The 114,447-nt window shown below is 38.3% G+C and overlaps 7 protein-coding genes across 13 annotated transcripts in view; 3 read left to right on the top strand and 4 right to left on the bottom strand.

Moving 5' to 3' along the window:
- Window positions 1–399: 399 nt before the first annotated feature.
- LOC115412193 (solute carrier family 35 member F5) lies at window positions 400–32,224 on the bottom strand. Of its 5 annotated transcripts, XM_030124544.1 has the most exons (17): window positions 32,048–32,130; window positions 31,519–31,563; window positions 31,293–31,401; window positions 30,576–30,717; window positions 26,633–26,782; window positions 26,061–26,123; window positions 25,872–25,953; window positions 23,154–23,347; window positions 20,830–20,911; window positions 18,278–18,365; window positions 14,913–14,977; window positions 14,722–14,826; window positions 13,701–13,860; window positions 13,099–13,189; window positions 11,997–12,151; window positions 6,425–6,521; window positions 400–2,493 (listed from the first exon to the last, which is right to left on the bottom strand). In XM_030124544.1, exons 4-16 carry the CDS (start codon window positions 30,708–30,710, stop codon window positions 6,440–6,442), a joined length of 1,452 nt encoding a protein of 483 aa, XP_029980404.1. In that variant the 5' UTR covers window positions 30,711–30,717; window positions 31,293–31,401; window positions 31,519–31,563; window positions 32,048–32,130; the 3' UTR covers window positions 400–2,493; window positions 6,425–6,439. The 5 variants fall into 5 exon arrangements, with proteins under 5 accessions (XP_029980404.1, XP_029980403.1, XP_029980400.1 ...); XM_030124543.1 differs by lacking the exon at window positions 31,519–31,563 and having other exon boundaries at window positions 32,048–32,185; XM_030124540.1 differs by lacking the exons at window positions 31,293–31,401; window positions 31,519–31,563 and having other exon boundaries at window positions 32,048–32,224.
- A 258-nt stretch (window positions 32,225–32,482) lies between these two features.
- Window positions 32,483–52,082, top strand: sympk (symplekin). Of its 2 annotated transcripts, none has more exons than XM_030124583.1 (27): window positions 32,483–32,631; window positions 32,936–33,070; window positions 33,223–33,288; window positions 33,752–33,805; window positions 33,972–34,045; window positions 34,132–34,258; window positions 34,882–35,131; window positions 35,269–35,439; window positions 36,373–36,612; window positions 36,692–36,843; window positions 38,037–38,187; window positions 38,270–38,492; window positions 38,588–38,738; window positions 39,409–39,644; window positions 41,956–42,037; window positions 42,117–42,230; window positions 42,368–42,515; window positions 43,560–43,720; window positions 44,293–44,401; window positions 44,491–44,591; window positions 44,820–44,910; window positions 45,633–45,734; window positions 46,347–46,534; window positions 48,911–49,087; window positions 49,182–49,277; window positions 50,471–50,638; window positions 51,727–52,082. In XM_030124583.1, the coding sequence occupies exons 2-27, from the start codon at window positions 33,002–33,004 to the stop codon at window positions 51,889–51,891; spliced, it is 3,666 nt and encodes a 1,221-aa protein (XP_029980443.1). In that variant the 5' UTR covers window positions 32,483–32,631; window positions 32,936–33,001; the 3' UTR covers window positions 51,892–52,082. The 2 variants fall into 2 exon arrangements, with proteins under 2 accessions (XP_029980443.1, XP_029980442.1); XM_030124582.1 differs by having other exon boundaries at window positions 51,724–52,082.
- A 1,145-nt stretch (window positions 52,083–53,227) lies between these two features.
- Window positions 53,228–56,189, top strand: LOC115412211 (uncharacterized). Of its 2 annotated transcripts, XM_030124585.1 has the most exons (8): window positions 53,232–53,793; window positions 54,119–54,208; window positions 55,019–55,098; window positions 55,184–55,299; window positions 55,385–55,482; window positions 55,632–55,700; window positions 55,778–55,836; window positions 56,039–56,189. In XM_030124585.1, the coding sequence occupies exons 1-8, from the start codon at window positions 53,602–53,604 to the stop codon at window positions 56,157–56,159; spliced, it is 825 nt and encodes a 274-aa protein (XP_029980445.1). In that variant the 5' UTR covers window positions 53,232–53,601; the 3' UTR covers window positions 56,160–56,189. The 2 variants fall into 2 exon arrangements, with proteins under 2 accessions (XP_029980447.1, XP_029980445.1); XM_030124587.1 differs by lacking the exon at window positions 54,119–54,208 and having other exon boundaries at window positions 53,228–53,793.
- On the bottom strand, window positions 56,152–59,661 carry asnsd1 (asparagine synthetase domain containing 1). The gene is made up of 3 exons (XM_030124584.1): window positions 58,245–59,661; window positions 56,948–57,129; window positions 56,152–56,589 (listed from the first exon to the last, which is right to left on the bottom strand). The coding sequence occupies exons 1-3, from the start codon at window positions 59,628–59,630 to the stop codon at window positions 56,343–56,345; spliced, it is 1,815 nt and encodes a 604-aa protein (XP_029980444.1). The 5' UTR covers window positions 59,631–59,661; the 3' UTR covers window positions 56,152–56,342.
- asdurf (ASNSD1 upstream open reading frame) lies at window positions 59,562–61,824 on the bottom strand. Its single transcript, XM_030124588.1, has 4 exons — window positions 61,648–61,824; window positions 61,371–61,424; window positions 60,358–60,433; window positions 59,562–59,695 (listed from the first exon to the last, which is right to left on the bottom strand). The coding sequence occupies exons 1-4, from the start codon at window positions 61,720–61,722 to the stop codon at window positions 59,655–59,657; spliced, it is 246 nt and encodes an 81-aa protein (XP_029980448.1). The 5' UTR covers window positions 61,723–61,824; the 3' UTR covers window positions 59,562–59,654.
- Window positions 61,825–69,796: 7,972 nt separating this feature from the next.
- slc40a1 (solute carrier family 40 member 1) lies at window positions 69,797–79,757 on the top strand. The gene is made up of 8 exons (XM_030125151.1): window positions 69,797–70,151; window positions 70,266–70,333; window positions 71,214–71,373; window positions 71,748–71,863; window positions 74,102–74,228; window positions 74,583–74,828; window positions 75,233–75,871; window positions 76,381–79,757. Exons 1-8 carry the CDS (start codon window positions 70,118–70,120, stop codon window positions 76,695–76,697), a joined length of 1,707 nt encoding a protein of 568 aa, XP_029981011.1. The 5' UTR covers window positions 69,797–70,117; the 3' UTR covers window positions 76,698–79,757.
- Window positions 79,758–88,664: 8,907 nt separating this feature from the next.
- Window positions 88,665–114,447, bottom strand: part of wdr75 (WD repeat domain 75) — a 28,739-nt gene continuing 2,956 nt past the window's right edge. Inside the window, 18 exon segments of the mRNA XM_030125582.1 lie at window positions 88,665–89,746; window positions 91,020–91,111; window positions 92,451–92,591; window positions 93,976–94,035; window positions 95,494–95,663; window positions 96,101–96,196; window positions 96,286–96,380; window positions 100,014–100,194; window positions 101,479–101,636; window positions 101,780–101,955; window positions 102,095–102,210; window positions 103,038–103,097; window positions 105,441–105,599; window positions 105,721–105,809; window positions 107,282–107,398; window positions 107,619–107,689; window positions 108,605–108,726; window positions 110,103–110,199. Of these exon segments, the coding sequence (XP_029981442.1) occupies window positions 89,533–89,746; window positions 91,020–91,111; window positions 92,451–92,591; window positions 93,976–94,035; window positions 95,494–95,663; window positions 96,101–96,196; window positions 96,286–96,380; window positions 100,014–100,194; window positions 101,479–101,636; window positions 101,780–101,955; window positions 102,095–102,210; window positions 103,038–103,097; window positions 105,441–105,599; window positions 105,721–105,809; window positions 107,282–107,398; window positions 107,619–107,689; window positions 108,605–108,726; window positions 110,103–110,199 (2,214 nt within the window). The 3' untranslated portion in view covers window positions 88,665–89,532.

The following is a 114,447-nucleotide window of genomic DNA, read 5'->3' as shown; positions in this document are numbered from 1 at the left end:
TCTAATCCTAACTGTCCATATCCTTGAGTTTCAGTAGAATTTAAAAAGGTGAGCTATAGGAAGAAAAAAATACGCCTTTTTCCAGGTGTTATATATGGGGAAAGAAGCAACTAAACCCAGCTTTTCCAGTACCAGGTTGTAAACATGTATATTTCTGCTGTAACATGAGTCTCTATGGAGACGGACTTGGCTTTGGAGCGGGCCTCAATTGGCAATTCAAGGAACTCGTCTAATCCAGCTCCAGCTTTTTAGCTTTGAGAGTGTAGACACATGGCATCCTCAAGCCAATATAGTCAGGAGAGAACTGCAAATAACCCAAAGTCAAAGGTAATAAGTACATGTTCATATATGTTTCTAAAGACATATCTAATAGAATTTAACAAAGTACACAACTGAATACACGTTGAAAAGGATGTTTTAATAGTGCAGTGTAAATATGAAAACAGAATAATAAAAGGAAATTCAAGAGCTTAAATGAATAAGAGAAAATTACTATCACAGCCTTCCATGAAATCTCACAACTTATTTAAAGACACTTAAAAGAAAAAGGAACAATTAAAACCTGAGAAAGAAACAATATATTCCGTGATTCCACAAGCACCACTGATAAGCTGTGAAGGATTTTTTTTTTTTTCGTAAAAAAAAAAACTCTTTTCCAAAAGTAAATATTACTACATGTAAACTGAAAAAGATTTTATACCTGTGAGACAGACGGTAGTACTGACTGGCAAAAATCACAGCTAGTAAGTGCAATAACCAACATGAACTAGACAAGTTTGTCACTTAAAGTGCTCAACCTGTTCACTTCTCCTCACAGGCAGGTTATTTATTACCTTCACCACTTTGTCCAGTCAATGGCGAGTGCAATCACAACACTCCATAAAGATGTCAGCACATTGGACATTTAAAAGGACCAGTAGGATAACATCCACATTTTACCTTCAACTGTAGTGTTTTTACATCCTCGATTACAACAGATGCTGAGGCTACTAAAAGAAATGCAAATAAAATCATATTTTTTTGGGAAACAGGATCATGTAGAAGCATCCAATTAATCTTTTACAAGGACGAGAATTTTCCTGTGAGCTGAAGAGAGACTATGATAGAATGATCATGATAATTATCACAATATGGTTTTATATTACAATATTGATTATTTATCGCAATATAAATTTTTCTTTTGCCTTTTGGGTTTGTTTTTTTGCTTTCTGATTGGAACTATCCGGTTTTTGTAACTTTCACCAAAAACCTGCCTTTAAAATAAAAAGAAACAATGATTTCACATGCATTGTGATACGATACTGCCCAATATGAACAATCTCATCACAGTAATATTTTTGCTGTATCAACCAGCCCTAAATGTATGCGAACACAATTTACAGTGATACATAAAAGTAAAATGACAAACATCAGAATCTTTAGTGGTAATCTGAATTTCACAACAAAAACATCAATAGTCCGTTAATGCTTTACTGTGTACAGTATATACACTGAAAGTATTGCAGCAAGGCTTTTTGTAGCTTAGAGATGAAGGAGGCTTGGCAAAATTATTTTCAAATGCAGAGAAATGCTGATCACAATTCATCTTCATGATCCAGTACTGTCAGATGAACGGTACAAAGTGAACTGCCGGTCTCTAAAATGTGTAGTGTAGATGCATTCATCTTCATATCAATTGGACACCGATGCCAGATGGAATGACCAAGGGATATTTGTTCCTCCAGAGCTGAGTCTGAACAGTTTGGTCATTACCCACACTGCCCAGGCTGGGTACTATGACCTACTCATTACAAACAATGCTGTATAGACAACAGCAGCTTATCATATTAGCCATGTCATCTTGCTCAAGTGTAAAGCAAGAGTCGAGATGATGAAGCTGTGATGAATCCATGTGACAGCGAACATTACTGTGATGACACTCCAGATGGTACCAATTCCTACAGATGTACATGCTGAAATTAGTGACAGCACTGTTTTCAGACAATATACAAGTCAAGGACTGTCGACTCCAGAAACCGTTCAAAAACAGATTGTCATTCATGAAAATGTGTCGACATTTGACAGAAAAGCAGCAAGGCATCAAAAAAGCCACCGGACAAAAGTACAGATAAATGTCTAGTACTTCACTAATGGGAAGTCACCTTCTTGAAAAACAAGGAGGGAGACTTTCAGTTGATTCCAACACAGCTTTTAGACCTTTAGCGGTGCCACGTTCATGTACTGTTTGGTTTAGTCAAACCAACTCTGTAATAATCATTGATAATGCAATGACATCCAGCACCTTGAGTCCTGTCAGGATGCTTTTTAAACAAACTTATCACCAAGAAAAAGTGTCTCATAACTGAAATGTGACAAGAAAAAAATAGGCTTGTAAGGAATGTGTGTGTCCTTGGAACACTGTAGAAAATAAATAGTTGTAATTGGAGGCACTAGGGTTGTTCAATGTCTCTGAAAGCTTCCAGATTGTCAGTTCATGAGATCCACAGTCGACACCTTGAAGAGACAAAAACAAGATGAGGAAAAAAGGGCTGTTAGACGCTAAATATCAAACTCCACAATTCGACATCCAAATAACCACACACAGCTCAGATCCACATGTCGGCCCATTACAGTTCTTTACATAATAACCTGATACCAATTATTGGACCTGATGAGATAATATTGTATTGACCAAAGTGTTTATTTTACATTTACCAGTATAAAAAAATTGGTGAAATTAAGAGAAAAATTACATTTCATCAGTACTTCACTTTCCACTGTTTGAACTGTCATTTTGTTACATTTTCTTCTGCTATAGTAGTAATATAACCACCTATGAAGCCATGACATCATTTCCTGTTTGTGGGTTCATTCCTGTTCATTCTTTATTCAGTCTACTGCAGGACTGTGTCCCATAAAACACAGCCAGTCATTCTACCGCTTTACATGTGATGATGAAGAGCAGAAGGACTGCGTAACATCGATATGTAAAGTTACAAGTCTTAAACAAATGAGGAAAAAGTCTGGCACTGACTTTGTGTTTTGATGTCAGCTCTGTATCTGATCTGTCCAGTTCAGGTGACAGTAAAGAAAGTAATCCTTTACATCAACTCACAGCTGAGCATGAAATGAAGTGATGTACTGTTGTAAACAGGCCAGGAGCTGAAACAGTATTTAAAACAGAACCTACTCGAGGTAAACACAGACTATGGAAACTTATCAATGTATTTGAGTTAAATAAATTAATTTAGGCCCCGCTGAACCCTAACTGGTGCCATATTCACGACACAAGTGATAGTAAAGGAGCATACAAGCTCTGACACTATTGGCTGTTTGGTCCTGTAAGTAAGTCTCACAGTACCATAAAATCAGACTTAACAGCCACTGTGGTGTCATCCCCAGTGATCTACAGCTCTCAACTGTAAAACATAACTTTTAAAGTCCTATTAATGCTGGCTCATGAAATGTAAGATTTTTACAGGCGAGAATATAGATTTTAAGAGGTCTAATCCATCACTGATTTATCAAGATAGATGAATCAGTATTTGGCTTGGTTATTAAATTTTGTCCTGTGCCACAACATGATGCAGCAATTGTTCTGAATCAGTCTGATCTGCATGGTTTTGTGCCACATTTTAGTATGGTTTTAGCTCACTTGGGACTTGAGTAAAGACCTCACAGTATCTGATGGTAATTGCTTTCAGAAAATGGAAAAACAAAAAGGCAGAGCTATTGCAAGTCAAGTTGAAGTGTGGCCTTAATATTCAACACTGACTATTTAAGGCCTAACATTCAGATTAGATTTTACATTTTATAAGAATAAATGTGTAACTCATCTCTAGAGGCTTTTCCCCAGTATTAAATGATGTTTAAAACAGCGTATGACTTTCATCAAAATTTTTGTTTTCAAATTTGTAAAACCTGAGGGATAGTGTAATTATCACTAATCCATTAGTCTTTCCGTGCTTACACACCTGAATCACTTTCCTCACCGTGAACAGCTTTGAAGAAAATACAGTCCTCTTGTTTACATAACAAACCAAAACGTCACTCGGGCCTCTTCGGAAATTATTTCGTAAGTGCACTGTGGGAAGGGGAATTTGATGCAACAGTAATTTTGCTGTCTTTTAGTGAGTGCTAAACCCAAATGTGGCCTTTAGTGCCATCCACCAACTATACTCGTTTAAAACAACCCTGGTGGGCTGTATAACTTTATGGTGTAGCGTTCTGGCTCGTTCTCTTGCCAAATCTGTGAAAAACCGCTTTCGCCATTCCTACAATGCACGTTGCAACAAAATTTCCAAATAGGCCTGAGTGACATTTTGGTTTGTTATGTAAACGAGAGGACTGTGTTTATGATGGAGTCATCTTCGAAGTGTTCACTGTGAGGGAAGTCATTCAGGTCTGTAAACACAGAAAGACCAATGGATTAGTGATAATTAAGCTATCCCTCAGGTTTTACGAATTTGAAAAAAAAAATTGTGATGAAAGTCATACGCTGCTTTAAACAATATATTATTAAAGGAAAAACAGTCAAAAGATAAGTGATATAATACCCATTAGTTGCTGGTGACTGACTGATGTTCATATGCATACACTGTCTGCTCCTCTTAGACTTCCATGCCCAGCAGACAGGTCTTAAATCGGTCTTAAACTGCACAGTTTCCATTTGGCACCAGCTCCTCTATAAGAAACCACATGCTGAGTTTAAAATCTCTGTCTACTCCCGCTGGCAATTACTTTGGGAGGCAGATGAAGGAAAGCCTGAGTGCACCTCAGAACAGTGAAGAAACAGGCGACTGCTCAGGGTGAGCTGCAGACATTAGTGGAGTGGGTGGCCAATCTGTGGTCTTAAATATTTACGTGATGATCATCCTGCCCTGCTCATCAACACGTCCAAATACTGAGGGGCGTCTGACAAATGCTTGACATCTGCTCACACACACACACACACACACACACACACACCCACACACCCACACACCCACACTTTCAGCATCTGTTCTATTGGCAAAACACGTGTGCCCTGTCACGAGGCTGCGTTAATGTTTGTCTACTTGTGGTCAGTGGGCGATGTCGGGAGAACGCTATGTTAATATGAAAGCAGAACAGCAAATGGCTGCCTATTCACCAATCCAAAACATTACAAGGAATAAATCCAATGTCCTCTCTACTATCATCAAACACCAGGACAATATGACCTAAAATCAGTATCACACTTAATTGCACTACTAACTGCACCACTGATTTATCAACAATATCTCATTAAACAGGTCACACATGGACCACGTGGACCATCCATCTTGTGACTCATGGATGTGCTCTATATATTTACTGTATACTAGAACCTAGTTCATAACAGCACATTCTGATGTCGATAGGATTTCTCAGACTGTGTAGGCAGATCACATTTTCCCTGACATCTTAGCTAGTACGACCCAGGTTAAACTTTTAAGGCAAAGTTTGCAACATCTCTGTTTAAAGTCTTTCTCCTCTTCCCATAGGGAATGAGAGAGGTGGTTGAGCGAGCAAAAGACTGAATGTGGAGAGTGAGTGACATGATGAGAAAAAAAGCTCTGAAATAGAAAACAAAACATTATTTCCTAATTACGGCACAATGTTGACATTCTAAAACCTAAATAAAGACACCCACAGTTTTGCAAAGGACTATATAAATGTTTTAGAATCAAAATACAGCAAAGCTCAAGTGTCCTCATTCCTGCTGTGTGTCTGTCTACCACAGTCTGAAATGTCTGTGTGTGTCTCATCGCTTTGCTTTGGTCTCAGACAGAACTGTGCAGTAATTGAGAAATGCAGAAAGAGGAGATAGCGGTACAACTAGAGTCATGCCATTTTTGTATTGTTCCACCTCACACCTGCTGTCGGACGCTGCGTTTGGAAATATAAAATTAATACTGAAAGGCCAGAAATGTCCTGTACACAGAAGAACACAAGGAAAAGGGAGTCTGCAGGTAAATATACCAGCACACATTCACAGAGGGTCAGAAAGGATGATATATTTGATACTTTTTTAAGGAAAATGTTACACACCTTGCCTTTAAACATACCTTACTAATACACAAATAAATCAGTTACATATGAAGTAAGTACAGTGTGTCTATGGTTAGCGACCCCCATGATCAACCCCTGATTTCAGGACACCAGGTAGAAATCAGGTAGAAAATCAGGCTTGGCTCTGACAGATTCCAGTTGAACTTCTCACTAAAAATATGTCAGCCAATTATTTTCCAGGAGTCTAAGTTTGGATGAGGCAGTTTTAACTTGTCCTCACCAATTCCAGCTGTTGTAGTTGAACAAACTCTTGCTACAGAATCAACCAGAGTAGAAGAAGAAGCAGTAAAAGATTTAAACAACCTGGATGATTAATGTACTGTCACATTCACACACAGACACATTCACAACAGCAGACTGAGTGAATATTTACTTTGTGTTTGTTGGATCACGAACAGAAGCTTCCTTCATGTGGGGAGATGGTGTGTAGAGGGATAAGGCTCTCACACTGCTCACTGTCTTCTGGCAGTCTGAGGGTGGAGGGAACAGGGTGTCAATCATCATCACACTCATCATCCTGACAACCATCATTACTATAATCATCGCTCAGCAAACGGGAACAAGCATTCACAGAAGAATGGGGTGCAGAACTGCCGCAGAGTGGATAATCAGTCAAGCATATACATCTGATTAAAGAATAAACTTAGTGAGCCTGTGAGCTGCACATGAGTGCTGCCGTCCTTGTAGGAATGTCACAGAAGAAAAGGCTGTGTGTTGTCGGAGTTAAGGTCAATTCATTTTGGGTAGGTCGCACACAACAAATAGTGTAATAAAGGCAATAATTTGCTTTCTATTTCAATCTCTCAAATTTAACTTATAATTGTACTTGCAAAGAATCCCACATTTTTCACAGAGCTGAGTAGTAATGATTTGAGCCTGGTCCCAGATGTGTTTGTGCAGAAATACATCACTTCCATTTGGCTTATGAAAGAAGCTCTTCCACCCATTAAGCATGCACGTCTGTTTACCCTTTTAGCAGTTGCATCACAAATGCCAAAGTAACCACATTTGACCTGCTGAGGCAGCCCACTGGAAAATGACTACACACAAGCAGTTGCTCAGTGTGACTAACAACATTTTTACTAACAGAGAGAAACATGGACACAACTGTTCTGCTGCATTGCATGTATTTCAGCCTTTCAACCCTCTGCTTAGTAGAGGCTTTGTATTGTTTAGTTCTGCTTGTCTTTCAATTAATCTACAATTAAGATCATTTAATATTTCTAAAATGACAGAAATAAGCAGTAAAAATTCTGTAAAATATTGAGTAAATTTCCAGCAAACTTTTGGAAATCTTGTAAAAAAGAGAGAAAAAAAGAAGGGTTAATTAGGAATTTTTCCATTAGTTGGTTTAGGCTCCATTACATGTGGCTATAATAAAATAGAAGAAGTAGAGCATTCTGTTCTGTTTATGATCTAAAGTTACAGTAATGTTTTTTCTTCATAGATGAGCCCACATTACGTGTTGAGCTACCAGACATGTTTTCACACTTTATGGGAATATCTGGAAAGACACTGGGAAAACCAGTGCCATAAACATCTTTTTATTATTAGTTTTTTATTATTATTATTAGGCCCAGCCAAGTAACGCCGGTGCAGGGCCTATTGTTATTGGGCGCATGGGGACGAAAATGGCAGTGGCGCGGTCGCCTTTTGCCACTGTCGCCACTCTCACTCATATTCACATTCACGGCAGTGAGACCTTTCCTAACATGTATATGTCATGTATACAAACTGCATATTTACATCTGCTTAGAATGAATGGGAGTCAATGGGCCACGCCCAGTCGGGGTCAGTCACGTGTGTAAGTGCACGGCACGAGGCATTGGACCTCATGGGGACGTGGGGGACCTTGAGAGCTTTCCTACCCTTTGAGCTTAAATTTGACACCCTGAACATTTACTAAACCTCACCAAATTTTGCCCAAAATTCAGAAGTGTGCAAAATTGAATTTACATATCAGTTTCGTAGATGATGGTAAAGAAATGTTGTGACGGCGCCCCCTTGAAAAGTGGAAATACATTATGGCACTGGGACCCCATCCCACATAAAGTTTGTCGTACAGCCACGAAAATCGGTACACAGATTCATCGTCAGGAGAGAAACAAAAAATGTTATTATGGCCACGCCCCTAAAAAAACCCAGAAGTCAGCCATGCTGGACTGAAATTTCCAAAATGCTGAGTCAGCGATTTTGCTGATGTCGTCCTTGGATATTTGGCCAAATGAGCATAAAATCGGTGTACATTATCTAGAGAAGTGGGGCATCAAAAGTTAGCCAAATTTTTGGGGTCAGTGTCACCGTTTTTGTGCAACAAGGTCGCAAACTTTGCAAAGTTTTTTCAAAAATGTACCATTTCAAAAATTGCTTCAGCTGGGACATGCGAACATCGATTTGGCTCAAATTTGACTCAGACGTCTATCTGCCAGGCCTACATCCATTCATTGGAAAAATTTGTAATCTGGCACTATAGCGCCCCCTATAAATTTACCTTTACTAAAATTGCTGCAGTTCAGACATATGAGCACTGATCTGGCTCAAATTTGAGTCAGACTTATATCTCCCAGGCCTACACCCATTTATTTAAAAAAAAATTAAATTTTGCACTATAGCGCCCCCTACAAATTAATCTTCACAAAAACTGCATTAGTTCAGACATATGATCACCAATTTGGCTCAAATTTGACTCAGTGGTACATCTCGCAGGCCTACAACCATTCAGTGGAAGAAATTGAATTTTGGCTCCATAGCACCCCCTACAGGTTTACTTTTACAAAAATTTGTTCAGTTTGGACATACAAACACTGATTTTTCCTCAAATTTCAGTCAATTGTCAGTCTCTCAGGCCTATACCCATTCATCAGAAGAAATTGAAATTTGCCGCTATAGCGCCCCCTACAAATTTACCTGTACAAAAATTGGTTCAGTTCATACATACAAACACCGATTTTCCTCAAATTTTAATCTGTTGTCAATCTCCCAGGCCTACACCCATTCATCAGAAGACCCCTGCCCCCCCCAATCACTACCAAAATTGAATCATTTGTTCCTTGTGCCAGTATCATCATTTTGTGACATTTTCATCCAAATCTGTCCATAACTTTTTGAGTTATCTTGCCCACGGACAGACAGACAGACAAACCAACACTGGCAAAAACATAACCTCCTTGGCAGAGGTAAATACACTATAAAAGAGGCAAAAGAAACACAACATTGTGTGCTCCTATTTTCCCTACAGACATCAGTCAGCACCAAACCAACATTGGCACAGTATGACCGGATGCCATCCTCTCGTAGCCGACGTCGCACTGTCCTGGAGCTGATAGATCTTTGGTGACGTCCTATTGTCTCTGCAGCACTACAAGTCGCTGGCAGAAAACGGTCACACAGGTGCATGAGTTGTAGGTGCCGATCCTGTGCATGGGTAGTACAGTAACACATGGTTGGCCGGGTCATGGTCTGTCTGCCGTTGCACCTGTCTGTGCATAGCGCGTCTGTAGGCATGAGATGGTGGATCTGTGAACACCAAAATGCCTTGCTACCCTTGCTTCGGACATTCCGGATCTCAGCATACCAATGGCTTGCTCCCTCATGTTTGCTGCTAAGCGTGGCATGGTGACCGTCTGTGACAGCTTGCATTTTTCCTCCGGGTTTTTATAGCCTTGGCCAGTTGAGCATCAAAAGAACTCATTAAAAGCTTTCAAACAATGTCAGATCGAACCACTCCTGAAAAATCAGGGATTGGCACCATTCACCATGTGATTTTAGTGCCTGAGCTGAAAAATGTGGTTCCATTGTTTCAATACTCACCGGTGATTGCCAACAAATTATGTTTTGTGTACAAAGTAGTTGCATGCAATTTTACTCTATAATGTACTTTGTTGCGTTTCTAATGCCCCTTAGTGTATTTGTACTGGGGCTATAATGACACAGCTATTTTGTTTATTTGTTTGAATGGTGATGTTGCACAGTTTATATTTAAACTCCTTTTCTCTAATTAAAATATCTACCACTCCAGATGATCCTAAAAACAAAACTTTATGCCAAAAACCCCAAACACAATCACCAAAAATGCAAGGACAGATGCATTTTTATACTAGGTACTGTTTCCTCACATTTTTATTTGTGTAAAAAAAAATGCTCGAATAAAAATGTTCAGAAGTTATGATTATTTACTGTAAGTTAACCAAAGGATTAACCAATAAATCTTGGTATCATGGTTTTGTTAGTTACAGCTTCGATTTGTACATTTCTGTGTGTCCATTAAAATACAGTAGCAATTTATTTTTTCAGTTTGCAAGTAAATGTGTTTCACCATTATTTCTAATTATTAGGAAATCTGATGTATCTCTCAGACATTTTAAAACCTGTTTAGAAATCACATAGTTTCATTTAAAAATCTATAAAAGGTTTATGTTCTGCATATTGAACAGTCTTTTGTGTGTGTGTCTTTGTATAGTTGTGTGCAGTCAAATGTTAGTAGTTAACTGTATATGAGAGGACACTGTAGCCAGGCCTCACCACTTTATCCATTTTTTAAGGGTTTAGACTTTTTGGGTTAGAATTGTGTTATGTGCCAGGCAGTGATGAACTGGAGGTGTGTTTGTGGGTGTTTTTCCCTCCTGGTCCTTTCTCTCCCCTAATCTGTCTGCTCTCCAGGTGCCGTCAGACTGATTGGCCTGCACCTGTGGAAAGTGGTGGTGGCCAATCACATCCCAGGGCCCTCCTATAAAAGGACCATGCCTCCAGTGATCGCTCTGTCTCCATCTGCCTGTTGGCGCTGCTGGTCGTGGTGTTCAGCTTGTAACACACTGAGTTAACGTCATTTATTTGTGGAGTGAGGTTGTGGGCCTAGGTAAGTTGGGGTACCCTGTACATTCTTTCCTTCATATAGATCACTATTGTCTAGACACATTAGGTTATAGGGTTGGTGCCACTTCTGTATTTATCATTTGGTTAAGTTCTTTTTTTTTTTTTTTTAGATAGGAATCAGCTTTTTTTTTTAGTTCTGTTTTAAGGGTAGGACCAGATTAGGCAGAGTTTTATTGTACTTATCTGATTTTGTTTGGCACCCCCCCCCCCCTTATCCCTTTCTCCTCCACATTAGTGATCGTTTGTTAGTTTTTTTTGTTGTTTTTTTTTGTTCAATAAAGCTTTGCCACTTGTTTCACACCTACACTGACTCCATCTTCATTTTGATTGTCGGGTTAACGTCTCCTTTTCACACGCCGACAAAGGAGACATAACAGTTAGGCATTCAATTGTCGTAGTCAAAGTCAAGGTTGGGAACTAATGCATTGTGTAAAGAATGACAACGATTGTGTGTGTACAAAACATTACGTAGAGCTTCAGAAATGTCCACAGCTCGGTTAAAACCAAACTTGCAACCTTGGTATCAGTTTGGTTTAAGAGTGCCAGCAGTTTCAAAGGGGGTTGACTTGCATGGTGTTATCTTTTTAGGAACATGTTCGCTTTCACTTTTTTCAATACTAACAGTTTCACTGTTTGATTTTCTGACAGTTCTACCTGATAAGTGCAGTGATTTGTCAACGCAACAGAATTTCAAACTTCAGTTATCATGCTGTCCTAGAATCAACAAGACGGGCTTTTTTTTTTTTATGTGTATTTGCCATTGTATTAACATGAAACAATGTAACTCTCCGCAAAAATATGATGGATTAGTAGTCCTTAATGTCAGGTAAGTGAGGGGTTTAATAGTATCTAGAAATGTACTCCAACAGCTGCATAAAATGGTAAAACTATTTTTAAAACCAAACTCTGTGACTTGAAATTGATGACTAATACTGTATGGGGCATATGTAAAGTGTCTTATCCAGTGGATAAACGACATGTGTAATTGCCATCAAAACCTAAGTCAGTTTTTGTGCTGAACAGCCCTGATATGAACCACAGTTTTGTCCCCTGTAAAAGTCAATAGTGTATACCTCTGGATGCGGTGTTTCCTGCAAATGAAGGCATAAACTCTCCTCAGTCCCACCAACACAGGGTCCCAGTTGTTGTAGTGACATAAGAGTGTAGCGATGAAGAAGGAGAGGAAGACAGGAACTGCCCCAGCAAAAAATAACCATGAGAAGCGTACCTATCCAAACATACACAGAAGAAAGCCACAAGAAAGTCAGACAACATGAAGTCAAAATGATTTGTACAGGTTTCTAAAGACTTTGACTTGGAAATTCATCTAATTTTCTGCATGTATTGAAAAAAATAATTGTATAATTGCTACAATAATGTAATACTTAATATACTCCATGACTGCTCCCAATATTACCCCAACAATAATGTAATGCAACAGTTTAAGAATGCATCATGAACTGTATTGAAACAATAAGTTAAAATATGTGGACATAGCCACGTTAACATCAATTACTGCTTTGTGGAAACCTTGAATTTGGCCTTGTAGAAGCCAATAATGTAATAACCGATAACGTAATAATAGCCGATAATGTAAAACACTTGCCATTTTTAAAATGTAATAAGCCAATAACGTAATAAAAGTCCTGAACCGATAACGTAATAACTTTTAGCCAATGACTTCTGGTGAATTTTGTGGAATGGAATGGATAAATTGAATAGATCAAATATGGGACTAACCCTAAAAAACTGTCTTCAATTTATAAAATATATTTACAGCAAGGTTTTGGGTTTGATTCCCTGTAATCTGAGTGTTGAGTTTGCCCGTTCTCTCTACATCAAACAGGATTTCTCTGGTTTCCCTACCACTAAAACAGCATCCTCCAATCAGTGCCCTTCATCGCGGTACTGATGAAGATATGGAGTTGGTCCCCAAGCAACTTTGAAAGCAGCTCAATGCTCCTAATGACCAATTGCTAATTTTAACCTTTTTTTCTAGAGAGAAGCTGATGTTTTTGGAACATGAATCACCTTGATGTCAAGTTGTGTGCTGCCGCTTGGTTTAAAGAGATTTATAGAGAATAGTATGACAAGATTAAGGTTATACAAAACAGTATAAACTTGAACCTTTTAAAAACTCCGGCTCATATTAAGTAGCTGCGATGTCAAACTTACTTTCTGCATGCAAATATCTGCCATGATAGAAAGCGGGATGGTAAGGCTCAGTGCCAGAGTCCCGATTAAAGATGATGTGAGGAAACAGCCCCTGTCAACAGAAACCAGCATTACTCACACACCACTGTGTATCATCCAAACTGGTGACAATTTATGATTATATGTCACTGACTGCCAAATACTTTATATATACATACAGTAAATCAGGTAATTGCTTAAAGTTTTAAATGTCTAAAAATAGCAGTGGATAAAACCTAATTGTGGTGTCTTGAACACTTGCTTTTCAAAACTGATAGTCACTTCCCCAAAATATTTAATGAAAGGCCAAGAAAATGCATGAAAAACAATAAAAGGTCCACTCCAGAGTAGCTGGATGCAGCAAATCTTTAGCATTTCTTGTTGGCAAGTAATAAATTAGAAAAATAATGGTAAGTTAAATCTGCTCAATCGAGTAATCCATTAATTAACTGTTGCAGCTCTACTATACACTAAAGGTTTTTTGAAAATCTTTATTAAAAAATTAACAGAAAATAATTATATAATATCAAAATGCCCATGTGCAAAATCATTTGGATCTGAATTAATCATGGGTTGGTGCTCACCAGAGCCAAAGGAACTCAGACAGAACAGTTCCAATGAGGCCATTGATGAGGATGTACGTCCACACCAACTGACTGGGAAGCTCGAAGGCCTCAAAGCCTGTGTAGTGAAGCAAGAGGAAACCAGGCCACAGCAGCAGCAGGTTGAACAAACCCACAAACCCTGAAAGACACACAGCACATCCCACTCACTTTGTTTAATGGTTCTATCTTTGGAAGATATAAATAAAAGTTTAGCCAAGAAAAAAGCGGAATCTACTCACAGCTGTCAGACACAGTGACAGTATGAATAATACCACCGTACAAGTGCTGAGCTGATCAGTAATTTTGTCAGTCTGGTGCAGTATAAGAGTTTAAACCAGTTTGATGGATTCAACACAAGCTGATGTGACATCATGTCAAACGAAAAAGCAACCTGACTTTGACAGCATCAGAAAGCGCTCCATCCAATTTGTTTTGCATCGGTAATAAGCAATATGACAACATGATTAATAAGACATTATGTTTATTATAAACAGACTAACAAAGCTGCTGGTTTCTGTTGAGCTATGAGCAGTTAACTGCAGAGTTACAGATGACAACATAAAGCTCATATTTCAGCAGAGACAGGGGAGGATGAAAATAGTGCATGTTTTGCCTGTTTACAGGAAAATGTAAAATGTGTTCTCTGGGTAGCGATAAGAGGAGACGTGACAAACGTAGGAGATGAAGCAAAATTACATGGATGGGATAACATGTAAACAGAAATAAGTAGTGGCAACACTGATTACAGTGCTGCTATAGTCTTGCATAGCCAGACCAGATCTCCACATTTAATCAGAGCTGCTTTGCTCCTACTTAAACCAACACTGGCACCAACAGTGGACTGGAGTTGCTACACTCTCATTCCAGTCAGTCTCAAGGGCATAATTCAGTGTACCGGTTCAGTCCAGTGTTTGGCTTTATGTGAAACCTTGTTTGAACATTTTAATACTAGCTCAACCCTAAATTATACACAAAACGCCCGCTTACTGTTCATGCTTACCAAAAAACATGGGGATGTCAAGTTTATCCTCCCGATCCACTCGCCTCTTGATCATAACGATGTAGACAGCATACAGAATGGCCCCAGCGAGGGACCACAAAGAACCTTCAGGAAAATGGAAAAGTCAGCAAACAATTACACAAACAGGACTACAAAATGAGTGACATAGACAAGGTCTCCCTATTTTTTACCTATAACACCTTTCTCATCAGGGTTGTCCATGCTGGAAAGACTGACAAGGGCCACACCTCCCATACTACAGAAAGAAAGACAACTATTTGAACGGTTTATTCTCAAAATAGGAACAACAATGAAACAAGAAAAGACAAAATGTTACAAAATTATTACAAGTTTAAGCAATCTGCTGTAATTTTTCATCTGACACATAAAAATCAACAACATATGAATCTGATGTGTCATTTGTGTTATACATGAAGAAAGAAGATGTGGGAAATAACACTGATGTGTACTTAATTAAAGTACAGATACCTGAAAACTCAACTTGAGTCTTTATTTTTGCAACAACTTTTTCTCAAACATTTTTTGACAAATTGGTGTTCCTTGGCCCATGTTTGCTCCAAATTATGCCTACAATCACATGTTCATGTCACCAGTTTCAAGTCACATTATTTCATTCTCATTTATTATCTTTTACAACATTTTGTCGTGTTGCATCTTTTCCGTTGCTTGTGATTTTTGTGTCATTTTTGTCTTGTTGCTTTTTTCCTTAACCACATCATTTTGTGAAAAATGTATATTTGGAAAACAAATGGCAAAAATGTTTTTACACTTGGGAGACAAATTTTGGCATATTCATAAAAAGTGAAAGCAAAAAAGTTCCTACGGAAAAGAGTAGCAAATAATTGTGTGTCTGAACCTTTCAGTCACTTGAATGAATCTGTGATCAGAAATACTATAACAAATGGAAATAGTGATGAAACACCACCATGTATGAAGAACTGAAGAGTCAAATCTTAGACAAACTGTTGAGGAGTTTGAAACAATCCAATACGATTCAGATCAGCAGCTCTGTTCTATCTCTCAGCTCAGATCAAATTTGTTCTTTTTCTGTTTGTGAAACAGAAAATTAGTTTGGATGACCTTGATAGAGTTATTACCTCCGCCAGGAGGTATTGTGATCGCTTTGCTTTGTGTGCATGCATGCATGCGTGTTTGCTTGTTTGTTAGCAAGATAACTCAAAAAGTTATGGATGGATTTTCATGAAATTTTCAAGAAATGTTGATACTGGCACAAGGAAGAAATGATTAAATTTTGGTGGTGAATGGTGGGGGGGGGGGGTGTCACTGATCTGCCTTGGCGGAGGTCTGCGCTCTCCGAGTGCTTTTCTTGTTGGAAATGTGTTTTTTGTGCATTAATTCTGAGACTTAAATATCCATTATTACAAGCTTCAGTATTACATAGAAAAAAGTGATTAATTTCAGCACAATGTAATTGTTTTTTATTATTATTATTATCATCATCATCATTTTACTGTCCCAACAACTAATCATATTATTACAGACAGACAAAAAAAAAGCTTCTAAAACTTGAGCTGGTGGATGCTTCATGTTGTTCACAGTGAATATTTTATTGTGACTCTGATGGGTAAGATGAATGTCCATGATGGCTTTTGAAATGTGACCATTAATCGTTCAGATATTGCTCTGAGCCTTTTGTCCGGGAGCTTATTAAATATGAAAAACACATGGACACCACTGAACTGTAAGTAAAAGTTTAAATCTGGTAGATACAAGGAGTTTCCCATTATTTTGCAGACAATATGATTCAATTTCACCATTAATTTAGTTGAAGTATTTGACTGATATTCACTGTCCTCAAAGTCACAGTAGACTGAGAAAAAGATGTTGGACAAAAACCTTGGAACAGAGCATGTATGGTGTTACTGCAAAATTTATAGACACTGTCAAAAAAGGTATCATGACAAATTTTATTACTACTCACACAAGAAACAAATAAGTGTAAAGATTTAAATTTTCTCAAATTGTAATAAATGACAAAGGTAACATTTAAACAACAGTTAAACTTTTCTGTCCATCAGCAACAGTTTCAGTTGTTTTGAACCACTGACACACAATGGTGGAGTGAGTGACGTTCAACCTTCTGCATCCACCATGTGGTTATCTCAAGCTGATTGTAGATTATTTATTCTTGTTTGGTTAATTGTTTCATTTGTTTTCATCCCTCGTCTTTCCCTTTCCCAATTCAAGTGTTTCCTGGCACTTGCAGGAACATTGTAAATATGAAAATCTACTCCATGTCTCGCCTGGTGAAAGAAAAGTTAATAATTAAAAATCTAAATAAACGCTGCTGTGGCATCTTTCCTGATAGTGATGTGGATCTCATTTTGTGATCGTTTTAAACAAAGGCTCTGGATTCAACTCAAGGATCATTAGAAAGGGTTGTTGCTGAAATTTTGCAGTGAACACAAAACTAACAAGTGAAAAAGTAAGCAGAGCTTACAAATACCTCCGCCTGGTCACACATCACTTTGCCCCTCTTGTTCACTGATACTCTACCTACCCAGGAATTCAGTTTGTGTTAACTTTTTTTAACACAAACTGTTAACTTTTTTCTTTAATCTTTAATCTTTTTAAAAGCTTTTCAAAAAAAAAAAAAAAAAAGAACAAAATCAGTTGGAAAAATTGTTTTACTTGAAATGTTCTAAAATGTATTTTAAAATAATCCCAAAATTTAAATGTAAAAGGTGTGTCAAATTTGAAAAAAATTGCGTGACTAGTGTCCAAGAATCTAGTTGGACAAAAATCTCGAACTGCCGTAAGGATGGACGAAATTCCTGTTATATATCTAGCATATCTATATACCCTGTGGGGTGGGTAGGAGTATAATAAAGCCATTTTAAAGGCTTTTGTGTATAGGTTAATAGTCCTGCAGATTACATGTGGTGTGTCTTTTGAGTACAAATTATTGCACATCTGACAATTTCACAATCAATAGGGCTTTTCACTGTCTATTTTTTCTGTAAGTTACCTACATCATGCATGAAAAATAGGCCACTATTGTATTTTATGAATAGATGCTGCTCCATGATACTTGACACATGCCTCACACACACCTCCTCTGTTAACATGGGCACTGAAATGAAAATCGACAGACAATTCTAGAGGTAACCAGTGTGTTCTGTGTGTAAGATAGAATACTCAGAGGAGAGATTGCAGTGATGAAAATAATAAAATATGTCGCCACCATAAGAGAAAGATATGTCACCGAATACAACGGGATGGATGGCAGCAGCTACACAGACAGTAAATTCACTGCCGGATCAAGTCTTCATGGGATTTGTAGATAATAAAAAGATATAAGCAGACTTATCCATTGAGCCCTCGGCTGCTGCTGCATCACATGGAAATGATGGATTACATCCGCTACTGACTCTTCTAAAGCCAATGAACTGAATTTTAGGAATAAATAAAAAAGCACAGAGTTGTATAAGGGAGAGTGAGACATCAACTGATGCAAATATATACCGATGTTTCCCAGAATGCACTCCCTTTTCTTAACTGCCAGGAAGCTTACCTCAGAGCCACAGCAAGCAGTTTAGACAGGGTGAAGCGGTCGCTGCTGTTACTGGGAAAAATGGCTGCTAAGATGAGAGTGAAGAGGCCTGAACAAAGACAGGAGACACAATAGAGTCCAATTAAAACACTGACAACTCTGTCACAGCAAACAACTGAAGCAATGACTAGATTCTTTCAACTGTAACTATACACAGTGTGATGTGCCTAAAGGCTAACTCACATTAATTTACACTCTATTTAGAGTATTGAAATGTTATTAAGAGGATAAATCAAGCACTAAAATGTTATAATATTTCATGTTGTACTTAGTAGGGCAAAGAAATAAAACTATAGGTTTTATGATATACTTTGATATTGTAATAATTATATGTATCACAATACTGTAAACCCATTTGAGTTTATTTTGTTCACATTCTAAGTTGAAACACATTGTCAACAATATTTCGGTTTTTCTGTCTTGTTTTTACTGTTGTATATTTGTATGTTTGATTATCACTATGGCCGTTCTTGAATGTTCTACTTCGAGATTAGTGAAATGGTCCACTGTTTGGTTAGTGTTCATTATGTTCATTTAGTTGAATATGGATTCACTTTGCACTTGTTTTCTTTATTTTGATTTAATGTTTAATTGTTGTTGTTAATAATAATAATAATAATAACGTTCTAATAATGCTGTAATTGCTGTATTACAGTTGCATAATCTCAGACCTTTTATACCATGTCCTATTAAATCCATTTATGTCTCATCACATTTTTTCTGTCATTTTCATTTTGTATCTTTTGTGTCATGTTTTTTTTGTCATGTATTTTATGCTACTACACTAAGTTAGGTGTGTTATAAATAAAAGCACAAATAACCATCTAGTTTCTTCAAACTTTCACACAAAACCAGCAACTAAGTGAGGCTTACACTGTCAGGGGCCCACAGCAAGGGTATATCCCAAAAATCCCCCCAATCCTCTGCTATGAATAAATGTACCCGCAATAATTGTTACACAATTGATATGAACTCAATCTGAGCTACACTGACGTGATAGTTGCAGAATAATGGTCAGAGAACCAATTCTTCCCCACAAAACTCCACCTAGAGAATGAGAATGACACCATATGAATTCTGGATGGTAGCAAGAAAATGGACATTTGTAAGACAATCAAAATGAACCAAATTTTATTTCAATCGGCCTATTATTGCTTGATTATCACCCCCATTTGGAGGACTTATAATACTCATAGAGAAGCTGAAATCGATAGGGTTCTTCCACGAGGAGTCCCTTATGTTGGTTATCAAGGGATAAGAAATCCAACCAAATCTCTCCTAGTTTTCGCGTTCACACAAAGGATATCCAGCTGCAGATCTGATGGCGGCGTTTGGGATACAACCATTATTTCCCCGAAACTCAATTTTGGGGATACAATTAGAAGCAAAACATTTACAATCATAGTCATCCTACTATATAATGCACGTTTCGGCCCCGCCCCCTGTCCAGTGTCCGTCCCATCAATGTCCAATCGACGTTGCAAACACGGGACACGGGAGGGTGTTTGGGTGCAATGCAGCTGTTGTACCATAGGAGGGCGCTATCGTACAAGGAACCACGGGTACAATGCTGCTAGTAAATTTAAAAAATTGAAATAAAAAGATAATAATTTAAACAGAACTAACCAATGCAATAAAATGATATTTATCCCAGTGTAAAACTATATTATGACATTTGTCATTATTGTTTTGTTTCCCAGACCCTGTTAGAAAAGAAACACCTGAATTCAACGTGTCCCAGTCCTTTTCTCCATATAGTGTATGTTTACCTTTTCAGCCATACCATCCAGTTCTGATGTTAACACAATAAATTCATGCAAAAAGACTCCTGAAGCTGACATGTAACCCAGGTTCTTTTCCTTTTCTGTTCGGCATTAGGTCAGACATTTCATTTTACTTAAGATGACCATGTCTGTTGCCTCTTGGATTGTCTTTTCTTCTTATTTAACAAAGACAAAAAGGACAATAGTAAAAAAAAAATAGGACCAATGGTCCTGTATCTCACCCAAATGTTCTATCAACAATCCATAACAAGTTGAATTTGTGAGGTTGTCAGGTTCTGCCGCTATGTAAAAGTCCTGAGGTCTGGATGCAGATCAATCTCCAAATAGAAGTGGGTGGTACTTTCACTGGAGGAAAACTCAACTAATTAAATACAAGTCCATATATGACTTCCTATCAGTGCTCTGTAGTAACTATATTGATATCTCTAACCATTTCCATGTTATAAACCATCAAAATATGGCCTATTATAATACAATATAATGTTTCAAAAAAATTGTCAAAAATTCAAAAATCTAAATTTCTCCTAACTGTGAAGACCCTTTGTAGACATTGTCCCAATGAAGCTACATATGAAAGTTGAAATTAATCCAACCAGTAGTTTCGCCAGAGATGTTTAAAGAAATTGATAACAAAGATGCTGACAATGACAAAGACGACGCTGGACACAGCGCCTTCATATTAGCTCATGGCCTATCGGCTGGTGAGATAAAAAGAGAAAAAATAATCACCTGAGGTGGACGACAGTATGTTGACAATGGCAACTTGTGTATCTGACAGGGCTTCTTGATATGACAGGTTGGCCAGGAACCACTGGAAGACAAACAGAAGGAAACATGACACCAAAGACATGGAGTACACAAAACAACTCAGACCATTTAGCACAAAGCATTTACCAGTGGAATGAACCTCACACAGGAATTTGAATGTCAAAGTCAAATTTAACCAATGGCGAACAGACAGAGTACTGTAACATGCATGTATGCATCATCATTCTCCATTAACTGCCAAACACTTAAGTTTAATTGCTAAACTCTTTACGGTCAAAGTGATCAGTTCCACAAACAACCATAGCATTAATATCATACTTTAACAACAACTTGTACACTCAGCCTCTCATTATTAAAATCATTTTATCACTTAAAAAGGCTGCATGGTTAATGATGTTAAATTTTCACACTTACTTATTATTTGCTCACATTATTCACTTATACTAAAGATAATTTGTTCAGAATGAGCAAAACACATTTGTTACCTGACATGCAAATAACAGAAACAAATGACGAGGATGTAAAAAAAAAAAAAAAAAGCAAAAAAAGCAGTGGTTTGTTGCTACATTTGGATAAGAACTATTGTTAGAATTGGTCTATGATGTATTCAGTAAAACAACCCACAAACTCAGTAACTGTGTAATGTGTGAATCTATGAAGTGATTTATGTTACTAAACCCACATAATTGTTCTGTCTATTAACTCTGTAGTAGTCTGCAGTCATTCATGTGATTTTACTGCCCTTACACTTTGGTTTTTCACAGCGAAGAGGGAAGCGCAAAATAAATATTAGGTTTATGTTTGTCAAGTAGAGACAAAGAGAAATTTCAATGTAGTGCTTTTCCTAACTCACCTACTAGGTGTAAAAAAAAAAAAAGCTTTTTTCCAAATAGCACTTATCATAATTCATTTTAAGCCACTTCAGCCTTTTCCTAAATCCATTGTTTTGTAGATGCAGTTTGTATCAAGACTGATTTAGCAACTAAACACAAATATTTAGAAAGTTGGACACACACGGCAGCCCGACCTCACCAGAAAAATAACAGTTCTAGTGGATTCTCTGAGTCTCCATGCACATGTAGTTGTATGAAAAGTGCATGTAAAACTTTTTTAGAAAGTCCAATACCGGCCAGGTGATGCCATTAAACAGAGACAAAAAGGAGGTTATTAATGCTATTTTGTGTCTGCAGATTTCATACATTGCTTTGTAATCTGTTGTTAAGGTATGAGGGGATGATGCCAACCTTCAAAAACTTCAATTTCACAAAACCTCCTTAATAAGATTTCAACCTTTGGAGGCTTTTCTTTAACTCTTTAAGTGCCAGACAGTTAAGGGGCTAATAAGCCTTAAAAGTGCCACAGAATTTGGCCGTTTTTCAGTATTTCGCGTCGTTTTTATAATATTTGAAGAATCCTGCAGGAAACCGCTCGGTAACATCCGACCGATTGCTGATTAGATTCAAAACGCACCGGACGCAGCCGATTCATTATTGATCATAATTTGCATAATTTATAATAATAATAATAATAATAATAATAATAATCTTTATTTATATAGCACTTTTCATACATTAAAATCTGTAGCACAAAGTGCTTTACATATCAGTTTAAAGATCAGTACCGCCCCCCACCCACACCCACCCACTCACCCGCACACACACACACACACACACACACACACACATACATGCAAACCCACAAGCTCACACATACTTAAGAAGACTGACTGAGCACGGGTAGACCAGAACAAAAATGTACAAGTAAAAGTAAAACATCAGTTTAGGAGGCGCTGTCTCAGGGAGCCATCCGCACCAGGATGCAGCCGCCGACCCCAGCGACCAGGCACCAGCAACACAGCCCCGCATCCCAACTAGTGGGAGAGGGCCAACTGGGACCCCCACCCACCAGAAAGGAGCGGACTCCAGTGAGAGAAGGCGCCACAGCCCCCAGAGTCCACAGCCGCCCCCCGGCATGGAGGGCTCCCTCTGATGAAACACCGGAGAATAAGAAACATTAAAAAGATATAAAAATATTATTCGGTCGCGTGACCTCAAATTCCCGTCTGCTTGGTCTCAAAAGGGGGACACAGAAAGAACGTCATCGAAATGTGAGAAAGAAATGGGGGTGGATGGTTTGTTTGTACACAAATGTGGTGTGTTCTCCAAAGCCGATCTGATCGGCCCGTGGCACTTTACAGGTCGTTTTCGTAAAGCCGATTTAATCGGCCCATGGCACTGAAAGTGTTAATGAACCTGTGATATCATTAAAGCTGTCACTGTACTCACCACAAAGCAGAAGAAGAAGCTTATTTTGGCCACGTCGGTGATGGTCAGTTTGCCGACTGTGCGCAGCATGGCCTCATGGTCTTTGGCAGCTGGGTAGGACATGCGGGACAGTTTGGCCTCCAGGGCCTGAGTAGAGGGCAGCTGACGCACCTCCATGATGTTACTGAAACGCACCCGCTGCTTTTTGGAAGCTGCTGGGAGGCAGACATGAAGAGAAGACTGAAGTGATGAAAGCAGAGGAAAAACAAGCTTTATATGCATATTGTATCCACTGGCAGCACAAACACTAGAACTCTAATGAGTTGTGGTTTCAAAAAGTTTTTTGTATGATGCTTTCGACTCTCCAGGTAAACTGTCAGGTCAACTCTAGCTCTACTAAAGTGGATCATTAAAAGAATCAAGACATTTTCAGTCAGAATAGAAACAGAGGTGTCAATTCCAGAAGAGAAGAATGTAATCCTTTTCTTTCTTGTGATACTGTTATGAGTCTGGAGGTCAGCCAGAGGTTCACAATGCTAAACTCATTTATCAACAATGGGTCTGCGTAGGATTATAATTTTCCAAGATCTCAACTGCCCTCTGTTGGTCAAATGTTCTTTTTCAGTAGAGAGACATAACGGATGGATTTGTTTATCAGTTGAATTCTAAGCGCTAAGATCCGCAAAAAGCAGGAGAGTTGACATAAAACATCACTGGTGGAGGCTGTGAGAGAGCATGGATGTAGATCACTCAAAAATTAACTGGAACAACGATATGGTCATATTGGGAGAATGCTAATGAAGTTATTGCAAATTTTTTGGGACATGAAATCCCAGTGACGTACAGCATATTAGGAACATGGCAGATGTTGTGATGGAGGACCTGTAATTGATAAAGGTTTTATTTGCAACAAATAAAAAACTGGCCCGAAATAAAGAGCAATGTTTGGAGACTCACTTTCTGTGCAACAAAGGCATTAAGAACAAAGACAGTAAACTTCAAATAAACAAAGACTGGAATGTTATAATGACCAAATTAACACCTGATAAAAAAAATATAAATATGTTTGTATGAATTACTCACAGCTAATTGTTGTGATTTTTCATGTTTTTCATTGTGCTGTGTATGTATCTAGTAGGGATGCTGATAAGCTGATGCGTCAATAGTTTAGTGAGAGATCAGTAACGTTTGACTTTTATACATCTGACAGAGTAATTAGATGTTTCTCAATATCAAGTTATCACCGCACTCCACAAGTCCGAAGTCGTTGAGTATGGCCTTGGTAACAACAGCCCCAGAGAACAGACTTCCTAAGAACGCAAGTGTCTCTGTTATTGGAATGGTTGGTGCTTGTGAACTTCCCTCCCTGCCTCTGCTGTATTTCACCATTGGCTCCCTAATGTATTCCCACAATCCACCACGATGTGTCACTCAATTTGATTTCAGTACATTTGTACAACTATTTACATGCCATTACCTCCGCCAAGGAGGTTACATTTTTGCTGGCGTTGGTTTGTCTGTCTGTCCGTCTGTCCGTGTGCAAGATAACTCAAAAAGTTATGGACGGATTTGGATGAAAATTTCAGGAAATGTTGATACTGACATAAGGAACAAATGATTAAATTTTGGTGGTGATCGGGGGGGGGGGGGGGGGGGGGGGGCACTGATCTGCCTTAGTGGAGGTCTACGCTCTCCGAGTGCTTTTCTAGTTTATACTTTTTTTAAACATTCTGTATATTCTTTAACACTTGAAAAACAAATTTCGTTGAATCCCATATCATGATAATACAGACGCGTGTTCCAGCTTTGTATCACATTATCTGGTGATGGTCATCTACTTAATAAAACATTTCTGAATTAAGTTGTCACAGAGGCCACCATTGCCTTAGAGAGTAGCACAAAATGTACCTGGGGATATTTGCAACCAAGTCCACACGCGTTACCATCCAGTACGTCCTTGGTTTAAGCTAGGAGGCAAGAACAACTTCCGGGTATTCCATCTGATCTTGGTTTGTGTGAACTTTTAAATGAAACAGTACTTGGGCCCCGACTAATGACGTTTCACGAGACCGTGAGAACAGAAGAACAGACAAGAACACACATTGAGAAACGCCTATTGTTATTTCCCTCACCGGTCCCCATTTTGGCTTTCTGGAACCAGAGGTGACTATATTTGGACAAAAGAGGAAATCTATGGAGGCCCAAGAGTTCAGAGGTGAGCTGAAGCCAAGTGTTTGCTTACTGACACACCTATTCATTTATTGGAGGATTCAAACAAAATCAGTGAAACCTGAGTGACCCCAGGCAAAAAATTATTGATGGGATTTTTAGAGAGAAGTTCAGTGTAAGTCAATGAGAGTCAGGGCTTTTTGGAGCCACCACCAGTGGCCATCAGTGGTATTACAGCTTTAACATACTTCTACATTGACTTCATTTTGAAGTAGAGATCCTTGCCCCTTGAAGGAGACCCTGAAATTTCAACCTTTAAACAGCTTTGAAGCTCATCATGTAAAACCCTCTGTTGTTGAAAAACACTAATACCTGTCCACCTCAGCTACAAAAAAGGCTGAAATGTTGCTACTCAATTTAAATAACATAGATTCTGAAATAAATAAAATAAATGCCTAAAATAAAATTAATAAATAAATTTTGATAATTATGACAATATTTAGTTTTTACCCAAATCTTTGTTATTAGAAAGTTAATTATGATTTATTTAAAAATCAAGCACACACTTACTAGAGTCACAGTCTCCAATTAAACTGGGGGAATGTTCGGCAGGAACATCCTGGAACTTCACTGGAACATAGAGTGGTTCACTCTGCAGAGGAATGAAAAAGGCTCAGCTCAGCTATATAAACAAATACATTACCTAGACTGGGGCTAGTGTGATGGTGCAGTAATTATTTTTGTAGTAAAAGTATATACCAAACAGTTGTTCACAGTCGAGTCAGTGTTGCACGGTGCAAAGTAGGCCTCAGCATCAGCAAACTGCACAAAGATTCAGTTCAAATTTACAGTTTCAGCTTGTTTTGCTGGACATTTTTAATCATTTTCGACAGATACAGATGAACTTTGATGATGAACTACAGATACAGATGACTCAGACACAGATCGGAAGACGACATTTACTTTACTTGAGGATTTGTGTAATGCTGAAAAGGCTCTGTATGCAGAAAATTAACTATTCACCTGGGGCTTTTTTTCTATTCTCAAACACTGTTTGATTTGATAATCAGCTAGGCAAAACCAGGATATGTTTACTCTTCCAAAAGATAAGCTTAGTCTATTCAGAAACAGAAGAATGTAAAACAGGTCACAATTTATGAGTTTGGGAAAAGTTTAAAAAGGTATTTTCTAACAAAGTCAACACACCTGACAGAAAGCAAAGTTTCAAAATTAAACATACGACTATGGTTATGAAGTTCATGAAAAAGAAGGAGATTGTTCTTCAAAAGCATAGTGCCCCCATGTGGTGACGGTGTGGAGTGACTACTTACAAATGCAGAGTGTCTGCGTTTGAGAGTGCCAGTGCACTGCTGCCTCCAGGGCCGCCACAGCAGGAAGCCCAGCAGATATAGCACAAACATGGAGGTCTTGGTGAAAGTGCTGAAGAAGGGTTTGTTGTACTCCTGTCGTTTAAAAATGTACTGTAGGATGAATCAAGAGATGCAAGATGTCAGTATGAGTGCTGTGTATTCAAAATGCACTCTATGTTCAAGCACACAACCAGTTCAGTGGGTCTGTGCTCTGTTTTCTTTGAAAAACACCCATTGTGCTTACTTTTTTGTGCATTTTCATGTTAAGGTAAATACACAGTTAATATCAGAAGTTTACATACACCTTGGCTAAATACACTTAATCCTGAGTAGTATATTTAATTAACCCACTTACTTCACTTCACTTCCCTTCACTTTCATGAAATTTGAGAATAATATTAGAGAGAATTATCAGCTTTTATGTAAAAAAAAGTGATTTACATCTGATTAATGAGAACTGGAGGGTAATGGAGTATGTGTGTATTTTGCAACTTCATCTGAAGACATCAGGAACAAAGGTAACAGCTTAGGCACAAATACATTTATAGATAACAGAGAAGGACAACGATCTTAGGCACACATCCAAAACAGTATCAACTTATAGAAAAAACGTTTTAAAGCAGCCATCATAAAGCCCTGACCTTAATCCACGAGGGGCCTGTTTCACTACAGTAGAATTCAGAAATCCAGGATGAGGGAAAAGGCGCAGCTTGACCTGGTCCAGTCTGGCTTAATGTGTTTTGTGTAGCCTCCACCAGGCCATGAAGATATTAATTGGTGAGGCCTGGTGGAAGTAACTCTGATAATTAAGCATTAATGGGGCTTTCACAGAGGAACATGCAGGGCTGATGACACTTTTCCTGAGGCTTGCCCAAGGAGACATTTTATTCACTTTTTACCAACTGAGCAACAGTTGCTACTGGATGGATGAGGACTTAAAGCAAAAGATATACAAGGGAAAATCTTTTTAAAAAATTAACAAAACAAATTAACAATGCTGCACTCCGTATCACTTTTTAGTCATTTCAATAACATGGTTCACTTAATAATGTGCACATGTTCTACCAGAACAACTTCTTTCCCAATACTATTTTACAGATGCATTATCACTATGCCCTGTGTGAGCTGCCCAAGAACTAGCTAAACAACCCAGAGAACCTTTACTCTTGGGTCAGATCAAGATAAAGTGAACATGTGCTAATGCTAATGGTTTTAAGCCAGTCAAAGACACTGAACCAGTAAACGTATGCATGTGAAGTAAAGTATGTGTTCACTGAAGCTGAGACACCAGCACCATCCTCCTCAACCAGAACCAATCTACTGAAGTTAACAAGGGCAGACTTCAAGAATGTGCTGCAGATGTTCAGATGTTTACGAGGTTAAAATCATGAGACTGAACATGAACAATTAAAAAACTGTGTGAGCCAATCACATGCTGTAAGATAAACATTTGAAATGATGAGTAAAGATGTAAGAAATATTTGAAACATGAAGCATAATTGGAAGCTTGATGCTTTGCTACTGTATATTGCTTATTATTTTATCAAAATTATGACCAAAGTATACTTGTTACTGTTACATTTACTTTATATATATATATATATATATATATATATATATATATATATATATATATATATATATATATATATATATATTATTTTATTTTATTTATTTTTTATTTTTTTTAATTATTTATTTATTTATTTATTTATTTTTGTAAAGCGATCAAGGATTTGGGAATTTTTATTCAGTATTTAAGTGCTCCATGAAATGTAGGCTATTAGGCCTGCAGCTATGTGACCAAGGGGACTTGCAACTATGTTAGTGTTTTCGCTCTAATTCACAAGGCAATCAATATTTTGCTACAAATACGGCAGTCTTGTAGATAAACATGTTATCTAAAATACCAATGTCCATTTAGAACAATAGTTGAACAGGAACAGCATGTTATCCACTTTTGCATAAACCCTACAAAGTAGATGTACTTTTTCAGCGGCTATGTGACTGAGCATGTTTTTTGTAATTTTCACATAATAAAGCTAACTCAGGCAAAGTATTATACATAACATTTTAAAGTATTTAATACCTACAAAGAAATATAAAATAAACCAATTTGTGTCATTTAGTTAAAAAGTTACAGGTTATTGAACAGCAACTTTGTGCCTACGTGACCGCTTGATCTGACCTACTTATTCCAGAACAATAGTGGAAGGTGTCTGACCTATCTACAGCGCTGCAAGATAAAGTGTGAAGACGAGTCCTGTAGCTCTATGGGAGACACATTACACATTTCATTTCCATTAATTAATTAGGGTATCTTTAAGTGTCTGGGAAAGCGCTATATAAGCACCAGCATTATTAATGCACATTACATATCACTTAGTCAAAAAAGTGAAAATCCTCTCAACAGAGTGAAAACACCTTTTTTTTTTATTTTGCTGTTCCATAAACATTTTCTAATGCAAATTTTCAAAATGTGCACATGTGCACACTTGTGCAGCTGTAATAAAAACACCTTTGTGACTTTATTACCCAATTCTAATCATATCAATAACCGCAATAACATACAGCATGTAGTAGTATGTAGCATGTAGTAAATCATTAACAATGAACATATCATAAATAATCATACTAACAATAACAGTTACAATGTTAGAAATAATATGGATCTGAGGTTGGCTGATTTTAACACAAAGCAAACTTTATTTAGAAGAGTATGGACCTAATGGAATTAAACTATAATGAGTGTGACTGCTGATTGAAAACATGAGAAACCAGGATTAGCCAAGCCTTGGCTGGAGAAGGCTAGATGCACCAAATAAATCTCCATGGTAACTCATTTGCCACTGCTTTTTGTGAACTCAACTCACAGCAAAATTCAGCCAAGACAACAGGAAAATCACATTTTAATGTAATATTGAAGTTTTGTGATTTGAAATGACAAAGAACCATGAACCTGACTTAGTGTCACAACTTCTGACAGGACCTTAGGCGTTGTGTGGTTGTGTGAAGTTTGTCAAAGGCTATGCTCGGTGTTTGATTTAAGTTATACAATTTAAAGTTAAGTTACCAAATACAAGCTGTATGTCAAAATTCAGTTAATTGACATTCTGAAAAACAAAAATATCAAAGTAAAGAAGTTGGTTCAACTGAACTGACACTTTATTACATATTGAAATGAAAAGTTAAGACAAGTTTGAATGAATTTAGCCAAGGTGCACATGTCCAGTAGATTTCTTTTTTAATTTATTTAGTTATCAACTTAAATAGTGATATTTTTAATTAGAGTATGTGATAGTCAGCATGCTGGTATGTATTGCTGTCTTCTGGTGTTGGCTCCTTTCTTCCAACTCATGCTAGTAACCAAGCCGTCTCTTGGAATTAGGCCAAGTCCAAACTTATGTCATGCAAAGCTCTTAAACATGCAGAGCCATAATCGTGTTCCAACAATGGTATTCTGATCCCAGATCACATCAACCCATCTTGTTCCTGGGCCTCTCTCAGTTCATCACAGTGTGACTAAAAGCATCCAGCTAAAGCTGCATCAGTTCTTTAATTAATCCATTAGTCATCCGCCAGTTTCATGATCAATTAAAGTTTAAGTACTTTAAAATTATATAAATAAATAAATACATACATACATACATACATGCATTAAAAAAATCAGGCTTTTGAAACTTTACATTTTCTAGTTGACATTTATCGGGACTAACCAGGACATTTCAGGATGTCACCATGAGCTTTGAGAAAAACTGAACAATACTTTACACACTAAACCAACTAATCAATTAATCAAGAAAACAATTAACTAATTAAAATGACTGTGAAAATACTAGTTGTCTGCACCTCTATGTCCAATGAGTGGACAAAAAAAATAGAATCACTGTGATCAAGTTCTTACTGATGTCAGCTCTGAAGAGGCCACCCAGATGACGTCCACCAACAGGAGGATCACGACCCCCAGGGCCATGCGCCTCCGCTGAGCTGCTGAGCTTCCTTGAGAGCTCATCCGGTTCATAATGAATACCCACTCCATCAGGACCCTGAGAAGAAATATTAATGTACACACACATTAAGAATGCATAAGACTTGAAAACTGTCTAACTGCTGGACCCAGAATTTAAAGTTTTGTTTAAAGTATTTACAGAATTTTTAATGAATATAACATTTATTCTGCTTCTTCCTTCCATATGTCCTCTTTTCACACATTAAACATCACATGACACATTTGACAGACAATGTGGGTCAGAAAATTAATCAAATGTTATAACTCTTACGAAGAAAGTTAAAAGTTTCATTAATAATATTTTGTACAGGGTAATTAGTAATCTGTAACATATTACATGTTAAAATTAACCTCCCATACACTGGGGATAAATGAATAAATTAAAGTGAGTTGTTTGTCTGAAAAACGTAGAAATTATGTGCCATGTGCATGCATGTTTATCATACTCCACATTGAAACAATATGGAAAAGTCTGCACATATTTTGCAAACATCTGCAAACACTCTTAATCAAGAGCTTGTCTAAGGTGAATTTTTTTAAGACAATGAAATATTAAGAGGAACATTACAAACTTGACGATGGTCATTTTCAGATAAGAACTGCAATTCGCACCTGTTCACCAACGAACTGTACACCTGATGTTTAAAGGCAGTGTCTGGACTTTAAAGATGTCAGCTCACTTCCAGTCTGCACACAGTGACTCGGTCATTTCAACAAAAATCTTTAACAAAAAGGAAACAATGACATTAGGGACAGTTTCTTCCGCAAACACTAAGAATCAGTGTCTCGGAAATCAGCAGTAGCAGTGGAGATGTTACCACTCGATTACTATCAATACCTTTACAGTCTTCAGGTAACCGTAGACAATGATTACTCGACTTACCTGCAGGTTAAAAAGACAGACTATGGGCTAAAGCCATCTTAATGTGAGCTACGGTTGGTTGTATGAAATGAAAAGTATACTGCAAGTACATGACAGTAAAATAAACTTGAAGTTAGTTTAAAAAGTGGACTTCAAGCGAGGATGGCTATGTGTTAATGTCGTCAAAGTTCTGTGTTGGTCATAAGAGTTGCCCTCTTCAACCCCTGAGAGCTAGCAAGACAGCTCCTAAGCTAGCAATATTGGTAGCTAATCAACTGTTATGAGGTCAACAAGTAACAAAGGCTAAGGTGGGGCTCAACATAGAATCAGTGCTAATCATGCACAAATATTAGTTAAGTTTAGCTAAAGCGTCTCGTGAACGGTACGAAGTTTAATCGCCATGCTACGTTTAGTTGTTTATCAATATCAGATAAGTTACGTTGCTGAGCTAGACGCTAACAGGCTTGGTTGCTGAAATGTTCAAATGCATAATTAGAGTTTTTACCTGGATGTAAGAAGGTGGCACTGAGTTCGTGCCATTATTGACTTGTCTTTTTCATGTTATAATCGAGGTATCGACAAAAGTGTCTACTTATTGCGATAAAATGATTGACAGCCCACGGTTGTAAACATTAGCACACCCGCCCGCTCCGTAATCAGGTGACATCACTTATGTCGAATTGACGGGCTTCTGGGAAATGGAGTCTCAAAACTACAACGCAGAACTCCATGGGTATTGACGACAATGTGACACCATGTAGAATGAAAAATTATTCTAGGTTTTCTGAAAAACAAATTTTTCTCTAACATACGTTTTAAAGTGAATAAATCATTGACTGTAAATAATTAATATAGAATAAACATTGTACTATTGTTTTTTGGGTGTCCAGCAGGTGGCTGTAATGTTCTGTGAATTGAACACAATGCAGCCGAAGAAGAAAAGCGGTAGCGCTCTTTGAATCAAACATGGCAGCTTACTAGCGCTATGTCGAATGAGTAAATTAACGCTGCAAATTAATTTCTGATAGCTGGACACAACAGCACCAGTTAATTGCGTGTATTGCAACTAAATAAATTGTTTGTTTAGAAGTAAGTAACAGTTAGAAATCTGTAAAAACACTGTTTAGGCAACTCAGCGTTAGCTTGGTGGTTAGCATGTGGCTAGAACGCGAGCCGAGACAAAGTATTATTGATTGTGGTAAACCCTTGTTATTAAAAGCATGATATTAAGCAATTTTAGTGTGAAATGTGGTGGATGTATGTAAAGCTAACAGTTACGTTTATGCAAAGAACATCTAGCTCGTTAAAACCAGTTCGTTAACAATGTATAAGCTAATGTTGTCATGAGTGTCCCTGGCATCCCCGTTACTTACTGCGAATATATGTGTCACAGGTGCCAGTGCTTCGTTGGATTTTGGAGACAATGTTTTTTGAGCGTTAAAGGAAGCGAAACAGCAGAATGGATTTCGAGGAGGAGGAGGAGGAAACTCAACCTCCTCAAGTTATTGACATGACCACCAGTGAAAAGGTAAGCTGTCTACACCTGAATGCAGTCCTAAATGGAGAGGATAGATTAGTCGTTTGGTAATAATCAGACTGGTACTGTCAGTGTAACTAGTAGAATCAGTGGCAGTGAAAAATAAATGCCTATATGAGGATGTTTTTTCTCTTCACTTCGAGGTGGTGGATCTTCTGAATCAAGCAGCACTGATACCAACCGATGAAAAGCTAGCAGTGCTCAAACAGGTGTGGTATTCTCATCTTTTTCAGTCATAAGCAGTAGTCCAGCAGTTATTTGGTGAATACTTTGAACATAGTGTGTGTTATCCCAGTACTTTTGTGTCAGTGTGTATTATTTTGACCAAAAATAATTTTGAGTTAAATTAAGCATATCTGTGAAGTGCTGACAGGAGAAACATATTAGTGAACATATTACAACAGCTTGTTAAATGAACTTTTGTTGACCAGGAAATGTTCAAGAGGCAACCAATATTCTAATTTACGCATTTTTACTTTGGTTAAAAAGCGCAAATATGATTAATCAAATTCATTTGATATGTTACCCTACAACAGTTGTAAGTCTTGCTTTGTACAGTGCATAGTCTGAATGAAGAAATCTATTTTTGAATCAGGTTTATTCTTGATTTCACAAAAAAGAAAATAAGTTGAATAAAGTTATTGATGGCGGTATTCATTTCTAATTTATCAGGTCCAGGAGCTTATCATCAACAAGGATCCTTCACTTTTGGATAATTTCTTAGATGTAAGTATGCACATTAAATGTATCTCACTTAAACTTAAGGACACCAGCTGTTTAAGTTTTATTTCATCCAAAAAATTGCATTCTGTAAGTGATCTATATTTAAATATCAGATCAGCATACACGTTCTAATAAATCCTCTTCATCCACTGGTTGCTTCATCCTGTAGGAGATGATCGCCTTTCAAACAGACAAGTCCATTGAAGTGCGAAAGTTTGTCATTGGCTTCATAGAAGAAGCATGGTGAGATTACAGTCACTACTTTGTGGTATGTAGTAATTGTTGAATTTTTATCTTTTTGTATAATTTTAAAATGTTATCTTTTTCAGTAAAAGAGACAACGAGTTGCTCCTCAGACTGATTGCCAACCTGAACATGCTACTGAGGGATGAAAGTGTGAATGTTGTAAAGAAGGCCATCCTCACACTCACACAGCTGTACAAAGTAACTTTGCAGGTACTAAATATACACTGACTTGGTGTTGCTAAATATTGTGCATTTAATCATTCCCAATTTTAGTCTTTTACATTCAGAATTAAACATTTAATCAGGAGAAGAAATGCCACCTATCTTATTAGGGCTGAGCCTTACCTTAAACCTCTCTGTCCTCTCTCTCCACATGAGATTTCAACTAGATGTATTTGGTTTGCGTATGCATCATGTCATGTACAAGAAAACCTTTTGGAGCTTTATTCTGTTGAAAAGGAAATATGCCAATTTGTTTTTTGCACTGTACTTTAGCCAACTCTGAGTCGTTAACAGGCCTTTGCAATGTGAAAAGCTATCAAAAGGCTGACTTTTCATTCTCTGAACTGTTATAGGAGCACAGAGACCTTTGATGGTTTCCAAGCACTGAATCATTAGAGTATCAGTAGCACCACAATAAAATCGCATAGGAAGTGATATTTATCTTCTCTGAGCAACATTCAGTAAGAAGGAAATAAGACCCTCAGCTGCACCCAATGTCCATGAGGGTGTAAGATCCTGATGATTACTGCTTTAGTTTATTTTGCCTGTTACCAGCACAGTGTATGATGGCTTTTTGCCCCTTGTACACTTCTCTGTTTCTGTCATTCCAGTGGTTGGTGCGATCCAAGGCGGTATCAGACATGCAGGAGGCATGCTGGGACATGGTCACGCAGATGAAAGGGGATGTCTTGGCACTGCTGGACTCTGAAAACGATGGTGTGCGCACTCATGCCATCAAGTTCACAGAATCATTAATCATTACTCTGTCTCCACGAACATCTGACTCTGATGTGCCGAAGCGTCAGGAAGGTGACATCAGCCTGGACAAGGTGCCCAAAGATCACTTGTACATCCGCTATGGTAAGAAAATTAGAATCCTATTGTTGGGAAGTTGTGTGTTTCCAGTTCATTCCAGTACAACTCATCTCATGAAACTTCATGAGTTCATGTGCTGTTTGGATCCAGAAGTGTCACTCATACTTGCTTACTATCTATAGATACTTTGTGTGAGGAAGGTAAGACTGCACTGGAGAAGCTGCTCAAGTTCATGGTCCACCCGGCCATTTCCAGCATCAACCTCACTACAGCGTTGGGCTCACTGGCTACCATCGCCCGTCAGAGGCCAATGTTCATGTCAGAGGTGGTGCAGGCATATGAAACTCTGCATGGTAAGCGGCTCCTTTCCCTAGTCAGTATATTATGTGTGACTACTAGATTGGACAAATAAGTCTTAGCCTGATTTATAGTAGCCTTAAAAGTTTAGGTGGCATTAGAGACTGTGACTGTGTCGTTATTACTGACCCTGTTGCCCCCCCCCCCATTCAGTAATGAAATGAAAATATTTTTGCTCTTTTCATAATAACATGAAAGACATTTTTCAATGGTGGTTTTGCAAAATATCACAGTAAATCTAAGATTTCTGCACAGTTGGCTCACTCTGTAATTACCCTGAAATCTGAATTTCTCACAGATTCCTGTAAGTTGCTGTGAACAACTTTTAAATGCATTTTTAATGATGCTGTAGTAAAGTTACCAAAAACTCAATTTGGAACCGTAAGCACTAAACCAAACTGCGTAACTTGTAGAGTACACTCATCTAGTGTGTGGCACTGTGTGATATGGGCTTTTACAGCTTCTCTTCTAACAAAAAAATAGCTACTTCTATAAGTCACACTTGCTTGTCTTAATATAATAATAAGTGAAAGTTCAAGGTGATTGGCTTTGAGAACAGTGATTGACGGGATTGCAAGAAATAATACACCTGAAAGTCACTGACCCTCAAGGTAGAAAACACTCAAATGTGGAACTTTGATGTGAAGATGTTAGCATCAAATGAAAAGTTAGAAAAATGTAAATCTCCTGGAAAAAAATTACCGTCATTACCAAATATTGTTAGCTGGAGCATCACCAAACTCAGACTCCTGTTTTCCTTTATATACTTCCTACTTATAATTTATATCAGTAGAGATATGAAATAGGTGTTAAATTACATTCATAATGATCTTAAAAAGGGCTTAGAACATCTTGAAGCCTGCAGTAATCCTATGGAAAAAAGCTGTTGTTCAAATCTTTCATAAATGTTTTTGTTTTGTTTTTTTTAGCAAATCTGCCACCCACTCTGGCCAAATCTCAAGTTAGCAGCGTCCGAAAGAATCTAAAGTTGCACCTGGTAGCTGTGCTGAAGCACCCCTGCAGCCTAGAGTTTCAGGGTCAAATCAGCACTCTGCTGCTGGACCTGGGAATGCCTCAGAGTGAAATAACCCGCTCCACGCCTGCACCACGTGAGCAACGCAAGCGGCCACGTCACGAACCATACACAGAGGGCAAGAAGATCAAGATAGGTGAGTAGTAATCACCATTGCACTAATACTGCAATGCAGATGGATGGTTCAGCAAACATCCGGTGCCTGTGTTTTTTAGAGCCGGCACTGATTGAGGATGATGAGGACAAGGAGGAGCCAGCCCCTATAACGGCCCCCAAGCCTCCTGCTGCCCCTGTTGCACAGTCAGCTATTGACCTCACAGCTGAGTTCCTACACCCACTGCTCACATCTGAAAATGTTGCCAACCTGGTGAGATATGATGCACTGCTGTGGCATTTTTTTAGGGGTCCATGCACCAATAGTATTGGAAACCTTTTTGGCTGTGATTTTTCTTACCATTCTGCTTCTTATCATTATTCTGGCATTAAAATGGTTGCAGCAGTTACACTCTACATAGTTGAACAGGGTGTCTTCAAATACTTAATATGGACATGTTTCTGATATGGAGAGATGAAGTCCCACCCCTTCCTCTGTACCCTGCGGTACCTTATTTTAGAAAAAGCATGAATGAGTGCAAGCTCAAGAAGATCTGTGATTGGTTGGATTGTAGAAAGTAGTGCATCTGAAAGTCACTGACCCACAAGCTAGAAAACACTCATCTGGAAGTTTGGTATAAAGATGAGTCAAATGAAACGTTAGAAAAATTTAAATCTTCTGTAAAAAGTCAAAAACAAATTTCTGCTATCACCAAATATTGTTAGCTGGAGCATCACCAAACTCAGACTCCTGCAAAAATTACACTGAAGATGTTAATAATCAAGGATGTCAAAATCATTTTATTTCAGGTTCCATGTACACCCCAATTCAATCTCAAGTGGGTCAGACCAGTAAAATATTGTCAAAATAACCTATAAATAATGACAACTTCAAATGTTCTCTTTGTTTTAGTCTAAAACGTAAAATTACTTGAAAATATTTACATTTACAAACAATCCTTTCTCAAGAAATTTGAATAACCTGAACAAATACACACCACATGAAAAGTCTTCAGAAAAATAAGTGGAAATTTAACAATATTCTGTCTGTTACTAAATGTTTTGTGAATTTGTAGATCTACTTTGATCTGTAAGTTGTAATGCACATGTGTAAATGATAAACTGAGGCATGATATTGTTAAAATTGCACTTATTTGTCTTTAGAAATTTCAGGTTGTTCATGGTTGTTCATATTTCTAAATTTGTTTTTAAAGGATAGTTTGCAGACGTAAACATTTTCATAATTTAATTTTTTTTTTCACTTTAAAACAGAAAAGGTTGGAGTTGACACTATTTAGGTAGGTTATTATGTTATAATTTTAATAGTCTGGCCCCCTGATATAGACCATATGTTCTGGGTCTGTGATGCATGATGGTCCTCGGACCACGTTACAACAGCTCACAACTTTGCTTTCTGTTTGACGCTATGGTACCATTCAGTTCAGCCTAAATCTGTTTGTTGTTTAGGTACTCATCAGCATGGTGTACTTACCTGATGTCATGCCAGCATCCTTCCAGGCCACATACACACCTGTCGAGTCCGCAGGTACTGATGCACAGATTAAACATTTAGCCCGACTAATGGCCACACAGATGACTGCTGCTGGGATAGGACCTGGTGAGTAACACCTATAAGTTATGGGTGTATTCCACAAAAAAGCCATACTGTTTGGAGTCTAATTAAAAATGTAACCTCTCAGGACTTGAGCAATGCAAAGCCAGAGAAGATGAGGCAGGCAAAGAGGATGGTACTGGGGAAGATAGTGGAGGTAAGGACCTGCTCATCAAGAGGAAACTTCCAGCTGTGATGGTGGGCCAGGCCATCTCTGTAGTGGGGGGTTATGCAGAAAAGCCCACCACAGATGCTCCTGCAGCTGCAGTCAAAAGGCTTCCTGAACCCATCCTTCCTTCAGCACAGACCAAGTGAGCTTAGTCACTTAAAACACACACAACTCTGAAGTATTAGACGCTATAAGACGGATTAAACACCTTGTTTGGTTTTCTTTCATTTTTTACAGAATAGCAGGTGCAAGTGGGAGGAAAAAGGTGTTTCGACTGGCAGATGTCATCCAGCCTTTGTCAGACACCCAGACTGAAAACTTAACTTCAAAAGCAGTCAATCGCATCCTGCATTCAGAAAAGGCAATTGCTCAGAGTGGCATGTCCCATGTAAGTAAGCTAAGTGGAATTTATCTGACTGACAGAAGCAAGGAAATTGTGAAACATGAAATATTATCATTACAATAGGGCGATTTTGAGGAAAAAATAGAGGTTTTACTGTTGATGTTCAATTCAATAATTACCTTGAGTTTGATGCTTAGTGAGTCAGATTTCTGCTAAGTATTTATCACTTACTTTAATGTTGTGCAATGCATGTTAATGCATTTTCAGTGACTGTGTTTACACAGATCCTGATATAGCGCTGATAATCAGACTTACTTTCCAGTTAAATTAAAAACACGTTATGTAACCTTTTCAATCTGAACAGAAGGAATTTTCTTATCAGAATGAGAGGGCTGGTGATAATCCAAACAGTAATAAAGTACAATGCTGTGAACAAGTACTTCTGTGAAACTGGTAAAAACTTTCTGGCTATTCATACTCAAAAACCCTCCAATATGGCTGAATTAAAACAATTCTGTAAAGAAGAGTTTAATAAAATTGCACATGTCAAGAATGATTTCAGTGAGATTTAAGAAATTGTCATGCAAGTACAGAAGTTTCCAAATGTGGAGTCATGGTGGCACTATCAGAGACTCCTCCTAGTGAGATGTCTTGTCGTGTGTTACCCCCCACCAACTGATCACTTGTGTAACCTGGCTCTAAATGGTCACCGCAGGTCAGAGTCAAGCTCCTGTCCAGGCTGGTGACGCAGTTTGAGGGGATGATGAAAGGAGATGTGCTGGAGTTTATTCTGGATGACATCAGGACGAGGAGCGACCTGGCATTTTCTCTTCTTTACCAAGAGTACAACACTTACCTCAGTCAGCTGCCTGCAGGGCTGCTGGACAGCTACGACCACTGCCTTTACACACTGCTGTCGGGGCTGCAGGAGAAACCGGAGCAGAGAGACGGGTGAGGATACTGTTTTACCAGGGTTTACAAGGAGACACAGGCTTCTGGGGGCACTTTCCCTACTGCACATTTAACACCTTGACTTGTTATTTCATTAGGATCTGGTAGTTACAAGAAAAGTTAACCCTTTTGGGGACAGAGTTTATTTATTTTTAGATATTCAATTTTGATGTCAAGATTTCAAACAGCTGTCTGTTTCATTCAGTTTTGTTGCGAGGAGCAATATTGGGACTTGGGCGCTTAAAGGTTTAAGCCTATTGGGAGAAAATGTTTATTTTTACATGCAACTATTAATATAAAAGAAATGCTAAAATCCAATACAGTTATGTATGTCTTATTTGTCCAATGTGCTAAGTATAGATTTGGTGTCACTGGGTCACATGACATGACAGCTTTTTCCATAATTATGTAATTCCATGATAGAAAGGTGCTAAATAAAAAAAAAATAGATGTATGTGTATTTGCCTTAAATGGTGAACATCAGTTTATTTGTGATTGCTATGTATTGCCAACGTGTAATTCTTTAGTTTTAGACTGAACATCACCATAGAATAGATGGTACACAGACCTGATCAAAATCTTAAGACCAGTTGAAAAATAGCTAGAATTTACCTTTTGCACATTTGGATCTTAATGAGGTTTTAAGTAGAGCTACAATAAGTAAGTAAGTAAATTTTATTTATAGAGCACTTTTCACAGACAGAGTCACAAAGTGCTTTATCATTCAAATCAGAATCAAATTACAATACAATTACAATATACAAAAGCAAGAAGGGGGAGTGAGACAAAAAGCACTTTGAAAAAGTAATTTATTGAAAACAAGTAAACTGAAATAGGCTGTTTATCAGCTGATCAAAAGTTTAAGACCGCAGGCTATAAAAGCCAAAATCTGCTCAAAATTCTCATTTTCTGTCGGGCATTCACACGGTCATGCCCTCCTGATGGCTAAAGCTAAGAAGCTTTCTCTTCTTGAGAGTGGTCGGATCGTCAAGCTGCATAAGCAAGGCCTCTCGCAGCGTGCCATTGCTGCTGAGGTTGGACGTAGTAAGACAGTCATTCTAAATTTTTTGACAGATCCTGAGCATTATGGAACAAAAAAGTCAAGTGGTAGACCCAAAAAAATTACACCTGCGCTGAGCCGGAGGATCCGATTGATTGTCCGTCAAGACACAGGGCGGTCCTCGACCCAAATTAAGGCCCTTACTGGTGCCGACTGTAGCGCAATAACCATCAGACGGCATCTGCGGAAAAAGGGTTTCAAAAACAAAAAACGAATTCAAAGACCTCGTCTCCTACAACGCCACAAAACTGCCCGTTTAGACTTTGCCAGGGAGCATCAAACATGGGACATTGAAAGGTGGAAAAAAGTTTTATTCTCTGATGAGAAAAAATTTAACATTGACGGTCCAGATGGCTTCCAGCGTTACTGGCATGACAAGGAGATCCCACCTGAGATGTTTTCTACCCGGCACAGTGGAGGGGGGGCCATCATGATCTGGGGTGCTTTTTCATTCAGTGGAACACTGGAGCTTCAGGTGGTACAGGGTCGTCAAACGGCGGCTGGTTACGTGCAGATGTTGCAGCGGGCATCCCTCATGACTGAGGGCCCTCGTCTGTGTGGTAACAGCTGGGTTTTTCAACAGGACAACGCTGCAGTTCACAATGCTCGCTTGACAAAGGACTTCTTCAGGGAGAATAACATCACTCTTTTGGACCATCCCGCATTTTCCCCTGATTTAAATCCCATAGAAAACATTTGGGGATGGATGGCAAGGGAAGTTTATAAAAAGGGCCATCAGTTCCAGACAGTTGATGCCCTTCGTGAAGCCATCTTCACCACTTGGAGCAATGTTCCCACCAGCCTCCTGGAAACACTCGCATCAAGCATGTCCAAACGAATTTTTGAAGTGATTAACAAGAACGGTGGAGCTACTCATTACTGAGTCCTACTGAGAAAATTTTTTTGTTCTGGTTTGGAGAGTTTTTTGTAATTTTTGAGCGATGGTCTTAAACTTTTGATCAGCTGATAAACAGCCTATTTCAGTTTACTTGTTGTTTTCAATAAATTACTTTTTCAAAGTGCTTTTTGTCTCACTCCCCCTTCTTGCTTTTGTATATTGTAGCTCTACTTAAAACCTCATTAAGATCCAAATGTGCAAAAGGTAAATTCTAGCTATTTTTCAACTGGTCTTAAGATTTTGATCAGGTCTGTATTTGTCAGTTGGTTTCCATGTCTTGTAAATCAACGCTAAATTGTAGCCCTACACGGGACAAATAAGATGTCTCAATTTTCGCAATTTTATATCTGCAGACTTTTCACTAAACTGGTACTGGAGGCTCCCATTATAACAGAATCAGCACTGGATGTGATCCGGCGTTACTGCGAGGATGAGGTAAATGACAAGACAGAAACACAGAATCTCTCATCGAGTTGCATCCTGACACATCCACTGAAGTTAACTTGCATTTCAGTCACGGGTGTATTTGGGCATGACGACTCTGAAGGAGCTCATCATCAAACGTCCCTCAAGGCAGTTTCAGTACCTGCATGTGCTCTTGGATCTCAGCTCGCATGAAAAGGAGAAGGTGATCAAACATTCACTCCACATTTTTTTCATGTTTAATTCACATTCATGTAACTGCATCCGCTGATTTTCTGTGATTGTGGGTTTGTCTTTTGCTTTTCTTTTCTTTTCTTGCATTGGTCGGATTTTGTTTTTTAGGTGCGAACTACCGCCCTGGCTTTTCTTAAGAGAATGTATGAGAAAGATCAGCTCAGAGACTACATTGAGAAGTTTGCCCTGAACTACATGCAGCTTCTTGTCCACCCCAACCCTCCATCTCTGCTCTTTGGGGCTGATAAAGACACAGGTTTGCAATACGTGTGGATGACTTTAATAGGGCATGAGTTTTTATCTTGAGTTGAGATTCCAAAAAATGACTGTTTTTATGTTGTTATCTCAGAAACAATACTAGACTTTTGTTGCACATCATTTATTATTAAATGTATATATTAATATTTTTTGTTTTCTGATGTCACAAAGCATTGTACAGTGGCACTCATATTTGAGATATTGTTAAGTGCTCATAGACATCTATTGTTACTTTTCCACTAATGGTATCGGCTCAACTCAGCTTGATTTGCTCAATTTACAGTTTGGGCACCAGCATACTGCATTTCCACTGCAGGTGTTGTCCCTCCTTAGCAAGGCTGGTCATAATAGAGACGTTACATAAATGTATCACAACATCATTTTCACTGTTACCACAGCTACCAACAGTGAAGCAATGGAAGATGAAACTTAAAACTATGTAGAATATTAAATGTTTTAAGATTTGTTCAGACACGAATGTACTTGTTTAAACTCAAATCTATTATTGATTTATCAAGACGGAGCCAAACTGAAAATTTGCTCAGATGTTTTCAGAGATTTCGTGCTAGCTTGGCTCAGCATTTCAGGAACGATTTACCAATCTGTGATCTGCATGTTTTCATGTCTTATTTAACACATTTTAACAAAGCTGACCAGTCACTTTTCTAAAGGACAGTGCACTAATAGTACACTATTGATTTGGTGCTACCATACTAGCATTGCAACAAATTATGTTATTATATTGTTATGTGGCTAGCTAGTGAAACAAAATAACTTCAAATGTACAATGAATCATGTAATAATGAGTAAACATATAACAGGAGGAGAAGAACTTGACCTCCATTCACCACATTTAGAGTTCCTTTTGTTGATGCAGGACACAAACAGTCTTGATAGATGGAGTTAATTTTTGATTCCAAATCTTAGAAATTCCCCTTCATGCCAGCCAAAGGCAAATTTCCCTCACATTCTTTTGGGTTCTTTACTTCTCAGCATCTGTCTTTCGTTCCTGTAAGATGATGCTGTTATGTGTTTGACGCAGAGGTGGCAGCGCCCTGGACTGAGGAGACAGTGAGACAGTGTCTGTTCCTTTACCTGTCCCTGTTGCCTCTGAACCATCGGCTGGTCCATGAGCTGGCATCCGTCTACACTGAGGCCATCGCTGATATCAAGCGGAGTGTGTTACGAGCAATAGAGCAGCCTGTAAGTCACTCTCACTAATCAATATCTCCTGTCCTCTGTGATTTGGAGAAGGCCTTATTATGGTCATTTTATGTGACTAGAACATCTCTGAGATAGTCTGGACTTATTGTCAGTATTTGACTGTATGAATAGCTCCTCTAAAAAATGTCAGACCCGCTGTTAGAAGATATATCAAGATAAAAACATTACTTAATCCCAGAGCATGAGGTCGTGTGATAGGAGACAGAGGTCATTTGATAAGCAGCTGTTATGTGTGCATGGAAAGCCTGCTGTGGCAAAACTGTAGAGGCAAAGTTTGGACTATTGGACTGTATATTTATCTATTTCTTCATGTGTTTTTAACTGCTTGACAACTGTTGACGGTAAATTAGGGCAAACAGGTCAACTTTTACCTTCAGAGAAAGCACAATGAAGGTGGAGTGACCTCTCACTTCCAAAACTGTAACCTGTTGAAACTGTGTTTTTATCATTTGTAACAGAGTAAATATTTGTACAAATACTAATGCAGTCTTGAAAACTGAATTGGAGACATGCTACATGAAATTGATGTCGTGCACTGACTGTCTTTGTAGATCCGTGGAATGGGGATGAACTCACCTGAACTGTTACTTTTGGTTGAAAACTGTCCCAAAGGAGCAGAGACACTTGTTACTCGCTGCCTTCACATTTTGACTGATAAAGGTAAAAACATACACTGTGCAGTGGCACTTAAGTCGCTTGGCTGTGAAAATGACTTCACGTTTAAGAAAACATTGCTTTCTGTCTTTCAGTGCCTCCATCTCCAGAGCTGGTGGAAAGGGTGCGAGACCTTTACCACAAGCGAGTTCCAGATGTCCGCTTCCTCATTCCAGTTATTAACGGTTTAGAAAAGGTAAAGATGTGAAACTAAGGGTACATGCTATATGCACTACATACAGCAGAATTCATAGTTCATTAATCTACCGGCAAAACACAACAAACCCTGCTGTGCAATGTACACCTATGATGTGGTTAATGAGAGTAAAGGCCTGTTTCAAGCTAGCAGTCATCTGGACATGAGAACATACTCTGTACTGGTACATAATGATGAAAAACTTGACTTTCTGGTTGTTGCCCACAGAATGAAGTCATCCAGGCGCTGCCCAAGTTGATCAAACTCAACCCCATAGTTGTAAAGGAGGTCTTCAATCGTCTCCTGGGCACTCAGCATGGTACAGTTATTTTATCTTTAACTGACAGAAGTCAGTTTTCATCAGTTGTACTTATTTCCCAATCTTTATTTTTTCTTAGCACCATACATGATTATTATCAGACACACTCTGTCAGTGTGATAACATCTGTTAGTAAACATTTTAATGCATTAAACTCTAACTTAAAGGCTCTGTACATTTTTATATACTTACATGTAGTTTGTGTTAGCTTTTTTTTGTGTAGTCCATCATTTGGCTTTGGCTAAAACCATTTTGAAGCTGACCATGTAAATACAGCTAGAGTCCTATACATGGAAAGTAGGGACAGGCTGTTAACATGACAGTTTGTAGCTTAGAAATGGAGTTAGCTAATGTACAAAAAATGAATAGTTTTAAGTACAAAAAGACTCTAACACAAATGTCATGTTAACACATGCAAAACACCTGAAAACCAACATCCAGTCAATGCAAACTTGAGGAGGTTTACTTTTGCAAATTATATGTCAATGTGGCCAAGAGCTGTGCTTAATGTTAAATCTGGATTAGTCCAAATCTTAGGTTAAATTATTCTTTGTTTAGTGCTGCAACCCAGCCGATAGAACAGTACAGGCATCATTGGTGGCATTACCAACATCTCATTTAAGTTTATTATATAAATATGTTCTCTTGCATGAATGTGATACCTCACTGTCAGGTGTTTCAGAAGGAGTCTGATGGATTCCTCTTGTCATTCTGTTTTTCAGGTGAGGGTGCTTCATCTGTGTCCCCTCTGACCCCAGGAGACCTGCTCATCGCCTTACACAACATCGACTCCACCAAATGTGATATGAAGTCGATCATAAAAGGTCAGCGCTGACTGACAAGGCACCAACACAAACAACTAAACACAGTTTGTGTTTAGTGGCAACATGTAGATGTTATCCATTTCACTGTGACCTGTTATGATCATAGAATTTACTGAACACTTCATGACATCATAGCATAAGCCTAATGAGACTTTAATAATACACTGATATCATAGAAAGAATAAGAAAAGACATTCACGAGCTGTAACGTAACAAAATTTTCATTCCAGTTTGCTTTTTGGGGTCTGCACAGGGCAGTTTTGGCATGTCCTATAACATTAATAGATACATTTCTGAAATGTATACTAAAATTACTGAATTCTCTCAAAATAAATACATGGTGATGCTGTTTTTCCACTCAGTGAGCTAAAAAATCCTGCTAAATTTAGATATAATCTAAGATAAAACTAGATGTCAAGATAAAACTAAAAGTGTTCACATAACAAAAGCTAACTAAAGCAAAACTGGAATGATCACTGTCAGCTCAAATAATCTGATTGGGTTATTATGTAATAGTGTGACGGGCCTGTCTGTGGGCCATCAGATCAGTTTGTTGCATTTCCACAGCTGGTTCTAAACCATATGTGGTGTGTTGGTGTGTTTGTGCTACAGCTACCAACCTGTGCTTTGGGGAGAAGAATGTGTACACTTCGGAAGTGTTAGCAGTGGTGATGCAGCAGCTGATGGAGCAGAGCCCCCTCCCCATGCTGCTCATGAGAACCGTCATCCAGTCTCTCACCATGTACCCCCGACTGGGCGGTTTCGTCATGAACATCCTGTCCCGACTCATCGTCAAGCAGGTCTGCAGCAGACTTTAGCCCAAAATGTGGTTGCCTGATAATGACAATTAGAACTAAACTACACACAAACCCAGCTTACACACTCTGTACCAGTGTTTCCTAAACAATTTTATGGGGACCAACTTTTTTTTTTTTTGTTATTTACTTTTTATTGTTGTTTTTGAGAAACTATAACACAAATCCAAACAGTAATAGAACAAACAGCAGGGGGAGAATCCAAAATGCAATTAACATTCAGTCCACACGTACAACATTATGCTCATATACCCATATTAATTTTCTTCTTTGCAATAAAGTTTGAGGATATGCCCCCCGTGGGGGCACATTGTTATTATACAAAATCAGGCCTTACAGTTGAAACATAGGTGAGTCATTTTAACCAATTTTCAGCAAAGATATCAATTTTTTTCATCTCACTTTAAATTTAATTCTCTCCATAACGTATTACTGTAATGTATTGTACAGTAATGTAATGTGTTGCATTACTTTGAACAACATCAATCCAGTCATTTATAGTAGGTATGTCTCTTTTTAGCCATTTTCTGGTCAGAGCCTTCTTGCTTGCTACTAACAGTCATCTCAAAAAACATTTATCTCTCTTTGCACACTTGAGTTTTTCTAAGTTGCTGAAGTACATGATTTAAAGTCAAAGCAGATTTTAAACTTAAAAACTGCCTCCAGGAGACACACATCTCCAAAATGGAGCCACAGAGAGACAATCCCAAAAGATGCGAAAGTGGTTTGCCATTGTACTTCCACAGGACCTCCAACAAGCAGTCTGATCAGAGTGCTTAGTCTTCTGTGCTGGGGTACAAAGGAATCGAGTCAAGTTCTTCCATGGGGACCAACTTTTTAAAACTGACAGACCACCAGGAGCCATTTCATAGTTGTTCTCTAATTTATGAGTGAATTTGTGCGTAAAAGACTAATTTTACTGCCACGTCAGCCCGCAATGTGTTCAGTAGATAAATAATTAGATACACATTCAAGAACTTTGTTTTATTATGCACATGTTTTTGAAAACTGAATTGAAGATATATGTTTTAAATACTTTTGGAATAACCAACTTGTACTTTGCAAGATTTAATAGGCTCTTATTTTTTCCACTCATCAGTGAAACACCATGTACTTTCACCTTTCACATTAGAGGCATTTGTACAACAATGTTCTACTACAATTATCAAAACAGTATGAACATTCCGTATCAAACGCAAATCATAGACAATTCTTTTTTGTTTAACTTTTTTTTTTTTTTTTTTTTTTTTTTTTTTGAGGCATAAAATGTATTTGGTGACCTAAACCTCTCCTTTGACCCCTTGTGGGTCCTTAAACTAGACTTTGGGAATAGTTGTTTTGTACAATACGGAAGCCCACTTCTGCCAACCCTATTTCAGTTAACACAGAGTTCCACTGATCCAGTGTATTTCCTGGTGCAGGACTATGGAGGCTGTGCTGGTGATGATAAATGAAAGTTTGAAAAACACTTCAGTGCAAAGTCAGGACGCTAATGTGCGCTATGGTAAGGGTGTTCACTGAAGGAGCAAAGTTGAATCCATTAGTAGAATGAAATAGCATAACATGATGAGATGAATGGATGATGGCAGCTACAGTCAGGAACAGTTTTCTGTTTTTCACCAGAATCAACAGTTATCTGCAAGTGAAAACCTACTAATAGTGAGCTTCAGCTGTAGAACTGCTGAATAATGTCACTAAATTTGAGGAAAGAACATACTTAATTTTTACCTTGGGAATGTGCTACATGAAACACAGATGTGGAAGTGTTTATTTCTAAATCATCAGAGGTTGCCAGGTTCTACTAGTCCCACACGAACAGAGCTTAAGTCTGAACTTTAACATACTGGGGGGTTTCACATCTACCTTGTTTGGTCCATGCTCTGTAGTTCGATCCAAACTAAATATCAACCTCACCCAGGCCATGGTGCTGATCAAACAGTAGCTCTGTGGTCCAAACAAAAGAGCCGGTCACAGTCTGGATGTTGAGAGTAGAGAGTGAAAATAATTTTTTGATTGTTTAGACAAGTCATACAAGGCTATTGTTGCAAAAAAAAAAAAAAAAAACAGACAATAGAAGGTAAAAATGACCAAAGTTAACAAGACAATGATGTCAGACATACAGCCGATCATCAAGGAAGAAGCAACAAAAACACAATGACTGAAGGACTTAGTCTTCTCCCAAACTTGCAATGTAACAGTAAAAACCAGACTGAATGTATACAGTGTAATAAAGATATGAACTTCAGTTTGTGCTTATAGCTGTAAAAACGCTGTAACTTTATTACAGTCAGTGGCAGAAATGGGCTTCCATAAAAATGAGACAAAAACTCTGCCTTCTCCAACATGGATTCTGTTCTCTAGGTGTGGAAGTATCCTAAGGTGTGGGAGGGCTTTGTGAAGTGCTGCCAAAGGACCAAGCCTCAGTCATACAGCGTACTGCTGCAGTTGCCGCCCGCCCAGCTTACGAGTGTGTTTGAACGCTGCCCAGAGATGAGAGAGCCTCTGCTGCAACATGTCCACTCCTTCACTCCTCATCAGGTGAGAGCTGTGACCAGCCTCGCTCAGTCTCTTTCTTTTCATCTTGGGATTTTCTCAGATTCAGCCTCTTTTTGTCTTTTTTTCTGTGTGACAGCAAGCTCACATTCCTGCATCCATCATGGCTGTCCTGGAAGCCAATAAAAAACCAGAGCCCAAGCCTGTAGAGCCCGTTCCAGAGAAAGAGGCAACGGTAAAGAAGAAATACAAAACAAATGTCTGTTCTCTATTATAGACAATATATTGTATGTCCTTTTGGGTAAAAGTATCATCAATAACTTAGATCACAGGTGTCAAACATATGGCCTGCGGGGCAAACCCAACCCACCAAAGGGTCTAATGTAGCCCAAGGGATGAATTTGTTAAAAATGCAAAAATTACACTGAGGCCATTAACAACCAAGGATGTTAAAATAATTTTAGTTCAGGGGCCACATTCAGACCAACACAATCTCAACTGGGTCAGACCAGTAAAATACTATCATAATAACCTATAATTAATCACAACTCCAAATTTTTCTATTTGTTTTAGTGTAAAAGAACTAAAATTACATACAGATCTTCACATTTACAAGCTATCCTTTCACAAAAAATGTGAATAATCTGAACAAGTATGAACAACCTGAAATGTCATAAAACAAATTCTGTTTTGTGTATTTATCGATCCATTGTGATCTGTAAGTTGTAATGCACATGTGTAAATTATAAACTAAGGCATAATATTGTTCACATTTTTAAAGGATAGTTTGTAGATGTAAACATATTCATACTGTAATTTTACATTTTTCACTCTAAAACATAGGGAACTAGAAGCACTCAGAGAGCGCAGACCTCCGCCAAGGCTGATCAGTGGCCCCCCCCCCGTGGGCCCCCCCACGCCAAGGAGGTTATGTTTTTGCCAGGGTTTGTTTGTTTGTTTGTCTGTCTGTCTGTCTGTTTGTCCGTTAGTGTGCAACATAACTCAAAAAGTTATGGACAGATTTTGATGAAATTTTGTGGTCTGGGCCCCCCCACCCCCGATCACCACCAAAATTTAATCATTTCTTCCTTATCCCATTTCCAACAAACCCTGAAAATTTCATCAAAATCTGTCCATAACTTTTTGAGTTATGTTGCACACTAACGGACAGACAAAGAGACAGACAGACAGACAAACAAACAAACCGTGGCAAAAACATAACCTCCTTGGCGGAGGTAAAAATTTGGAATTGCCATTATTTGTAGTTTATGATGTTATTATTTTATTGGTACGGTCCACTTCAGATCATATTGGGCTGAATGTGGCCCTGAAGTAAAATGAGATTGACACCCCTACCTTACAACCTCACACAGCCGTTGGAACACTGCTGCTCAGTTGTTTGGACTGATCCCATTGTTTTCATCACAGACTGAACCAATTCCCAGTCCACCTGCCACTGAGGCTCGCCCCACCTCTGCAAGTGAGCCGGAGTTACAGGTCGAACAGTCAGCCATAATAAAAGATGAGGATGAACCAATGGAGCCGGAGCAACCTGTTCCAGGAAATCTTGAAGAAAGTGTCAACAGCGTCTTGCAGGTAGAATGAAATTACCTCATTAACACCAGTAATAACACATCAAACATTTTAATAGTAAACCAACTGATTTTCACAGTTATAAAAATGTTGGAGAATCGCTGAATGAAGATTACATATTTACATTTTTGAGTATGTTATATTGTAATTCACAGTGTCTGAGAGGATACAAGACCCCTACATACTTCTCTGTCAGTTTTCAGGCTGTAGAAAATCCACCCTGGCTTTGGCTGGTCACAAGTGTTATCAGGAATATAGGGTTGAACATGCAATGGTCAACTGTAATTACTGATCTGTCCGTGGTTCCAAACAAAATGGAAGTGGTGCTAAATATGGTCCTGCTCATCTAACTTTACATTTAGTCTGTTTATATTTAGGCATTTTTTTCCTAATTTCAGTGCCTGCAACTTCAAACCAAAGTATCCAGTATTCATCCCTTGGGAAATAAGCATATGATACATACACTAGTTAAGATGGTGTTCTGGATCTGTATAAGACATATGTGAATCAAGGAACACCATCCACTGCATGAGACTGAGGCCAAATAACTGCATTTGACTGAAAAGAAAAAGGAAGGATTGGAAGGTTTTGATATTTTTAGCTTCTGCTCATTGAAGACAGCATACCTTCTCATAGCTTTTGTGGTTAAGAAGTTATTAAGGAAATTGTAACTGTTGTATGAAGTTTACTCATCCTTTATTACAAAAGTCAGCCTGTTATCTTACATGAATTATACTTCAGTGTTAGCTGATGCTAGCCTTCATTCTGTATTGCATTATATGGGCTGTCAGCTAGCTGGCTAATTTATATGCTTAGAAATGAAATGAAGTTACTATTATGCAATACTTACAGATCCTTTTAGTCCAAATACGGTCTCCTCTGGTTCCAAAAAGCCAAGATGACATCTGAAATGTCAACTCAAAGCCTCTCCAGTCCATTTCTTCCATCCCAGTCCACTTCTCTACTCAACTCTTCATTTCTAAAATTAAAACTAAAATTATTTTATGCTCCCCATCACAAAGAGGGAGTTCTTCATTTTTACCTGACATCGTCTGTATGTTACATCCTTTTTGTCTGATTTTCTTCAGGAGGATTCGACAAGAGAACCAGACACACCCTCACCTCAACCAGAGCCATGTGACGAACCAATGGAGGAATTTCAGCCAGAAGCTTCAGACCACCATGAGCCAGGAAAAGATGATGAGGCTGAACCCACAGGGCCTGAGGCAGGAAGTGGAAGTGAAGATGCAGAATAGCAAATGCACTCAAAATAAATTAACATGTCTAGACGTGCAAACATCCTACCTTTGTTTTCATATTTTACGTCAGAAAAGTCTTTTGTATTAGTAGGAAACATTTTTAGGGAAAAAAGATGTATACGAAAGCATTTCTTATGCCTTCATGTGGAGATGACTCGTAAATAAAAAAAATAAAAACAAAAAACTTCTGTCTGTTTGGTTGTCAGCTCTGATTTGTTCCACTGCTTTCTAGGTTAAGGTTACATCATGTAATGGACTATTTTTTTTTTTTTACAGGGTTTTCTTGCACGGCTTTGGCACAGCTCACAAGTCATTTCAAGCCAAAATAATGCATTATCAATGTGGAGAGCATCAAATAGTTTCAGATGTGTTTATTATCTGCTCTAGGTTTTCTGTTTTTTGTACACATCGTAATGTTTCAAAATGATGTGAACCAGCCAATCACTGAAGTCCTCTTCCCAAACCTAGAGAAAATATTTTAAGTCACAACACAGATAATTATATGAAATGTGTGGAAAGCCTTGTTATTACCTACTCATAAATTCACAGAAAAGACAAAAAATGTTTGTTGTGAATGTGGCATCTTTTATATTTGGTTTTTAGCACTAGGGCAGGGGTCAGCAACCCTGGTCCTAGAGAGCCACTATCCTGCATGTTTTAGATGTATCCCTCTTCCAACACAGCTGATTGAAATGATAAGCCTATCATTAAGCTCTGCAGAAGCCTGATAACGACCGTCAGGTGTGCTGGAAGAGGGAAACATCTAAAACATGCAGAACAGTGGCTCTCTAGGACCAGGGTTGCTGACCCCTGCAGTAGGGTAATACTAAGAACTACCAGCACACTCACCTGAGTACATACGGGATCTCCACTAGGTGTCGCTCTCAGATTATTTTTGAGCTTTCAACATGAACCAAGACCCAGGAAACTTTAAATTTTGTAGTCAAGTTTGTCATGAGAAGATCCCCAAAAACCTGCAACAACAGTTTTGTGTTTTCCTTCGAATGGAGGAGAATTGGGGTCATTTTGATAATGCTACAAGATAAAAGACTGGAGTTCTACAAGTAAAAATTGGTTAAAAAAAAAATAATAATAATAAAAATGTGTGTGTGTGGGGGGGGGGGGGGCAAAGTCGATTACCACAGAATCCCGGAAGTTTGTCAATATCGTTCCGACTTTACCCAAGTCCAAAAAAACTGAGTTTACTCTTATTTGGGAACCCTGTACCAAAGAATAGTTTGAGACGAAGTCCGACATTCCTCATTTATTGTAAGCGGAAGACCGTTCTGGTATTCTCCTTTTATATGAGTTTTGCTATGAAATTACGACTTCACAACCGTAAAATTACGAAGATCTCTCGAAATATTACAACTTTACTCTCTTAATATTCTGACTCTATTCTTTGAAAAAATATATAACGGCTTTATTTTTGATCATTTTCTCTTCTTCATTTTGGAACGAACGCTGTTATCAAAAATGCACCAGAGTTTGGCGTCTTTGCTTCGATCATCTCTGGCTGGACTTTGGCCTTTCCGGAGATCTCACGAGAACACGCCGAAGCTCGTCATAGAACTTTGCAGGACCTGGAGTTAGGCTTACCTGCCACTGAAATGTGCTGATTGGCGTGAAGATTGCGATTGTGTTTAGGGCTGTTCGGGTACGAGCTCTACAGACAGTGGACGTAGTCTGTCGTGCTTCATTGTTTCGATGAAAGCTGTTATTCTCGCCGCCGGGTATGGGACCAGGCTCCAGAGGGACGTGGAGGCTGATAGCAGCGGGCAGTTCGCTCACCTGTCCGGCATCGCCAAGCCGCTGCTGCCGGTGGGGCACCGTGCACTCATATCCCACTGGGTGCACGCCCTGACCGCCTCCGGATGCGTGGACTGCATCTATGTGGTGGTATGTAGCTTTATAATCTGCTGTGAAATGTTATGTACTGATCCAAAGTATTAGTTGTAGGTACTTGTAGTTTACTCTTCTTAATTAACTACAACTTCGTTTAAATTTTTCCCATCCATCATTCCATCATCTACCTATACTTGACGTTTATTTTGAAAGACAAGATTTCAGTGTAAAACATACAGGCTGTAAAATATGTTACCTAGAAATTAAGGTAACCTATTTTAAGATGCTGTGCCTCTGAGTACAGGTCTAGAACATGTCCCACTATCATCCCTGACTTAACTGATCTGAGTTCTGTATTTTTGTGTTCTCTACTCTACAGACTAATGCCCTTTACTGTCCTGCATTTGAGGAGTGGGCAGCTGATTTCATTAATGTCAAGATTCTCAACGATCACACAAAAAGCAACAATGTAAATGAAGTCTATACTTGTTTACAAAAGACAAGGTTTGGCTGTTGAAAACAGACTCCCCAGAACACCTGACTACAAAAATACTTTTTTATATATTCTAATCAGAACATGACAATCTGATGTACTAGATCCCAGAAAGAAAATATAATTTCTGTGCTATGTTAGATTAAGGAAAGAACATTGCAATATTTTTTCCAGTGTTTGTATGAAGGAGTATTAGGGCCACAAGGAGGATAAAGGAAAATCTTTCTATAAAGTAAATACTTGAAGTAAAAATGTATTGGGAAAAAAAAGTCACAACATCATGAGAATAAAGTAGTAATATTTCCAGAAGAAGAGTATTACAAGAATCATGTAATATTGGGAGGAAAGGCAAAATGTTCTAACTATAAAGTTATATTTTAAGAGAAACAGTCGTAATATGACACAGTTTTTACATTTCAGTTTTATGAGATTAAAGTAATGTGATAAAAGTCATAATGTTAGAAACCAGGGTTAAAGAGTTAGAGGAAAAAACTCCTAAAGTTATAGAATTATGTGTAAATTGTTAATATTAAGAGATACCGATAAGCTGTAAAGTCAAAGTATCACAAGTAGTTACATTTTTAGCTGAACCATTTACAGCAGAATGTGACTCAACATATTACAAATGTATTGTAAAATACACATACTTGTTTTATTTTTAAATTTTTCTTGTAAATGCATTTTTGTGTGGCCATAATACTCTAATAATGATACAGAGGGGACATAAAAATGTGAGGTCTGTCGATGTGAATAAACTGAAGTGAGCTCCTGTTGTCATTGCTGTAGGGGCGTCTTGGTGCTGTGACCTGCCTGCAGCTGGCTGTGAAGCACTTCAACATAGAAGACCACATCATGGTTATTGGGGGGTAAGAGCTGCATGGATAGAACCAGTGTCAAAGGGGAGTGGTTTTCTGTCCAGACCTCACACAGCTCTGTGTCTGTCCTCAACAGTGACACCCTCTTCAAAGAAGATTTTAGCCTTACTCAGGTACAGCAGAGGTTCTATGAGGTCCAGGCAGTGGATGAGGACAGCTGTCTGCTGCTGTCCTACCAGTGCAAAGATGATGGTCAGTTTGCTTCACAAATTACACAACAGGTCACTGGAAATGTATCCTCATATGCATTGTTTTTTTTGTATCTGCCCTTGGATAGAAACTAGCAAATACGGCATACTAGAAGTGGACAGTAATCTGCGTGTGCTGTGTATGAAGGAGAAACCTCATCCATCTGAGACCAAGTCCAGAAGAGCAGTAAGTGTGTTCTGATTCTGCTGCTTTGTCTTAAGATAAGTCCTGTGTATATTAAATGAACAGTGAACCTCCATAATTTTCAAGTCAGCACTTTGATCATTTTGTCAGATTTCCAAATACTTCACTGATAACCTCAATTTATTTCTCAGTGTCCATGTTTCTATATGTTGTCAAAGAGATGCCTTTCTCTACTGGATGCCTTCCTACAGGAAAAGAAGGTAAATGTAGAACCCTGAGCTCCTATAGGATATGGCTTAAGAATACAGCTTACACATCTAACTTTTTATTCCCATAGGATGCATCAATTGAAGAGAAAGATGCCCCTGGAAACTTTGTGTCTTGGTTGATTCACAGGTAATTCTTTAGGAATCAAGCCTCAAGGAATTAATGTCATTATTATCCTTGTAGACACAGGCAGCTCTCAGGTGTCTGTTCAGAAATATTTGTAATTTTCTCATGCCAGTAGGGCACCTGGCCCCTAAAAATGAATATACCATCTAACAGGTAAAACATTTCTTTCACATTAAACTCTCATTAAACTTTTTTTTCTTTTCAGGAAACCAGTTTATGTTCATCAAATCTCTGGGCGTTTTGACGTTGGAAACTTGCCTTCATACACTGAATGTGACCTTTACTTCAGAGAAAAACTACAAGATGTTGAGTCCTACATGGTGTAAAAAAAACATTATTTTTATTATGTAGAATTTAAGAAAGTTATCTGAACTTTTAAGTCTTGGACAACAATCTGTAACAGCAAATCAGAAACTCCATATATATATATATATATGCAATAATGGACTGTAATTTTATAATGACTTTTTTATTAAAGTGATTCATGTTTCTCACAATAACAGTAGGTTCTATGCACTGAGCAGTCTTGTACATTTGTCTGAGGCCTTTTCACGACTGTCTTCCATCTTTGCGATGCGGGAGCCAAACTGCATGGCTCTCTTGGGCAGGACAGCTGATTGGCCAAGCCCCAACTGCCGGGCGCTCAGTCTGAGGAGGAGTTTCTCCCCAACACCTCGAGGAAGCGACAGATCTGCCTTCACCCACACAGGCAGAGAGTTCAAGTAGTTCACCACGTCCTCATCCAAGTAGGGAAATCTGAAGAATAACAAAAATAATACGTGTCACATACTGGACCAGGGACCAAAGGAACTATCATTAGACCGAGTTTCATAATGTTGGTTACTTTTCTATTAATGGCTCCAGTTCTGGGGAGACTGGGGAATGTTTTTTGTAGATATCCACTAATTACACATACTGTTCATGCATAAGAACTTAACATTATGTGGCTTATCAGACGTTTGTTCAGGTCAGTGGAGGGCAGAGCTACATTTCACCCAAAAATGAGACAAAACTGTGTTGCTTAAGTAATAGGGGTTTGTAGTTTAACACCAAATATATCATCCATTAAAGACATTTTGTTGGATTCTCTTCATGTATGTTGTACGACACCTACCTGGCTTCTTTTCCGTGATCGCCGATCACTCGGTCATCTCTGCCCAAATTTCTGGAGGAGATCCTGCCCAGCTCCATGGCCAGTTCCTGAACCAGACCCTCATGTCCAGACATCTTGAATCTGACCCTGTGTCTGGAGTAACCTGCCAGCTGCTCATCTGCCCCAATTCCAGTCAGAATAATCTGCAGTCATCAAGCAGCAGGATGGAAAAACAAATTAGTGTGTTTATGAGAGAAGACTTTTGTTCCAGTTTGTGCACCTAACACTGCAACATTTCAACCAAAAATAAAATGGGTTGGAACCCAGAAAGTTTGTGGAAACAAAAATTTTAGGTTACCACATGTGAACAAGTGTGAACTATTGTGGGCATGTCACTCTCCACAGATCAGACAGAGATTGGAGAAGCATGAAAAACACCAGGAAAAGGAATGTGCAATGGTCTGCCACCACATCTGCTTGGTGGAAATTTGCTCATCACAGACTTAGTTTAAGGCATTTCTATAAGGTAGCACAAATAAGAGTAAGCTGTATAGTGAAGTGGAGTTAGCTAAGGCTGGTTTCACTTGAAAACAAGAAATAGTGTGAAATGCTTTCACATTCCCTGGGGGTCATCTTTAAAGGATCATTCTATTTTAACAGAAAGACAGGAAGTGTCATATCAATAACAATGAAAGCCAATGAAAGGGATTTTTTTAAAATCTCTTTTATAAACATTCTGTGGGATGTCCAGGGGCTTTTGGTTTGTACAGTGATGTTATCAGCACTCTTGCAAAACAAACTGGTAAAATTGCCAAGGGACTATTCTGAATCTTCTAATGGAATCCATGCAGAGCCCCATTGCTTCCTGAACTTCAGGCAGCTCCTTTATTTCCTGTCTTTCATTATTGACCACAGTAGTAACAACAAGACGTAGCAGGCACACCTGGATTAATCAGTGTGTCCAGTAATGAAAGATGGGAAACGAGGGAGCTACCTGAAGTTCAGGAAGTAGTGCGGCTGTGGACAGAGCCTATTATGACTCCCACCTTGCTCTGAAGGACAAAAAAAAATTAACTAAACATCATTTTCTGTTGCCTCCATTGATCCATATCTTTGATTAGAATGGTTCCACTAACATATGGCAGAAGTACAGGTTGCTTCACTAGATGACACCCAAGTTCCAAGATCTTGAATGGAACCAGTTCAAGAACCAAAGCTAATTTGGTGGAAAAGGTCTAATAGTTTCAATGACATCCAAGACATGTTCTTCAGGCCTATACTTTGAAGCTCAGTGTTGAGTTCGCTCGATGTAGCTCACCTTTGCTGTTGACATGAACGGCCTCTTTTGATCACCCTCCCTGATGACCCCAGTGCCTCTTGCAGCAAACCACACAGCACAACCAATGCTGTCATCTAGAACCGTGTCCAGCGGGTACACCAAATGACAGATACGCTCCCTGCGCATTTTCTGTAGCTCCTCCTGTGTTACATTGATTTCAACAAAATTCCATCTTCTGTCAGGATTCAGGGCTTGTAATTCCTCCAGTCCTGCTTTTCCAGTGATCCGGTCTGGAACATCAAAGGGGCTGGATGTTTGGGGAGCAGGTCTGGTGATTTTATTTTTGTGCTTTTTGGGGTTTTTCACAAAGTCCTTCTCTGTTTTAGGCTCCTGCAGTTTGAAAGCTACATTAAGAAGATCTATAGGTTGGTGGGGAGGTATGTGACGGTCAGCCAAGGCGGCCAGAATCATTGAATCAATGCCTCCTGAGAAAAGTATGGCAATAGTAGCCTGGTCTGTGTCAAGAGAATAATCTTCTACTTTAAAAGGCAGAGACTGAACACGTCGCCTTACAGCCTCACTGAGAACATCAACTAGACTGTTCACCTCACTGATTTTCTCTCTGCTTGCCAGGAGCTGCTCCAAATCTTTGATAGATGGATGCAGGTTTGCCTGAATTTCAGTCTCATTTATTGAGTCTGGGGTAGATGTATTCAGAGTTGATACAGGTGAGGGAAGTAAAAGGCCAGACTGGTTTAAAACAGCTGAGCAGCCACTGGGGACCTGGGTAGTGTCACTGCAGATGGAGGTAAGATCATAGCCTTCTTTTTCCCAAGGATACAACTCAAATGTAACTACCTCTGTGACTGCCTTCAGGTCAATTCTGTATATACCAACTGCTGGAACTTCTTTCCAACCAAACTGATCAGGTCCAGAGGTATGGGCAGCTACAGAAGACAGGGTCAAGGTGGTGAATCCTACATCAAACTTCCACAGCAAACTTCGCCTTCCAAAAAAGTCTCTACCAAACCAGAGGTAGTCGCCATCCTTCTGGTAGTAAACAAATGCCCATGGTCCCCGTATGGAAGACAGGAATGACAGGATCTCTGAGGGACTACTGCAGGACATCAGGCGCTGGGAAATAATTGCAGTGTCATTTTCCTCAGGTGTCACAGTCACACCTCCAAAAACCTCCCCATTCCACAGCAAGATGTTTCCAGCCCTGTCCTCGATTGGCTGTGGAGTCAATACGCCTCTCATATGGAGAACATGAGCAGAGAATAAACACTGGCAGCAGAGATCCGAGTGCCTAACACTGAGATCATGGCTCCAATTTGGCCCTCTTCTTTTCAGATGTTCATACACTGTTTTGTTCCACTCAAATTGAGTGGGTGATGCAGTTAACAGACAAAAGATTCCACACATGGTTCTTGGATTGTACAGTAGGCCTCACAAATCTTGCATTTCCTTCTTCATGTTGTCCAGTTCTTCTGCACACAGAGAGTTTCACAAGATAAGACTTTATTTATACCACTGTGGAGAAATTTCACAGGTAACAGCAGCAACATACAACAACTAAGTGCAAAGAAAAAGACAGGTAGAAAAACTAAAAAAAAAGAGTGGAAAAATGAAATATAAAGAGAAAAATAAGAAATTTGGTATTTATAAAAATCTAAAATTAAATATTATTAAATATTGTATACATTCATGGACATACATCTGGTGCCTAGGTATGGATGACATATTTTTGCGTTCATCTTAAAGGTTCAGTGTATGATATTTACTGACATCTAGTGGTGCAGAGTACAATCAACTGAATACACCCTCACCTTTCCTGTCGCAACTCTAACTGCAAAAGACCCTCATTAGAACCAGTGTTTTGTCTGGTCTGAGCTTTTTAGTAAAGGGGATATTAAATTTTCGATCTGGTGCACAAACAAACATAGTAAGGGGGTCTTAATGCATCTTGACACTGATTATCACCTAAGGTTTGGCTCTAAGGTAATGGAAACATGATTTTTTAAAAACTGTATTGAATATACACTAACAAAAATTATAAGTACATTCCCCTACCTCTTACACAGTGGACCTTTAGCACAGGCACAGTTTTGCTACCTAAATTTTTCACTCAAGGTTATAACACGAGGCTTACTTTTGCATGAACTCAGCATCTGACTTCTGTCTGCCAGAAAGAAGATGTTACTTTTGCGTTGCTGGATGTAGACTTTCTGAAAAAGACAAACATATTCCAAATGTTGTGTGCTAACATGGATATTACAATAACTTTTTGATGTATGTTATGAAATATTGCAATATTTTAAGAAAGAAGATTGATGAAGTAGAAGGCAATAAGAAATCACACATTTCCAATCTGAACTTGATGAACAAATGCATTATTCTAGTATAATGTACTTTGAAGTGCAGTAATTGAGTACAAACTTGATGTACTTGTATTTGTTTTCTGCTATGCTATACTTGCACTCAACTACATCTTATAAAAATAAATATTAAACTACATTCCTCTGACAACATTTGGTCATTTTCAGATTACAGTTTTCACCCCTTTCCTGTCCTGCAACAACCACAAATTAAAAAATAAATAAATAAACTCAAGGATGACTTCTTTTCCTCATGGATTGATTTTCAAATTCTCCTTCTCCTCCATAAGCTCAGTTAACTCTAAAAACTCTTCGATTCACTGGAAAATGTACAAATTGGAAAACAGGTTTGTGTTTGTGATCTTGTTTTATAAGTAGGTGATTCTCAAAGGACAGCAGCACAACAAACACATGATCTTAAACAATATTATGCAATGTTGTGCATTAAACTACAGCAACTTAATAAAGTAGCCTAGTTCAAATGAGCTCAACGAGAAGCATGCATTGTGAGAAAACACAATATACACTTAAATGCAGTCGTATGCATCAAAAACATCACACATAATACTACCACACTGACATGAAACATTTTCCAGTACAATGATAGCAGTACAATCATCATCCAAGTATGTTTGATAAACCTTTAATTCATTTATTTAAATGAGACTTTGACTGCAGAACCTTTACTTATGGTGGATTTTTCCACACAGCGTAATATTGATAAGGCGAGGTATTTGAATTCTTCTTCCACCACTTACATTTACAATAATCGGTTCTGCACACTCACCCTGTTTTTCTTCAGGTTGGACAGCTCGTCGACAACAACCTTCTGCTCCTTAATCTGAAAGTTAACAATATAAGTCACTTCCCTGACCTCACAAAAAGAAATCTATTAAGAAGATATTAGAACTTCCTTAAGAACGTCCATCTTAAAAGCAAGCTATGAGTTAGTGCACATATACAAAGAAATCTTTAAAACGATACAGACTTAACCCATGTGTGGTAGTTAGCTAACAATTGTGGCTCGTCCATTAGCAGCCACCACCGTGTTCTGTTATCTCTACCTTTTTATTCAGCTCCTCCTTCAACGCACACTGCCCTTCGAAGTTATCGTCACCGTCACGGATCTTCGAAGACATTTTGCTGTGAAGAAATGGAAAGAAAGTAGCTCAAACTTGGCTTTAATGTCGTACCTGCAGCTAATCTACCGTAAAATAATGGTCGCGGATGGAATTGGAAGTGTTTCCGGGTCTGAAGGTTTTCTTGGATTTTTTTTTTTTTTTTTTTTTTTTTTTAACTTTACTGCCCCCTAGAGGTGCGGATGACTTTTTTCATTCTTAGTTTGGTTTTATCGAGGGAAAAAAAAATTGTACATGTACTGACTGACTGAAGACCTGCTAGGATAAACAGGTATTTTAAACAGATTTTTTTAAAAAAAAAATAAAATAAATAAATACACAAATAAATGAATGAATAAATAGCAGCAGAATAAGTTTGTTTTGCTTCTCTCTCTGAAGTTTGGGAAATGGTGAAAATGTAAAGTAAGGCTAAGTTTATTCTTAAGGAAAAACAGTAAACAATGCCATTTTTTATGTGAAAATATACACGTATAAATATGAAATGTGGCCACAAAGATCAAAGTTTATTAAACTAAATGAGACATCCTTACTACACTTTTGCCTGTTAAGTTGGGATAATTTTGTTTTCAGGCACATTCCTATTTTTTTTTCCTAGTAATGATGACATTTAAAAGGATACAAGGATATCTATTGTATTCTTATTTATAATTTATAAGAAATATCTTAGTTTGTTTAGTGCATCAGGAATATATGTAAAACATGCAAAATATTCAGTTAAATTATATGTCATTATTCCAGTTATACAGTGGTCCTCCAACTTTGTCATCTTGAGTTCCAAATTAGAAATTACAAATAAAACCACAGGTTGAATACAAATTATATCTCAATGGAAGTAGACTGCATTGTGAGAGAGCAGGGAGCAGATGGAGGAAAACCTAGAGAGATGGAGGTTTGCTCTGGAAAGGAAAAGGATGAAGAGAGGGACCAAAGTGGAACAGTGAAGTTACAGGGAGTAGAGATAAAGAAGGTGGAGGATTTTAGGTACTTAGGGTAACAGTCCAGAGCCATGGTGAGTGTGGAAAAGAGATGAAACATGTGCAACCAGGTTGGAATAGGTTTAGAAAAGTGTCAGGTGTGTTTTGTAATAAAAGAGTGTCGGAAAGAATGAAAGGAAAGGTGTAGAAGACAGTGGTGACAGCAGCCATGTTGTATGGGTTAGAGACAGTGGTACTGAAGAAAAGACAGGAGGCAGAGCTGGAGGGAGAAGAGGTTAAGATGAGTGACCAGGATGGATCAGATCAGGAATGAGTACATCAGAGGAACAGCACATGTTTTGGAGGAAAAGTCAGAGAGGCCAGACTGAGATGGTTTGGACATGTACAGAAGAGGGATAGTGAATATATTGGTAGAAGGATGCTGAGGTTGGAATTGCCAGGCATGAGGTCTAGGAAGACCCAAGACCAGACAGGGAAAAATGGAGGAAGAAGATTAGCTGTGGTGACCCCTGAAAGGAACAGCCGAAAGGAAAAAACACAGAAGACAGATTTTTACCTACTGGACTGTTGTCTGTGTTGAACTGTTGAGTGCCATCCAAAACACAGAATTATTTTTAAAAGGCAGACAGATTTGTGTAGAAACAGTGTCAGAATCAACAGCGACTTTCAAATGAAACTCATCATATTAGTCTCATTATAAATCATCATATCTTCTTCTATAGCAGTTGACATCCAGCTGTGTACCTTTAAAAAGACAGAACTGATCAGAATGACAAAGACTAGTGGACCAATCAGACTCCCTTGAGGTGTGCCATAATCAACTATACAATGAAAAGACAAGTCTGACCCAATCCACAAATAAATTTGCCCTCCAAAAACTAAATTTGTGGTAAACGTTATCTCAAAAATGTATTTCATACTGAGTAGTTTACTTGACTTTGTTCTTTAAACTCATCATGTAAGGGAAAACTATTACCCACTTCTTATATCAGAGTTTTCCAGGAACATTATGACATGATCATTTCATTCTGCTTACTGACAGCCATTTATGATCTCTTTAAGCAATAAAGTGGTGGAATTATATCAGTCTAAGGTTTGATTATATTAGCAGAACATTCATTGACAAGGGAAGCTCATAGTATTTTACATGAAGAATATGAAAGAAAGAATGTATGTTAATGTTTTTGCTGTAATTGGACAGTAATCATTGATCTTACCTTATTTAAGTTACTGTTTGGAGGTATGGGGAAATACATATACAAGTTCACTACAAAGAATTTTTATACTGCAAAAAAGAGCATTAACAATTGTTCACAATGTTGGTTTTCGTGAACACACAAATCCACAATTTTTACAATGTAAAATTTTAAATCTCATTGATCTTGCGGAGTTCAAAACTATTCAAATAATGTATAAAGCAAAGAATAACTTACTACCGGGCAATATTCAAGAAATGTTTTGTGAAAGAGAGGGAGGCTATGATTTACGGGGGAAATTAAATTTAAAGATTCATAAAGTATGCACTAAGTTAAAAAGTTTCTGTATCACCATCTGTGGAGTAAAACTGTGGAACAAATTGTGTGTGGAGATAAAACAAATACCAAACATAATTAATTTTAAAAAATATATATATATATAAGGAATTGATTCTTGAGAGGTACAGTATTTAATAATGACAATGTGGCCTGTTTGTTTATGGATGATGTTGTATTGATAAATCTGCTGTAATTATTGAAGAAAATTGTTGAATTGTTGAGTCTGTTTGTATGACTGTACTACCATGAACATGTTGTTGTGTATAATTCAATTACTGCATTATGTATTTGTTGTGGTTCGATGCTAAAATTAGGAAAAATGTAGTGTTTGATTCTTGTATTAAGATAGTGATAAAGGTGTAAAAGCACTGAGGGGTTGGATTAAATAAGTTTAAACTTCTTCCAACTCTTTTTTGACCTTGCAAAATACAGACTTGTATGTGCTTGAAGAAAGATTCTGTTCATTTAAATGTTATTTTGTTTTTGTCTTAATTTGCTTTGTTTTGTTTTATTTTGTTTATTTGCATGTTTATAAATAAATAAATAAATAAATAGTAATAGCCATTCTCACACAAAAGATTGTGATGAGAAAATATTTGATCATGATGAAATTAAGTCCTGTGAGAGACTTTCTCTGCAGCCAAATTTAATGGTGTCTCACAAAACTTTATTTAATCTTCACTTTTCAGGTTATAAAATAATGCGAAGGTCTTGTAGTTTGGTTGTACTTGAAAGTCTGATCATTTTAGAAGATATTGGGTAGAATGAATAAACAGCAATTGTTTGTTCAATCAGATGCAGCCACTCTCTTGGCATCATTCGTTTATGCAGTTATCTCAAGGAACCTGCAAGAAATGATGAGTCAAGGAACCTATCCATCCAGCCACAGTGCCACTGAGGTTACAGAGACTTACATATACATAGACATCTTATAAAGTTCCTTGTAATGGAAAAAAAAAATTTAAATGTTCTTGTATAAAAGGATATTATTGAGCACAGATGATTTCTGATAAATGGAGTAAGAAAACAAAGGGCCCACCCAACATAATGACAATCAAAGACAAGAATAAAATAATAAACATGTCATCCCTTGTACATTTTGTACTTTACATTCAAAAATATAATCACGAATATAATCATATAATCATGAACTTGTGAAGTCACAAAAAGCTTGACCAATGGCCAACAAAGCTGTTTTCTGTTGAAGAATTATTTTTGAGTAATCAATTTATTTATTTGCATTCTGATTTAATTTATTCCGAGTAATTGTTTTGGGAGTAAAAATATTCAGATTGGACACAGGTGTATAGACTCAACACAAAAAAGAAAGCCTAGCTAGCATTTAGCATTAGCTCACATTGCACCCCTTAGAATCCCTCAGCTCCACCCTTATTTCCAAATATGGTCACCTCTGATTTCAAAACACTATGGTGGCAATGGTCAAAATGCAAACTCCTGGCTTCATAACAGCACTCCAAAAATCAATATGAGACATCACAATGATTCTGTCTGCTTCTTTTACACAAACTAGATAAACCAGATGAACCCAAGTGAGACTATGGAGATATTTTTAAGAAATGGGTTCAGTGAACTGACAGGATCAACAACTGGTAAGAAAAAAATGACCCTGCATTGCACAAATGATGACCTTGCCCTGGGAGCAGTCGGTTATGTTCCTGTCAAACATGCAGAAAAACACACCTGTCTGAGGTTTCACGTTGGTCTACTGCCCACTGAGCTGTGATGTTGTATTGATCTGAAACAGCTGTGTGATGTTTACCATTTCATTCCCTGGAAACAAGGCCTGTCATTTTAGGAAAGGTGGCCAAGTCATCACAACCAGACAGTGACCTTTGATGTTTATCATTCTCTGGTTGACAGAGGAGCAGTCAGGAACAAATCAAAGTCTTAGGACATGGAGCAGTGGTACATTTCCACAGAAACAATAAGACCACAAAACTGTTGTGTTCACAAAACTGATAAAAGGACAATAGTTCAAATCACTGTTTCTGGTGTTGTTCAGTTGCTCAGAGAATGTGTCTGAGTGTAGTGTCATGACATTTTGGGAAACCTCAGGAGCCCAGTCTTCAGTCATCTAGGCTGTCACAGAAATGCTTGAACCTGTACTTGTTTTTAGAAATAGGGACTGAGAGCTCAGCACAAAAAAAGAACAGACGGACTAGCATGAAAAAAAAAGAGGAATAATGTGATCCAGGTGTCACATACTCTGTCTTAAGTAGAGATTTTACATCCTCACTCAGTCTCTATCCCTTCTTTAGCTGTGGCTTGTGAGTGTCAGAAAACTGAGGGCTGCAGGAGGTAAGTCATTGTCATATTTTTGTCCTGGAAGTACAAATTTAGCAGGTGTAAACATACCTTGTTGTTCATACAGACAGGCTGAAAGGCTATCCCGTCAGGGGCAGACATACCTGCAGGTCACCTGCCCGCAAAATGACATAGCAGCTGTCGGACCACTGATGACGTGTACCTGAACCTGGCTGACACACCAACCCACTAATAGTGCGGCTGGTAATCTGTTTGTACCAGCTCAATGTGTGCAGACTTTCAAATGGATGAGAGCTCTCTGTGATCCTTGAATAGATCACAAAGGGCTTGTAGAGCCTTTTGTCATCACTTGGCTCAAAATATGTACTTAAGTTTCTTGTCAGATGTAGTTTTGCTCCCTTGTGAAATGAGATGGCATGGAGAGATGTTAGTGGTGGGGAATGAAACGTTAATTTAAGAGACATTTATTAGTAAGTAAAGTTTATTTAATATGGCACAAGTACTCCACAAGAATAAAATAATCCACTGGTAACAACAAAAGATCTTTAACCCATAAAGACCCAAACATCCACCATCTAACAAAATCATCTACCAATCTAAAATGTTTAATACTTGTTGATCCACTAATCCTATCAATACATGTAAATAATTAGTGTAATATGCAATTTGTCATCTTTTCATGGTCATCAGATATGATTTTCATAAGATAATATAACAAAGATTAACAAACAGTACACATGTTCTCTAAACTGCTTCACAAGAATAAAGCTGTGATATTCAAAAGAAGAGCAATACTGGAAAAATATGCAATAATTTATTTACTACCAGCCAGCAGGAGGGGAGCAGGAAGGGAGTCAAAGGCTATCAGTACAATCCTCAACAGAGTACCCTGGCATTAGCAATACATTCAAGATCCCATATTTAAGAGTTGCATGTGCTTGTCATTTAATGTGATACTTTTTCAAACTCTGTCTTGTTTTGTGATGCTGGGTAACTATGTCTAAGCTATCAGTAGGTAGTGTTGCACATGTAGAGGCAAAGCATTGAAGGATGCATGAATATTACATACTGAACCTTTAAGAATAATGATATCCTATACTGTACATACAATTTAAGGTTCAATATGTACAGTAAGATTCCTGTGTGCTCATGTGCACAAGTGACTTTCTGTTCTGTATTGACCGTTAATTTCAGCTAACTCTATTTCTATGCTAATGACTTGCCTCCCTATATTAATGATAAAACAAGTGTGCAAAACTAGGTACTGTTAGGTTATAATTATTAGCTACTATGGATTACTGTAGGTATCTTCAACAAATGGTTGACTTCCAGCAAAACACAGACTCCCAATGCAAAGTTCACATAAAATTATATTAAGACTAATCTGACATTGGTGGCTTTTGTACACAGTACCATGATTTTTCAGAGCAATAATGTCTATTTTTCCACACAAAATTAATACTACTTAAAGATGGACAAAGTAATCTATGTACTGTTACAATATACATTCTGATGTTTTGTCATTTTTGACAGTATTAACCCATTTGAAGTTTAGTGTTTATTAATTTGAAATCACGAATAATCTGAAAACACTATCTGATGCACATTCTCTACAAAGTACTAGCTGGCTCTCTGTGGCGCAATTGCAGCTTTAATCATACAGGATTGAAGGTGAAATCATGTTTTACAGTAACAGGAGTGGATATAATGAATGTTTATTGGATCAACATTACTGCACAAAAAAAGAGGATCAGATTTTGTGTACATCATTCTGGTGGATTCAGCAAAAGTTTTGGGGTGTTTTTTTCTTTGGTGTACTTGTGCTTGTGTTTGAGGATGATTAAGTAACGTATTTGTGTGCAGCATATTCAAGTTGACATAGTAATTTTATGGCACTCTGGTGATAAAATGAAGAAACTTGAACACTGTTTGTGACTGGATCTTACTGAATCCTTGTCCAGGTTCCAGATCATATCAATGGCAGATCTTCAACACAAAAACATAGAATGAGATGCCACAGTGTGTAGCACACTGAAATTCCTGCATTACATGTGCTGGCATTATTCATCACATCGTCAGTCCAACGAAAAGCCATCTGCATCACTTGACAATAGATATGAGGTTTCAGTGGGGGTCCCATTCAGCTCTTTATAATCTACTGTGCATTCAGGCCCAGTCAAAAGAAACACATTAGCCATGTGCTGAGCCATTGTTTATTACTTTTTATGGATGTGGCTGAAGGAGATCTCATCCATGCAGGCCCTGTAATTATAGTTGTGGTTCTACTCTGTTGACATAGGTGGACAAATGCAAAGTCACCCAAATGTGTGTTCTGAACAGATTTGGATGACACTTTTTTCTTTTTTTCACTGCAAAGCTCAATAGCAAGCTGTCTCTTCCCGGTAAACAGCTTCCCCAGGTCAAGGCATGTTCAAGTTTAATTTGCGTTGTGTGGCATCACATGCACAGGAAAGTTCAGTTCATGTTTAACTTTTGCAATCGTTCTTGTTTACCTTTGGTCACCTCAGAATTTCTATAATTATGTTTATTTAGTTAAGTAAAGTAAAGTAATATGACAACATGTTAAGGGAAATGTAATCAAAAATATTTTTGGAACATGACATAGATAATACCATATAAATGTACTAATACTTCTGTAATTAAGATGAAACTGTTTTACTGCATTACACTTAATAGTTTTGATTACTTTTTTTTTTTTTTTTTTTTTTTTTTTTTTTTTTTTTTTTTTTTACATTTTGCTTTAGTGCCCACTTCAGACCTTTGACCTTTGACTACATTTACTCACAGCTCTAATGCAAGTGAAATGTTGCATAAAATATTGCATGAAAATGCAGATTAATTAAATGAATAAGTGGCATATAATAACAAGTGGCAGTTGTGTGTGTGTGTGTGTGTGTGTGTGTGTGTGTGTGTGTATATATATATATATATATATATATATATATATATATATATATATATATATATATATATATATATATATATATAATATACTGATGATTGGTTGTTAAGACAAACACGCGCTCATACACATTTGCTGTGTGAGCGCTGGCCGGTAAACAGGTCAAGGTAAAATAGTCCAAACAAAAGCTCACCGTTCCCAGCACAGCAACAGTTTAAGGGATTACTCATGACATCTCTAACAATTGCTCTCTTTTCCACCGAGGTGTGGTCCACGCTGCCTTTATTTCTTTTTGGATTTCAGAGCGCCTGTGCGGTAGGAGGACCATGCTTGTTTTTGACATAATGTAAATAATGGTGTCACGCAGAGTCACGTGACAAACGTGAGTATATTCGAGGCGGGACGTAAACACAGTCAGTGCGGAGGAAAGCGTCAGCTGGATGCTCGCTGGATTCAGCTCCTGTCTTTGTGATTTTGAGACCAAATAGCCCTTTAGGCTATACAATCATTTCTTTCCAACTTCAGCTACAGTGCTAGCTAAGTTTGGAAAGGAGAAAAGGGGAGAAACGCCGTGCTCTATTTTGCTTTTTGTGTTACGGTCGACGGTTAGATGCTGCATTAGCCCCAGTCGACCTCCCCTACATTACAAAGGAGCGGACAACGTAAAGAAATAACAACACTGACCTGGTTATTTTTGCTTTTCGGAGAACTAAAAAATGGATAACTCTGGACCCAAGAAGACATGTTGTGGTAGGCTTTTTTCCTTATATGTTTAATGTTTTCCTAGTGAAGCTTCGGCAATAAGGGTTAGGGGCTAATATTATATACATTAAGTTATTCCGATAATGTGTGTATATTTTACAGAATCTATCCGAGACTTCTTCACTTCAGCTAAATTTCTTATTTACATGGGCCATGCGCTGTCAACGTGGGTAAGTAAATTATTCAACTATTGTAATAATGACCTATATTCTATTAAACATGTTTAAATAATATACCTTTGTTTTGTTGACGGCGTCTTCTGTGGGTTTTTAGAGCATAACGAAATGTGAAATAACATAAGCGTGTTATTGGTACATCAGATATCATTATTACTGTCATTATAAGACAGATGACATGTTTTCGCCGTGTAGTAGTTTACTGTTCATTCCAAATAGCTCCTATGCCAGTAACTAAAATGATGTAAAGTAGAGGGCCTTCAGCTTTAGCTTTGTTAAGACTTTGATTCATGTAGAGGTTTGCTCGACTTTAGAAAAACATACAATCGCTAAGGGTCTTAGTTAAATAGTTGCTGAATTGTGCAACTGCACAATGTTAAAAACAGGTTTAAAATAAATGCGTTTGTCAATATTTTTTCTATTGCATCCTGTTAAATAAAATCTGTGTCTGTGTGTTACAACAAGCTGACATAGGTAAACTGTTGCATTTGTGTTTTTGCAAAATTGTGGATAATTAATTGTTGCCTTATACAGTAATGGTTCTAAGAGTTTCTCCTGTGTATAAATGTTGCAAAGCAATTTGCAGAACTTCCAGTGGTGACCAATATTATACAATTATTTGCTTATTGTTTCAGTTCAGCTATAGGACAAGTGTTCATGAAAAATTCATACTGTTTGGGAAATTAACACTATTCTACAGGCTCATCTGCCCAGCACTAGTGTTAGGTTTTCACACCTTGAAAGCAGAGAATGTTGTTATTTACACTGCAGTTAAACCACATATACTGTGTACCCAACCTGGATGTATTAAATCAAGTCTAATTTCAGGTCATAAGTAAAAAAAAAAAATATATATATATATATATATTTCCAGGGTGACCGAATGTGGAACTTTGCCGTTGCCGTCTTTCTGGTGGAGCTGTATGGGAACAGCCTGCTGCTCACAGCAGTGTATGGTCTGGTGGTGGCTGGCTCTGTGCTGCTGCTGGGGGCCATCATTGGGGACTGGGTGGACAGAAATCCCAGACTTAAAGGTAAAAATATATATGATGTATAATAATTGTTTTGAGTGTTTGACATAAGACAAGTTGTTTGTGAGAAAAATGTACAAAGGCCTTTGAAGTAAATGTGGATCCTTTTAAAGGGGAATTGTATTACCGTGTCATTAATAATATGGACTCATTCAGTGATTTGTTGTGCTATTTCCCCTTCCACTTTCATAGTTAGATAAACCTCTTGTGGAATGTTTATCCATAAGAATTTTGCAAAGACAGTTTTAGGTCAGCTCAGGTTGCAGGAAATGTGAAACTATCTTGGAGAAGCGCTCTAATTAAATAATTGATTAGACAGAAGTCTGTTGTTTTTGGTCAGACTCGTGTTATTAATGCTCTTCATGGTGTTTCTACAGTGGCCCAGACTTCGCTGCTCGTCCAGAATAGTTGTGTCATAGTGTGTGGGATCCTCCTGATGGTTGTTTTCCAGTTCAAAGAACAGCTTGTAGAGCTTTACAATGGATGGATTCTGGTAAGATCGGTCTTCTGCTGTCTCTGAACAGGGTTGCAGTTTGAACATGATCCAATGATAGTTTTCACAGAAACGTTTTACACCTTTTCCTTGAGCACAATATACTGATCCCAGGACTGAAATTGATCACCCACTGATATGGACTTCCATGTCAGTATGATTTATGACCACTGAAACAGTTTTTATATATCAGAGTGAGGAGTGCACTCAACACACTGAGGACCTTTGACTGTTCTACTAACTTTAAGCCGTATCACATAACAGTTCTTTATTAATGTGTATGAAGTCATTAGGCTGATATACAACACACTGTTTACTGTAGTCCTCTCAGTAAAAGCAGAGAATACTCTTTACAAATGTTAACATTTAGTGTTACTTGCTTACATTTCATTAGAATGACATAAATTGTAAATACAATTTTTAAATAAAATGGGAATTAAAGTTTAACACATCAGGTAGATTTTCATCAGCAGTAGTGGTGAAAACAATGTTTTGAGCCCACGCTACTTCACAATCTGCTACTTCTTTTGTTATTGATTAGATTTGATTTGGCATCCCACACAGTTAATTTGAATTGGTTGTGGTTAGTTTTTACCTTAAACTTATTATATGACTTTACTGAAAGCAAATTAGTGATTTATGTAGTAAATGACTGCATCAAAAGGAGGATTTTGTCTTGTTTCACAATAAAAGCTTTTTCTCTGAATGTCAAATTTGCTTTCTTGTCAGGAAAGCTATTTTTAATCATAGCATGTGATGATTTTGCAGTTGTATAAGTGGCAACTTGATGGTTTTCATATTTTGTAGTCACTAAAAAACATACAGCCACATCATTTTTCATCAGGTAGGTGCACAATTAATTTAATAGTTGTCAACTATCAAACCCATGGTTACTTTGGTAATCAGTGGATCATTTGAGTAATTATCTTGGGGGGGTAAAAAACTGTAAATAGTTTTTGATTCCAGCATCTGAAATGTGAATATTTCTTGGTTTCTTTTCTCTTCAGTGAGACTCAACTGAAAATCAGTGAGTTGTGAAGAAAACAACACATTTGAAAATGTTGTCTTGGGCTTTGTGAAAGCACTTTCTCATCACTTTGACTGTTTTATAGACAAAACAATGAACCCAATAATTGAGAAACCTAATAGGAGAATTAGTAGACAATGGACTTATCATTAGTTGCAGGCAGTACAGTCTTCTTTAGTTGGCAAACCTGGTGTCTGTGTTTTGGAAGGGGCTTGTTTACACTTGTTGAGCTATGTGGTTTCATCACAAACATTCAGACCATGTTCTGCAGCTGCCTGACCAAGACCCAAGATTGCACACTGGGCAGATTTCTGTCCAGTATACAAGTCTAGTTAACATGGTGGTTGAAATACAAAAGCTTTTCTGTTGGGGGAATGTCTCCTGCGTATGTGGTCCGCCATCTCATTTCCAGCGAAAGAAAGTGGTTGGGGGTGGGGGGTCAGGGAGGTCTGCCATGTGAGAGAGTTTAGAGGGAAGTCCATGTCAGAGCATAAGTGGAGGTGGAGAGATTTTGGTGAAACAGGAGATCGAGTGTCTTGTTAAAGGCTGTGTAGTCAGCAGGTTCTTCAAGGCCAGTCACATGACAGAGAGAAGTGGTCTGGCCTGTTCTAAGGCATTGGAAGTATTTTACTGTATTGCAAGAGGATGCCTTTAATTTAAAAAAAAAAGAAACAAAACAAAAAAAAAAAAAAACACTTTTTTAGTTCACATGACAATCACATTGCAATAGTAGCAACCAAGCTCATAGTTAAAACTTCTTAACATCCACCATTTTCATGGAACCTTAACCCTAAATTGGGGTTAGGCTTAAAACAGAAGTATATGGCCAAAATGTTTGTATTAGATCGGATGAAGGGAGCAACTTCTAGTTTCTTGTTTAACCTCTGGCTGAAACTCAACATAAATTACATCAGTTTAAACATGGCTCAAATCTTACCCTAATGTCAGTAATGACCTCCAACACTAAGAAATGTTATCTCATACAACACACCAAACCTAACCTAAACACCTAAATGTAAACATAAACCTAATCCGTAATAAAATTGGTTGCTCTTGTATTCTCAGTCTCAGTTGAAGTTTATAGTGTAGGAGAAATTTCTCATTTACAAAGCAAAGGAAATCAATGGAATAACCAAAACTGGAGGAGCTTTCACCATATGCTTCTTAATACTTTCTCTGTATGACCTAACTTCTGTCATTCTGTTTTTCAGACAACCTGCTACATTCTGGTGATCACCATTGCCAACATTGCAAACCTGGCCAGCACGGCCATGTCCATCACCATCCAGAGGGACTGGGTGGTGGTTGTGGCAGGTCAGGACAGCAGCAAGTTGGCAGGTCAGTGTTTTTTAGCAGCTGCAGTTTTATCGTCAAATGTAGGCCTCACGTGACCCTGTTATCAGATCCCTTCACTGGGGCAGACTTTGAACTCCGGATGCTGACTCACTCTCATTTTTTACATTTTATGTTCCAGCAGTTTTGTCCTGATTGTTAATAAGCTATTTAAAAGATTTCCTCACATGTTACAAAATGAACTTGTTGAACTTTTCCAGTCAAATGTGTTATGCGTGTTTCTCCCGTCATATGAATGTGAAACCGACCAAAATATGACTGTAACAGATCTTTCTTTGGTTCAGAGTGTAGAAGTTGAAACAGCTGAAATTAACAGCATTCTCACTTTTAATCAAACAGATATGAATGCCACAGTGCGGATTATTGACCAGCTCACCAACATCCTGGCTCCCATGCTGGTGGGTCAGATCATGGCTTTTGGCTCCCATTTCATTGGCTGTGGCTTCATCTCTGGCTGGAACCTGTGCTCCATGTGTCTGGAGTATGCACTGCTGTGGAAGGTCTACCAGAAAACGCCAGCCCTGGCTGTAAAAGCTGGCCAGAAAGACCAGCAGCAAGAACTGAAAGATCTCAGCCCTGTGAGAGGTATCTTATGTTTTATATCTCCTTAAAATTCATATTGAACAAATATCCTGGTAGTGTGGCTGGCCCCTACTGAATAGTGAACCAAATCTTAGTCCATCAGGTTTTGATCAGTTAATTCCAATCAAATAAATCTACCAGACTCCAAAGGAAGTGTTGTCATTCAGTCACCTAGTCAGTCTCAGGCAGATGTTGCACACATGTGATCAGAAAAATGTAGCAAAATCATGTTTATGATAAAAATAAAATCCTAAACATGCAACTAGTCAGCTAAACACTGGAAGTTACAGTTACCATTCAACTAGGGAAATCTGTAGTTTGGTGCAACCCTCCCTGGTAGAGGGCTTTAATGCTGCTGTAGTTTTATTGTTAAGCAGTTCACTCATTCATCTTTCTGATCTTTTCAGATATGGAAAATGGTCAGAGTCCTGAGGAGTCATCTCAGCCACTGATGAATGACACTAGAGTGGTGGCAAATCCTGATGATCCCAAGCGTCACGGCTGTTGCCATCAGGTCTCTGAACCACTGCGCACCTTCAAGGCTGGATGGGTGGCGTACTACAACCAAAACATCTTCTTTGCCGGCATGTCCCTGGCATTCCTCTACATGACAGTGCTGGGCTTCGACTGCATCACCACCGGCTATGCCTACACACAGGGTCTCAACGGCTCTGTGCTCAGCCTGCTGATGGGGGCCTCGGCTGTCTCGGGCATCTGTGGCACCGTTGCCTTCACCTGGGTTCGGAAAAAGTGCGGCCTGATCCGCACTGGCTTCATCTCAGGCGTGGCCCAGTTGTCCTGCCTAATGCTGTGCGTGGTGTCAGTCTTTGCTCCCGGGAGTCCCTTCGACCTCAGTGTGTCACCATTCCAGGATCTTTACACTCATCTGATTGGAGAGAAGGTGCTGCCTGAGGCAGACCACAGCCTGACTGGTGTTCTCTCCAGTGGAAACGCTACAACTCCTGCACCAGCTGAAGAACTGCCTCCTCTCCAGTCTTACATGTCCGTCAGTCTGCTGTTCGCTGGAGTCATTGCTGCTAGAGTTGGTGAGTAATATTTGGAGACACAAGACTTCAGAAAAGTAGGATGTTATGTTAATTCTGTGATGTTACCTGGATTGCAGAGACGTACAATGGTAGATAATAGAAGAAGATGATAATAATCAAGTTTAAAGTACACAAGTAGGAAATGTTCAGAGTATCATCTGTATAAATCAAGTTGAGGCTGGCCTGCTTCTATTTGCTGAGGTTGGAGCTTTTAATTGTTCGTACTGTTGGCATGTTATTACTTCCTTTTATACCATTACACAAATTTGTTTATGAAGTTATGACTTCCTGAAGACGGTTGGAGGAGACTGCAAAGCATAGTGAAGCCCATAGGTTTTTCATGAGTTGGCAGAATTTTCTACCGGATCTCCACAGATGTCAGAACAACATCTGTGACCTTTGATACCAATAACATTGCCTGATAATTGCAACTTTGCTACTGTTTACTGTGTAAATGAGGCTGTAAAAATAGCATCACAGCTGACTGTTGATCTCTGTCCTCCCTGCAGGTCTGTGGTCTTTTGACCTGACCGTGACCCAACTCATCCAGGAGAATGTGATTGAGTCGGAGCGCGGCGTGATCAATGGTGTCCAGAACTCCATGAATTACCTCTTAGACCTGCTGCACTTCATCATGGTGATTCTGGCTCCAAACCCAGAGGCCTTTGGTCTTCTGGTCATCATCTCTGTCTCCTTCGTGGCTATGGGTCACATCATGTATTTTCGATTTGCCTTCAAGAGCCTGGGCAGCCGCCTCTTCCTGTGTTGTTCGCCAGAGCAGAAGGTGGAGACGGTAGACAGCCCCTCACTTCCTACCACTGTCTAAGACTGTTAAAGAGACTCCGTTCTGGGTACATATCTGTCAGGTCTTTCCCTAACCCTGGCTCCTATATAGCAAACTAACATCCTTTCTTGTAGCAGAAAGCTAATGCTAACATTAAAGGTACAGTAACGTAACATGCTATGCTCAGCCATTAATAAAGCACTAATCATCAGCAGAGGTAGGTGAGTAGTAAGGTTGTAGTCAGATAAAACTAAAACTGTTCAGTTTAAGGCAGGGTTTATCTTACGTTTTGTCTGTTTGGGAGTCAGATGAGATCAGCCTCTTGACTGCAAAAGTCTGGTGCTTTCACATATATATGTACTATGATCCACCACTTTGAGGCTTGCGACCTTTTTTGGGTCTAGTTTGAGATGTCAAGGGAGATTCTCCTCATAAAAACCTGGATCTAGCTGAGAAAAAACAATGTAGAGGTGCTTCAGCTGATCAGAGGGCAAAATGGAGGAGGAATGTAGGAGGGAACCCTGGCAGCTTTTCTCAAACAGGCTCAAAGCAGAGCGTTCCATTTGCAGATGCTTCTCAGTGACCTCACTAATGCTGTAGCTGCTTTCTCTAAGAACCTAGAGTTTCTATTTGTACAAAGAGCAGGTTGTGGATATTGTTCTCCTGCAGTGGAGCAAAGGTTCTACTTAACACATACTGGGATCTAGTCTCTTTAATATGTGCTTATAAGGGTTATGCAATTGTATTTATTCAGGCAACGTAGGCAGTGATTTTTATTTTTTATAACTATATCATCAGTATTGCGCTGCACACTTGCAGTTGGAGCCATACAACGTAAATGTAATGGTATGTACCCTTGTCAACAGCATCTCCCTCAGTTACCAAAGTCAAAGGCCACATGTGGCATAAAAGGAAGTGAGGGAAACCAGTTATCTATCCGAAGCATTCCAAATATCTATTTTTACATCAGGTGGCAGTAGTTGTATAGGTTCACTCTCATACACCATTACCTGAGAATATTTCTAACACTTAAGTGTGGCTTGTGGCTTCCGTTTAGTTTTACATATAGTCAACTTTTTTGTTAGTGTCATTGTGTCACCTTTTCATTTTTTATGTTTTGAGTTGTCCGGGGTGATTTTTTTTTTTTTTTTTCCCCAAACGTGATTGTTGTTACACAGGCACTTTAAATGATTGACATCAGTTATTATTGTGTGATCAGGCATTTGATCAATATTTTTGCACAAGGCTCAAGTCCTGGCTCCCTCTCCCCCTAATGCACAATCTTATATCAGTCATTTTACTAGTTTCTCTGTTAGTGTGTTCAGGTGTTGGGAAGTTGGAGGGGGTGGATTGTGGGTAAAACAGGCACATATTGTCACACTCAGCACCACATGTTTAAACAGAGTGACTGTACTAGCTCTGAACAAGTCTAAATACACCCCAAGTTTACCTCAGATGTTTCCTCAAATGTCAGCCAGGGAGCTTAGTCAGCAACCCTTATTTCATCACTGCTTCAGACTGCCAAGAGGACCTGGACCATATCATGGGTTTTGTTTTTAATGCCATTAGTTCCAGCAGAGGTGAAAACGTTTGTCTTGGTTCTACATTTTGCCATCTGTGTTGGATTGAACTTGGTTTTACAAAGTGTGCAAAGAATGTTTGCACATAATACCTGTTTAGATATTTGGTAGGTTAAAGGTCCAGTGTGTAAAATTTAGGGGGATTTAGGGGTCTCTGAACACACAGATATGTAATAAATAATCTCATGTTTAATATCCAAAATTTAGCTAACATTAGTTAATGAGCTAGCCTAATTTAATAATTTGTCAAACTGAGGGGAAATTACAGATAAGTTTTTGTTTTGAGCCCTAGTTTATCTAATTTTCTGCCACCATCCTGTATAAGACAGACTTTTCTTTACAAAACAGACATGTTTTTACTTAAGAATTAATTTGAATATTCTATTTCATTATTAGTAAAAACCAAAGATAACTTTAAATTAATTGCAGAACTCGTATTTCAAATACTGCTGACAGAAGTTGTTTCACAAATACACAGAATCAAACATGTTTCTGGTATGAATCACAAAGTGGAAAACTGGAGGCTTTTTTGTGTTCGCCACTACCACAGGGGATGGTGAGAAAGATATTTAGATGGTTTCAAACCGCAACTTCACTGCTATATTTCACTAAATATTGCACACTGAACCTTTATATAATATTGTTTTAGACTTTGGCAGTGAGAAGTCTGAATGAATGTCTACAAAAAGGAAAAATATTTCCCCACACAAACAAACCATCTTATATTGTGTCCTTTCTACATCTGACTTTTCAGTCACTTCTTAAGCCTTATTCCAAACTAGTCTTGACAGCTGTTGAACGCACACAGGTGGCTACAGCCAGCCTAGCCAGGTTTTTGGTAAAGTGGGGGAGATTTTTGCTTTGGATGGAAAAGTAGCAGGTGTAGTAGAACAGTATGGGCACTGTTGAGCTGTGTGCGTTCTTATGAAACCTTGCAGAGCTGGTGACTCATCGGTAACACAGCTCATTTTTCACAGTCTGCCTTGGTTCAAGTTGACCTCAGACTTACTCTGGACATAGGAGTAAAACCAGTTTTCCACTGGTTGGTCTGCTCATTCAGGAATATTACACTTGGCAATAAACTCTATATTTGTAATGTAAATAACATTAGCTATCAGTCAATCTGAACAATAGGAAAATGTTATTAAAAAAAACAATGTATACTGTTATCGTTTATTTTTGGGTTTTTTTTACATGTTTTTATATACATAGTGTTAACATTGCCAAATTGAGGTTTCTTTAAGATTTTCAAAATTTGTGTATGAAGCAATTACTGTGTTTTATTTGAATACATCTGTATCACTGCTTTAATCTGACAATATACATATAAATATAAATATATATATATATATATATATAGCTGTATATATATCAGTGTTATTGTATTTCAGTATACAAAGCATTAAATCAACAAGAAATCAATCATTTATATGTAGTAATCACACTCCACTGAATATGAAGCTGTTGGTACTTCTAATATTGCATGAGGTGTCTTAAATAAAGAAAACCCTTTATTATTGTGTGTGCTGTATTTGCTTTCTTTCTTTAAGGACTCGGCTACTGCTATGAAAGGTCACATACCACAGATGAGGTAGCTGCTAATTTCCCCAAAGAATCCTTTTTTTCTTTCCGGTGTTAAACTGATTGACTTTAAGCTGAGTTGGACTCGCTCACCTGGTGAAAAAAGAGGGACCGATTTGGTTTCACAAGAAAAGCTCAGCCTGAGGGACGTTTATGGTCCTTCATGTGACAGGTTTCTGCTTTTCAACACTAACAGGTTTACACATTTTTCAAGATTTTACTGCCGTTTTAATTCTTGGATGTTCATACTCAATATCCAGAAATGAAATATGATATTAATGTTTTCATTAGTGTATAATCACCTAAAAATAAGAACTGCTGTATTTACTGGTGTATATATTATACCCCCGCCCTAGAAATACCAGGAATTCCGTCCGCCCTTCCGTCTGAGACTTTTGTCCAACCCATTTCTTCTCACTTATTAACCTGATTTTTTTTTCAAATTTGACACGTTCTTTATCAATAGGAGAGGTGCAGTGCACAATTCGATGCCAGAATTTTAAATTTTTATTTTTTATTTTTTTTACAAATTTGTGACAATTTCAACAATGTCCAACCCCTTTCTCTGATATTATTTACCTGATTCTTTTCAAATCTCATATACAGGTTCTTTACATGTGCCCGTCTCCCACTTTTTGCATTTTTTAAACATTTTTTAAACGTTTTTGAAGATGGAAAGTTAAGACTCGAAATTAATCCATGGATAGGAAGGCAATCAGTGAGCAGGAGGGGCAAAGTATTGTGCGATCAGGCAGGGATATTAGTCAGCTCTGCTCACTTTTTCACTTGTTCTTGTTCTACATTATAATGAGCTGTTTACATGTGCTGTCATGTTTCCAGTAACTTACAGCAAACAGTCCAGCATTGCTGCATATCATCTTAACCAGTGTTTTTCAACTTTGGGGTCGGGACCCCATGTGGGGTCACCTGAAATTCAAATGGGGTCGCCTGAAATTTCTAGTAACTGATAAAAATAAAAACTTACTAATAAAAAATATATGGTGAGTTGAGAGAGACAATCACAATCCATAAAAGACATGACAAACTGTGAAGCTGAAACTGAAGCACTGTGGTTCTGTTTATCTGCAAAATGTTCATTGTGGTCGGTTTCAGATGCTGCAGCTCTTTCATAATTCATAGTTTGAGTTATTGTTTGTTCAGTATTAATTGTCAGCCTTGTAAATCCAAGCTGGACTGACTGTACATATCCTGACCAAGGAAAATAGAAATTCTAACTTTGTGCAGTAATCCACACCTGGCTTTACTGCCTCTGTCCATAATAATATACATTATATAGACTAAATGTCATCTAAAATTAATGGGTTTTTTTGCAACATAGTATAGCAAACATGATCAAAAACAAATTAATTTTAGCACAAAAACAAATTAATTTTAGCAAAAAAAAGTCTGTTTTGAATGTCTGGGGTCGCTAGAAATTTGTGATGTTAAAATGGGGTCACGAGTAAAAAAAGGTTGGGAACCACTGATCTTAACCAAAGTTATTATCATTATCCTTATCATCCTATTATCCAGTTCATCATTTTGCATATCACTTTGTCCTCAAGAGGGTCACAGGGGTGCTGGAGCCTATCCCAGCAACCAAAGGGTGAAGGCGGTGTACACAGTGGACGTGTAGTTCATTGCAGTACTGGCATACAGATGAACAACCATTTACACCTATGGGCAATTTAGATTGACTAATTAACCTGTTTTGATGGTGGGTGGGAGCCGGAGTACCTGGAGAGAATCCATGCAGACATGGGGAGAACATGTAAACTCCAGACAGACAGGCCAGCACTGGGATCAAACCCAGAACCCTCTTGCTGTGAGGTAACAGTTTTAACCACTGGACCACCATACAGAGCCAAAACAGATACACCTATTACATTTTAAAAAATTTTTGCAGCCCTTTTAGAGAAGTGAGGGAAATTCAGGTGGTTCAAGAGTACCTTCATCACTAAATGCTATTATGTCCAAACTTCACAGGTTAAAGGCAAAAGATTATGTTAAATTAGTTAGATTTTAGCATTAGCCATGACACACTGCACTCATGCAGCGCTGCCCTTTTGTCCAAATATGGTCATTTCTGGCTCCAAAGAACCAAAGGCAAAGGTCAAAAGGCTTCAACACAGAAGTCCACAAATGAGTGGGTGAAATCCTAACCTCCACTTCTAATGTACAGACCAAGGTTGTTGTACTGGGAGCCAGTTTTTTTTTTTTTTTTTTTTTCTTCTTTTCTTAATGCTACCAAACTCTTTAGCTAACAGGTTATTAACATGGTTGTCTACATCCCTGAAAATAACCTGCAAGATTCCTTGCTGTGATCTGTCACACTTCTTAAAATGGCCGTTATAATTTTATATAAACATGATAATCAGGGCCATTCACCCATATTGAAACAATGGGCTGAAAAAAAAAGAGAATATTTTCCCATTTTTTCAGTTGTGATAATTCTGGCTAGCTCCCAGATTATACAGTGCCTCTGTCCTGCTCATCTACAGCAGGAAGTGTGCAGCACTAGCCACCATTATCTTAGAACTACAGATGATAATAGCAACCAATGCTATTCTACCACTCATCACCACAACACAAACTTCATGTAGACACATGAGCACATATCGACCCTTGAACCTGTCCTCTGAGAGGAAGGACTTTAGATATGTGCACACAAAAGAGGAGGAAAATCATGTTTCAAAGAATCATTTAAGAGGAGTCAGATTGAGAACATGTTATTTTGCAGCTTTCTCAGAACCTCAGGTCAAAGTTGAGTGTATTGAGAAAATGCTTTTACTGTCATTTCAAAGGTGAAATCACAAACAATACTTGACTGATACCAAAACTGATAAGGACAGTCATGTGTTAGAAGATGTAACTTTGCCCAGTTTGACAAGCCAATCAAAACTATACATTAGGGCATGTTTATTACAGACAACAGAGTTTTTATTTAAGTAGTTTAATATATCTGTATCTATACTAACCAGTACCTTTTCCACCATATACTTGTTTTTTTTACCTTTATGTTTAGCTTTGTTGTTCTTATAGCCATTACATGGATGTTATATAAAGTATATATAAGGAATTATATATGCTTTGTACATTACAATCAATGCACAAAGTCAATACAGCTGATTTCAATTTTATCAAAATTTCACTGTCAGCTTTGTACATTCTTGGGTGTTGATGTGAAGTTTGTGCTGGTATCAGTATCTGAAAACTGTAATACTGATGGCTGCTGGGGTTGTTCAAAAAACTATTCCCTTAGACTTACATTGAACTTCACTCAGAAAATACAAAGTCAGGAGTTTTTTTTCCAGCTCTCATTGGCTTTAGTTGGATCTACTGATAAGTGATCTGGTCGTTGAGTTTTTTTAAACAAATCTTAGGTCAAATTGAAGGTTTGACATCTGCCGTGTCGGGCTTTGAGTGACATACAAAGCAGCTTTTCTTGACAGACTAAAGTTGGTAAACAGATTTTACTAAAAAGACCATAAGCTGACTTTTTAACAGTGCTTGATGAAGTTTACCTTTTTACAGAATCTGTAGGGTAGCATTTAAGAATAAACTCTTGCATGATCCTTGCACTCTGGTGGCTCTGCTGCTTTTGTCCAAATATGGTCACTTCTGGCTCCTAAAAGTCAACATGGTTTGCCATATCCCATCTGCTATTTACATACAGTATATGGTGTTCATTGTGTGCTTTAAAAGTGGTAATATGTTGCTGCCATCTAACTTCCATTTCTAAACAAATTACCTCAGTTGCTTACATTAACGTACCACATTAACATAACATTAAAGTCACTAATTGTTTCTTCCTCTCCTACTTAGTTCATATTCAGTTTTCCCCTGAAAAGGAGAAAGTCTTGATGACCATAGGACTTTACATAGGGCCAGTTAATTTGACCACATTTCCAGGCTGTTTTACAAGTCCGGCACCCATCAAGCCAATAAAATGATCAGATAAAGAGCTAAGTGACTTGATAAAGACTTTTGTGGTGACCCAGTTCAATAGCCTGATAGTAAAGAGCATGGGAGCTTTGACTAGAAACCCTGTTGATGTCAGTCAGTCACATGCAGTGATCCCTAAGAGCACAACAGATCTGCTCTCACTAGTTAGATGACATGAGCATAGAGGGAACCGAAAAATGCTGAGATTTTATGAAAGAAAAAAAATTTTTTTTTCATACAACCTTGAGAAAACAACAGAACTTTGTTTTTCAAAAATTGCTTAATCAGGGCTTCTTTTTGCTGTGTGGTTGGTCAGCATTATTATATTTTCCATGTATGTGTTGGGCATAATCCTGACAGTATTCATCATGATGTATCATCTCATATTGTATTTGATTGTGCTCTTCGAATGCAACAGGATGGCTAGATAAGTGATATAGTTCACTTCATTATACAGTGAGTCATTGTTCATAACCTTTACCCTTTGGCCAGTTACAGGATTACATCACCCAGTAGAGCCAAAGGAAAAAGGCTGAGGCTATGGATTCTGGAAGCCACTAGTGAGGAAAGTCTTAGAGAACAGATCAATCAGAATTACAAGTCACATGTGGCGGAACTGAAAATCTCGAGTTCAAAAAACTCAGCTTGTGCTTGTCAGCAGTATGTGGAAAACAAATGGGACAGAACATGGTTTGTGGCCTGCTGAGACCAAAGTTGAGTTGTTTGACCTTTAAACTACATGTTTGATGTAAGCCTAACACTGCACATCAGCAGAAAGCATAGGCAGATGTACCATCTACTGATTGAAGCCTGACAGAGCCAGCAGTATGTTACATATGTGTCCACTACAGATTACAGATTTCTTTATTGTCATTTGACAGCACAGTGTACATACAGCACAGAGTACATCAAATGAGATTTCGACAGATGATTAGGGACATCGGGCCGCTGCAACTGGTGCGCCACCACTGAACCCTTTTCTTCGAAATTTGCAGTGAAGAACAAGATAATGCAAAGCACAAATACAAGACATACAGTTTTCACACAGTACACTTGGACACATGCTGGAATTTTTTCATGGACTTGAAAGGAATTCGGGGGATAGGGTGAAAAAAAGGAAAAGGTAGACAGCAGACAAGATTTGCAGTAGGTAGAAGACTAGAATTACTGCCTCATAGGTGTATACATCAGCCAACAGGTTAAGTTGTAGTTTAAATTACATCCATGTCTCTCAGACTCACATGTAATGAAGGCTTTGAAGGAATGTAGTAAAAGGTATTAAAGAAACGAGGCTTACGCTGTCAGGGCCTGACAGCAAAGGTGCATCCTCAAAATCTGCCCAATCTTCTGCTATATATAAATCTACCCACGATAATTGTTAATTGATATAAACTCAGTTTGAGATATACTGACCTGATAGGGGCAGAATAATGGTAAGAGAACCAATTTTTTTCCCACAAAATTCCACCTAGAGAATGAAAATGACACCAGATGAACTCTGGATGGTAGTGAGAAAATGGAAATTTGTAAGACAATCGATATGAGCCAAATTTTATCTCAATCTGCCTATTATTGCTTGATTTATTTCCAAAAAACTGATTTTTAACTAAAGCACCCCAATTTGGATGACGTATAATACTCATAGTATTAGTGAAGCTGAAATGGATAGGGTTCTTCCACTAGTAGTCCCGTAAGTTGTTTATCAAGGGATAAGGAATCCAACTAAATCTGTCCTAGTTATCACGTTCACACAAAGGATATCTGGTGGATCCGGCATAAAACCATTATATCCCCGAAACTCGACTGCCATTGGTCTGGACAGCCCATACACTCAGCACTTTACATTGAAGGGGAGGTGGTGGAGAGCTTGAAAGGCTTTAAATTCCTGGGCTTAACAGTGGCGGACAATCTGACCTGGGGCACTAACATGGCCTCAGCTACAGGAAAAGCTCAGCAGTGACTCCATTACCTGAGGAAACTAAGAAGAGCCAATCTCCCTCAAAGACTTCTGGCCAACTTCTATTACTGTGTGGTAGAAAGTGTGCTGGTGTATGGACTTCTGCTACGGTTCTCCAGCTGCACCAAAGCTCAACAGCAGGTGCTCCAGAGAGGTGAATTCAGCAGAGATTTCCTCCGTCTTCATCAAACGCTGTCCGAGGAGGGTGCACAACATCCTGTGAGATCCAGCTCATCCTCACATCCCCTGTTCCATCTGCTCGCCTCGGGCAAAAGATACAAAACTATCCAGCCAGAACCAGTAACCTGAGTCACAGCCTCTCCCAGGCAGCGAGGATGAATGGACACTTTACACCCTCTCTCACCCCCAGCCAACACCCACCCCACCAAATCTCCCACATAACTACATATCTGTGAACTGGACTTGCATTGCCGCAGCACCCTTACCACACCTCACTCCTTCCATACCCCCCCTACACACACACACTGTGGCAGTGGCAATTTACTCATCCCTCACACCAAATCCAAGAAAGGGGAGGCAGCTTTTAGTGTTTATGTCCCACAAAAATGGAACACCCTCCCTGATACAATTAGACTTGCCACATCAGTAGCCATTTTTAAAAACAGGTTAAAAACATACCTTTTTTGACAGCATTCTGTTGAGTTGTGTGTGTGCATGTGTGGTTGTGTGGGTAAGTGCAAGTTTAAGTGCATCTACATATGATTGTTTACTTGCACTCTCTATTTTTTTTTTTTTTTGTTATATACCTGTTGTGAAACACATTGAGTCTTCCTTGTGCATGAAATGTGCTATAAATTAAGTTGAATTGAATACTTCAATTTGAACTGTTGCACTGTTATATTCATTGTCCTATGTTTGATACTAGTTCATTGCAATTTGGAGTTGCACAGTCTTGCCATGTCTGCCTGAAACATGCTTGAACTTCTGTCTCGGGTTTTTATACAATGACAAAGTACTGAACTGAATTAAAGCTACAGGAGCTGAAATAAAGGGGAGGAAATGCTAGAATTTGAAGATGCATAGCTTTCTTCTGCAGCTCTCTCCTCTCAGTCCAAATTAAAAGATTACACATAATGACGATAACAAAAATGGATCAATCTGACATTGCTACATCCTTTAATGGAAAAGTGAAGCCACTTTTTGAGATTTCATGAAGAGAAACAAAGGAAAGGTAGAATCGGGTCCAGGTGTAGCTGACAAAATCTTATCGTTGATTGGTCAATCAGCTGTCAATCACGTATTTCACTTCTTACCTGTATGAAAATGTGCGATTAGACAGAAACTTGTGTCATTCTCTACATTCTGAAAACACAGGTGAGGAGTAGATGCAGAAGTCATCTCAGACCACTTGAATAACAATATTCTGAAAGGAGTATTTTCTTGGTTACTTCCATCCATTCATTATCTTCCGCTTTATCCAGGGCCGGGTTGCGGGGGTAACAGTCTAAGCAGGGATGCCCAGACTTCCCTCTCCCCAGACACCTCCTCCAGCTCTTCTGGGGGGACCCCGAGGCATTCCCAGGCCAGCCAAGAGACATAGTCTCTCCAGCGTGTCCTAGGTCTTCCCCGAGATCTCCTCCCGGTGGGACATGCCCAAAACACCTCCCCTGGGAGGCGTCCAGGAGGCATCCGAAACAGATGCCCAAGACACCTCAGCTGGCCCCTCTCAATGTGGAGGAGCAGCGGTTCTACTATGAGCTCAGTGTTGGTGGGGAACTACTTTCCCTCCTGAGGCGCCAAACGGTTTGCCAGAATTTCCTTGAGGCTGACCGATAGTCCTCCTCCGTGGCCTCCCAAACTCCACCCAGACCAGAGTTTTTGCCTCTACAACCGCTCGGGTTCTTGGTTACTTTAAAACCTTTAAAGCACTGCAGTTTTAAATGTATTTTATTATAATGAAATGGATGTTGTCGTTGCACCATCACAGAGGATTCCAGTGAATAGTTTCCAGTGAGAAATATGTTGTCTGCACTTGTTTTTACACAGGAGTACGGCGTTGAATAACGGTCAGACCAGAAAACTGCTTTTGAGAAAATTATGATGTCAAACTGACTTTGACCTTTTGGATATTAGATGCCACTACATAAATATTTCCTTTCTATTACTCAATTTTGTCATTTTATTCATATTTACATTGATTCATAATCCTAATGCTGCTGTCATTCTGACATCTTTCCTGAGACAGCGCATCTATGAGAATGGGATGATACCTTGGCTCTTTGACTATCAAAATTGTTGTAGCTCAACCCAATGTTCAAAGACATTGATGGAGCCAATATGATGTGACCCCTGGAATTGTGAAAGTAATGCATCATTTTGAAATACTGAGTTTGCCTTTTGGATATTACAGTTTGTGTTTTTTGGAGCAAGAAGTCACCACATTTGGAGAAGATGGTGGTGCTGATAGAACAGAGGGATGAACCTCCAAGCTATTGCTAAATTATTGAAAACATTGACCGCACCTGACAAAACAAGGACATGTTAAGTTAAACACTGCTAATTAATTTCAACTACCTAATGACACCACACACGTACAAACACACTACACAGCAGAAGCTACTGAAACAGGCTAGTTGGCAGAATAGATAATACAATACTGTCTTAAGACTAACATTAATGTAGCTGAATTATGCTGACTGGTCAGGTATCTGTCAATTATTTCTTAACTAAAACCACATTGACCATCATATTAGACTTACTATTTAAAAATAAACACCATGTAACAATTTACAAACACTAGTAGCTTACAGTCTAAATAAAGTGAAATCAGTCTCCAGGAAAAAAAAACAGACTTTGTATTTTTAAAGTGAAACTGACATTTCTTGAACTGAAGTTTATTGGAGCCAGGCAGCTGACAGTGGCATTACAGTTTAGAAGGTTTCAATGTGTAAGACTTAGAAGGGCTGAATTACGTTTTTTTAGTACATAATTTACAACTGTGTTTGCATTACCCTTCTGCAGTAAGTCAGAACAGACCTTTTTCTTTTACAATGATGGGCAATACCACCATTATCACCTGCTATTTTGGATTCAGGGCAAAGTCAAAATCCCCCTAACTGAAGATCCCATAACTGACAAAACAAACACAGACTTCAGACAAAGTCTTCCATATTATTTGCAGAAAGCATAAAGGAGGGTGAATTGAGGAGTATTCCATAGTGTGCATTATTAACTTCACTATTAGGTGTCACTAAATACAACACGCACTCAACCTTTAACATACTTCAGCATCTTGAGTCTAAGTGAATGTTTACACCAAATTTGAAGAAATCCCCTTTAGGTGTTCTGAAGAAAGGGACGAATGGACAAATAACCTGAAAATATGCAAGCATAAAAATTGAACACCAGTCAAATGCAGAGAGGAAATTGGAAAACATTATAAATATGTTGCAAAATATTCATTTAAAAAAAAAAACTCACAAAAGCAAAGACTACAAAGGAATGAGTATTGTTCATGTTCAGCTGCAGCTCAATGTGTCCACAGCTTGTATTTGTATATGAATTGTTCTTATGAGTCATTTTATAGATAAGTGAACTAAACTAAACTGTAAACTGATAGACTTAATAACAGCAATTTAAACTAACTGCTGCCATGACTTAGCAAATGTAAGGACTTGAGGGTGTTCAGCACTTTTGCATACAAATACTTTCCATTGCAAAGATTTGTTTACACATGGGTATGTTTGGTTTTCTGTTCAAAAAAACAAGTCCACTATGATCCGCTGTTGCAAAAGGACAAAAGCTGAGGCGTCCACAGTGATAAAGGTCTGTGCTGTACTGGATGTGTCAGAGGTTAGTCCAGGAGGCCAGTAAACCAGCTGTGGTCAAGCTTCTTCACCCTTCTTAATTCCCTAGCTTGAGTTTTAGTCAGAGCGGGGGTGTCCGTCAGCCACACTCCCCCTTGTGATGCCTGCTCTGGTCTCGGGATGTTAGATTCCATTTCCTCCTCCGAATCCTCTTCCTCTTTCTCACTCTCCATTTCCTCCTCTGCTTGTTTGTTTTCCTCCCTGAGGCCATGAGAACACACAAAGTTACCGTGACTTGGCGTATTTGCAGACATCGACAACAAGCTGCACATTTTCCCATGTGGACCATTTTAGTCTAGATCTCTTGACTTGCTGAATCACGTGAAGCCTGATTTCTGGCAGATTTTTGTCAACTCACACTGACATTAGTAAGTGTTCAGTGGTTAATGAGGAGTCACACTTTCCCCCTGTGGAACAAAAACAGAGAACAAGTACCCACTGTGGCTGTCCTCATACTCCACGCCATGGAACTGTCTAACTCACTGAGTGCATATGAGGTCCACTGTGATTTAAGGATGATTTCCATCAAATCAAATATCCTCCCCTCTGATTTCTCTACACATCCCACGTTGAGTGCGGCTTTAGTGATTTGTTTATTTAGAGAAGGGGGATATAATCTAAGAAGGAAAAATATTTGAAAAATGCATTGTGTCAGAACAACTGTAAAAAGGTGTTAAAAGTGTGTTTCCCCCCCTTATTTATGTGTATGTGAACACACATACCCTATATATATATATATGTATATATGTATATGTGTGTGTGTACATATGTTTGAAGGGGTCTATATATTTTGGACGTAAGCATATTTAATAACCTTCATATACTCAATGAAGGTCCAGTAAAAGAAAGTAGGTGGGTAGTTGTATTGTGTCATGTTCAAGTTGTAGGTTTCTTGTTATACATTTGAAAATTGAAAATAAAAAGACCTTGATTTAAAAAAACAAAGGATGTGTTTCAATCACAGGGGTTAAGTTATGGAACAGTCTAACAGATTATTTCATGTTAAGTCAAAACATAAATCTGTTTAAAGGAATATATAAAATAAAATTTTTAAAGAAATATAAGGATGAGGAACAGCACTTTAACCCAGGACAGTAATGGAAATGTTTGAAGAAGGAAATACAGCTGCATTGTTTTGTGCTGTTCTGTTCTCTATGGTATGTTATAACCTCAGCTCTATTTCAGTAACTTAGTGGCTGACCTGTTCTTTTTTATGGACTGTATATATTAGTCGTGTAAAATTGGGGTAGGACAATATAAGCTCGGCTTCTGCCTACTCAATTTTGGACATAAAGTGTTGTTGAGCCACAATGAAGTAGTTGTATATTGTGCGGCCTTTTTTTCTTTTCTTTTTATTTGTTTCTTTTGATATTATGGAGTATTCTGTTTAAATTTATGGTTTGTCTTCACCTTTTGTTCACCTTTGTATTTTATTCCTACTTATGTTTGAAATTCAGTTTGTCATTATCGTTACCTGTTGTCTGTGACTGAGATGAGCAGAGACTCTACGAACATGGAGCACAGGAATGAGGTGGAGGGCAGGACGTGGGCTGGGGTCTGCAGGAGCTGTCAAGTCAATTTTATTTATAAAGCACATTTAAAAACAACACACACTGACCAAAGTGCTGTACAGATTCAAAGCAGGAATAGAAATAAAAAACAGATAATAAAATCTACACAAGTAAAATAAAATAAAATGAAGTAAAATAAATAAAATACCAAAAAGTCAATTCTCAGTATGGTTTAAAAGCCAAAGAATAAAAATGGGTTTTTAAACGAGTTTTAAAAGTATCAACTGTAGGTGTAGCTGTGAGGAACAGATCCATGGTTAACACACTACCAACACACACAACCTTTACTGTCCAAAGAGCCAAGAACCAGAAGGAGAAAAAGGTATCAGTACCACAAAAACATATGATGCACTTTTTCATTTGAAATACATTTAAAATGTTCTTGTACAGTACAGTTTTTGCAGGTTCTCTGATCTTTGGCCTAACAAAACACATTTCATACTGAAGCCATCACCTGTTTTGGACTTGAGGTTGAATTGGTGACTTCAACAATTTTGTTAATGTTTAAGCGTCAGTTGAACCCCATTGTGATTCAGATTCATTTAAGCCTAAATTTAGGTCTGTTAAGGTCCTGTTCAGTTCTGTGGTGCCTGGTATTCAATGATCTGTCTGAGCGTGAAGACGTTTCTTCAGATTGTAAATAAGTAAATGTAACTAAATGTAAATTAACTCTTTAGTTCTTGTCCAGGGACAGAAGAAACAAAGAGCCAGCCCTGGAGCCACAGGTTGCCCACCCCTGTTCTAGAGCTTTCTGTGATGGCCCAGATCCTTAGTAGAACTGCTAGACTGGGTTCAGGGCTCTTTGCTAAAGTTGATTCACAAATCTCATCTTATCTTATTTATTTAAGGCCATTAATGATTAGATCTGAAACTTCCTTCTTAAAATGAAAACAATAACTTGAGTCATTTGTCATATGACATGTTTGAAGAACACATGGTGTCTGTCAGTAGAAGATACCAGCCAAATCAGATTTAATGAAATTAGAGTTGATCTGTACCAACAGGAAATAAAACAGAGCAGTGTACTGAGAAGACCAAGGCTACGCTGAACTTTTATCTGCACTTTTGAATTTTCACTAGCAGAGTTACTCTGGGTATTAAATACTAAAGGGTAAATGCACTTCATTCCTCAGAGGTTTAATGGTCTTAATGATAATTGTTATTTTAGTGTCATAACAAAATAACTGTTTTTGACTGGGCTTCAACCCCTCAAAGTCTGGTTCTTCTCTTGGTTTTTGTCATGACCTCAGTCCAATTTGATGAAAACATTATTGGTTGTAATAAACGTTTCTACACCAACAAATCCACTTGTATACAAAAGCCACAGTACACACCTCTCTGACAGCAGCTGAGCCCTGTGGCAGTTGTGTTCTCTCAGCTAAGAGGCTGCTCGCTGCTTCTTGACCCTCCTGTTGACTTCGTTTCCCCAGCAACACAGAGAATGGTGTCATGGCAACACTGTCACTGATCACAAGCTTAAAGGGAAGATAAGATAGGACACCTTAGGTTCCAGATCAGAACAATAGTTTCCAGTGTCACAGAGTTTAACCTTCTATATTAGTGGTTTATTTGAGGTCATTAATTAAAAAAATAAATAGAATAGATATTTTATTGTCACTGTTACAGGAACAATGAAAATCAGGTTAGCACCTCTGTTTCTTATTTAGCAGTAAAAACATGTGCAAGACAAAACAAGTGCAAAGAGACTGCATTAAAAATATTACACAAAATTATACTGAAAATATACACTGTAAAGTATTGACAATGTACAAAAAGTTCCACAGAAATACTAAAATATCCAAAAAGCTAAATGTAAACAGATCAGTAATCCAGAATAAGTCCAATTTTTTTCTGTTTAACACTTTCAGTGCCATGGGCCGATTAAATCGGCTTTACGAAAACAACCTGTAAAGTGCCACGGGCCGATCAGATCGGCTTTGGAGAACACGCCACATTTGTGTACAAACAAACCATCCACCCCCATTTCTTTCTCACATTTCGATGACGTTCTTTCTGTGTCCCCCTTTTGAGACCAAGCAGACGGGAATTTGAGGTCACGCGACCGAATAATATTTTAATATCTTTTTAATGTTTCTTATTCTCCGGTGTTTCATCAGAGGGAGCCCTCCATGCCGGGGGGCGGCTGTGGCGGCGCCTTCTCTCACTGGGGTCCGCTCCTTTCTGGTGGGTGGGGGTCCCAGTTGGCCCTCTCCCACTAGTTGGGATGCGGGGCTGTGTTGCTGGTGCCTGGTCGCCGGGGTCAGCGGCTGCCTCCTGGTACGGATGGCTCCCTGAGACAGCGCCTCCTAAATTTATGTTTTACTTTTACTTGTACATTTTTGTTCTGGTCTACCCATGCTCAGTCAGTCTTCTTAAGTATGTGTGAGCTTGTGGGTTTGCATGTATGTGTGTGTGTGTGTGTGTGTGTGTGTGTGTGTGTGCGCGGGTGAGTGGGTGGGTGTGGGTGGGGGGCGGTACTGATTTTTAAACTGATATGTAAAGCACTTTGTGCTACAGTTTTTAATGTATGAAAAGTGCTATATAAATAAAGATTATTATTATTATTATTATTATTATTATTATAAATTATGCAAATTACGATCAATAATGAATCGGCTGCATCCGGTGCGTTTTGGATCTAATCAGCAATCGGTCGGATGTTACCGAGCGGTTTCCTGCAGGATTCTTCAAATATTATAAAAACAACGCGAAATACTGAAAAACGGCCAAATTCTGTGGCACTTTTAAGGCTTATTAGCCCCTTAACTGTCCGGCACTTAAAGAGTTAAAATCAGAGTTCACTAATCTTAAATTTGAGTCCAAGCCATAAAAAACAAGGTTTGTAGTGGGCCCGTGTACCTGTTTGCTAGAGGCCATCAGTCTGTCCTCCTCCGCTTTGGTGGTGAACGTCAAGAGGTCCTGCAAAGGAGAGTCCACATCAGTCAGCAGTGCAGCCATGGTCAAATAGAGTGTGCAGACGATAATTAACAGCACCTTGTTCTAAACTGACAGGAAAAGCCAACGCCTTTACTCAAGGGACTGTAATAAGAACACACTGGGTGAAATATAAGGTAAGGAATCTGACTGAAATCAAAAAATATCTCATTGTGTCATACTCACTGTGACCAAATCTACCAAACAATATGACAAACTTCAACATTTGTGACACATCACAGGTATCTGAATCGCCCTACTACATCAACCACTGCATCCCACAATGCATTATGGTCATTAGCTAGCCCAGGAAATTTAGGCAAAAATGGCAGACACCTCAAAAGATCAGAGCAGTTTAAGTATATAAAGCAGCAGTGGCGTAACTTGCGGTAATACATTTTGATTATACATGACAGCAAAAAAAGCTCACCCTTACAATTTGACACATTGAAATGTGATAATAAGCAAGCTAATGCTAGGTAGAAGACCCAAAAAAATTCCAGAAATTGCTAAAACATCTGCTAACTGCTGATTACAAGGGAGAGTTATAAAGTTCTCAGACAAATGTTATAATTTCAAAATGCGCAGTCCTTAGTCCCAGCAATTCCACAAAGAAGGAATCTACCAATGGAAACATAGCTTGCAAAAGTGTTTAAATTCTAATGGAGCTTATGTAGAATTTTTTTGTGTTATTTTGATAAATAAACTTTTTATTACATCTGTCTGAGAACCTGTTGACTCTCGTATTTGCACGGTGATCTTATAAACCAGATTATATGACATGTAGATATTGTGATCTCTCAACTGTACAAGCCTACTAATTTTCAGATGTCTTGTCTTTACACTCGACATATGCAACAACAACCACGATCAAAAGTGGTCTGAGATATTGGGTACCAATGCATGTTACTAGGCATTCGTGCTGTCCACATGGGACTAACCATTCATAATGTATGTTAAAGTGGGTCAACAGGGCCTAAGACATCAACCATCTCAGCCTGTACACTGATTTATATACCAGAAATGTGTCCGTGAAAATCCTTATACACAGTCCCATGTTCTTCAGTGCCTCTCTTGAGCTCCTCAACAGTGTCAATACTAGTGAACACACATATCACACATACTGCTTAACATCTTTTGGCTCAATCAATAAAAACAAAAAAATTATTTTGCTCCTTTATTTTCATGAAAATGCATATTTATTTTATAAAATCCCATTTACTCTGGTGAATGTGTGCATGTGTGTATGTAGGTTAATATGTCTAGAAAGACTGTATGCAATGTTGAATTCCTATGATTAAAAAAAAAAAAATGTTTCAGATACTGTATATGCATCTATAACTTCTTAGTAGGTGTGCCCTTTGTCATTTCTGTTTTTGCTGCGGACAGGAATAAAACAGTTTGGAGCTAATGCCATGTTGCTTCGTTGTGTTGTGTGTTTACCATGTACTGAGTGACAAAGTACAGCTGAGAGTGGTTGAGCCACTGGCTGGTCTCCTCACAGCTCTCCAGCATCTTCTCCCTTGGCGCAAAAACGGCCCGAGTTACTTTCCCCAAGCACACAGCCTTATGGGAAAACAGCGGCCGAGGCTCACTGGGCTTAAAAACAAACACTGAGCAAAAAGAAGAGAACCGATTAATGAAAAAAACAAACAAAACATGAACAAATGAAAATTGATTTGTGCATTTAATAGGCATGCAACCATTATTGAATCTGAGTGAAACGACATTGTCACTAAAATCAGAGAGAAAAAAAAAACTTGAGCAGATTCCAAACATCTCCACCCTCAGGACACAAGTTTGTTTCATTCTGTATCTTTTGCTAGTTTCTGAAAAATGATTCAAAGGTAATTTGTGACAAAGAAGAAGTATCACTTGTGATACCATGAATGGACAGTTACTGTAGTTCACCTGAAGTCTCAAGTGGCACTTCCTGCTACAAATGACCAGCTAACTGCAGATTGAGCACACTTTATTTAGTCTACACTGCCCTATAAATGAATAGAGATTTTATGAAAGAGCTCCAGTATGTGTCATGATGATGACTTACAGTCAGTGCATCCAGCCTGACAGCAGAAGGCAGCCATGTTCTCAGAGAATGGGTCTGAAAGCAGCAGGCTGACATCCATAGAGGTACTCCACTCCACTGCCAAAACAAAACCAGTTATTAATTCTATGGTCGAAGCACAAATCATATATTAAACTGAATTTGTGACCATAGGCTGGTGTTCTTACAAGAGCAAGTGAGTAGGTTCCAGCAGCAGAGCAAGTTCTTGTCTGTGGTTCCCAGCAGATACTTAGAACAGGTAAGTTGCCCAAAACAAAGATTCCTGGTGGAGAAAAAAACAGTTATTCATCATTGCCCTGTGACTGTAAAGAATCCCAAATGGCTACAATCATGCAGTCTAACCAACCAGCCCCTCATACTACACATATTTCACCGGATTAGCTTTGCTGCTTTGGGGGCTTCAAATGGTAACATACACACAGAGAGCCTGAACACCCACAAAGAGCCAAATGAAAAGGTCTGGAATCTTTTTCAGATTTCACAAGCTACATCCAGACTGTTCTCTCAATAAAAGTCCATTTGTCAGGTTTGTTTAATCATGTCTATTAGCAGACGAGCCGGTGAAGCTCAACTAGTGAGGCTGTTCAGAGTGATGTCAACACTTGACCCGGCTCTACATATCCATAGGTGGTAGTTGCATAAGGGGAAGTGGGCAGCTGTCACAACAGTTTTTCTTCTTTCATCTTTAAAGACGACCAAATTCCCTGTCAGCTCCCAAATTCCATGTATCTGCTCATTCATTACAAAGTGACCCTTCGCTAAGTTCCTCCTTAGAACGGCTGCTGTCCAGTCCTATATGAGCAACTGCAAGCTCTACTGTTATTCTGGATGTCTAAGAATTTCAGACAGGATTACATTATACCTATAATCAATCCGATATAAAGTATGGTATCTAAAAGAAATAATTACACCTCTGAAATATGAGAGAGAAGCACAGAGAAAGAACTAATTTATGCATTTCAGTGAAACACAAAATAATTCCGATAAAACATTGTTGTTTGCTTCAGCGTAACTAATGTTGGTTAACTTTACAAACAGTTGTTATCAAACAAGAAAATATGTCTCTGCTTTGCAACAATTGACATTCTTTTATGCGAGATAAAGAATTTAAAGAGCCTAAGATAGTGCACAATTACCCAACTTAAAAATAACAATATTTTACAGTCTTCAGTTGTGACTATCTGCTTGCCGAGTTAGCTCATAGTAAATGGTGTGTCACTGTGGAGCACACAGATGAGTTCCTAATTGATAAAACTAACACTATATTGTAAAGATCTGAAATACATATTGTAGTCTTTTAATGTAATTCTTTCTAGTGTTTCAGAGGTTTTATTGGATGCATTTGCTAATAATCTGTCAAATCAGCTCTGAAATATATTTGACAAGGTCTAAAATTAACTCCTACTTCAGCTTTATTAGGAATCGAATAAATGAAAGAATCTGAAACACTGAACATCACTCTCAAAGTCAATAAATCTGACTGTTAAGTGATAATGTAAATTATTCTAGGTGCATTGTTTATCCATTGAGCTGTCATTTATTTAAGCAGAGACAACTGATATTTCTTATCAGACTACTATCTCATCCCACTGCTGCCAAAAATCCCTTCTCTACTACTTCTATTTGCCATTATATCCTTTAGAATAATGGCCACTAGATGCATTTCCATCCAGCATATGAAGGACCTGAGGGGAAACTTGGGAGAGGCAGAAAGTCTACAGATAAAAGGTGAATTTAATTATTGGTGTTTGCTGGTTGACTTATGGGTTGCAAACATTTGATGGGCAACAGTAAACAGTGGGGGTGGGACATTGCAAAGAATAATTCTAGTTTATGTTGATGTTTAGAGAATTGTCAGCCCATTTTTTAAAACAGTTTTGTTCCTGTTTTGCCCGCTGTAAAAGCTGAAAGTTTTCAGAAGAACTTTAAAGTTTCTAGTTCCTTTTTAAAAAAAAGTGGTACAGAAACTAACAACAGTAGTTTGGTGTCCTGAATGACCCCTTCTACAGTGCTGAGAACATCTGCCAACATTCCTGAGACATGATCAGTGTTGCGAAACAACAGCCTGTCCCCATGTTCAGTTGGTGGATACCAGCACCAAAAAAAAAACACTGGTGTTAGCATGGTGAAATTATATTTTCAAAGGACCCAGGAAACTATTGCCTAAAACAGCTGGCTACAATCGTTGGGTGCATGTGTATGTATTTTTCTTTGGCTTTGTGTTTCTGTATTGAGGGTACATGTGCTTTGCTGCTGATGTCACATACTCCTATTTGAAACCTAAGATAAAATAATCATACATAGTTTTAAAGGTGCAAAGACAAACAGTAATTTAACCCTGTGGAGTATTCTTGCAAACACACAAAGGTTATGTTTACACATCTTGTTGTCAAGGTCTAATCATGGAGTAACAACTATAGCTTTAGAATAAAGTCAATTCTGACAAGGTAATACAACATCTCCTCTGTTAATAAGATTTTTGGGCTCATAGAGGGCTTTGAGCTCTACTGTCAGGCTTTTGATTGACAGATGACTTCCAGAGCTTCTGTCATTTTTTCACCAGATAGCACTATTGTAGTTGTAGTTAAGATGTTATAATACCATGACCACCAAAGGATTTTCTCACACTAATGTTTCATGAAGTTTTGCATTCCTTAATTACAGTCTGGCCTGTAGGGATAACCCAGACACATGTTGGCAAAAACTCAGTAATGGATTGTTTGGGTCTGTCTGTTATCTTGTCAATTAGTGAGTTCATGTATTATGCAAAGTTACATTACTGTTATCAAAGAACATTAGACACATTGAAATTTAGCAAGTGACTGAAATGACTTAAAGCAGGGGTCCTCAACTAGTGGACTAGTGAACTGTCGTATTCTCTTGTTCTTTTCTTTTCTTTTTTCAACAGACTCAGTGCGAGGCCGACTGTAATCCTATTGGGGTTCTAAACTATGCGAGGGATGGTAACCTGTCTGGATATATCCATGTACTCTCCAGTAACATTTTGTGATCCACTGGACCATTCATTTCTGGTCTTTGTACACTTACCTCAGGACAACTGTTTAGGTTTGACATTCTCAATACTTTAAACTTTTTGCCAGATTAAAGCAAAAGAAAAAGCTTAAACTTGTATTTGTGCTTGTTCGGACCTCAGTAGGGGAGGAGGGCTGACTTAGCAGACCTTTTGCTATTTTAGCAAGAGGCTAAAGCGTTAATTAATATAAAATGACCCAGTTAGCATTCAGGTTGATGATTTCATTGGGTCTGAGTTAGTGTTAACTAGACAAGTTTCACACGTGCTCTTCCCCAACTCCACCCTCTTGTCCAAATATGGTAAAGATGTTGAAATTATGTATCAATACTTTTGTTTAAAATGACAATTTGGACTGATAATTTTGAACTGATGTTCAGGCAACACACTTTAGCAACTACACGATAGCAGACTAAAGTGAAACAGAACTCACTGCAATGCAGCTACAGTCAAAAGATTTATAAAATCAGCAAATATATCAATTTATACCAAAACAGTAAAATATCTGCGGTATGGCAGATGCATTGTCGCATTTCTAAATGACAAAAGTGACAATGCCAAACTTCAGGCTTCAGAACAGTAGTCCACAATCACAGTGCCCTCATTCATTTCTTTTGTACAGTACATGGGTCTAATAAACATGCAAAGAAGGATAATTTGTAAAACATCTCTACAGCAACCTCATAAAGAAGAATGTAGGCTCAAACACAGAGCTTAAATCTAATGCTTATCTGATTAAATTTAAAATGAGCCGATATCACTCTTCCTGGTCTGTACTTTACTTATGCTGTTCATTAACTGTTCACTGAATTCCTTGACACTTCAGAATCAGTCTATGTTTTCGTGCACATGTTCAGTTCTGACCTGATGGCTCCTGGCGGTTGGGACAGAGTTGTCAGGAGTTCCCAGGAGGCCGGGCTCCACACAGTCACCACCTCCTGAAAGCTGACGGCCAGCAGAGAGCCATCAGCTGAGAAACAGCAGCATTCTGGTACCAGGCTGTGATAGGCTCCGACGAAATCACACGACCAGGACGGACCTTCATCTGAGTGCCCAATGAAGAGGAAGGAATGAGAGGGACACACACAAAGAGCATGGAATTAGTACAGTGTAAATTATACCTTCACTTAGCTCAGACTCCATGGAAACACCTTACATTCAAACTAATATGCAGGGATGCTAGTGATTCCTCAGATGTGAGCAGATTACAAATGTGCAAAATTACAGTCAAACTAAGAATTTTGGATTAAACGACCTATGTTCACTTTCAGACTTCATATGTTATGTGAAGCATTTTACTTTGTAGCATTTTAAAATCACTTTAATTCGAGTGTGTGGTGTTTTTTTTTTTATAGATACATCTCTTCCCAAGGCAGTAAATAATGTATTTATTTTTAGGGGTGAACCAACATCATTGAATCCCAATGTTTGTCTAGATTTTGAGAATTCATTACCATAAAACTGGCCATTGCACTAAATGGATTTACTTTGACAGAAGGTGTCATTACATGCAATTACAGCAATAAAAATAATAATAATTGATGGATTAATATAGCATTTTTCTAGACACTCAAAAGCACTTTACATTGAATCCATTATTTATTCACTCTCACATTCACACACTGGTGGTGGTAAACTACATCTGTAGTGGCCCTGGGGCTGCCAATCAGTGCCAACAGCCCCTCCGACCACCACCAAATATTCATTCACATTCATACACCAGTGAGTGTAACACTGGAGGCAAGGTGGATGAAATGTCCTGCCCAAGGACGCAACAGCACATGACCATGACAGAGCAGGATTCAAACAGCTGTCCTACAAATACTGATATTTTAAAGAAAAAAAATGCTCATTTTAAGACACTTATAATCACTACATTCCTTCCTGTGCTCAGCTTCTCAAATGTAAGGATGTGGTGCTTCCTACAAGTTATTCGATTTCTCACTAAAATAAGGATCAATACATTTTTAGAGAAGCAATGTGCATACAATGTCTCTTTCTTTTATTCTATAAGATAAATGTTTTATGAAGCAAACAATGAACAGATTAATCAGTAATAAAATAATGAGCAATAAAAAATAATCATCATTTGCCGCTAATAAACAGGTCATCTAGCCAGTGTCAGTCCCAGGCATGTGCTCTTCTCTTGTGAGTGATAGAACTGTTCACAGTCTAAAACTGAGAAACAAGTTGTTCTTCCTAAAGATCAAAGTGGACTTTTAACATGGTCAGAAAAGTCAAAGTGTGCAATGGTGCAGAGACAAAGCACTTCAGATCACTGGTACTGCTCAGACAAACTTTGTGAAAGCCCAGCATAATGTGAGCTTACCCTCTGTGTGGGTGGCTGGAGCCAGCTGCCAGGCTTTGAAGTGCCCGTCCTTGCTGACGGAGACCAGCACGGTGGTCTGGCTGTCGGTACTGTGGCAGAAGCACATGGCTGTAATCCGGGCCTCGTGGGGGGCCGAGATAGTCGTGTTCAGCATAAAACTGCAGGTGATACCGTATTCGTTCCAGGGCAGAGCAGAAAGAAAAACATACTATTATTACACTTTTCCTACATTAATGCACTTTTGGGGCCAATTATTAAAATAACAGTAGTGGACACTTATAAGACAGAGTAGCCAGTTCACCTCTGCGTCTGCTCATCAAAAGCCCAAAGTTTCAAATTCAGCTCCAGTTCAGTAGGCTTCTGTTTCCTTTCTTCCACTGTTGCCAGCCAGTTTCCATAGGCATCGAAGGCTGCTTTGACCACCTCAAACTGCTCCAGGCCCGACTGATGAATGTACTCCTGCTGTACTATGTCCAGCTATTGCAAAGACATAACATCGTCTATGGATTACACTTTAATGCACAGTCAGACCAGTCACATCTCCAAAATCATGTTTGTAATTCAATTTACTCTATTGGTTATCATCCTGCAGAATATGAGAGAGGTGGGTGCTTACATTGTACAGGAGTTTGTCTCTTTGGAGTGAGTAAAACTGCAGGTGCCCCGGTTTCCCGTTCAGCACCAGGGCTTTGCTACGAGGATCCACCATCAAGTCTGTCCTCACACTGTCTCCTGCAAGAGGACAGAAGAAAAAGTGATGGAAAATCTGTTCATTCATGAGCAAGGAGGAATCTTACAAAAGCCCTTATAGCAACTTCATGATTTATTTTGGCATTTTTTAAAGGCTTTATCTAATTAAACAGTTTTAAAAAGGTATGCCCCCACAATTTTCAATCTTATCTCAAAAGTCAAGGAAACGAGACATATGAGAGACTACTTCAAACTAATGCAGCAGCACTAAAAACTGTGCATCTCATACACTGATGAACAATTCAACACCGACAGTGTATGAGATGTTATCTGTTAATCTTTAGATATTCAGGTAAACGTCCCAATCTGTTCAACTTCATAAAACTGATTCACCTATTTTTAAATGCGTCATTCCCTTCAAAATCAAAACTTTATACTTTGGGTGTATACCACAAGAATGGAGGAAGACAAGACAAATATCTAATCAATGTGTTGCTGTTCGCCAGTGAAAAAAACAAAACAAAAAAACAAAACAAAACAAAAAAACAGTGACTAGGATATGGTTGATTCAAGAAAAGCCATCCCTGTCAGCTTGGATGGACACAACATTGGACATCTACAAAATGGAGAAAATAACTGCATTGGTACAAGATGTACAAGTCAGTGGAAAATAAATAAAAATAATAAATAAATATAAAAAATGATTCACTGTCACAGTGAAGAAAAATCTGCTGATTTTGATAAAAAAAAATTTAAGGAAATGTAAACTAGTGCTTGAAAATGTACATACATGCACCACACTTATATATGTCTCTGTAACATGTTAATGCACAGTCTACACGCTGCTGCCACCTTCTGTCTGTACTCACCTTTGACCAGGCCCTGAATGACAGCAGACACTTGAATAGAACTCCTGATGATTGTGATTTCTACAAGGAGAAATACAGATATTAATGCTAAAAACAGTATCAAGTCTTCAACATAATGCAGTGTCTTCTATGTACTAAAAGACTATTGCATTGAGTACATAATATCTCAGTCTTTTGGAGGATAAGGCTTGCGTTTCACTTGTCTCACACCCTTCCCCTCACAAAGACCTTCATTCATTTCGCAAAGGCCAGCGTATCAATGATTCTTGAGTAACCGTGATCCGCAATTATTTAGATTATGATAATATCACGAAAACAGGTGTCATGGAAAGTATATTCCTTTTGGATATTCTGAATATTCTGAGGGTCTTTTTCTGAATGGAACATTTTGCATTTGAGATGTGGGATATCCCAAAATGATCATGGTTTAATGCAGATTCTTTAGACACGTATACAGTGCATTTGGAAAAAAAACTTCACTGCACATGACAGAAAAGTCCATATTTCTAGTTGGAAGGAGGAACTTGCAAAGCATTCAACATTATGACAGAATAGATCAACAAACTTACAGAGATGAGGAAATATCAAAACTTTTCCAGACTGTTTGATGGCACAAAAGAGGGACACTGAAAACATAGAGTGGAATATCTGCCACCAATGGGAAAATTCTGAAAACTTTTTTATTCCGGGTATGCACTGCTGCATTTATACAGGAACATTAGCAGAATAATCATTTTTATTTGCAGTTTTATCAACCATGTAAAGAGCTTGTAAAGAACTTTGTCTTTTTCAGACTTATGGCAAAAACTACCATATTATGTGCATGTAAACATGTTCAAAGTGCAGTTAGTCTACTTTGACCTGCAAGACTTTGTGTAACAGGTAGAGCCAAAATCCAATTAACTGAGTTTTTCCTTCATGAAAAATTGTGAAAAATCACCACACTCAAGATGGACTCAACAACTTGCATAAAACAAAAATGGGAAAGAAAATTGAACATTGTAATCACAGAGGACATGTGGACAAAGGCATGGGAAGTACATTTTTCATCAAACTCCAATACATGGCGTGACTTTGGTTGGAAAAACCTGATTCGTTTTTTAATTACACCTAAACAAAAGTCAAAACTCAGTGCTGTTTCTACACAGTGCTGGACAGAGGGTGGGGAGGCTACAGCAGATCATGGGCACATTTTTTGGTTGCGCCCACTTATTCAGCTCTTCTGGTTGGAGGTAACCAAAGTAATATCAAAAACACTGGGCTTTAACATTCGCTGCTCCTTTACAGTATTGTATCTTTGTTGCTTCCCAGACGAACCGGATTCAGACGATGTTTACCTCCTAAAGATTCTGTTGACATCGGCTAAAAAATCCATTACAAAATGTTGGTTATAGAAGGAGCCACCTGCAATGAGCCTTTTTTATTTCTATCATAGAAAACATTAGACTGATGGAACGCATGACTGTCACCCTGCTGTCCCAGGAGGAGCTGGGAAAAAGAGAAAAAAAATACTAGAGCTCTTAATTTGAAGAAATCATTTTGAACTCATAAATAACATGATAAATGGAAATCTACATTCAGGCCCAGGTGTTCTGTGGCCTTGAGAACATAAATCCAATAGGCCTCTCTTTGTTTGAGGCATTGGCTTCTGTCCCCACCCTTGGCATCCACTGTAATGGTTTCAATGCCAGAAACCTTCAGAGTCGAGTAATTTCTATGATGAGCCTTCACAAAATGTTTAGCCACTGGGATATTGAGATTCCTAAACCAAATGGCATACCTATGTTCAGCCACTCTATCTCTACGTCTCCTTTTAGTTAGACCAACATAAAAAAACATTAAAAAAATTCAATTTTCTAACCAAGTGAGTGCCTAGGTTTTTGTCTTTTCCAATAATATCATGTATTGTCCATAACACTGATTTTTTGAGCTACATAATCCAGCATAACAAACATTTATTTTAACACATAGCATTAATACTGTTTATAGTTATATTCTATGTTTATAACAGTATTACTTTTTTTTTTTTTAACTATGTTCCTTGTTGCACTGTGGGTCTTAGAGATTTGCAATTTCAGTCTTCTGTATGTGCTGTAAATATGGCAAAACTGACAATAAAGCTGACTTAGACTGAATATAATTTTTGGGACATCTTCTTGGCTTTGAGGAACAGCTGAACTCATTACCCAACTGAGAAAGAAAAATATCCAGATTCAGGGAAAATATGTTGATATATAATTTTTTTTTTCCATTTTGTCTGGCCCGACATTAAATATATGACTAAGGCAGACAGACCTTCAGTGTCAGCACAATTAATAAATACTATACATGTGGCTCCACATAACTGCACAGATTAAGTACAAGGCTACATCAGATTGGGTATTACAGAGTGCAGCTCCTTACTGTTGTCAGAGTGGGATGTGCAGAACAGAGCTCCATCAGGTGAGACAGCGATGTGTGTGATGGCGGCTCCCAGGCGAGGCAGGAAGTCTCGCTGGCTCTCCTGATTGTATCGCCACTGGACGAGCACTGACTCTATGCCACCGCTCAGCAGGTTGGTTCCTGGAAAAACAAAGTGTAAGCTCAGGTAGGATGTGGGTCTTTGTTTACCATAACCTACCAAATCTGACGTAACTATAATGCATCTCATCTCTTTTTAAACGTGCAGCAGTGTTGCGTGTACCTTCTGGGGTGAAGCACAGTGAACTGACAGCACTGTGGTGCCAGTGAAGGGTGGTGTACGTGTACTCCTTCTTGTGATTGAAGTTTCTCCTTGATGGGAAAGCATATCAAAAGAGATATAAGAAAGATATATCAAAATTTATCTTCCTTCTCAGCCCCAAACAGCATTAAATCTTCCCTTTTATACATATGAACATGCACATGAACGCCCCTTCATGTTGTATTTTCTACTGGAGAACTAGGAAAAAATTTGGATCCACGAGCTGCCAAGACGAAAATAACCTTTATCCTTTGTCAACATGGTGGACATCAACGAGGAAGTCATCGCGAATGATAAACAATGCTTTTATTAACACTTTCAGTGCCATGGGCCGATTAAATCGGCTTTACGAAAACAACCTGTAAAGTGCCACGGGCCGATCAGATCGGCTTTGGAGAACACGCCACATTTGTGTACAAACAAACCATCCACCCCCATTTCTTTCTCACATTTTGATGACGTTCTTTCTGTGTCCCCCTTTTGAGACCAAGCAGACGGGAATTTGAGGTCACGCGACCGAATAATATTTTTATATCTTTTTAATGTTTCTTATTCTCCGGTGTTTCATCAGAGGGAGCCCTCCATGCCGGGGGGCGGCTGTGGACTCCGGGGGCTGTGGCGCCTTCTCTCACTGGAGTCCGCTCCTTTCTGGTGGGTGGGGGTCCCAGTTGGCCCTCTCCCACTAGTTGGGATGCGGGGCTGTGTTGCTGGTGCCTGGTCGCCGGGGTCGGCGGCTGCATCCTGGTGCGGATGGCTCCCTGAGACAGCGCCTCCTAAATTGATGTTTTACTTTTACTTGAACATTTTTGTTCTGGTCTACCCGTGCTCAGTCAGTCTTCTTAAGTATGTGTGAGCTTGTGGGTTTGCATGTATATGTGTGTGTGTGTGCGGGTGAGTGGGTGGGTGTGGGTGGAGGGCGGTACTGATTTTTAAACTGATATGTAAAGCACTTTGTGCTACAGTTTTTAATGTATGAAAAGTGCTATATAAATAAAGATTATTATTATTATTATTATTATTATAAATTATGCAAATTACGATCAATAATGAATCGGCTGCGTCCGGTGCGTTTTGGATCTAATCAGCAGTCGGTCGGATGTTACCGAGCGGTTTCCTGCAGGATTCTTCAAATATTATAAAAACGACGCGAAATACTGAAAAACGGCCAAATTCTGTGGCACTTTTAAGGCTTATTAGCCCCTTAACTGTCTGGCACTTAAAGAGTTAATGTTCTGCCAATGTTAGCTGATGATTTTGCACATTTATAGTATACACAGTTTGCATAATTTACAAAAAAAATGCTGTAGTGGATGAATTAACATATTCAAAGCTGTTTGAAGTAGAAGGTCACAATAAATTGTCAGCCATTTTTCATTTCGCTATGATAACAAAAGCATTTGAACACAACGCACCCGTAATTTTTAATTCACAAGTGGAAAGGATCATCTTCCCGATAGCACATGCACATGAAGGCAGCATAAACTGCATGAGTGTCCATGGTTCAAAGCCAAGTTTCACTCACCACAAGCGAATCTTGCCATCTTCATGTCCAGTGGCAATGCAGTCATCTTTTGGATGACAGGCTAAGCATGTGAATGTGTTCTTGCCTCCCTTCTTGTTGTCTTCTTTGAGGAAAAACCTTTTTACAAGCCACAGAGAGGACACAGATAGTTTTTTCAGTGCAGAGAAGACAGCAGCTGAATAAAAGTTTTTAAGTGTACATTTATGTGCACATTGAAGCTGTGAACCATCTGTGATATACTGTGTGTGTGAATACAATGTGAGGAATGACGTTTTATTCAGTTTCCATCTTCTGGAAACGTCATCTTATACCAGAAACGCCCCCTGCCAGGGCTCACCTGTATGGCTTTTGCTTTTTGAAGAAATAGACCTCCAACTGCAAACCTTTGGCTGAAGCAATGTACTCCCCCTGTGAGAATGACATCAAAGATACAACTGAGGATAATTTTGCTCATTTTTTTTAAACAATTCACTGATTAGCTGTCCTCCAAGGTGCTGTAACCCAAAGTCAAAACACTGAGCCTTATTCACAAACCATGCATTAGCATAACATATAGGTTTGGTGCCAAATCCGAGATCCATTATTATCCCGATCTGAAAGTGTTTCTACTCACAAATGATGAAAGCTTGGTTGAATTTTAACCAAACGCAGCATATTAATACCATGTTCTTTAAGTAAAGGCTTTAATAAACAATATTTCAGACCACTTATTTGCTAATGAATTGCTCACTAAGCTTGGAAAATAGTTCAGACAAAATGTTCAGAACAATGACATACAACTTTCACCTATTTGAGACCCTTGTGTCTGCAATGTTCTAAAACTCAGACAGTTCAGACCAATGCAGTGAGACTGTATTTAATTTTCATTGTAACAATTCTCTGACCTTTGGATATAATAACCTACTTTACAGTCTTACATTATAAATGAGGATCATAACAGTGAGTTACTTAGTACAGATATATTTGTGGTATTTACTGAAAGAGTGAAATTAAAAAACAAGAGGCTTAAGAACTTTTTTATCTCATTTTTTCTGTTGTTTAGAGGAATTGGTGTCTCTTAAGGAGAGAAAAGACAGACTATCAATACAGGAATTGGTATGAAACAGCTGATGTCTACTACAAACCTACACTTTGCTTTAACAGGTGAACTACAGCTACTAAATACAATGAAAAACTAACTCTGCAACTCCTTAAAGTGTCCGTTGTGATTTCTACAGTCAAAGTTTTGAAACTCATATCTGTCCAGTAGTAGCAGAGCCAGTTGGTGGACATCACTAGGGTTGTAGGTATTGTGATGTGATATTGTGCTGGTGTGTTGGTTACCCCTCTGCCGAAGGATGTGGCTGCTGGGTTGGAACTGACGTCACTGAGTACAGCAGAGAACTCCCGGGCCTCCACCAGCTGATCTCCACTCTGTGGTAAATGCACTGCAACCAACTGGAACTCTGCAAACACACACATCATGGCAAACATCAGCCTGTTGCACACTTATACAATGTCACCACAATGTGCATGGTTGCCAGTGTCTCATAACCTCTGAAGAAATTAAACCTGATTCATGAGGCTGGGTTGAGAGTTTGATAATAATAATAATAATAATAATAATAATAATGAGGTAACTTCAGGTTCAACACAGAATTTTCAGCATCACAAAGGTGGTTTAAGTTAAGGGGGGATTTCCATGCATATTTCCACTCTAACAAAAGTAAACCAGTAATTTCCATGGCCATTCAAGTACATGGACAAGCAGTTAATTATTGTATGAAAATTAAAAAGCTCTGAAGCCTCTGATCAGTCCGTTACTTTCAAATGGGAATCAAGAATTTGAAAAAAAAAAAAAAAAAGCTACTACATAGATAAAGCATGTATGACTTGGTTTTAGTTAAATAACAAACACCAATGAATTCATTTAAAGAATGCATCTTCAGTTTCCTCGTGGAAATCCCATGTTGCTCTCTTGCTTTGTCAATTTTTAAAATATCAGCTTTAACATTTAAATACATGAACAATGTCTGCTTCATAACATGATTTTTACTTTCGATATTTCCATGACTGTGGGAGCCCTGGACTGTCTACTGATCAATCACATATTAACCCATGGAGGAAAACCAAAATAAAATTCCACCTCATTAAGAAATTTAACCACGTCCAAGCATCACATTCATTTATCAGAATTCACAACTAACCCGTAATAATGGGATACTGATGCGTACATTAACTTACACATTCACACAGGGGACAGTTTGATGTGTTGTTTTTAAATATGTATTATATTATTCATTACCTCCGCCAGCATGTATTGTGATCGCTTTCCTTTTGTGTTTGCGTGCATGCGTGTTTGTTTGTTTGTTTGTTAGCAAGATAACTCAAAAAGTTATGGATGGATTTTCATGAAATTTTCAGGAAATACTGATACTGGCACAAGGAAGAAATGATGAAATTTTGGTGGTGATCAGGGGTGGGGGGGCCACGGGAGCTCACTGATCTGCCTTAGCAGAGGTCTGCACTCTCTGAGTGCTTTTCTTGTTGTTTTCATTTATTTTAATTACAATTAGTGCTTTTGAGAAATATACTCTAAAATCTCTCCATGTTTGTAGACAGAATGAGTTGAGACCCACTTTCATCACACTACTTAGTGTTATGGTCAAGCTTTGGAGTGTCTGGTAAGAAAGATGTAACAGGTATATAGAGGAATGAAATAGGCTCCTGGAATGTGATTGTTGTTTAGTTAAATGTAAAAAGATCATCAGTTGGTGAGACACAGTCTCTGAAAGCTTAAACAACAACAAAACAAAAAAACAGTTACTGCTCAAAAACATACCAGATCTTTTGTCGCTTGTCGGGGTAACCACAAAGAGGACTCCACTGTGGTTTGCAGATGTGTAGATGGAGTAAATTGGATATCCAATCACATACGTCTGAAAGAGATCACACATCTGTCAGGTAACAATTGGACATCAGAGAATCAAAACACTAACTTTCCATAATTTTTTACAAAAATAGAACACATCATCTCATTACTCTGCCTAAAGAACAACATGACAACTGTGTAGTTTTTTTTTTTAATATTTTATTTTCAGAGTCTTTTTTATATAATGTGTACAAACAAAATATACCAATAACATAAAAAAACAGTCAGTGCACAGGGTCAATACAGATAACTACATTAAGTACTTGGTGTAAAAGATGTACTAATATGATCTAAATATGGCTGCCCAATTTTCAAGAAAGTGTTATATTGTTTCCTGAGACAGTAAGTGATTTTTTCCAGGGGGATGCAACTGTTCATCTCAAAAATCCATCTATCAATAAGAAGGGGGCAATCAGATTTCCATGACACCGCAATGCACTTCTTGGCCACACAGAGCAAATTCCATAAATTTGAGTTGAGCATTCTTTAGAGAACCATGAACACTTGTAAAGTTCCCCAGCAAACAAAGTTCAAGGTCCACTGGAACATTAACCCCTGTGATCCTGGTTAAAGTGGAGCAGATATCATGCCAAAAAGGCTTAATTTTCATACATAGCCAGGTACACTGTAGAAAGGAACCAACATCAGTGCCATATCTGAAACATGTTTTTGAAAGATTAGATTTGAATGAATGTAATTTTTCTGGAGTGAGGTATAATTAATGTAAAATATTATAGTTGATCAATCTATACCGGGCATTAATAACAGTAGACAAGCTGTTCTGACATAAATTTGTCCAAAACTATTTGTCAATTGTAACATTAAGATCTGACTCCCATTTCATTCTAGACTTATGCAAACCTGGCTTTGGGCCCTCATTCAACAACAGGCGATACATTTTAGAAATTAATTTACATGTGCTCCCTTCATAAAGAAATCTTTCAACATCATTCATGACAGGCAGATTCATTTCAGGACCCAAAGTAGCTCTCAGAAAGGATCGTAGTTGGAAATAACAGAAAAAAGTTTGATTAGACAAGTTGTATTTCCTCTTCAGGTGCTCAAATGACATGAAGACTTATCAAAACAGTCCTCCAAGTGTTGTATTCCTTTATGATGCCATATGTCCAGAATCTTAATATCAAGAGTCATAGGTATAAATTCATTTTGTTTTAAAGGTGTTTTAGGTGACAATTCCACCTTCAATCCAAGACTTTTGTGAACTTCGTACCAAATTTTTATCAAATGTCTCAGTATAGGACTATCTGTCCTGTTGTTTACAGTTCTAGAATTATGTTTATAAATGAAGTCCCTGTGGACCTTTTCTTTCAGGGAGTACAGTCCGATTTGTGTCCAAGAGGGGGCGTTACTGCCCTCAAAAAAAGATGAGATGAACCTCATTTGAACTGCCATATAGTAGTTTCAAAAACTTGGTAGCCGAAGTTCTCCTGAACCATAGTGCCATGTTAGCTTTCTCATGGATATCCGAGGTACTTTACAATTCCATAAAAATTGTCTAACTTGAGTTTTGAGAAAGGATTGTGGTAATGGAATGGGCAGGGATTAAAACAGATATTGCAGTCTTGGTTGTACATTCATTTTAATACAAATGATTCTGCCAATCAAGGTGAGAGGAAAGCCCATCCACCTACGTAAATCATCTTCGAGCTTACTGAGCAGTGGGATTTGTACAGGTTTTTGAGGTTGTTATCAACAAATACCCCCAAGGTATTTTATACCACCAGTAGGCCATCTAAAGAGACTCATACGCTGGAGTTTGGAGTAATCCAAATTTGTCAATGGAATAATTTCACTTTTCTCCAAGTTCACCTTGTAACCTGAAATACTACCATAAGTATTCAATATAATTTGTAATTTCAAAAGGGAGTTATCAGGGTCTTTTAAGTACAAAATAATGTCATCTGCCAGAAGATTAATTCTATGAACTGCCTGACCCACCTGAAAGCCCTTCACATCAGGACCTTGTCTAATTACTTTGGCTAAAGGCTCAATTGCTAAAACAACAACTGCTGAAGACAAAGGGCATCCCTGTCGACTTGATCTACTTAAGGGGAATGTAGATGAAATCTGTCCATTGGTGCTGATTTTTACCTGGGGTTTATGATAGAGAGTTTGAACTCAACTAATAAATAATGGGCCAAACCCAAACTTGGCCAACACTTTAAATAGATATGGCCACTCTAGCCTATCAAAGGCTTTCTCCGTATCTAAAGCCACAGCTACGCTGGGTTCCGTTTCAAATTTTGTTGAATGAATAATATTAAAGAGCCTACATAGATTATTAACTGAGGAGCACTTTGAGATAAAGCCACACTGGTCTGAATTTTTAAGTGTGGCAGATATTGGCCAAGTCTGTTAGCCAGGGCCTTGGAAATTAATTTATAATCTGTAGTTAACAATGAAATTGGCTGATATGAGGAGCATTTCAATGGGTCTCTCTTTTTTTGTAGATCACAGTAATTATGGCTGTAGAGAATGATTCTGGGAGTGTTCTCATCTTAGAGGCTAAGTTGATGATGTCCATGAGAAGTGGGAGGAGTAAATTCTTAACTTCCCTATAAAATTCTGGAGGAAACCCACTTTCTCCTGAATTTGTTTGCTTTTAGTGAGCCCAAAGTTTTTCAATTTCTTTTTGTGTGAATGGCCAATCAAGACTATTTTGATCTTCCTGGCTAAGTTTAGGCAGTTCAATCATGGACAGAAATTCATCAATGTTACTCAAATTTTCTGGTGGTTCTGATTTTAATAAATGTGTGTAAAACTGTCTGAATGTGTCATTAATCTCTGTTGGATTGTATGATACAGCATCTGTATCAGTTTGGATTGAATTGATCGTCCTAGAGCTTTCTTCTTTTCTTAGTTGCCAAGACAGAATTTTGTGCGCCTTCTCTCCCAATTCGTAGCATCTTTGCTTGCTTCTCAAAATGTTTTTCAGTTTTGTAAGTATGCAAAGTATTGTATCAGAGCTTTTTATTTACCAATAACTGGTGTATTTCTTTAGACCTTGAATGTTGAAACTCCTTTTCCAATTTCAAAATGTCTGTTTCCATCTCTTCTATTTCTCCCATGTATTTGTTTTTGATACCTTTGGTATAAGAGATTATTTGTCCCCTTAAAAAGGCTTTAAGTGTCTCCCATAATATAAAGCTATTGGGAGAGGAAGCATAATTTGTGTCACAGAATAGCCCAATTTGATCCCTTATGAGTTTGCAGAAATTTATCTTTTGAAGGAGAGTAGGGTTCAGACACCACCTATACATATTGGTAGTTTTTTCAGGCGTATACTGGTAAATGGATAGGGTCAGAGGTGAGTGATCTGATAGTATTCTAGATAAGTACCCAGATTCTGCTGCTCTGTGAATCAGCTGTGCTGACCACAAGAAAAGATCAATCCAAGTAAAGGAGTTGTGATGACTAGAGTAAAAAGAATAATCTCGGGTTTGAGGGTGCATTTGTCTCCACACTTCAGTTAAATTTAATTCCTTAATGTATTCTCTGGTGATTTTGGCTGCTTTAGATTTGGATACTGATAGAGCTGACTTATCTAGAAGAGGATCCAGGCAGAAATTTAAGTCACCCCCTATAAGAATGTTTTGCTGTCCTCCTGTCACCTTCAAGAATATGTCATGAACAAATGACTCATCATCATAATTGGGTGCGTAGATATTTAAGAGAGTCCAGGATTCTGAGTAAATTTGACAATTCACTAAAACATATCTTCCCAATGTATCAACAATGGTTCCTCCAATTGTTACAGGGGTGTTCTTATTTATCAAAATGGCCACTCCCCTGGCTTTAGAGTTAGAAGGTGATGATATTACATGCCCTATCCAATCCCTCTTCAAAATTCTATGCTCTAGAGATGTCAAATGGGTTTCCTGTAAAAAGGCAATATCTGTTTTCAGTTTTTTCAAATGTGTTAAGACTCTATTCCGTTTGACAAGTCCATTTAATCCATTCACATTAAAGCTCAGAAATTTCACCACCCTGTTCATCAAAAGCAAATAATTTTACAGACATATTGGTCCTTCCATAAGACAAATGTGTCCATTACAACCAAGTAATGTAAATGTAATGTAAAGCACTGGCTGTGTGGAAAAACAGTGAAAAACAGAAAAAAATAATAATAATAACCTCCCTTCCCTCCTACCCCACCTTGTGCCTACCAGAACCTGGCACATGGCATCCCATGTTCATCTCAAAAGGAGCTACTGGGCAAATAATTAGAATATCT

This window comes from Sphaeramia orbicularis, chromosome 21 (genome assembly GCF_902148855.1).
Source record: "Sphaeramia orbicularis chromosome 21, fSphaOr1.1, whole genome shotgun sequence".
NCBI lineage: Eukaryota > Metazoa > Chordata > Actinopteri > Kurtiformes > Apogonidae > Sphaeramia > Sphaeramia orbicularis.
This window is presented reverse-complemented; position numbering and strand designations above follow the sequence as displayed.

What these genes read in the sequence shown, in the direction of transcription:
- LOC115412193 (XM_030124540.1), bottom strand. Translation starts at nt 32,082, where the DNA reads ATGGCACGAACTCAGTGCCACCTTCTTACATCCAG. An exon ending in GCTTCTTCTTCTGCTTTGTG is followed by an intron (nt 20,912 to 23,153) that starts GTGAGTACAGTG and finishes TTTGTCTTCCAG; the next exon opens with TGGTTCCTGGCCAACCTGTC. An exon ending in CATACTGTCGTCCACCTCAG is followed by an intron (nt 18,366 to 20,829) that starts GTGATTATTTTT and finishes GTCTTTGTTCAG; the next exon opens with GCCTCTTCACTCTCATCTTA.
- sympk (XM_030124582.1), top strand. Translation starts at nt 33,002, where the DNA reads ATGGATTTCGAGGAGGAGGAGGAGGAAACTCAACCTCCTCAAGTTATT. An exon ending in CTCAGAGTGGCATGTCCCAT is followed by an intron (nt 38,739 to 39,408) that starts GTAAGTAAGCTA and finishes TGGTCACCGCAG; the next exon opens with GTCAGAGTCAAGCTCCTGTC. An exon ending in TACGAGCAATAGAGCAGCCT is followed by an intron (nt 43,721 to 44,292) that starts GTAAGTCACTCT and finishes CTGTCTTTGTAG; the next exon opens with ATCCGTGGAATGGGGATGAA.
- LOC115412211 (XM_030124585.1), top strand. Translation starts at nt 53,602, where the DNA reads ATGAAAGCTGTTATTCTCGCCGCCGGGTATGGGACCAGGCTCCAGAGG. An exon ending in CCTTCCTACAGGAAAAGAAG is followed by an intron (nt 55,701 to 55,777) that starts GTAAATGTAGAA and finishes TTATTCCCATAG; the next exon opens with GATGCATCAATTGAAGAGAA. An exon ending in GTGTCTTGGTTGATTCACAG is followed by an intron (nt 55,837 to 56,038) that starts GTAATTCTTTAG and finishes TTTTCTTTTCAG; the next exon opens with GAAACCAGTTTATGTTCATC.
- asnsd1 (XM_030124584.1), bottom strand. Translation starts at nt 59,630, where the DNA reads ATGTGTGGAATCTTTTGTCTGTTAACTGCATCACCCACTCAATTTGAG. An exon ending in CGTTCATGTCAACAGCAAAG is followed by an intron (nt 57,130 to 58,244) that starts GTGAGCTACATC and finishes TGATGACTGCAG; the next exon opens with ATTATTCTGACTGGAATTGG. An exon ending in GATCACGGAAAAGAAGCCAG is followed by an intron (nt 56,590 to 56,947) that starts GTAGGTGTCGTA and finishes GTTATTCTTCAG; the next exon opens with ATTTCCCTACTTGGATGAGG.
- asdurf (XM_030124588.1), bottom strand. Translation starts at nt 61,722, where the DNA reads ATGTCTTCGAAGATCCGTGACGGTGACGATAACTTCGAAGGGCAGTGT. An exon ending in AGGAGGAGCTGAATAAAAAG is followed by an intron (nt 61,425 to 61,647) that starts GTAGAGATAACA and finishes GTTAACTTTCAG; the next exon opens with ATTAAGGAGCAGAAGGTTGT. An exon ending in GATGCTGAGTTCATGCAAAA is followed by an intron (nt 59,696 to 60,357) that starts GTAAGCCTCGTG and finishes CTCTGTGTGCAG; the next exon opens with AAGAACTGGACAACATGAAG.
- slc40a1 (XM_030125151.1), top strand. Translation starts at nt 70,118, where the DNA reads ATGGATAACTCTGGACCCAAGAAGACATGTTGTG. An exon ending in ACCCAAGAAGACATGTTGTG is followed by an intron (nt 70,152 to 70,265) that starts GTAGGCTTTTTT and finishes TATATTTTACAG; the next exon opens with AATCTATCCGAGACTTCTTC. An exon ending in GGACAGCAGCAAGTTGGCAG is followed by an intron (nt 74,229 to 74,582) that starts GTCAGTGTTTTT and finishes TTAATCAAACAG; the next exon opens with ATATGAATGCCACAGTGCGG.